At 39.2% G+C, this 144,179-nt stretch overlaps 1 protein-coding gene across 1 annotated transcript; it reads left to right on the top strand.

The window, feature by feature from the left end:
• The first annotated feature begins 28,092 nt into the window (after positions 1 to 28,092).
• LOC124078796 (cytosolic beta-glucosidase) lies at positions 28,093 to 136,140 on the top strand. Its single transcript, XM_046423888.2, has 6 exons — positions 28,093 to 28,111; positions 28,223 to 28,333; positions 66,808 to 67,035; positions 77,133 to 77,938; positions 78,665 to 78,788; positions 135,291 to 136,140. The coding sequence occupies exons 2-6, from the start codon at positions 28,276 to 28,278 to the stop codon at positions 135,491 to 135,493; spliced, it is 1,419 nt and encodes a 472-aa protein (XP_046279844.1). The 5' UTR covers positions 28,093 to 28,111; positions 28,223 to 28,275; the 3' UTR covers positions 135,494 to 136,140.
• Positions 136,141 to 144,179: the final 8,039 nt, after the last annotated feature.

Raw genomic sequence — 144,179 nt, 5'->3', positions numbered from 1 at the left:
TCTTTTCATGTGCTTATCAGTCATCTTCTTCTTTCCTTTATGTATTCAAATCTTTTGCCCATTTTTTAAAAAGCAGGTCATTTAGCTTCTTATTAAGCTGCAAAAATCCCCTCACCTCCCACACACAGTACCTTTATCAGACAAGTCTGTGCCTATTGCCTTTTCAATATTAAATTGTATATTTGGAAGAGAAAAATATTTTAATTTTGATCTTAATCCATTTTTGTTGTTACAACAAAATATCTGAGATTTGGATCTTAATAAGAAAAAGAGGTTTATTTAGCTAATGATTCTGGTGACTGAAAATTTCTAACAATATATTGCTAGTGTCTGTTGAGATCCCCTTGGAGGCATCAGAACATGGAGGAGAAGTAGGTGGAGTTGTGGGTGTGTGCAAAGAGAGAGTTCACTTAATGAGGCAGGAAGCCAGAGATTGGAAGGGGCCAGGCTTACTCCTTCATAACAGCCCACTCTTGTTAAGAATAAATCAACTCCTCTGAGACCTGCATTTCTGTTCCCCTGACCTTATCACCTTCCACCAACCCTAACTCTTAATGATCCACCACCTTTTGATTCATTACATGTGGACCAAGCTTCTAACACATGGATCTGTGGGGGAGAAACCAGAGTAACATATAATTCATCAATTTTTCATTGTATAGATTTTGCTTTTGGTTTCATATCTAAGGAATATTTGTTTAATCCAGTCACAAGGGTTACCTTCTATGTTTTCCTCCAGAAACTTTATAGTTCTATCCCTGACATTTAAGTTTATGATCCATTTTGAGTTAACTTTCTGATGTGGTGTGAGATATGAATCAAAGTTTATATTTTTGGCCTATGACTATCCAATTGTCTTGGCACTTTTCTTTCCCCATTGCCTTGACATCCTTGTCCAAAATCAATTGACCATGAATGTGAGGGTTTAATTCTTTCTCTATTCCATTTAATCTCCTTTCTGCTACATCAAGATTTCTGGTCTCAAGGCCACAGGGGATGACAAAATCTCTCATATTTACACATGTGCTTATCCTGCATTATATACAATACTTTCAGAACAACAAGACTAGCATTATCAACACCAATATAATTTTCCATTACAGGAGAGAAAAGACATATCTCTTCCTCCCTCTTCACTGGGTCACAGCTGACACCCCTAGAACAAAAGGCAGATTAACAAGATAAAAGCATAAAAAATTCATTTGGCAAAAGTTTTATGTGACAAAGGAAACTTCAAAAAATGAAGACCAAAAGACCCAGAGAAAACTGAGTATTTCCATGGATAGTTGGGCAGAAATGTAATTGGAGGATAAAAGGAATGTGACCTCCTGGTGATATACTGGGAGGAACTAGTCAAAGCCTATTGGTTCTGATTCTTCTTCGACTTTGGGTACAGGACAGGATCCTTGGAATGAGGTTCTTGTGATATGCTTTCAGGTGAGGTGGCTCAGAACAGAAAGGTGGGAGAACGTCAGAGAAAGAGAAGTCAGAGACCTTTCTGCTTTTGCAGTTTTCTCAATTTCTTTTAGCTTAAAATACCAGCATGCCAAGGTGCCATATTTTAAGGGCACATTTTTTTACACCCCATCACTGTTTGTTTTTAAAAGTTACACACTGAAAAGTGGAAGGGAAGCCCTGGATAAGATTGGAGGTTCTCAGGTAGGGGCTTACCTGTGGTGTGATGTGGCTGGGGGGTTTTTGTCTAGGAATCCCCCAATGCCCTTGTCTATTGATTTATTTATCTCCATTTTTAGGTTCCTCCTAAAAGCATTCTTCAACTTCCAAACCAGAGATTGTCTGGAAAACAAGAAAAGAAAGGGCTGTGGACATCTCCACATGGTCTCCCATTCCATGCAGCATCTCCTTAATTGAGCCTCATGTCCCTGAGGCCTACACCTCTCTGTAAAATTGATTCATAGATTGAAGGAGCCATTCTTTGATTGCAGAATAGGGACAGTTCCTCTATTGCTTAAGAATCAAACAAGAGCTGAAATCAGACTTAATCAGCTTTCTGGAAATCCTGTGCCCAATCTTCCCAATTCTGTGTTCGGTAAAGCTCTACTGGTAGCTCGAAGTTGGCCACAGGGGGTGGCAGTTTACGCCAGGAAGAATGGAAAACAGGGCTTTTCATTGGGGTGAGGTAGAGAGCGGATGGGCAGCAGTGTGGATTTCCCTGATTTATTCACATTTCAATAAATCCTTCAGTTTTCAGCACCTCCTACAATTTTACTTTTAGATTTTGGAATTCCAAAATAATAATTTCTCCTACTGGCTGCTTTCTTATTTTATTTTAGTTTTTTAAATTAAAAAACATAGTTATACATGATAGTAGAATCTACTTTGCTGTATTGATACCAATATGGAATACATCTTATTTCAATTAGGATCCCAGTCTTGTGGATGTACGTGATGCTGAGCGTCATTATGGTGGTGTCATATATGTACACAGGAATGTCATGTCAGATTCATTCCCCTGTCTTTCCCATTCCCATCCCCCTCCCTTTTCTTCATTCCCCTTTGTCTTGCTTTTCTCTGTTTTGCTAAGTGTGTTACTACTTGCCCACTTGATTTCCATCTTCTCAAATTTTGTTACTATGATCTGTTTTCTCATTCTCTTTGAATTTATCCGTGTAACCCACCATTATCTTTTGGAGTATTAGAAGAAAGTATGGATTGAAGACAAAGCAAATGAGTGTTCATTTCACCATGTTTAATTTTAAGTACCTTTTAGTTTAAAAAAAGTTCTCTTGAACTTCCACTATTCCTGAAAATACATAAGGGTGCTACCTCCCATTTATTTGCTCCCTTGGGTCAACTTTGCATATATTAAAAGGAGGTTTAATAATAGCCATTTGTGAGGCTGGAGTTGTAGCTCAGTGGTTTGAGTGCTTGCCTCGCATGTGAGAGGCTCTGGGTTTGATCCTCAGCACCACATAAATAAATATATAAAACGAAGATATTATCTATCTATCTATCTATCTATCTATCTGTCTTTTGCCATTTGTGTCATAGTGCCAAACACTCTGTGGGAAAATGTAATGAATGGGGCTTCACCTGTGTCATAGAGTAAGCTGTGACATGGTGACAGGATGTAACATAAATGTCAAATTAACTACCTCCAGGAGTGAGATTCCTGTTTTCTTATTTTTGTTTTTAGTCTTTCTAATATACACATACAATAGTTCTTCAGTATTTTAGAAATAAGGAAAAAAAAACAAAGTCTCTTAAAGTTGAATGTAAGTTGAACTTACATATCTATGAACTGTGCATATACACATCCCAAAGAACCCCAAAAGTATTAAGACAGAATAATCTCAGAATCCTTGGGTGTTTATGAAGTTAAGAGAGGTGGATGGAGCATTAGAACAGAATCCTCCTTCTGGTGTCTAATTGCAAGGTGTGGTATGTATTTCTGGCATATCCCCTCATTCCTCAAACATACACTCTTTGGGATTTCCAAAAGTAGTATACGGCAAGTTGCAGAAGGCTGTCACTTTCAGTCACATTCTCTGTGTAAACCAGGAAGACATTGCTGCCTCTCGCCCAGTGAGACGCTCTGCAGAGGTAGGTACACATGTGTATACCATAACACAAAAGCTTTTCATTTGTTATAAACTCCTAGATAGGCAATACTAGTTTCCCCTCTTCCATAACGTGGACTTAGGTCCTTCATTTTTACTATGAAGGAAAATTAGAGAAACAAACAAACAAATAAATAAAAGACCCTCTAAATTTTTGATAATTTCAATTTCCTAGATCTTGTCTCTCCCAAGGATGCCCAGTGATTTAATTGTAGCAGACATGTCTCGGCAGTCCTTACTGGCCAAGGTTCTGCCAGTGGCCCACTGACAGCTTTTTTCTTACTGGTATTATGAGCTCCAAATGAGAGTACATTGGAACGGACCAGAATGAGTAGCCAGATTCCATTTTGAAGGACAGCTTTCAATTTCTGCAGAAGATATGAAACCTATACCTAGAAACAAATTTTGTAGAGGTCAAGGAATCCAGATCTATTCTTTCATGGCTGTGCTCTGTGGATTGAATACCAGGCCAGCAACTACTGGGTAGCACTAGCAGGAAGAGAAGGGGGTTTAGAAGAATTGGAGGCCTGCCAAGGCCTCCCCAAGAAACTTGACATATGGAAAAATTCTTGGTTAAAAGTAATAAATCTCTTATTTAACTAAGACATGGTTGGGATGGTTATTTTGGTATGAGCAGATCTGTAAGGAGAGAAAAAAATTAATTCAAAGAACCCCAAGGGGCAGGACTAGTAATTCTCAGTGCTAAGATTAGAATCTAAGCCCTTAGCAGCCCAGCAAGAGAAGGCTTGTGGGGGTGGGGGGCTGTATGATTAGACAGAGGGCCTCCTGGCTGTGAACCGAAACATGAAGCTTATTAGAATCACAACTAACATGGTGTGCTTGGCCTTGAACAGGCTGACAATGTGTACATGTTGCGATTGCTATCATAAAAGACGCTGTCAGTGCAAAGGCTTTGTGCTGTGCCAGTGAGGAAGCTGTCTTCTGCCATTTTGCTATTTGAGGGGTCCTGTTAATGGATTCCAATCTTAATCTTTTCTTTTTCGTCTGAGCTTTTAATATATTCTCAAAAGCCAATCTTAATCGAACTTCTTAATCAGGCTAGCTTCTCTTCTTTGAAATTACTTCCCTCTGACAATATCTTAATGGTAACTAAGGCATCCATGCAGAAAATTAGAAATGCATTGCCTGCTCACCTCCCATCCTCTTCCCCCCCACAGGAAGCTGGATACGGTGAGTGGGTCATGTAGGCTGGAGCTCAAGGTTTTGAGAGAGCTGGGAATGCTTTCAAGAAGGAGGAAGCCTTATTACAATCATCACACCCTACTTGGACTCCATCTTCTCTGCTTCCCTTTTCTCCCCTCCTTCTCTCCCTGCCTCCTTGCCTCCTCTTTCTCAAATATTTAATATGAAGCTGCTAAGCAAGAAGTTCTGTGCTGAGTATTAGGGGACACAGACCCATTAGAGCAATACACTCTTCCTGTTTTAAAGAATTTCCCAGACTAGTTGCAGGGGTTACTGAGATGTAAAAATGAAAGATTCAGGATTCATAGTTAGAAAAACTATTCCAATTCTGCTTTCTTATTTCCCAGCTGAAAGCTATTGAACAAAATATATGCTCTCACTAAACCTCTGTTTTCTCATCTGTAAGATGGGGTTAATAATGATTCCTTTCTCGTATGGTTGTTGGATAATTAAATGACACAGAACAGATTCTGAAACATATTAAGCACCTGAACACATTGGCAAGTTTTGGAAGGGATAGTTTAAAATAAAAATTATTTAAATAGTCAATATAAAATCAGCATCACACCAGGGAAAAATCATGAAATGACCGCACAGAATCAGTTGAGACAATTTTAAGGAAGGCATAGAGCTGCATAAATCATAAGAAACGGCCAACTTGACAGTTCATAAAATATAAAACTAAATGAAGTATGTTAAAGGCTCTTCCCATGAGAGTCAAAAACAATAACCCCGTGCTTCATCTCCTTATTGTTGACACCACAGCTCAGTGTCACCTTCGGTGCTGCCACGTTTGAAGTGAGTGAAAGACAAGAGTCCAAGATAAAGCAGATGCTGGGGAAGACACAGGAACCTCCAGGAAGTGAAATGTCTCGGAAAGGTGATGCTGTTAGGCTGTCAGGGGCACACAGGAGATAAGGAGGAAGCAGTCAGAGAAGGCCCACTGCAAGTGCCCTTTCTGCAAAACGGGGTGTTGAAACTGTGTACATGCTCTTGCAATGTCCAGAGCACCCAGGAAAAGCCATGGCTCAGAATACACCATGCTTTCAGCCGTAAGCCGGGAACTAATGGGCTCTGATTCCACTTTCAAGCTCCCCTTTCTTCTGTATTATCTCTGAAAATGTATTTTCTCTGCATAGTATGTGCTCTTGAAGCAAGGGAACCTATACTTCATTTTTTTTTATTATCTCTTCACAGAACCTCACAAGGTGCTGAACACCACTGAGATCTAGAAGGATTAAGAGCAGAGTTCACCCCAAGCTCCTGTTTTATAAATGTCAAACATTAGGTCCTCAGCTAATGTCTGTTGGTTGATTATAGGAATTGAGAAGGGTATTTAAGAAAAGAAGTCTTTAGAAAAATGTAAGATCCAACATTCTTTGGTTTGAGCCACAGAACCTGGTGATAGATCATTTGGCCTCCTCTTCTGTAGGTTATCTCATTGCACAAAAATAAACTTTAACTATTGGCTTACATTTATTTCCCAGGGCACTTACACAGAAAGAAGAAATCTATTTTATCTGGATCCTGGGATTCAATTCACATGGATTTGGGAGTAGTGGTGAAATAAAATTTCATCATTACATTGGTGATGAAATTTGATATATAAATGTATGTATATGTATATATGTAATATACATACACATTTATAATGATTATATCATCAGGCACCATTCTAAACAATCCCTGTAAATGAAATGATTTAATTATAGCCACTCTCTGAAGTAAGTACCTATTTAATGAATAAGGAGATGGATGTATAGTTTGTCCCCAAGTACTCATAGCTCTCAAAGGATGTGCACTCCTGGAGTTTACTGTTTTCTTTAAGGACAAGAGTCTTTGGGAGTCTTGATTATTAAAAACAAAACAAAACAACAACAACAACAACAACAACAAAAACCCCACAAAACTTTATAGAATAAATAAAATAAAAAAATATTTTTAGAATAAATCTAGCACAGTTAATTGGAGTAAAGTATTCAAGAATCAAGCAGCACTCTGAACCAGAAGAGGTTGAGAGCTTGGTTCTAGCAGCTTGAACAGTGGGATTTTACAGGTTGCCCATGGAAGCAAAGCAGATATAATATAATATAAGCAAAGACATTACCTGATTGGCCACAGTGCTCTCTGGGCACCCAGTGTCTTCTTTATCAGCCACTGTTTGTTCAGAAAAAATCTGAATTTTTTCTGAATGAAAAATGGGGCCTTTATTATTATTATTATTTGGCCTAATGAAAGGGCAGACATTACCCGATTGGCTACAGCCAAGCATCTGCCTTATTTGAATATGATCTTGTGAAAAGTCCCTAGTTAGAGTTAGTGATAGGTTTCTGATTGGCTAAGTACTGAATGGATTAAATTGAGTTTTGATTTGTTACATAGGACCCCAAGGCTCTGGAGTTGTCGCAGATTAATGACCTCTCGATTACTTTAGCAGTTAACATATGGAAAAAAAAAAGACAGTTTCAAGACAACAGGACTATTTCTGGGCTTGACTATTTGTGACAATGGCTTAGAATAGCAATCACCATGCAAATCTACACAGGATTTATTTGAAAGTCATAATTCAGAGTTACAGGTTTCCTGGTGATTGTCAAGATGACATTTGTAGCATTTTCATCCTTTTACAAGGACTCTCCATCTGACCCAGAGTTGGGTATGCTCAGAAAAAGTATAAGGCAATGATTCTAGGACAGCCTCCCACAGCTGTTAGCTACTGTCAGCAAGTGTCTCCAGTTCCTCATGCACAATAATCCCTAAGAAACTTTCTGAACATAAATGAGAATAGCCAGTCTCCCTTACCTTGCTTTTTCTTCACATAATGACTTCAGAAGCTGCTGTCCCCACTGATACATCACTTACCAGGGGTATCAGATACAGCTTGCTGAGATGTCTTCCTGGGGTGATTATACACCATGAACAGGTCACAGGGCATGAGGTCTCAGGGTCTGGGCTTGTCCATTTGCTGATTGAATACTCTTGAGCCACAGGTGAATGACAGTCTACCTAAGTCAGGATTTAAAGTGATAAGTGGAAGCATCAGGCTGAGAAAGAGAATGGCCAAGACTTATACAATTGTTGCAGAACTGGAGAAGCATGAGGACAACAGTGGCTTGCTTGCTGTCTCTCCTCCCCTCCTGCCCTCCCTTCCTTCTTCTCCTCCAATGCTTCCTTCCCACCTTCCCTGCCTTATTCAGTGAGAATCACAGGGATGCAAGGGCAGGTTCTTTGTTATGTCAGAGAGTGTCCTGAGTGTACTCCAAAGGCTCATGTGTCAAAGGCTTGGTTACCAGCCCAAGGTGCTGCTGAGGTGGTAGAACCTTGAGGAGGTAAAGCCTAGTGGAAGGGATTTAGGTCACTGGGGCATGCTCTTGAAGAGGGCATTGAGGCTATAGCCCCTTCCTGTCTCCACTCTTTGCTTTCTGGCCACTGTGAGTGGCCATGATATATTATGCCACTACAGGCCCACATTGATATGGCTAAGCACCATGGGCTGAAACCTCTGAAACCATGAGCCCAAATAGAGTTTTCATCCTTATAATTTGATTATTTCAGTTATTTTGTCATAGCCACAGAAAGCTGACTAAAGTATCGAGATAGTAAAAAAGGACCCAAAACTCAAGGTGATTAATATTTACCTATGGGAAGAAATCACAAGCTTCTATTATACAAAGGAAGCCTTCCTAGGAGTTAAGCTTTTAAAATAAATGTGTCAATAATCCAGAAAATCAAAAGTCAACAATGATTTCTGTTACTGGGGTGTTCAGAGAAGGGGAGGATGGAACTCCTGGATCTCTGTCTCCAATGACTCTGTCACAGTGAAAGTACAACTTTTCCCATAGGACAAATCACTTCTTTCACCTGTCAACGTGAATAATATAATATAATATAAGCAAAGACATTACCTGATTGGCCACAGTGCTCTCTGGGCACTCAGTGTCTTCTTTATCAGCACTGTTTGTTCAGAAAAAAATCTGAATTTTTCCTGAATGAAAAATGGTGCCATTATTATTATTATTATTATTATTATTATTATTATTATTATTATTACTATTTGGCCTAATGAAAGGGCAGACTGAGCAAAGAGCAAAGAGCCAAAATCTCTACACTCCTCACACATTGTAGATCGGCCTTGAGTGTTCAGTGGTTTAGGAGAGATGTGACCTGGGGCAAAGCCAATGAGTTTTATTGTTGAATAGATCCCTATTTCACTCCTTTCCAGTTGGAATCAAGGAAGTTGCCTAACCCTGATGACCCTCCATTTCTAAATCTTTGAAGAGTCTAAGACTTCCCGGCTTCAGGACTGTAGTGAGGAGGGGGAAAGGCAGTTTAGCCAAGTGGTCAGTTGCAGCCTGCTCTCTGCTCGGTTCCCTTGCCTCCCCTACAAACGCCTAGTCTCACTATGGAGACCTTAGCGCAAATGGACCTGGGTGAGCCTGTCCTAAGCCTCATCTGTGTGAACTCATGAGATGTGTGCTGTCAACAATATGGAAAGAAGGATGTTTTGGCATGATATCTCTCTATTCCTCAAGTTATCTTTAGTTTATCTGTGAATTAGGTGTTTATGACGAGAAAGAAGATAAGCAAGTGGTTGGTCAGTTGTTGGCTTGGAAAACCTGCCCTGCTCTCTTACCCAGACCTGTCCTTGTGGGCAGGATGGCAGAATTAGGCTGAGTTTGGGAATGTAGGTGGGGTCAAGCTGAAGTGGGGAACCCGAGTGCTCCCACTAACTCCATCTGACTTAGAGAAGTGTGCCTTTCCCTGCCCGTTGTTGAGGCTCAGACTACAAAGTGTGGCACCCCGGTGTGCTAGGGACTCTGGACTAGAAGAGACTGGATAGGCCTCAGAAGTACCGTCTTTCTGGCCTTCTCTCATTTTCCTGTCTCTGCTCCCTTTAGTTTTCCCCACCAATGAGACGCATAGAAACCAGAATTCCTCTCCCCAAGGACAGATCCTAGACTCTACAACTGCTCTTCTCCAAGAAAGCCCTAAATTTAGGAAGGACATTCTCTCCCTTGAAGACCTCATTCCAGAGGGTTCCTGCACCAGACATAGGAGAAAGGAATGCTCACAGAAGCCAGGAAGAATCTGAATGTCAGACCCTCCTGGGGACCCCTTAGTCTTATCCATATAACAAAACCCAAGTAGGTTCTTGTCTACTTTTTATAGGATCATTCAATTTAATTTAATTTTTTTATACATATAGTTCTGATTCAACAAAACTGAGTGCTGGAATTCTGGTTATATGTTGACCCTGGCAAGAGATGTTTGCCCCAAATATGCTGATCATTTGAAATATCCCTCTTGGTTTGGAGACCCGGTTCACATTTTCTAGTCAGTGTGCTACCAATTCTTCTTGGGCGTTCCAGAGCATCCCGAGTTTCTTTCATTCTCTTGGTTATTAATCCCAGTGCCAAGTATATATCAACACATATTTCCAGATTTATTTCTCTCTTTGCCGTTTTTACTTCCATACCAGGGAGAGAAGGAAAGAGTAAAGGGAGCCATTTTTATTATTAAGAGGCATAAAGTGAAGAAACTTTGGCCAGGGATGTAAATTTTGTGATCCTTTTGGTTACCGTTGGGTATATATGAGAAAGTGGAACGACCGAGTGATGATTATTATGTGCCTGTGCAAAGGAACATAAAATTCTCTGATGTCCTCGCAAGTCAAAATAGCAAAGAAAATTTTGGCAATCTCTCTTGGTATAAGGGCTGTAAGGTGGGAATGCGCTCTGCCTTCTAGAATAATAATGGACTGTACGTTCAGATGGAATGAGAAGAAAGACGGGGCTTGGAATGGGAACCTTGGACTTGAGTTCTGGCATTGCTGATGGGTCACAAAGCTTCTTCAGGCAATTCTCCGCCTCTCTTTTTTTTTCCTTCATAAATGTTGTGCCTTATTAAATGACTTCTAGTATTATTTTCCTCTCAAAAGACTCTCTGACCCTTGCTGAGGATTCCTCTCAGAACTTCATGAATAAAGCGTTTCAGCTCTACGATTTATGATTCTGAGTGAAGGTCTAATTTCCACTTGACCACTGCAGAACAGGAGCAAGGTCTGGAAGGGGCAGTGGGTAGTTAACTATTATGCCACCCGGCACAAAGAGCAGCTGTACTACCAACGTATCTGCCTCCTGAAAAACTCAGATGTGCTCAAGTGGACAGAGAAAGATCAAACAGCAGAAGGGCAAGGGCCTCTGGAATCTCAGCTCTATTTAGCCCAAAAGGATTGGCAGACAGTTGTGACCTTACTACTCAAAGCATCTCTGCTGCCATTCAAAACAGTGGTTGCAAATGCTCAAGCAGGAACAGTGGGTCTGTGTGGCTCTGTTTTTTTTCCCTCTTTCCTAGTTGGATAGAGAGGAATGTACACACAACCTGCTTTGAAGAATATTAGTGGTTGGAGTCAGTGTCTGTTGATGGTCTGCAGAATTTATATACTCCTCATGTGGTCTCATTTTAAGAAAAATGCTTTCCCCCTTCTGATACATTATGTCTACTTACCACGGAACATTTGTAAAAACGCAAACATAAATGAAGATAGATATCATCATAACCTCAACACCAAGACAGCCACATTTTCAAAATACATTTTGTAAGAAATCTGTATGCAAGAAGCAGAAGGAGGGTGGGGTGGGCTGTAGGAGACAAAGACCTGGAGAAGTTACCTCTGCTACATCGACAGATTCTTTATGTCACACCCAGCTAGCTCAGGGGCTCTGCTAAGCATCACAGAAGAGCGAAAGCATTGTTGACATTCAAAAGCTAAACTGTGGACTTGGGATAAGGCGATTTTGTTCTCTGAGGGAAGAAAAGAATCACAGTGCACACCAGGAAAATAATTTTGGAAACACAGTTAATTGTGAAGGTGAGGCCGAGCCAACTCATGGCTAAAGATACAAAGGAAACATTGTTCATTTCCCATAAATGATTTCCCATATGTAAAGTGGGGCCAATCCTAGCAGGTGACTTCAGAGATGTGGAAACATTTAACCACATAGGAATAAATCTTGCAAACATATTTGAAAAAATGCAAAGTGTAACCTTTAAAATAAAAATCCATGGCTGTCACATTTAGAGACTGAAAGCTCAAAAAGCAGGGCTTGTTTATAACAACCACAAAGGCTGGGGACCTGTGGTTTTATTGGATTTCTCATCCCAAGAAAATATTTACACTTGGAGGAGATGATGAATTTTTAACTATAAAAGCCATACGTAGCATATTTGTGGAAAACATTGCAAATAAAAATGTTATTTCTCCTTAGTCTGACAAAATTGACAGTTCTGCTTAAGGCATCAAAAAAAAAATAGGTAATCACAGTTTTTCAAAAATGTTCATGAAGCTTTTCATCCTTAATGGGCCTATATATGGATGGTTGCCATAAATGAAAATGATCTTTGGTGAGTGTCCTGATTTTTACTGACAAAATTATAGGCACTGAAGTGTTTGGAAGGTTCCATCTAAACAGAGGAAGAGAAAAGGGAACCACAGGAGAGAGTGAGAAAAAAATTAGCATAGTCAGAGTTCAGTAGACTGCAGGCAAAATGGGATGAATTTGCATTGTAGAAAAATATTTAATTTTGAGGAGTTTAACAATATTTGCCCTTTAATCATCGACAACCTAATTATTAAAACAGTTACAATTATTGATTTAGGGATGAATTTGTTTGTGACAGGAAAAATCTGAAAAAGCCAATATTAGGTTTATGCATTAGCCATTATGCCAAAAAGTAAAGTCCTTATTTTTAGCTGAAGGCTTGAGGCTTCTAAATAACAGAAGCATAAATAACACAAAAGCTGCATGCATCCGGGGAACATGATCCAGAAATGGATGTGGCAACACAGACTGGTATTTTGTGTTTCCAAAAGTAATATCTGAATGCACTAAAATAGAAGGTCCCAGATTTTGCCCTTAATATCCTCTCTCTTCTCTCATTTCCAGAGCTTCTGATTGTCTCTCTAAAGAATAGAAGAACTCCAAAACAAAACCACATGAAGAACTTCTTAACTCTTTTATAGGACTAAAATTTAGTTGCAGCAGATGCTGTGGAGGAAGGGAATGGATTTGTTATCCCGGGAGTGGATTCCTGATGAAAGGATGAGTTCTGTCCCTTCCTCTCTTGCTCTCCTCCTCTTTCCCTCACTTCACTTTCTGCCATGGGAGAATGCAGCACCAAAGCCCTTGCCAGAAGCCAGCACCATACCTCAGATTTCCCAACTTCCAGAACCATGAGCCAAATAGATTTCTATTGTTTATAAATTTCCCAGTCTTGGGTATTGTGTTATAGCAGCAGAAAACACACTAAGACATTTACCCTCCTGGAATTCTGGCTAGGCCTGAGAATTAAAGGTACATGAAATAGATTAGTAAAAGAAAACATACAGATTTGTACATGTACACAGAATTCCATCTAGGAAAACTAAAACCCAGAAAAATGGCAAAACCCAAGTGCTTATTATATAGTAAGTTGAATAGAAAGTGAGGATTGTGGAAAAGTCACTTAAACATGTGGGGAGTAATTTAAAAGAAGAAAAGAGCTGTTTTAATGAGGTCTATCTGTAAGATTTTTTTTCAGCCTCAACTCCCAATCTCCTGTGACAAGAATTTTCTTTTTTCCTAGTATAAGAAGGGTGTCTTTTTAAAGGGAGTTTTCTCCTTTCTGAATGATTGCACCTCTCCTGGTGCAGGGAGGGAAGACCAATCCTTTTGCTTTTGATGTTAAAAGACATCAGAGGATAGTAGCTTCATTTTTTTTTAAAAGTGCCTTGGCTCAAAATAATCCTTATGCCACAGTGGCATGTTTTGAAGGTGGCATCCTCTACCACCCTTTACTAGTAGCAAGCTTTCAGTGGCTTTTTATTAAGAAATGATGCAGTTCAGGACACACTTTATGGAAACAAGACTTCTTGACATTTGGCAAAACAGCAGAGGCAGGAAGGTTTCTTGTACCTTCCCTTCATCCTTCTCCCTTGACATATGTCATGAAACCTAGGGAGATCTCCCTGACCTTCTTCCCTTCTCTCCAGAGCAGGAAATAAGGCTGGCACTTGAGGATGCCTTCCCTAAATCCAGAAGAAACAAATGGGTCTTATTTCTGTAGATAAAGGAACACACAAAAAAAATCTGAGCAAGCAAGACCTGTAAGTCCCCCTGGTTTCTTACCATCCAATCAAGCCTGGGCCAGCTAGTCTTTTGGAGACGTGATAGTTCAAGGAAAATAAGGCCTGCGTAACCCAGCCGTGGCTGTTGTTGATGAGGTGCCCACTTTGGGCCTGACAATGTTCTCCAGTGCTTTGTGCATATTGTTTCATTTAATCCTCACAACAGTATCGTCACCTAGGGCTGATGGTTGCTAATTTACAGATGGGAATACCTTCTTCCTTTGGAGCTGCCAAGAAATATGTCCAAACTTATGTACCTAGGAAGCAGCCAAGCAAATGCCCCATGTTGGGCCTGTCAGTTGATATCTAGCCACGGCCTCCACCCCTGGCTATTTCAGAAAAGCGGTGTCACCTATATCTTGAATATAACTTCTCAATATTCTAATTCTATTCCCAATAAAAATGACCAGAGGCAGAGCTAGTCAACACCTTCCCTATGATTAGAGTGCACATTAAGATAGATGGAAAAGAGATCGTGGTTTTAAAGCGGGAGGATGGTGGCCTCAGTGCTTCACAGTTCAGACACTTGGATGTCACCTTTTCAATCCTGCATAGTTTGAAATATCTGTTGCCACTTGCTTTACTCCGACTTATATCTATGTCTATATGTATATGTATCTACATATCTATATACTTATATAGATACATTTGCTTAAAATGTATTGGCTAAGGAAATCTATATCATGGTGGTGAATGGAAAGCTAGTATCATTTGTTATAAGTGAAAGGTACTCAGAGGAAGCAGACAATGTCAACAGGGCCATGTCATTAAGTTTAGCTCCCTCCTTTACATGGCTCCCTCTTTTCTTGGAATTTCCTCTTCAGTTTCCAGTGCCCTTTCTTCCTTCAAAGTCCTTCTTCTCTTTCAGGCCAGTGGGACAGAGCCTTTCTGTGGGAATCCTATCAGGAGTGTTCTCTGAACTCCTTGACAAATGGGTCTTGGCCTAGCTCACGTTCCTTCTTCCCAGGTTTGAAACATCTGCAGTTTCCATCCCTTTTTGCATGATCTTTAGGTCCTTCAAAGTTATTTTTGCTGTTTATAGTTGAAAATTGAATTTGAATAAAAGGGTAAGTCAGTCATTAATAAGCTACTCTGGCATTATCAGAAGACTTAAATTCTGTTTTGTTTTTTTTTCCCCTAGTTGAGATTCTATTTCTGCATTTTCATTTGAGTGTGTGATGTGGGATAGGCACATGAAGTGAATATCACAAAACAAAATTTCAGGATCATCTTCATTTGTCCTAAATTCCCTCCTAATGATTTTGACTGCCACTGCATATTTAACGGACTCATCTTGATTTCAGGAAGAATATTAATACATTGTTCACCCTATATGAATTTTGATTATTGTAAATACAAGAAGTCATTGCTCAGAATGTAATCACATAAAACTCATGTGTGGGAAGAGAACATAATAATCTTTCATAGTTACTTAAAGTGGACAGATTAAATTATAGCTCTAAATGTTATTAATAGAAATGTCCCATCAAGGGCTGGTGCTGTGCCACCTAGCATAGTTTAATGCAGGTCCCCAGTGAAGGGGATGTGCATACTTACCAATGGAAGATGGGAGAGGGGCTTCTAGGCTGAGCATTACCCTATGCAGCAAACTTTTCATCAGATGTGCTAAGACGGAAAGGTGTCTAGTAAGCGTGTGTGTGTGTGTGTGTGTGTGGGTGTGTGTGTATGCACGTGCTAAGGATCAAAACCAGGACCTCACCCATACTGAGCATGCTCTCTGCTATGGAGCTACATCCCCAGCCCAAGCTTCAACTTTTCTGATGGAGTCCTCTAAGTAGCATCCTTGCCTGCTTCCTGCACCAAATCCCTAAATTAACTCCATCCAGGGCTCTCAAATGACTTCTTTCTCCATTGAGGATCTGATGGGCACAGAAGAAGAGCACAACCCTCCATGGATTTTAGTGTACTCTTCCTCATTCCTTTTCCATCTCTTTTCCTCACTCTGGAATCTATAAGATAGTATGGCGAGAAATGGCCAACAATACTTAGGAACCTAAGTGAGGTTCTCCTTGCTCTTAGATTCTTCCTGTGGTAATCTGGCAGAAAACATGGGATGCTATTAAAAAAAAATAGTGTTTTAGTCTGTTTTCTGGTGCTATAACAAAATGATTCTGGGTAACATATAAAGAAAAGAGGTTTATTTAGTTTACAGTTTGGGAAGCTGGAAGTCTGAGATCAGATGAGAATACTAGTTCCGTCTTTGGCAAGAGTCTAATGGTGGATGGCATTACAATGGTGGGAGGCCGTACATGTTGCGACAGGAAGCCAGAGAGGTTCAGCAGCCAGGCTTGCTTGTTGTACAACTCACGGTTATGGGAACTAACCAGGTCTCTCAAGAACCACACTAATGCCTTCTAAGTGTGGTCATTGTGGTGATGATTTTAGGAAAAAAAATCCAGAAAACCAACTGAGCCTTTAATTTTTAGCCTGACTGGTTAAAGCAACCCCTATACTCAGAGAAGGCAGACAACAAATTTTTTAAAAAAGTGATTTCAGCATTGTGCTAAGGAGGCACACAATCACCAGTGGGAGCATGCAGCAAGGGGTCCTGACCTATCCCTGGAATGCGTTCTTAAAAAAGTAAATTTCAGTTGGTTAGTAGGAGGTAAGTAAAAGCCAGGATAAGGGATAAACAAGCTGTAGGTAGAGGAGTTATGAAGAATCAGTGCCAGAAAATACTCACATTATAGAATCAGCCGAGATGCTCATCAAGAATGGATAAAGAAAATGGAGTATCTCTACACAGTGGAGTGTTATTCAGCCAAAAGAACAAATTCATGCTGTTTGCAGGAAAATGGATAAAACCGGATAACATCATTTTAAACAACACAATCCAGACTCAGAATGACAAATGTTGCATGTTTTCTCATATATGTGGAACCTAGAGAAAAGAAAAAAAGAGGAAAAGATGACCTGAAAGTGGTAGAAAAACTATCAGGAAAGGGGAAGAGGAAGGGATCAAAAGAGACGGAGGAGGAGAGAGAGCAAGACAGAGTAGGGAATGTGGACACAGTGGAAGCACATCACATGCACGTATGGAAATTTCACAATGAATCCCATTACTTTGTACGATTATTATGCACTCATAATCATGACAGAGATAATAAAAATTTTGGGAAAAATCTGCTGAGAAACAGCATAGTAGATTTGAAAAGAGCATGTAGATTTGAAAAGCTGGAAAAAGTTTAAGAGATCAATGAGAAGAGCCCTGGTGTGAGTGTGAATGCAGGATTGGGGAATCAGACAGGGCAGGCTTTGAGGATATTAAGAAGTTTGAGCCAGCTGAGAGGGGTGGCACACACCTGTCCTCCCAGAGAATTGGGAGGCTGAGGCAGAAGAATAAGTTCAGGGTCAGCGCCCGCAACTTAGGGAGGCCCTATGCAAGTTAGTGAGACCCTGTCTCAAAGTAAAATATCAAAAAAAGTGGTAAAATGCCCCTGAGTTCAATCCCAGTACTAAAGAAGGAGACGGAGGAGAAGGAGAAGGAGAAGGAGAAGGCAAAGGCGAAGAAGGAGGAGAAGGAGGAGGAGGAGGAGGAGGAGGAGCAGCAGCAGCAGTAGCAGCAGCTCCTTGGACTTTTTGTGTGGGGACAAAGAATAGTGTGTGATATTTAGGCAGGTGCTGCTCAGGTGACAGCAGAGTATGTTGTATGGGACAAAAGCAGGAGTGGGGCATTCATCTGGAGCTTTGTGGGGAGGAAAAGAATTTCTATGGACTTTGAGTAGAGAAGAGGCCCCTGGGAACGAAGTCAGACTGACATCTGTAAGACATCTAGGAAGTGCAGTCAGTAGGGTTTGGGGGTGAGCTGCCTGGGGCAGGGGAAGGAAGAGGGAGAAGGGTCTGGAATAGTATCCCCGGTACATGGAGCCTTTGATTATGACCCAAGAGAGAAAGGTCAAGGCAGGTTTTCCTTCACCTTCATAAGCTGAAGCTTCCTTTCCAATCTATTTGATCTAAAACAAATGAATTTATTTTCAGCGAAATTCTTCTTCTTGACTCTTGGGGTTTTGTGCTGTATTCAGCTGGATTCTTGCTCTTAGGCTTCCTCTCCAGGTTGCCCATTTCCTGCACATCACTTTATTTACTCGGGGAAGAAAATGCTTTTGAAGTTCCAAACCCAATCCCTAAGTGCACACCGCCGATGCGCAAACACGTGTGGATTTAGGTGGATTAGCTACAGCCTACTCCCAGGCATATGGCACACCTGTGTGCTGCCACAACAGTTTAGAAATAAAACCAGTTTGTTGTCTCTAGCAAAGCCTTTGAACTTGAGCATTCTCTTTCTGGCATTTGACACCAGGGCTGGGACTGAGAGCCAGGGCCTTCTTTAGTTTTTTCTCCCTGGAGGCGCTAACTTGCCTTGCCCTGATCACAGCACAGTTGGACATTGATTGGTTCACATGTTGTGTAGGAAGAGGAGTGGAGCTACATTGTACTTGGAGTATTGTTTTTAGGAGGAAGAGCTGAGTTTCTGACATATCTGATGGCTCTGAATCACACCCATGAGGTGGAGGAGTCCCTGACAGCTGCATTGTGAATAACATCCTGAGAAGTCCTGCTGCCGCAACTGACACCACAGCTGCGGGGTGCTTGGGAGCCTCCTGAAAGGAATTCCAAGGGCTCTGCCTCTGCTCCTGGCCTTTCATCCTCAGAGCTCTGAGCTCCACACTTGCGCTTTGAGTGGTATTGAGTGGTTTTCGTGATTCTTTGTATGCCATTGTTAGTAACAGCCTGTCAACACCTTGAAAGGCAGAGCATTTTTTATTTGTTTAGAAAATTGCTCAATAGTAAATCTTTAATTAGGTAGCAATGTGGCTTTTATTTTTTGAATTGTGGAGCGAGGCACTGCTGTTGTTTTGTATTTCTTTTATGCTAAATCTTATGGGGTGTGCAGCCTTCAATAAAGCCACTGAATCTCACTTGAGTCTTCCATTAATTATCTCACGTATATCTTTGTTTCCATGCTAGTGATCTGTGCTGTCATTCAAGGCAGCTTGAGAAACAATCTGGTAAAAGTTTGAAGTTCTTTATTTGGAGGGAATTCATGGTACCTAGAGATGCATGCACCATATGCACGTCCAAGCACATACACATCGACTTTCACATTTCTGTACTCATTTGTTCACTTCTACATTTACATGAAACCACAGGTTTGGACAGGCAGAACACAAGCACATAAATGTGTCACATGTGTAAGGGAACCCTTGAAAAATGTGGGGTTCAAAATATTGATACCTGTGCAGTAGAAAATCTGTATACAGACTTGACTTCCCCCAAACTTAACTAATAATAGCCTGTTGTTGACTAGAAATTTTACTGATAACAAAACAGGGAATGAAGCATACTTTTATGTTATATGGATTATATGTGGTGAAAGATAAATAAGAACCACCGTGAGAGATCACTTTTGCTGAAAAATTTACTGGACGATGAACTGGTCTTGTGGATGCGATCACTGTCACATGATATTCTCCACAGATATTTGTAACACTTGAGCTCCCTGCAATAGCAACAGGAGGTGGCTAAAAATTATTTTAGTGCAATGGATGGTACATACTACAGTTAATTTATGCAGTTATAATTTAATACCGCTTATAGATTTCTCTTGACTGGTTCCATGTATTTGTGTGGGCTTTTTGATAAATTTCAGCTTTTTGTAATAGGTCGGTCTATATTTTATAGTAGTAAATGACAAAACAGACTCTTATCTACACACATTTTAGGTATTCATGACATATATAACTTTTTCATAGTTTTTTTTCAATATTTCTAGGCTATGAAAAAACCAGAGTTTTTTCCCCCAAATTGCAGCAAGTATCAAAAACTAAACAAAACAAATCACCCAAATATATGTGCGTAAAACTGTGCCATTCAAACCATGTTGTAAAAAAGTTAGCTATATATGTACAGTATATACATATATGCATACATGTGTGTGCATGAACACACAAACACACTATGCTGAATTTTTTTGGTGGTAGGAAACAGGAAACCCAACCACCCCAACTGGTCTAAACCATAAAGGGAATTCACAGGCTCTCAAAAGGTTTTCTCCTCCCATCTTTCCAGTATGTCTCAAGGCTACTCCTCTTTACGTTTATGATATGGCAGCCCCAAACTTCCCCACTGAGGTGTAGCAAGAGGAGTATGCCCTTAAAAAGCTTCAGTGGAAGAGTGAGAAACTTCCCTTTCAGAAAGACTGATGGAGTTTCTCTCATGTCATTGAACTGGGTGTGGATCCCATGTCTAATCCAATCCCTGTGGCCAATGAGAGGAAACCTGAAGAAGATGGACTAACAGAATCTCTGGAGCTGGTGAGGGATTGGGTAGAGCTGGTGTCAGATTTTCCAGAAGCATGTAGGCTGGGTAGAGCAAAGGCAGGTTCTGTTGCCAGGAGGCAATTGAGACTGAATTGATACATTCAGATTGATAAATGCCCTTGGCCCTGCTCCCACATGTGTACACAAGTATACATCAAGCCTGTCAGAACTGGCCCAATCAGGGCTTTCCTTTGTTACTTATTTACTTTCTACACTCCATGTTTCGATAGAGTCTATCTCTAAGAGACTGAGGACATTGTTACAACTAATTCGTTTATGCATTTTTATGCATGAGAAATTGGTATTACTACAATGAATTTATATAATTCTAGACTAAAGCAATAAAAATGACATTTTTAGATAGATTGGGAGAGCTTATAGGAGGTAAATGTATAATTGAAATCAGAATTATTGAAAAATTAAAAATAGACAGTGACTTACAGAGGTCAAGGTCCCTGTTTGGAAAGCGCTTTAATAAAATATGCCTTCTTTGGTCAAAATTTGATTAGATCTTTCTGGGCAAACTCAGAAAATTCAGATGACAAATCTCTTGCACAAACAATTGTGTAGGGTGGGTTTGAGCCCCCTACCCACCCCCCATCTGATTCTCCTTGGCTTTCAGTTCATGTCCTTTCTTCTCCAGTAACGGGAGCTCACTGAAGAGGCTCCCTGGCTGGAAGACAGTAATTTGAAGTCATTGAATTGCTTCACTGGGGCTTTTTTGAAAAAAAAAATTATAGTTATTATTCAGAGAGTATATTTATTAGCAATTCCCCAGTCTCAGTACTTTAGGAAACTAAAAGTTTAGGTCTTATTCACACCATAGTCTGACGTGCATTGCTTGTGGGCTGGTACTGGTCCGCTTTCCAAGAAGACTCCTATCCAGGAGTTAGCAGAGCCTTGGAATTTCCCTGTGGAGCCCGGAGAGTATCCCCAGCCAGGGCTGAAGGAGGAGTGACCACACATGATGACTGTGTAGGCAGATTTTAGTGAACCAGGCTGCAAGTGCCCAACTCCACTGCTCAGTCATGGGCCATCCCTACCATACATGTGAGGGAACTGACAAATGCCATCTAAGTGTGGCCCCACACAGAAAAGGAAACATGTGGTGGGCTGTGAGGCACAGGCATCTTTACTGAAAACAGGTGTTCATATAGAACCTTGTTTTTTCCCTAATACAAATAAATAGGAACATTCAGATTCTGAGTCTTTGCTATTCAAATTGGGAGAGTCAAGTTCAATTCAAATTGGGAGGATCAAGGTCATGACTAATGGGATTGAATGCTTATTAAAGAACTGTTTGTTTTGCAAGTTAACAAAGAAACAGAAATAATCAAGATTTTTTTTTAACCCTAGGGGAGCATTTTTTTTTACAATAGCTTAACATTACTGGGGAATTTTTAAAAGAGCCACCCAAAGACAGAATCCTAATGCAAGTAACTTTTATTTGCCCTCAACTTGGGAAGTAGACGGAGGTTGGTGGCTGCTTCCAGTAGCAAGGAAGATGGCATGAACTCAAATGGACGAGTGTGTGGTTGTAAGATGAGTGTAGGTGAACGTAAGACCTTAGGTTTACAACAGGGGAGGATTTATGTGTCTAAACAGCAGTCAGTAAGCCAGGAAATTAGCTCAGAGCTAGAACATGTGCTTGCCTTGTGTGAAACCCAAACAAACAAACAAAACCTAGCAGTCAATGGTCTTGGAGGGACTGTGGTAGGTTCAGAGAGTAGACATTCTAGTGTTAACCAGTGGTAAATGTTTATCTCCACATTAAAAATAAATATACCTCGTTAGCAATCTTAGTTAATTTTTTATAGGAAATATCATGCTCCAAACATTATTTTTTAAAATTTATTTTTTTCTATAGGGTGCTGAGGATGGAACCTCACATGTGCCAGGCAAGTGCTCTACCACTGAGCTACACCCCAGCCCAGTCTTAATTAAGAGTAAAAAGGTCCTGACACAAAAACTGGGAGGTAGGGGAATAAGCATTTTAAAAAATTTGGTCTTCATGAATCCTAAATTTTCTTGTATGGTCCTAAAATCAAGTAGAGGGATCCAAATAATCACAAAACTTTCAGCTAGTCTTTCCGAATGGAGTGATGGAGTCTGAATTCTTTGCATGTAAGGAAAATAAAGAAACACAACAATTCTTTCTCACCTAAGATTGGGGCTGCAAATTCTTAGAGTCATAAAGGCCTTCAATCACAGAACATTAGTGAAACAAGTTCATTCAAAGGTAAGAAAGAGGCAGAGGAACTATTTCCATAGTAATACATGACTTTCCTTTCTTTTTAAAAATTTATTCTAATTTGTTATATGTGTCAACAGAATGCATTTCAATTCATATTACACATATAGAGCACAATTTTTCATAGCTCTGGTTGTACACAACATAGAGTCACACCATTCGTGTCTTCATAGATGTACTTAGAGTAATGATGTCCATCTCATTCCACCGTCTTTCCTGCCTCAATGCCCCCTCTCTTCCCTCCCTCCCCTTTGCCCTATCTAGAGTTTGTCTATTCCTCCCATGTTCCACACCCCCATTCCCATTATGAATCAGCCTCCTTATATCGGAGAAAACATTTTGCATTTGGTTTTTTTGGGATTGACTTACTTCACTTAGCATTATATTCTCTAGCTCCATCCATTTACCTGCAAATGCCATGATTTTATTCTCTTTTCCTTTTCTTTCCTTCTCTGTGGTGAGTTATCAGTGATGTTTTCAGAGGCAGCAACCCGTGTAAGAAGAAGATATGAACATCCCAGTCTTCTACTAAAGCAGCATGAAAGAACATAAAATAATGCCACTCTTCTCACTAAAATTTTTTGGTTCTTTATGTTACCATGTTCTTTATTGCTATTTTAAGAGGTCAATTCTATACAGTATATATAAATTCTCAGGTTTAATTTATTTTTTAATGATTTTAGTAGCACATTGTAGTTACATACAATAGTGGAGTTCATTTTGACATAATTATACATGGCATGAAATAACTTGCTCAATTTCACCCCCAGTGCCTCCTTTCCCTCTCCTCTTCTCTCCCTCTGTTCTTCTCTGCTCTTCTGGTCCTCCTTCTATTTATTTGTTGCTTTTTGAAAGTTAAACTTTATATTTTAATCTTTAATTTAAGAATCATATAGTAGAAAAATCTTGGAATTTGCACTGGAAGGGTATCTGTTGCATTGATGCTTGGTATTTTTTATTCTCTTTTTCATTAATATCATATCTGTTCATAATTATTTCTTGTCTTGTACTGATTTTAAATTAGTTTGTTCTTCCTTTTATAGGGCCTTGTGGTATAACATTTGATTATTTACCTGGGTACTTTTTGTATTTTTTTTTTTTTAATATAGGAACTTGTTGCTACAAACTTTCTTCTTAGAACTGCCTTCATATTGTCTCAGAGACTTTCATATATTGTATCTCTGTTCTTGTTTCTAAGATTTTTTTTTAATTTCCCTCTCACTTATTCCACAACCCTTTCTTTATTCAAAAGTGTATTATTTAATCTCTAGGTATTAAAATGGGGATGGGAATGGAGCAAATTATACTCTATGCCTATACTATTATGTCAAAATGAACCCTATTACTATGTACAACTACAGAGCACTAATAAAAACATTAAAGAAGAAATTAAACTTGAGAGTTTAAATATTTATGTTATTACATACTCATATATATTATTGAATTCTTTTAAAATAGCAATGAAAAGCATGTTAAAATGGTTTTGATTTGATCACATTATAGATTTCTAATTTTATCTTTTTGTAATCTAAAGTATGCAAAGAATTGTTTCTACTATTTGTATTTGCTGAGATTTACTTTGTGTCCTAAAATATTTTAAAGATGGTTCCATGAGCAGCTGAGAAGAAAGAGATTTTGGTTGTTGATGGATGAAATATTTTATAGATGTCTATTAGGTCCATTTGGTTAATAACATTTTTTATTTCTGAAGAATCTTTACTTAGTTTTGATCTGAACCATTATCTATTGGTGAGAAAGGTGTGTTGAAATCACCCATTATTATTGTATTAAGGTATATTTTATTCTTTATGTTGAATAGAGTTTGTTTTTTATATGTAGGTCTATTGACAATTGGGGCATATATATTTACAATCAGTATATCTTGTTATTGAATGATTCACTTAACCAGTGTGAAGTGACCTCCTTTTTCTCTTTTTGACTTGAAGTCTACTTTGCTAGATATGAGTATAGCTATTCCTGCTTGCTTACCTTCTCCATTTGCATAGTATATCTTTTCCATCTTTTCACCTTCAGCCTATGAATATCATTGCCTGTAAGGTGAGTTTCTTGTAAATAACATATAATTGGTTTTTGCTTTTTTATCCCGTCAATCTATGTCTTTTGGCTGGAGAGTTTAGACCATTTATATTCAGTGTTAATATAGAGAGATGATTTGTATTTCCTGCCAATTTGATTTATTTTAAATGCTTGATTCTGATTTAATTTGATTCTTCTATCTTTGATGTGTCCAGGTACCTGCTAGCATTCTAGTAGATAATAGGGAATGGATCCTAACTATCTGACTTAGCAGACAGGTTATTTCCTGTGAGGGGGGTGTAGTGTTATGTATCCTCCTGAAGAAAAGCTCCATATATCCAGTGTTGTTAAACCCAGTGGGTTCCCCCATGTATATTTTGGAGAGTGCAGGGTGTGGTGGTCTAAGATAGAGGCATTGTGGTCTCTGTGATATAGCACTGGTTGACCCTTGTGGGGTATAGAACTGCTGCCTACTGTGGAGTCCACAGGTCACAGGTCAGTGGACTTTTATCTGAGCATACTGGTAGTAGCTGGTATCTCTGGGATATTCCTCTGCAAGCTCCTTTATGGGTTGTACTGCATTGTATATATGCTGAAGTTCTGTGCTGGGTGTTTGGGGGTTATCCACAGGAATATTCTTATGTGGATCCATGCATCTGAATGAGATACATCCAGCAATTCTGGAACTCACAGCAGTGGACCCCACTAGAGATGCTGCGGCACCAGAAGTGACTTCCTTTGTTTCTATGATTTTTATTTTTATTTATTTATTTATTTTTACCAGCTGGTGCTTATTAGTCAGCCCAGAGGCCTGAGTCTGTGTGTTTAAAGAATGCTGCATCTGCTGGCTGTTTCTGGATATGGGGAGCAGAGGGCACAGGGATCAGGGCTGTCACTGACTGCCATAAAACACTGAGCATCTGCTTCCCTCTGTGGGGTCTTTTTTATGGCAGCCAAGAGCCGAGTGCAGATTCTCAGTGGGCAGTCTGTGGCACTGAAGCCTCCATCCTGGCTGCTGCGGACCATTGGTGTTTTACCTGTCACTGTGACAGGGGTAGGGTAGTAGTTGGTCATCTTTGCCTCAGCTCTTCTGTGGAGGCCGTGGGAGTGCTGGGTTGGGGTTAGCACTCTCCAGGAGTGATCAGCGCTCAGGTCTGTTCCACCCTATTCCCCTTGTCCATAGTGGGGAAGAAGGGGCTTCTGTAACTTTCATCTAGCAGAAATCCCTCTATGAGTTCCTTCTAGATGGATTACTGAGACAACCCATTTCAGAGGTGTTCCCTCTAGTTTTATTTGTTACTCTCTGTAGGTGGGAAGTTGCATTGATTATATTTCTTCTGGCCAGTTGTGGGCGCCACAAAACGACTGTCCTGCCTGGCATAGTGTTCAACCCACAATTTAGAATGAACTTTATGATCTCCTTCACTGTCTTTGCTGCCCCTGTCACAATTTAGCTTGGTTTACTTTTTTTTTTTTTTTTTTAATATATAACTTAACTAAGTAAGCTTATGGCATTTTCCTCTCCCTCTTGCTATCTTTGTTACTCCTTCCTGCTAACCCCACCCTGATCAGGGTTCAGGGCCAAGGAAGTTTATTTTTATTTTCTGCTCCAGTAACAAAATCCCAAGTCTTTCCAAGTCTCAAGCTGCCTGGTATTGAGTTCTCAAGTGTTTGCTCCATTGTCCACCTCTCTGGTCAGCTGTTCTTTCGTGGTACTGAAGGATCTGATTAAAGTTGAGAAAAACTAAATTCTGTTTGTGGAAAAATAACTTCAGAGAATGTGGAGCACTGAGAAGATGATGTTACTATTATTATTATTTTGCTGGAGAAGCCTCTTGAGAGGGCAGTAATAATGAGTGAGGGACTACTGGCGTGTACCCTCACTGATGGGATAACTAAATTTTAACACCACGTCCCATATAGGCTTGTAGACCTAAAAAGTTGCAACACTGCCATCTAGTGCTTCACTATGAAAATATTTTCATTTTTATTTTTTCATTCAGTTAACAGTAATGGCTTCAGGAATGAATGATTTGAGGCTAAATTTAATAGTTTGACCTGCTCTTTTTGCCGTTTATTTCACCAAAGATGTACTTTTAAATATTTTCCTCCTTTTCTTCCACATTTAAGCTCTTCTTTCTTCTTTGGGTTAGAATCATTGGAGAGGGTGGTATTTCAATTCAGACCTTTTCCCACATCTCATGTTCCAGGCATTACACAGCACAGTATGATCCAGTACCCACTTGGGAAAGCTGAAAGGAATGCTCTTCCCTGATTACCCCCAGCTCCTCTCCCCACAGGCACTTTTAAAAAAATTCATTTTGGATCAATTTTAGATTTGTAGCAAAGTCTCAAAGTTAGTACAGAGAGTTCCCTTGGACCAGCCATCTAGTCTCTCCTGTTGTTGACATTGTGCACACCCACTGGATGCCAAGCTCAGAGGAAGAAGAGTCTCATAGCAAGGCACATGTCTGCAAAATTTCAGAAATAGGAGCTTGAGGAGCAGAAAGGGAGGGCTGGGGAACACAAACGTTTATATATAAAATATTAGAGCTTCTGTTGTCTTCAAACTTATCAATAACTTAATTGGAAGCTAGAAAAGCCTAATCTAATGCCTTTTAAAATTTGGATTGAAAATCGTTTCCATCATGAAATCCAGTATTAAGCAAACTGCATATCAAGTGTGATGTTAGACTAAAGATAATTCCAGAACTGTAGGGTTTTGAAATTCTTCTCTCCCAGGCCCCCTTTGTCAGAAAGTCATCAAGGATTTGTTTCTTTGAAAGGGGAGAAGAAACAAAGGTGGGGAAAGACAAGAGGAGAGGGGAGGGGACATGAAGGGGATGATAGATTATAGTTCCATGGTAACCCACAAACCAACAGTGCAGAATGGGGTAGGGAAATAGAGTTGCCTGAACAATCAGAGGATTTTACTGGAGATGTGCTTGGGGATGAGTTAGTGATAGGTATAGAGAAAATGAAATAAATATAAAGAGCAGAGAGTAGAGTAAGAGCAGAGGATAGTTACAGGTAAGCATGGAAGCAGTGGCATGGCTCAGCTTCAAGTTGAATGTGGTCACATTAACACAAATATCAACTTTATTTCATTAGGAAAAGTCATCTCATGTAGGGTGGATGGGGGAAGGCCGTGGAGATAGGAGAGAGGAAAGAAAGAGCAATGTACTAGATCTTGCATCCCTACGCCCAGAAGTCAATAGTTAATTAATTAAAAAAAATTAAGTAGTAGCAGCAGCAGAAGAGCCTATTATTTTAAATCACAGGGGAGTAAATAACAGAAGAAATGGCTGAAAATGTTCTTGCTAGGGAGTAGGGCTCAGGCATTGGGAGAAATTGCTAAAGAGGAATGCTAGTAAGATTGCGTAACTTTTAAAAAAATGTCCATGTGTTACAGTAAAAGGTAAAAAGTCAACTTAGCACACAGGCTGACCCAGTTGTGTTGGGGATCAGGCAGAGTGGGGGGAAGCAGGTGCAATTGTTCTCTTTGTACAAAGTGACTTGGATTCTTCTTATGGTGGGATCCTTTTCTCTGCCTTCCTTTTTGCTGCACCTACATTTGCATTCTGGGACTTTAGTCTGGGGTGAGAGTCCACTTATTTGCACAGTTGTTTGTCTCCTCTGGCAGAAAGGGTGCTGAGTTCCTGAGAGCTGAAGGCAAAGCTGACAGATCCTGAGGCCATGGCTTTTCCTGAGGGATTTGGATGGGGGGCAGCCACTGCAGCGTATCAAGTGGAAGGTAGGAGAAGCTCCCTCTCCTTTGCCATGGCTGGAATGTTTTGTTACTGGTGGCTCCATATGCCTGGAGATGAGGGTCAGACAAGGGGAAAAGAAGAAGAAAAAGGGTCGAAGTATCTGCAGTGTTCTGAATGCAACAGTGCCCCTTTTCAGACAGAAGAGGCCATGTTCCCTTCTGTCTTTCCTCAGGCACCAAGGGTGGGGTGCAGAGGTGCTCATTAAACTGTAGTTTCACTCATTCCAAGTTTATCTGTCACTCCCCTTTTCAGCTGCTTTTATGATTAGTTTCTTGGACATATTTTCCCCAAACCCTTTAAGAAGAGAGGAACATTTCTTCTACTGGTGGGAAAAATATTGACTAGTTTCCTTCAAAGAGACCTTCATTAGTTGGGAAAAGTGCCCTGTACTGTTCCTAGTGAACACAGAGCCAAGCCTAATCTTACATGGCACCTCATTTCCTGGGGGAAGCTGAGAAGCAAAGGGAACAACTAATTTTAAGACGGTAACGATAACTCTGAATGGACTCGGGGTCTGAGCCCTGGCTTCCATCCCCCCATGCCTAAGCATGCCAATATGGTACCCTCCCTGAGTCTCAGTTTTTTCATCTGTAAAGTAGGAAGATTAGCTTTACTTTTCTAAAGCACATCTATTTTTCCTCTAGGGAATAAAAGGTTAATCGCTTATCACAGGGAAATATTTATTTGGTCAAATAAGTGTGTAGAACTCTGGGTTAAACGAAGCTAAGTGAGTCTCTTGGAGTAGTTTCCTAGGGTTGCTGTGACAAATTACCACAAGCTGTGAGGCTTAAACAACCAAATTTATTCTCTTACATTTCTGGAGGCTAGCACTTGTCACTTGAAGATGTAATTAGCTAAGTTAAGATGTGATCATAGTGGAGTAGAGTAGGCACTTAATCCAGTATGACTCATGTTCTTTTAAGAAGGAGGAAATTTGGACACAGAGACATACAAAGGGAACAACATGTGACGAAAGAACCATTATAAGCTAAGAAATTCCAAAGACCAGTGGCTACCACCAGAAAAATCAGGAAAGGACACTGCCTAGAGTCTCAACAGGAGCATGGCCTTCCTGTAGAACCTGAGTTTTGAACTTCTGTCCTCTAGAACTGGCAGAGGATAGATTTCAGTTGGTCAGGCCACTAGATTGTGGCTCAGCAATCCTTAGAAAACGAATACACCAACCAGCACTGGTAACTCAGTCAATGAGAACTTCCCCACTTACGGGAAGTGCTGTGGTGGTAATAGGGCATTGTGGTGAAGGGTTATGTATGTCAGCATGGCTCCTCGAGGTTGGATGGCCAAGGAGACTCTGTGAATTAATGTCATTTCATCTAAAAATTGAAGGTCAAAAAGAGGGTCATTTAAAGGAGGATGGGGAAATTTTTCTAGACAGAGATAGAATACAAGTTGATCCTGGCACCACTCAGGCTGCTTATGATTCCCAGCTTCTGCTGCTGTTTCTGAGATGCGCAGACAGAAGAATGAGGAATCTCTGATATACCTGCTCTCCCAGCCATGCAGAAGGTAACTCCTATGGGACATTGTATATTATTGTACATATATGCTCTGGGGTACAAGGCTCTTTTAAAGGAATGTTTAAGAATGTCCTGGTTAGCAGGGATGTCCCTGCCACCTTTCTCACAATGGTATCTTCTTTCATCTTCTCACTGGTAGTTTCTGCTTGGTTAGGGGAGATAATTAAACAGCCTGGCCTTCTAGGAGTAAGGAAAAGAGGAGATGATCTTTGTGAGTTTCTTTCTTGGAAGGGAGGTCAGACAGATCAGAGAGGAGGTGGCAGAGCAAGGGAAGGGCCGAGCCTGGTGACTGTGGAGATGGACCGCAGAGCCAGCCTCCTTAGACGTGGTGTCTAGCTCTTCTTTTTACTAGCTTTGTGACTTTGGCAAGTTACTCAAATTTTCTGGACCTCCTGTTAAAAGAGGAAAAAAAAATACCCCAACGTTTCAACACATTTCATTTAGCAGAGTTTATCTGAGTGAAGAAAGGATTCATGAATTAGGCAGCACCCTAACCTAAAAAGCTTCAGAGAGGTCCACCCAGCAATGTCATCAGGCAGTATTTACATACAGAAAATGGAAGTTACGTATAGAAATAGCTGGATTGATCTGAATAGGATGTATCCAAGTGCATTCTACTGTCATGTATAAGTAATTAGGAAAAAAAAAGAAATAGTTTGGTTGCCACTCAGCCTTGGCCTTGTTTGTATGTGTCAGGACAATTTGCAGTTTATGATTGTTTGAAAACTTAGCTTCTATGATTGTCCCAGACTTGATTACTTGTTACAAGAATAAATTCTCAAGTTGGGTTGTGGGTTTGTTTGTATATTAAATTAGATTACAATTCCCTATGTATAGAGGAATGGTTAAGTAAAAAAAAAATTTTCTCAGTACTGAGGATTGAGCCCAGGACCTTGCAAATGGTATGCCAGTGCTCTACCACCGTGCCTCAGCCCTAGTTCTTTTTATTTCATTTTGAGACATGGTCTTGCTAAGTTGTCCAGCCTGGTGTTGAACTTGCAATTCTCTGGCCTTAGTCTCCTGAGCAGCTGGGATTATGGGCATGTGTCACGATATCCAGTTAGCTTTAACTAAATTCAATATAATTGAATTAAATTCTCCACATTTGGCCAGTCTATCAAAACTGACCAGAGATTTTGAAAAACTAAACAAAACCCTGGGTTCTGATATCCTTTCTGTCACTATCATAATGGACTTGTTTGGTCTCAGTATATATTTCAGAATTTATGTTGTCAAATTAGTTGGATGGTTCTTTATGCTTTGTTCATGTTTTTGTTATTCTAACCATAATGAGATGAAATCACATTCAAAAGATGGATGCATACAATCATTTAAGACTTTTGAGTAACTACACTCTACCATGGAGAATGTTATGATGGCTATCAGGAGAAACGAACAAAGAAATTAAACTACTCTCCTTATAGGAGTCTCCATGCACCAAACTTATCAAAATAAAATAATTTCAAAGTTCAAGCAGTAAAGATTGTTCAGCAGTACTCAAGCTCATCTGGTTATGATAAAGTCACTTGTGTTGGGTATGATGGCAATTAGGGGCCATAGTCACTACAAATTTACCTGATTTAAAGAGGCATTGATTTTTGTAGTTAGCCTGTAACACCAGTCATAGTAACCTGGGGACATACAACAATAAACAAATTAGAAAACCCTGGAATAGCCAAGCTCTCCATCCACTACTCAGAATGCCTGCCAAACAATTCTTAGCTATCCCTGGAAGCAAATCATACGTTCTCTGTTCTTGAGAAATTCCCTTAATGTATTTAGTGAGAGTGTCTAGTGTCTAGAGAAATAGTAGCATCAGCCACCTCTTAAACATAGCTTTTGATAGTAGTAAAAATCATAGAAAAGGCAAGTATAACATTCAATTTGGTTCAGTATATACACAAACCAACAATATGGGCAAAGAGTAAATTTACAGCTATGTAATATTAACTTAAGAATTTTTATTGAAAATTCACCTTTCAAAGAGTGTCTTCTAACTCTCTGAACCCCAGGATGTCTGATTGGCCATAAAATCCAAGATTTTCCCCAATTTATGGACTGGCTTTAAATTCAATACAAATGACACTCCACCTCCACTGAGAGTGAATCCCCAGGAATCCCATTGAGACCTTCCCTCAGTGGAAACTAACTTATCTATCTTCATCTATTTCAAGGTTGGTGTTGTTGGTGCTAATTTTGGTTATTGGCTACTTTGGTCTGTGATTATGGGAGATTTTTTTGGAAGTCTCAGTGGAAACTCTTTGGAAGGCAAGAGTGAGCCAGGCCAAAAAGCAAGATCTAATCGGGGAAGTGATCAAATGAGTAAGCAAACTCTCTGCAGACCAGATAAAGGCACTTGGTGGCTGGAAGAGGGCCACCTAATCGCATCTGAGCAGAGGTCAGTTAAATTTATTTGCTTAGCTCCTGAACAAGGTCCACTGGGAAACTTGCTTTCATGTCGTTCTTTTATAGTGTGCTGGAAGGGTAATTACCACGTTGAGTGGAAAGGGAGATTACCGATTTAATTGGTGACTCCATATAAGCAATGACTTGTACCCACATAGGTGGTCTCTAGGCCTTGGTAGGAGATGCACATACTTCCACAAGTCTGCAAGCACAATATAATAGTCTTCCATTATCTGTGGTTTACTTTTCCTGGTTTCTGTATCCTGAAGTTTACAGCAAGTGAAAAATGTTAAGTGGAAAATTCAAAAAATAAACAATTCACAAGTTTTAAGTGTTACACTATTCTTAATAGCAGAGTAGTCTTTCTTCTATATGTTTCCTCTTCTCATTTCGGAACAACTAGTCGTTGTATGTAGGACAAAAGTGACTGTTTCCCTTAGTCAAAGCACATCTTACTTTCCTTGCATACTTATATACAGAGTTGTTTCCCTTCTTATATAAATTAAAATTACATGCATTAATTAGAAATCTTAATACTTTATGTTTTTAATTTCCAGTGAACAATGGAAATCAAGTAATGGTAAATTGTCTGTCACACCAGCAACCTGGCAAATCTACAAATGGTTACCTACAGAAGCATGCACTTTCCCATAGTATGGTTTGTCAGTGTGGCACAGTCTGTTTTTATTAATGATCCCAAATATCTTCAATTTCTCTATAAGAAATTCTGGGAGGCAAAATTTCATCTCAATTTTCCATTCCTGATGATAAGAATACTAAAACCTTCTGGTTTGGGAAGGACATATTTTCTATGGAAATTTGATCTTACTTACCTCTTTTAACCCATTTTAGACAATTTTATTAGGATTGATTATAAAGATGAACTGCTAAATAGCCAGTTATCATCTTAAGTTATATATTTTTTTTTTACTAATGAAGTTTTTAATATAGAGATAACATAAATTTATTTTCCAAGGAAAACTAGGTAGTAAAAGTTATGCATCCTCATTATATTTAGCACTGAAAACTGTGAAGACACGCCTCTTTCCATCAAACTAAGAATCTTTTTTGTTTGTTAAAAATTGCTCAGATCACGTGGACATGAAAGGAATTTGTGTTTATTATTATTTTTGGAGAGAATACATCATATATAAAGTTATTTTTCTTAAAACCAATTAAATAGAGTTAAGAATTTAACTTGACAATATCATAAAAAAATGGAAAAAATATGAAACATATTGTACAGGTATATGCACATAAATAGATAGGCAGAACAGAACTCAGAGCATTTTTTCCTAAAATTTTTGCCATGTGCCAATTACCATAATATAAATCTCATTAATTTATTGAAGCATATCTGTATCCAAATTGTTCTTCTGGCCAAACGAACAAAATTTCCTGCCCAGATGGCTAACGCTTTTAAATAATATTTGTGAAAAAGACCTTTTAAGATTAAAAAAAATTTTCCTTTAGTAAGGAACCTGGTGAAGAGGCAATCTTTGATTCATTTAAGGTTTTAGGTCCTTCTGTGTACCAATTAAATAATGTATCCCATTGTTTTTTGGTGGCATTTGGATTCTGACTTTCATCATGAATTTCACAAATGATTAAAACTTCCCCACTGAAGCAACTGTAATTCTATTTTGTCCTTAGTTTTACCCATTTTCTAAAACAAACAAAACAAAGAAAACACGGGTTCTGGATCATAACTGCTGTATGTAACATTAGCTAGTAATCTAGAAAGTGAGGTCTCAGACTTCTGGAGTTGCTGACTCCTTCAATCTGGATAAACCCATTTTCAAAAGATGTCTAAATAAGGACTCTAAATTGATCCAGCCTAGTTTAATTACTTTGTCCAATACAATTCTGGACACTGATCAGTTAAAAAATGCTCAGGTAAAATAAAAAACCTCAAAATACCTGGGACTCAAATCTGAAAGACAACTTTCATGACCCAAACTGCTGCCCAACTTAATGGGCACAATGGGTTCTTCTGGGCACATTTAGTTACTTGGTGCTCCAGGGCCTTGCTGAATGTATACTTCAGATCTCACTTCTGAAGCTAAACAAACAAACAAACAAGCTTCAGACAAATTAAATTTAGCAGAGTTTACTGAGCAAGGAAATGATTCATGAATTGGGCAGCACTGTGAACCAGTAAGGATTCACAGAGTCCCACCTGTCCATGTGCACAGACAGTATTGATAAAAAAAAAAATGAAGGTGACATATAGAAATAGCCTACTTACAATTCAGCATCTGCCTAATTTGGACATATCTGATTAGTTTGCAGCCTGTGATTGGCTGAAATCTTGGCTGCTGTGATTGACTAAGACTGGGTCACTTGTCATAAGCATGTACTTCTCAGTTAGGTTGTATTTATTTACATATTAATTTAGGTTACAATTCTCTAAGTCTGGAGACAGCTTTAGGACAAATTTAATCTGAAATATGGAGATAATTATGATGTCTACTCTATAGCATATTTAAGGGGTTTAAAAAAGATGATGCATGTTAAATTATTGCACTTAGTAAGTGCTCCATGTATGGTATTCACATTTAAGGATGGCACAAAAGACTGAGGATGACCATGGGACCTGTAGTTAACTTGGCCTAAGTATGCAATCAGTTGTGCAAGAGAATACAGTGAGTTCTAGTTCTAAGACACTTTCCCTGGTTTGTTATGCCAATTTACACTCTCACTAGTGGTGAGTGAAGGCACGCTTTATCAACTTCTAGTCCATGCTCACTTAGGACTTGGGGCAACCTTAACTGTCTGTCCTGAGCTGTGGTCTCTGCAGTAGTGCTGCACATTTTCCGTCTGAAGGTCATGTGTCCCATGCTCTTTGCACTGGGTTTGCTTCTGCCTTACACTAAGGTTTTTATGAGTAGTCCTTAACGGCTATTGTGTTGTTGTTAAGGCTCCATGAACAGCTTCCAGGACGGGGAACTGGACCCCATGTGCTCTGCTAAGGGTTGTCAGCCTGCTATCTTTGTCGATGCACAGAATCACTTTCTATGTCTGCTTATTTTCTACCCTAGGAGCTCTGGATTTGAATCTCAACTCAAGCACTTATTAGCAGAGCAGGTGCAAATAAATTTTTTAGGCCTCAGTTCCTTAATTATAACATAGGAGGATGGTCATACCCACTGTGTAGATTTGTTCTGGGTTAGCATATAAAACCGGAACACAAGAGTGCCTGGTGCGTAGTGCTGACTAGATACGGACACTAATACGCTGGTATCTATTCTGTTGTTTCTCTCTCTCTCTGGGGAAGAGTTACGTCATCCTCCATTAGTGGGAATGGGCATTTCTTGTTTTGGCTATAAATTCAAATATACTCCCTCTTTTCTCTTCTTTGACTAGTTCTATCAGGAGATGCCGGGGAGAGTTAGTGTTTAACCATCTCTTTCACCATTGCCTGGTTTATAGAGGCAGGAAATCAACACATGACTTTGTCACATCAGTGTGGCCTGTGATTTAGAAGCTGAGGCCAGACTGTCACTTTCTGATTTTGAAAAGTTTTGAACTTTTGTGCTGCCTGGCCTATACAGACTTTGGAAGTAATAGACATTCAGCAAAACTGAGAACTGAGCATGAATTGTATTTGTAAAACAACTACAACAACAAAAATCAAATGTTTCAGTGATTTGTTATAAAACATTACCACTTATCTCTTTCAACTGATTTTCAAAACACAGTTGTCTGTATAGGTATATTTGTTCTCAGATATTCTCTTGAGAGCTCTGAGAGATTACTAATTTAAAGCCCTCTTACCCCTGCACAAAAATGGAGATATTTTGGCTTTTTTTCTTTGGAATAGAGGACAGTGTCAGGGTCTTTGCAAATGGGGCCAATAGAGTGGGGCTGAGCCAGACATTCTGATGGCAAGGCTTCCTAACAGATTAATGTCTTGGTTGTGAATTTCAACAGACCCATGGCCCTTCCTTTCTTCTTCCTGTGCCTGTTCATAGCCCTCCTGCCTCTCCTCTGGCTACTTCACTGTTTATGGTATTAAAGGAAAGTTTATTGTTTATTATATAACAATTGGCATGTGGTGCCTTAAGCCTTTTGGAGGAAGGCACAATATAAATCTAATAAATAAATAATAAATAAGTGGTATAAGCAGGAGGAAAATTATGTGTTTTAGGTGAGTTGTAAAGGACCTTGTAAAACCTATAAAAAGGGGAGAAAATGCAGATAATCATTGTACATATAGACAGGGGTCTTGCAGTATTTTTAAGTACATAAAAATATCCCTGTTTTTTAACCCTGTGTGAAGCTGACCCTGCTCACTGTTTGTGGCTGGAGAGAATGTGAGGCACAAAGGCAGCAGGTGACTCAGTGGTCTTTTGTTTACTTCTTCTATAGGCCACAGAAGAACTATGAAAATGACATTTAGAACCCAATTCTATGGCACTTATGAGCTTATAACTCCCAATGATTTCAGAGAAAGCTCTTGAGAGGTGAGCATGCTCTGTGAAATTCTACAAATCCTAAGCAGAGTCTAAGCTACTCCATTAATGCTTCCTAGAGGGACCTGAGTTTGTGGTCTCAGGGAAGCAAAGGACCCAGTTTTATGAAAGCCATATGGATTCTTGTGGTGCCCTGGACACCAATACAATGCTTGCTCTTGATTTAACTTTGACTTTGGCTTTATGTTGGCAGAAATTGAGGTTCGTCTTTGGGTATCTCTGTTTTTCTCCATGTAGTCAAAGGTAGAATACTATAGATAAGGAATTGGAGGCTAGTTTTATGCTTTTCTAAGGAGGAGAATAAACAGAGCGGGTGTTTGAGCTGGTTTTAGGTCAAGTGTATGAGTCCATGAAGACTGTTTTTCTCTGTTCCTTTTTTAAAACTTGAGCCATAATAGACATAAACAGATGTAAGCATAGTTCTTTATTTCTTGGTAAGGGAAGAGAAAAACAGGAAGTGAGCATTTATTTATGACTTTTATCATAGCTTGAAAGTTGATGTGACAGACACAACCCTTACTTCATTCTTCTAGTTTCAAATTTGAAATCCACAGAATCTCAAATTGCCTCCTTTTTTTTATTGGACCATGAAATTAATAATGAAAAATGTGTAGGATGAGTCAGGGATAATATGCAAATGTTCATCAACTGCTACACACTCACCAATTAGATACCAACTGTAAGCCACAGGTATACACTAGACTGGCAAGGCCAATGACCAACTAGAGTGGGTATAACCACTGGGGCCACATTTTACATCTTAGTTGAATTTTAGCCTTGGTCTTAAGTGTGGAACACATCTGGAATATATCATTGTCTGTTTATGGACTACTGATGAATTGAATCACTTAATTTCTTTCTGTAAACCTCAGATTTATCATCTGCAAAATTCCTAATGCTGATCTTTCTCTCTCCTTTAAATCTCATTAGATGAATATTAGAGCTCTTTCCTTATGTTTTGTGCTTCTTATCTGGGATGATTTTCTCAACTTTTTCTTTCAGAGTACTATATTTAGCTGTATTTGGATTTAGCTACATTCCTTCTATTTTTTCAACCCCTTTATTAAATATTTAGTTATGGCAATGGTAGTTCTAATTTTTAAGGAATAAATTCTTTAATTGCTTCTCTTCTATAAAGCTATACTGTATTTTCTGAATCTTGTCAACTCTGGGTCTCTTTAATAATGAAAATTTAAGAAATCAAAATTTCAATCCAGCAATGCTTCTCCCTGGTGTTTATTCAAAAGATTTGAAGTCAGTATTTTGAAGACCTGTCTGCACTCCCATGTTTATTGCAACATTATTCAGATAACCAAGTGACAGAATCAAACTGTGTCCATCAACAGTTTAATGGACAAGAAAATATGTTGTATATGCACAATGAAATAATATTTAGTCTTGACAATGAAAAAATCATTAACACTGATGGAATTGTAGAACCATATGCTAAATGAAATGAACCAGGCACTGAAAGGCAGATATTGCATGTTTTCACTTGTATGTGGAATCTAAAATAATTGAAGAGGAGAGTGGAATGGCGATCACAGAGGCCAGGGATAGGAGAATGAGAAGATGATGGTCAAAGGGTACAAAGCTTCAGACAGGAGGATTTGTACACATACATATCTATGTAAGTATATATGTGTGTATATGTACATACGTGTATATATGTCATGGTAGATATAGTTGGTGATTGAATATTGTACATCTCAGAACTGCTAAGAGAATACATTCATATACTATCACCACAAAAAAAGTTAAGTATTTGAGGTGATGGGTGTGTTAACTAGCTTGATTTAATTAACTCACATTGTGTTCATAAATTATAACATCACTTTATATCTCATAGATGTACACAATTATAACTTGTCAATATTTAAAAAATAAAAATGTAAGTGCTCTTTTCTGCATCTTTTTTTGTATCATTGAGATATTGGGTATTTTTTACTTTGGTTCTCATCTTTCATGTTGTTTTTGTACAATGTTTGATGATCCTTAGGTGCTCCTCCATGTTCATGAATGCAAGAATACGCTGATGAGTATCAGCTGCTGATTAGGCTTTCCTAAAGTTAGATAGTACAGCTAATGGAAACAGGGTGCTTCTCTAAGAAACAGAGTTCTAGGAAATGGTGGGAACAGTGGACAGGCCTGTCATGCAGGACTGTGAATGTGCAGAGAGAGCGCCAGGATGTAGACCTCAGTGATCACCAGATAGCGAGGGCGTTAAGGAAGAATGTTTTTGTTCTTTACCTTTTTTGTTTCTTGGCTCTCCTTGCCTTCAAGTTCATGTTTAGCTCTGGAGTGCATTCTGCCTCTCTTGGCTGCCCTTGAGAGAAACCAGCCAGTCCAGTGGTGAGAAGGATGGCCTTCTAGTTGGTCACCATGATGGTGACTACTATAAGGCTGCACTGGTTGACCCTGAGACTCTCTGGGGGAACCTTCTTTAGTCATCATCTTCAGTGATGAGCTTCTGCAGGTGAGCTTATGTTGTGAAGCTTTGTCTTAGCTTCTCAGCCAAATTGCTCCTAGTTTCTTTCTGTTTTCCAGAAGCAGTTGAGTAGATGTGGTCTTCTACTGGGACTTTTTCTTGTTTTTAGCAGTTGTGGATTCCTTTAATTTGCTGTCACTCCAATGGGGCCGTGAGAGGGAGAAGAATGAACTGTGTGCTTCATTCCCCACCTTGAACTGGAAGCCTTTATTAACATAAATAATGACTTGTAATATTAATTTATGTGTAAGTTTGTGAACATGCGTTAATATAAGCAAGTGCCTCATGGACTGTGAGGCATTATTCAAGGTTAATGAATAAATTCTCCTCTTCTTTGTACCATTATCATTCTCCTTTTCATTACTGATGCACTCAACTTCTGAAAATGGGTCCTTTGCTTTTTAGAAAGAGGATGAGTGCTATAGACTGAATATCTGTGCCTCCCCCACCCCATCCCCATTCATTTTTGAGAGCCTAAGCAATGTGATGCCATGTAGAGGTTTGGCTTTGGCGAGGTGATCAGGTCATGAGGGTGAAACCTTCATGAATGGGATTCCTGCTCTATGAAAGAAACCCCAGAGACCTGTCTTCTCTCCTTTGCCATGCGAGAACCTAATCAAAGGACAGTCATCCATGAATCAGAAAAGGCCCTCACCTGACACCTGGATCTAGGATTTCCAGCTTCCAGAACTGAGGGAATTAAATTTCTATTGTTTATAAGCTACCCAGTCTATGCTATTCTCTTATAGTAGATTGAATCAACTAAGAAAATGAGATAGTACACAATTAATAAATTTCAGACAGTCTAACAAGAGGAAATTATCTATTCAGACTCTGTGAGAAAAGCCACTGTGGAAGAAGGTTATTATGACCAAGAAAGGCCACATGTCTACCAGTTGTTCCTGGGGTAAGCTCTCTAAACATCATATCTTACCTCCCTGTATTTCTGTTGAGCACAGATTCTTCATGTATGAAGTTTTCCTGTATCTCAGTTGTCTTCATGAGTAGTGCTGAAAACTATTCACTGGTTTGAGTAGATTATTTATTTATTTTTTAAAATATATTTTTTAATTGTAGATGGACACAATACCTTTATTTTATCTATTTATTTTTCTTGTGGTGCTGAGGATTGAACCTAGTGCCTCACATGTGCTAGGCAAGCACTCTACCACTGACCTACAACCCCAGCCCCTAAGGTTATTTATTGAAAACTGTTTGCTTTTGTGTTCCTTGTACTGGCACATTCTGAATACAGTGGATGCTTATAGCATATGTTTATACAAAAAAAAAAAAAAAAAACGTGTTTTTGTATTCTAAAAGTAATACAAGGTAATGGCAAAACATTTAAAAGATAGAAACAGCAAAAATTTTAAAAAATTAAAAATCAGCCAAAGAAGTATTTTTAAAATTTTAAAAATAAATTTTTGGTCTTTACCTATCCATTCATGGACTTAGGTGGACACATATACTCATGTGATCCCCACAGGAAAGTTCTGAAAATGGTTTTAATTTTCTTAAGAAATTTGCAAATATCTTGATAAGATATGAAATGTCTGCATTTTTTCCCTTCCTATGCCCTCTCTCCCTTATCTTTGCACATGGATGTTACACAGAAAGCTAAATATGAGCCCGTATATCTGACCTTGTGCAACAAGAAACAAATAGCCGCATTTCCATGATTCATTTAGAAGGTGGGTTCTACATACTGGCCTTCATATTGGTACATGAATTTTTTTGTCACTACTAAATCAATCAGCTGTGATAGGACATTTGTTTATTTGGATGATTATACGCCAGCATTGAACTGGAAAAAGAAGGTACTAGTTGTGTTGTCCTGCCTGGGCTTGCCCATCTGGTAGGGGTTCCTTTCCAGCTAAGCTCACTGGTGCACAAGGTTAAGTGATCCTAAAAAAATTATTAGGGCAGCACATAAATCCCTAAGTCAGAAATATGGAACTCATTTCATACTCTTTTTCTTACTCCCTCCTTTATTTAATCAATTCTTTTTTACTCTGTCTCCTCTAAACCCCTTAATTACATGCCTTTTTCTTTATTACTTCTACCTTTCCTTTAGCTCTGGAATTTACCATCTCTTGTGTTGCTAATCTCTCCTTTCTTCTTTTCCATTTGCCTCCAATCTCTCCTGCCTATTGCTGCTAACAAGGTCTTTTACAATGGTGATCACCTTATTATTTCTCAAAAGAGAACACAAACTCTGAAATCTAAGAGACCAAGTTTTAGTCCTGACTCCACCTCTTACCAGTTGTGTCTTGGAGATATCTAAGCTTCGCGGGCCTCAATTTCCTTATTTGTAAATAGGAACAGTAATAGTACCTATCTTAGAATTACTAAAAATATTAAATCTTTCTGAATATCAAAGGCTCAGAACAGTCCTGGACAAGCTACAAGTGATCAAGAAACTTTAATCATTATTAAAACATTTTAATGTCTTTTTATCTGCTACAGGATATTTTCTGAACTTCTTGCATGGCAGAACAAACTCTTTTTAATTTTATCTCTGACTCCACCCCAGGTTCCTGTCTTGCTTTTCCACTAGTATCTTATTCTTTAACAAAATGAAACACATGAAATCCTTTTAACATGCCATGACCTTCATGCCTCTGTCCCTTTGTGCATGTGATTCCCTTTGCTTGAATGCGCATGTGACAATTGGCATGAATAAGACCAACAGAAGAAATTAGGAAGCCTCATTTCCTGGCCTGAGCTTTTCTTACTCCAGATACTGCCTTTGTCATTTTATCCTTTATGCCACTCTCCTGAGCGTGTTACTGTGTGCACGGTAGGGGTAATAAGGGCCTGAGTATCTGATGGGGCTAAGGAAACCCCCCCAAAGAGCTTCTTAGTACATATGATCAATCTGTCTCTACATTATTTTGAACAATATATGATATGCTTTTTTTTTTCTTTTTTTAACCTGGGAACATTTGAATGTAACTCCATGCTTCTAAAAGTGACCAATACCACAGAGGTGTCCATATGGATGTTGTAGCTGTGTGGTTTTCCTGTGAATGGGTGGTCCCCACTGGCTGCAGCTGGAGCCCTGTGTTTTCCTTCTATCCTACTTTGTGGCCTACTTCATTGAGTTACCCTAAGTCAGATGAGCAGATCTATCTTGGTTTGGATCTTTCTCAAGGTGCCTGTTCTTCCTTTCATTAGTGTGGATAATCAGAATTTGATTGTAAAGTATGACCAGGCCAAATACAAGGGCTTTTAAAATTATCTGCTGTTTTAGATTATCCAGGCCACTGATTCCCCTTCCTTAGCATGGATAATTGAGAGTAGACTGGGCTGAAGAATGTTAAGCAGAACCAATTGACAAAATAAATGAGATTTAAAAACTCCTTTACATTTAAATAATAAAAAAGTCTTTTTTTTTTTTTACATTTGAAAGAGCTTGTTTTATATTTTGAAACTGTAAATATATTTGATTTTTAATTGCTATAAGACAGGAACGTATTTCCTATGATGTATTCATTTAAAACCTATTTAAAATGAATACTAATTATGATATACACTTAAGAGAATTAGGGGAAAATTGAAAATACAAAGAGGTCAGACAGTTTCATATTCAATGTCAAATCTCATAAGCATGTTGATGCTTCATCTAGGTAACTGAGAGGGTGGGATTGACTTCAAATTCTGAAAATCTTTTGATAGTAGAGGTTTCAGTTTCTAGTCCCTAATAAGCAATGATCATTTAGAGAAGGGCATGCCTTGGAACGTATATTTAAGAATTAAAAGATTCTGATTTCTGTCTTCCTCCTCTCATCTTTCCCCGTTCAGCGCTGAATGCAGGTAGAGATGTATTTGCATGCCATTTGACTGGGAAGTTAGAGGGCATTTTCCCCAAAGGAACAATCCTGTAAATGAGGATTGGTGTCACTGAATACCCTTCAGGTGTGTGATGAGATAAATAGATTTTGGGGGTTGGCTTGGGAATTTGGAACATAATGTAAGAAGCAATGGTGAGTTTCTGGGCATGTGATGCATAAACAAGGTTTCTGAAACATTACCCATTTTTATGTTGGGAATTGCCAAGCTAAAGCTTAAAGTCTCCCACAACACCTATGAATAATCATTTAAATACTGGCTTTGAGACCTGGGGGAAAAAGTGTATTATTTACTCTAAAGACAATAATCTTACTTGGAGTCATTGTAGTCCATCATACAGATGCATACTTGGGGATCTTTGAAAAAGCAACATTTTCTCTAGATGGTCCATTACTTTATATAACTTATAAATTACAACCCAGGGCTAGCTGGTAGGTGCAGGTAAGGGATGCACACCAGTCATCTTGTAACAGAATGCGGGGGTGCTACAGCTCTTTCACAAGGAGAAATATTATGAAGGGGCTTTGATCACTGCCTGTGGTGTTTTTTTGTAAACCAGAATATGGGAAGGAAGTGATGGAGTCTAGAGCATATCCTTTGGTTCCCATGGTGCTGAGAACTTGGCAAATATAGGCACACAACCATTCTTGTTGCTCAGCTAGTTTAATAAAGAGAGAACCGAGGGGTTCTAACCATAGATATTATATAACTAAAGCCAAATATTTTCCTAGGATCATCCTGCTAACCACAAATAAAGGCGAGATGCAGCCATGATTAAAGCTATGATATTGTTGGCTTGCTGTTGGGTGGTGCCTTTTCTCTTGGTTTGAGAGAGATTATTCAAAAAGATCCAGAATCCTTCTCCATGTTGAACTTGGAGACCTGTTTTCCTTGGTATGAAGTGAATAATTAAGTTCTGAGTATTTATTTGAATTACTAATATATAGTTATTAGTTTATTCCAATGAGATATTTGTCTACTGTGAGGACTACAGCCTGGAGGTGTAAAGGTGAAAAGAATGGTCATTTAAATCCAAAATTCTGATGGGGAAGTGAGGTGTGTGCATGTGTGAGGATGTGATGACTCTCACTGTCAACAAACAAGGAGAGTGCTCTTGGAACAAACCCAGAGAGGTGGCGACATAGGAATGTGTGTGTGTGGGGGTTGTGACATCTAAGTTGGATTGTGAGAGATATGCATTTAGTTTAGTTTTTAGGGATAGGCACAAGGAAGAGAATATCATCAGATTAAATATTTTGAGCCAATGCACAGAAATATGAATATTTATGTTGTATTTGGGGAACTGTATATTCATGTCCTGTTAAGTAGCTCAATGGTTTTGAATTTAAAGTGTGTGTATGAATCACTCAGAGTTCTTCTTATCACTTGGAAACTCATATAAGATGATATAACAGTATTTACAAATAGCATCCAGGGATCTACATTTTTTTCTATGTGTCTTATATGATTGTTTTGTAAGTGACCAATTTTGGTAAAGCCTGCCATAGTCTATGTTTTCTGATAATAGGCTGAATGGCAGGATCTGAAGCTAAAAAGGTAGAAGAGATTTATGTTGTGATGCACACAAAGTTCCAGGTTAATGAGTAGGCTTTAGGGTCATGTGCATTAGGTATTTGGTAGCCATAAAACTTAAGCAAAGGGAATAATAGAATCAGTTCCATATATTAGAAATTTAAATGCACCATAGAGGATGAGCTAAAGAAAGAAGATATGGAGGTTGGGAACAGTTGTCAAGTTGTTGCAATGGACAAGATGCTGCTGGTGGTGCTACTGCTGCTGCTGCTGATTCAGGAGAAGACCTTGATTTTGGTGAAAGGGACAAGATGGAGGAAAAAAAAAGAGGAAAGAGACATCACTGAAGGAGAGTCTAAAGGGTATGCTCATGAGTGCATTGTAGGGTACAAAGGAAATAGGAAGACCAAGATGTCCTATGTAATTATTTTTAGGTATCTGGATAGCTGGTAATGCAACAAGTAGAAGTAAAATACCCTAGAGAAGGAGCAGTTTTGGAGGTTGTATGGTAGAAATATAATAGCTTCCATTTGCACTTGAGATTCCCTTCGGGGAATTTTGGGAAGTGTCTGGGAGGCAACTGAGTATTCAAAGTTCCATTTTAGGTTGGATTTGCTCATAGTCACTGGGGTATATCTGACGATCGAAGTCATAATGGAAAGAGAATGCTTGAAATAGGGCTGGAAAGGGAAACAGGGAGAAGATCAAAGATGAGCAAGTTTTCAATGTCTGAACTAAGTTTTGTGGAAGAATTAGAAAAAACTTAGATGCTGACATTCTCACAGAATCTTATAGTGATCAGAAGAAGTTTAGGAGCCTCCTAGCCCAGTGAGATTTAAATGTGTTTTAATGCGGCATACCAGAGTTTTAAGAAAATCTAACTCAGGATTTTCATAATTAAAAAATACATATGGGACTTCTGTATTTGTTGGGGAGGAGGTGAAGAAGTTGTGCCTGTCCACTCAGAATTCCCTTCTTCATGTCTCTTTCACTACAGGGCGACTACTGACTCCTCTCCAGGGAACATGTTTCTTTTAGAAACATCAATATACTTTTCTTATTTTATAGGAATTGGAGTGATTGATTGACATGATCAATGTCACACAACGCCGTGGTGACAAAGGGAGAACATGTTGATTTGATAAGCTCCACAAGAAACAAAGGAACAAAAGGAAAAAGGGAGTTTATAAATAGTATTGGTGGTGCAGGCAATATGTGTGTTTGACGGACAGAGGTAACAATCTGAGTTGAAATATTCAGGAAAGGACTGCAGGGGTGGTAGATTTTGAGAGGCTAAGAGAACACTTAGGGATTCAGTTTCTTGTTTATTTAAAAGTCAGAGCTAAAGGCTTGCACTGGTTTAGAGAAAGAAGGTGGGTCAATTTTAATCAGGTTTTGCACCAGTGTGACCAAAAGATCTCACAAAAACAACATAGAGGAGGAAAAGTTTAGTTTGGTTTCTGGTTTCAGAGGTTCAGTCCAGGGTCTGCCTACTCCATAGCTCTGGTCCCAAGATAAGGCAGACCATCATGGTAGAAGGGCATTGAGGAGGAAAGCAGCTCAAGGCATGGCAACCAGAAAGCAGAGAGCTCTGTGCTCCAGGGACAAAATATAAACCCCAGAGGCTCACCCTCAGTGACTTCCTTCATTTATACCCTACCTGCCTACCTTTGGGGAACACCTTATATCAAACTCAGATCTTTCCAATATCTACAAAATTTAGGCATTTTTTGTATATGTTTTGATGTAATTACTGCTCACATCCCATCCAAATTCCAATAGCAGTGGAAATTTCATGGTGGGACAGGCAGATGAGTCAGAGTAAAGAACAGCTGTAGCTTTCTTTTCCATGTAGAGGGGCTTTGGAAGGGCATCTTTGGGAGGTGATGTCTTGGTAATGTGTCGTAAAGCCATCTTGGCAAAGCAAACAGTCTACTTATTAGCATGTATATTTATCTAAAAGGGGTCTTTTAAGAGCTGCTGATGGAACATCTGTTTATGTTACCGATTGGTATATAGTAGAGACAAATATGTAGCTACCATAATTAGTGTCTAACATGAAAACCCCAGAAAACTCTCCGTTCGCAGGGCCACTTTGAGACACTGGCAGAATCTGCCAAGACTGATCACTGACCCAGTGATTCTTGGGGGACCTTGAGGAAAGTCAATTAGTTTCTGAGTCAAAGGAATCTCAAATTTTTCTAAATGGCCTTGCTGCCATCAGAAAGTTCTGTTCCAGAATTAGTAAGCTGCTACAAGTTCCAAGTCAATGTCCTTTCTTAGAAAGATGCTTATGGGATGTAAATCTTTTTAAGTATGCTTTATTGTACCAATTGTTTCCTTTACAAAAAAGCTCATTGGTTTATTATTAAATGGTCTATTTAATAGTGTCAATAAATTCTAAAATTGGAGACTGGGTATTGTAATTTTGGATGTTTTAATGGTCCCCATTGTCTAAGTTTCTTGGCCTTGGATCATTAGCTTGACCTTTGTCTGTTTTAATGGTCTAGAAAAAGTCCCCCCAACTACACAGAATTGTTATATTGGCTCTTGATATATGTGATCCAAATCTGGAAATTACTTTAATAGGGTTAAGTTATCAAACATTATTTGAATGATTGGAGTAGGTCTACAAGACAAAAAAGTGAATAATTCCAAATTTTAGCTAAAAATTTCAAGCAAAAATTTATTATAAAATGTTTAATATATTTATTATTCTGTGATAACTGTATATAATAACTGTCTATAAAGAGCACTGGAAGATTATAATGCTAACTATAGATCTAAAGATATTGTATAAGTCTTAGTTACTGGCACCAGTGCTTTATACTTTACTGGCATAAGAAAAACAAAAATTTAAATTTGATTTCTTATTCTCATGAACAACATAGTTTTATTACTTAATCTCTTCAGGAGTTATTCCTCTCAGGTAAATAACAATACCTTTTGGAATTTATTAGAAGGGAGACATGAAATAATAAGGCAGCCTGGGATTTTTAAAAAGAACTCAATAAATTCTCATCCTTGTCATCATTTATCACTACCATAGCCACCATCACTATTATCACCATCACCATCACCATCACCATCACCAGCACCACCACAAGGTAATATGTTCCTTTGGGTCCTCTGAGAAGCAGACACCAAGATGATGAACAAGCAAGAAGTTTATTAGGAAGAAATATCATGAGAGAAAATGAAGAAGAAGGCAGGAGAAGCTGACATGCCTGCGAAATAAGTGATGGAGAGAGAGAGAGGGAAGAAAGCAAGTTTGAATGAATCATTTAGACTGTCATCCATTAAAGAGAAGGTCAGCAAGGTCTTTATGCATTGGGTTCTTGATCTAAAGTTGCCTGTCACAAGTATCTCACATCTTCCAGGAACAGGCCTGTTGCAGCCGACTTGCCCTAGGTAGCATTGGTTGGGATCAGCCCAGGGAAGTGAAGCATCACTGCAAACACTGTGAGGTGTTTCAGGACTCATGACTGGGCATGGTCAACCTGGAGGTTGGAGGTTTGCAAAATGTGTTCTATGGTTGTCACAGACAGAATTGTGAGGAATGAAAAAAAAAATCTTCCCATATTTTGTAGTTCTTTAAATTTTCCGTGTTGAACCTGTCTTATTTAACATTTGGGGGAAGAGATACAATAAAAATTAATTTTTTTTCTTTTTCTTGGGTAATGTGAAATATTTGTAACTTGCCTAAATCTGCTCTTTATTGTGCTCAAATATTCTGGTACAGCTGTGCTATTACCTCAACTGGACCTTTCCATAAAAAGTTTTATTTTTCTGCTCTAACTTTAATTTCTATTTAGAAACCTGATTTGATGAGAGTGTGAAAGTTTAACTGTTTGTAACAGGATTCAATTAAAATAGGTCATTCTTGGGGCTTTGAAAATGGTAAGTGGCCTTGGGCAAATTGGAACAAAAGTTATAAAATTCAATTGGATGCATCACAACATTTAACATCTTTAAGGAAGACATTTTGTCTAATAGATTCAATTTAAAAATATTTAGTGTAGGTCATCAGCTTAAGCACCTAAAAATGTGTTTGTTTGTTTTTTTTCTCCCTTTAGTTATAACTAAGATCAGGACACCTGGACTTTGATTGACAAAATAAACAATTTGTGGTGGGACCTTGAAGAAAAGTCAATTAGTTTCCGTGACTTTACCAGTAGGTTAAAAAGGAGATTGTAATATTGGTGAATAATGTGCTTAGCGATGTTTACATAAAAGATGCTTTGTCATTGTAAAGTATTATTGAATATTTATGGTCTACCAGACTGAGCCAAATGGCCCAGAGGAAAAAACAGTCAGATTTATGTAAACCTTGTTCAGTGTCCCAGATTCTTCAGGATGGGTGCTCTATATGTGAATGAATAAATAAATTGTATATATATTATTTTAAATTTTGAAGGTACATCAATATTATCTGGGGTGTTCGCCAATGTGCCTGACCTATGACATTGAAATGAAATGTCTGCCTCTGGGTATCTATTTCAATCTCATAAATATTTTTAAAGCCAGAGGCACTGATGGCAAGTAATGTTTTCTTACAGTTTTGTATCTGCAAATAAAGGTAAATTATATCTTTACCTAAAACCTACAAGAAATGATTGCTGCTCATCCATGGGGTTGCTCTCAGAATTCCAGGGCTGAAATTGTATATCTTATAAATCATTTTTTCCCCTTTATTAAAAAAAAGCATTCTACTTACTCTCTGCATAGTAGTTTTCTATCACTTTATTGTGAGAAATCTGAGCCTCAGAGAAATAATAAAAAATAAAAAATATTAGCTGTAAACACTGCCCAAGGACTTGGTGCATCTTACTGAGCCACACAATGCAGATGTATTGGAATGTGAATAAGTGATAGGGGACGGGAGGCACAGAAGCAATTTGTTTGGATGGGGTCACTGCTTAATCCAAATGGGTTCAGCAAAAGAATTCATGAAATGTGACAGTGGGCCAAGAGGAACTTGCTGTGACATTTCAGATTCCTCTATTTCTTCTAATTAACCATTTCACATATAACAAAATGTATAGTATACACAGACCCAGGGAGACCCAGTTGTACCAAGTGCAAACCTGTCTGTGGGGAATGGATGGTTCTGTTCTCCTTAGGCAATGGCCTATGACTCAATAATACCTCAAGTTGAGCTTTTAATTTCTATGATCCATTGATTCTGAAGAGCATTTTCCTGTAAGACAGAAACTATACCAGCATTGCCTTATGATAGACCCTGACATTAAATGAACTTGGATATATGGCACAGATTCTAAATAGACTGCAAGTCTAACGAGATATTTGCAAGCATGAAAACCACATAGAGAAAAAGCTTGTCATCATGATAGTGGTAGAAAAAATAACAATAACAATAACAGCTGCCTTAAAAAATTTACCTACCATTTGCCAGTCAGGATGCTAGACGTTTTACACACATCCTTACAAAAACCTTGAAGGTGAATATAATTAATTCCCTTTTGATGGAGGAGGATGTAGAATCAAAGAGGTTAAATTGCCCAAGAAGAATTTGGACGTGGGAATTTTAAGTCCTCATTCCTGTCAGGCAAGTTGGGAATTCTTGCCTCATTAGTTGGGGGGTTCAAAATTATTTAGGGTGCAAGTATCTGGACGTGACCCATCTCTTTTCATGTCAAACCCTTCAAGGATACCTCTCCCCAGCCTTCCTCACTCTTCTTGGGAAACAGGAACTAGGATGTAAACCCCAGTGTTATATCTTAGTATCTGGAGCATTGTAGTGCTTCATAAATATTTGTTGAAATGATAGAAAAATCCAGCTGCCTCTGAAGGCTGGGATTTTTCACTCATCTAAAAAGGATGCTGTTGGCCTATTTTTTTATGAATGTCCAATTTATATCGGCATTCCAGAAAACATGCATCAAAATGGAATTATTGAAAACAAGATGTTCATGTTTAATCGAGTAACAGAATTCATCTAACCTGCCCAATTCATAAAACAGATTCAGGGAGTCAATTTTGGAGTCTAATTGTGTTGTACAATGAAAATCTGCGATTCATGACTGATAGGAAAATAGTGAAAATTGAGTTAGTTCTTATAAAAGTTTTGAACACAGGCCAGACATATTCCCAGGAGTCAGGGTTTCTCAGAGAATTTTATGTTTCAAGTGATGTCAACAAGAAGTTACAGATTAATAGCACCTTGTAGTTTCCATGCAATGAAGGGAGGAAAGAGTTAAAGAGTTTAATGAAGTATCGCAAAGGGTGATGCTTCTGGGCATTGGAGGGTTGAATGTAGGGCACCTTATGCATTTTAAGCATTGTTGTTTTATCCCTTGTCCCATAGTTATGTAATAAGAGAATTTATTTTATTTTTTTTTTAGAGGGGAAATAAAAAAGCCCACTGAGAAAAGTACTTGCTGCCCTTGGGGACAGCTTTTTACACTGTGTTTTGTAAGAGCTGTTCCTCCTGCCGCAGAGCTCTGAATTAGGATGAATGCCCTTCTTAAGGGCTGAGACCAGAACAATGACTGAATACCAGCCAACCCATAGGAACCCAGAGCTGTGTGGGCAGAACTCAGCAGGCACAGTCAGCAGGCCTGCGTGGTCACCCGCCTGGAGCACCAACACAGCTCAGCCATTGGCTAGCCCAGAAAAAGAGACCAGACATTCTGTCCTTGAGGAGGCCAGCCAGACAAGCATGTTCCTTAAGGTACTGGTTACTCTGAATCTGATATTAGGGGAAGTAGCCCACAAGGAAGCATAGCTTGAGTAGTAGGTACGAACTTGATCACCAAGGTCAATTATATACTGCCTCCTAGTGGGTCAGTTTTACATGCATTGACTCCAATAATGCATCCCATAAATTCACTCTGCCAATAGGAAGATCAGGTGTTATTCTCATTTGTGTTTTATAGATGAGGAGAGTGATGCACAGGAATTCCCTAAGTGAATTCCCTAAGGTCACAGAGATTGTAGCCCATAGAGAATTACCATATAGAAAATATTAATTACTATAGAAAATATTATTAATTGAGAAGGAGCCAAGAGCAAGTCTTTGTTCAGTCCCACTCGACTTACAATTTTACTTCCACCAGTTGCTAGCTCTGTGACCTTCCCCAAATCCTTGAACTCAAGGAAACCTCAGATTCCTCATATTTAAATGCAGGGGGCAGGGTAACAGTAGTAGTTATAAAGCACTTGAAGTTCTTAGCAAAGTGCCTACCCATTACAAAGGCTCAATAAATGATATCTACTATTATTATCCTGATGTTTTTCCCACTATACTGTTTCTTCCTTCCAAATGGGGCTTAGATTAGCGTAGCAGCAATTGAGAGTTGTAGCCAGCAGAGAAGAATGCAATACTTTGATGGAAGGAAAAAAAAAGAGTAGAGGTTTTCTTGCAAAGGCATAGAGACAAGTGCCTTTCACTAGATAGTGTGATTCAATACATAAATGACTGAATGCATAAGACTTAATTGAAAGATAAAAGAATAATTGCAGTAGAATGGCAGAGACAAAAGCAGTTAAGACAAAGAACTGCATATATTAAACAGGACTAATGTAAATGAAGAAGGAGTCTCAGAAGTCTTTGTAGCCTAAAGACACTATGATCATCAGAAAACAAACACCACCATGAGTACAGGGTTGGAGGCTAGAAGGTCAAATCCCAGAACAAAGACTGAAATATTTCCTCTCACTGCTTATTTCTGTAAGAATTCATCACTTTTCTGAACTAGCAAATCAGCAGTTGTATTGCATTCTGTTCTATTTTGTACTGGCGGAGTTAAAAAGCAGGACTTGTAGAGTACACTCGTAGGTAAAAGTAACTTTACTCTTGTTTCCTCGGGTCCCTTTACTCTTGCTGAGCAGGGAGAGCTCGTCCCTTTCCTTTAAAGGTGAACATAGGTGGCCTCTGTTTCTTTGGGTGCTGTAAGTCCTGTAGCTTCCTGTAATTTTCCATTCACCTCTCCAGATCCACTCTCATCTTTCCCTGCGCTGGGCCCTGAGAGGTTCACCTATTTGGATGGATCAGTGGGTTCCACTGTCCTGTGTCTTCAGTATGGACTTGATCAATGGGAAGCACTAACAAGAGACGGAAGGATACAGGGGGAGGAGAGAAAAGCCAAGGACTTGCTCCTCTTGTCCCCTCCCTGCTGGATTGCAGTTGGTTGGCAGTGTCCCTGATCTTCTGCCAGGGAACCCTTGGCAAATTGCTCCTCTCTACTGGCTTTGGAAACCAACTCTGCCCCTGGCCCCTTCATAGGCAGTAATGACTTCCTGCTGTTGCAAACCCTGAGGTACTGCACCATCTCTGGTTGCTCTCCCCAAACCCCGCTCATACCATTGTAAATAGGCTTTTTTATTAAACTCTCGTCAATTATCCAGTTTAGTGCCATCTGTTTCCTGCTGGGACCCCGGTTGATACATATGGCCACTTCAAGTTGCAAAACAGAATAACTTTGGTATTTAGAATAAATAATCAAACCATGAAAGAGTTAAAAGTTCAAATTGGATTTAGGGTTAAGTTTTTCTTAGCTATATTTAAGAAGGGGATGAGGTCATCTCTTTTTTCTTTCCCTGTTCCTTTTATTTTGTCTTGTTGACCATGGTTTCATTCTGGTTGGAGGCGAGGTAAAAAAAAAGAGAAAATTCTTAAAGTTGGTTCACTTTCTCTGATTTTTGCAAGTATTTAGAGATGACTCCCCCCCCCCCCACCCCACCCGGGGCATTTTTGTGGACCATTGTTAGGGAGATGGTCTGGCTTCCAGCGTATCACTCTCACTGTCCTGGAGAAATCCAGACACTTACCCCAACTTCCATCCAAATTGAACACTTATCCCAAAAGATAATCCCAATCCTCGGTTCTCATGCAGGTATTATCAAGATAATGATATTGAAAGGAAATCAGCCTGGATTTACCCAAATCCAGTATGAGTGTCCTTATAAAAGAAAAAAAAAAGGCACTGAGACACACAGAGGGGAGGCACAAGGGAAGACAAAGGCAGAAACTTCAGTGATGTCTCAAGAAGCCAAGGACAGAAACAAGAAACAAATTCTTACTTCAGTGATCCAGAGGAGATTCATCCTGCAAACACCCAGATTTCACACTTCTAGGCTCTAGAATCAGGAGAAAATGAATTTCTGTTGCCTTAAGCCACTAAGTTTGTAATTTGTTAGAGCTGCTCCAGGAAACAAATGCAAAATATATTTGTCCTTTCAGGCATCTTTGGAAAGGTGCTAAGACATCACCATGCTTATGCCCTCCCCCGTGCCCACCTTTTTCCATGAGAAACTCGAGCACGGGTCTCCTCACTCACCCCTGGGCCTGTTGGGGCTCACTAACCCGGCCAGAGTTTCCCCATTGCTTCCTCTTCTGTTCTTTTTCTTTGCTTCTTTCTTCCTCTTCTTCTTCGGGTTCTAGATTCACTTTCTAGAAGTTAAGACTCCAATCCATTATGTCACTTTAACTGAAGAAAGGACGTATCAGGGCCTCTGACTAGCTCTTCTATAAGGACTGACTTGGCGAGATCCCACGGACTGGAAGCATTCTGCAGAGGAAACTGTCCTTCAGCCAGTTCTAAAAGCTGCCAGTCCAATATAAGGGTGTGGACAGGTTTGCTTTCTCCCAACACTTGGCTCCATGGTTTGCAGATGGTCACCTTCCCACTGTCCTCACATGTGCTTGTGTCTCTGGTTTCTCTTCCTTGTTTTAAAAGGACAGTTGTCTTATTCACTTAGGGCCCCTCTCTAACAGCCTCATTTTTAACTAACTGCCTCCTTAAACTCTTTCTCCAAATAGAGTCTTATTCTAAGGTCTGGGTAGGTAGGACTTCAACATATGGATTTGGAGGAGCACATGTGGTCCTTAGCAAGTGTCCTCTTCTAGATTAAGTTGAGAGGAGGGTGATCATCCTCCCAGCTTGTTTGAGGCATGGGACAAAGAGCACACTGACAGTTCTCTTCAAGGGACTGCTTCCTGAAGACCAGTATTAACCTCCACTTTTCACACATTTATGCCTTCGATGAGGGTAAGAAAGTCAGGAGTTGTGACTCCTGTTTTGGGGTGATGCCTTTGAGTGTTTACAACTGGGTCTGGCACCCGAAACACTACTTTTATTTTGGTGCTGATATTGATGTTGTTTTGACCGGTTACATCTATGCCTCTAAGACTAAATATTTAGTTCCTTAGCACCATTTGTCTGAGTGTTCTTTTTGTTTATCTCAATTCAGTTTTCGAATCTTATTTATAGTCCCACTTCAGTACCGTTAAGTAGAAAACTATCACAAAGAGAAGAAAAGAAAGAAAGAAAAACAGAAGAATGAATAAAGCCATTAAGCCAGTTGGTCTATACTTCATTGAATCTGACAGGTTCTGTTATTTAGATAATCCCTGAACTCAATAAATATTTACTTCATTTTGATCGATTTTAGTGATAGCTTTTTTTTTAAAGACAAAGCTGTCAATAAACTTTAGTTATAGCTCTGTCTACAGAAGGAAGGAAGAGAAGGAGCGGATCTCAGATATCAAATCACTACTTTCAAAATATTTGAAGGGTTGGGATGCTATCTCTCATAAAGTAACGGTGTAGAATTGTCTTATTTCACAGATGGTCACCTGCACCTTGAAGAAATAAACTTAGTGACAACACTGAACTCCACCTCCTTCCATCCATCAAGTTCCTAGGGAGATAAAAGCACCAAGGCCTGAACTTGAGTCTTCCAGCCTGTGAATGTGATTCACGTTTCAAGGGCTGGCGATACCGGTCTTGGGACGCCTTGGGGACTTCATTTCTTAGCAGGGAGATCTTGGGGAATATCATTTGTTTGGGATCTCGTGAGGGTTCCTGAAATGCTGGGTTGATCATAGTTGCAGAGGGTCTGTGAAAGCAGCAGTCTGACAACGTGATGCATAGCCAGGCTCATCTATCTTCCAAAGTGGAAATTTCTAAAAATCTGCCTAGTAAACTCCAATTTAGGAAAGCTCCATCTTAAAGCACTTGACATCAAGGTTTTGTTTCTCCTTAAGACAATATTAATAACACACATTCCTTAAAAATCCTTCTGCTTGTATTTCCTGTTTAAAATTTAGTTAGAATTAAAACAAAAAAAAAATTCCAAATTGACAGATTGGGGAGGGTGTGATGTGTAGGCTGGAATTTTGCGCTTATTATGCTTTCTTCCATCCTTCTTTCCTTCACTTCCATTTTCCTTCCTTCCTTCCCTCCCCTTTTCCTTTGGAGTTTAGTTGTTGTAGAATGCAGCCTGGATGGATCACAATATTTGTGAATTCTTCAAGTTACAAAATAATTTTTCTTTTTTACAATTACATTTCAATTTCTGTTCTCTTGCTCTTTCCTGTGTGTAAACATACGTGTCTATGTATGGACACACACACACGTAGGTTTGTACCATAGGGGACAAGCTTACAAACTATGTAAACCAAATTTTTTTCTTTGTCAATTTCTGAGAAAACCTCTTGTCATGATGGTGGCGTTTTCAACGTTATCTGTACATTTATGGCAGTTTCTTCTCGTATGTTTCAACATTCTATTGTTAGGTCCATAGAAGTTCATGATAGCTGTATAGTTTTCATGGACTGTAAATCTGCTCATATGAAAACCTGACTAGGTGCCCCATTGAATGCTCTGCCTTTGTAGTCATTTTAACTAATATGAATATTGTCAATTGTTTTGTTTTTATTAGCATTTGCACGATGTTTTTCCTCTTTACCTTTTTTCTAACTAAAATATTAATTTATAACTTAATTTTTATCATTTCCATTATGGCCTCTTTTCTTACATATTTCATGTGCTACTGTGTCCCTTTGTGTTTTCTGCTCTCTCGTCCACCCTTTCTCCCTCTTTAGATTTCCCTCTACCTCTCTTTCCCACCCAGTGGAGGCTGTTCTCCTGTCGGTGTTAGTTGTCTGCGTTTGGCAGGCCTCGTTATGGGTCCTGTCACTAAATTTCAGTGGTGTCTCAGTCACTGGGACAACCACAGGGCACATGCTCATTTCCCATGCCGCCTAGGGTGTCATTCCACACTGCACTGCCAATTAGTGTCCATTAGCCTGACACCTAGGTCTATATTTTCCCTCTCTTGGCGTATCTTTATTTTTCCTATTGAGTTTGTAGTTTTATCTTTGTAATATATGTATGTAGTTTAAGAACTGCAGTAGTCTCTATTGACAAGAAAGAAAGGTCTTTTATGTCATCCCACTGTACTTATTTATGTTCTCCAAGAACAACATTTTTTAGCCTTTTCACTATTTTTTTCTAATATTTATTTCTGTTTCTAAATGTCATATACTTATAGCTATTATTTGATTTTGTAGTTGAAAATACGATATTAACTTATTTTATGTAAGTTTTTAAAAATTCGTTTGTTTGCCTGCTTATTGCATGATACAAAGCAAAATTTCTCTTGTCTGTTTTCCTCATTTGGTGTATTTTGTTTAACTTCACTTAATATTTACTCAATTTTAGTGTTCGAATTGTTTACTACTGAGCCATGTATGTCCCATAATTACCTTTCTTTTTAAATGTAGTTTTAGTTTGTCTGAGAGTTAATAATTCTCTCTGCTGTTGTTGTTGGCTTCCTTTCTTGTGATCCCCCTCACGAACTTGTTCCCACACTGTCTGCCAGAAATGTAAATGGTTCCTCGATATGTTCAGATGCACCGGATACTTTATCAAGTTCTATTTCCCCCCACTTGGAGGCATCCCTTTCTAGAACCTTCTATCCTCCTGTGACATGGTAATGAAATGTCTTCTGTGAGGTATGGTGGCTACCTGTGCCTTTAGAGACTTCAGTCCTTTCTGGATTAGTTTAGGCCACAAAATGCTGCTTCTAGAACAAGAAATCCTTGTTCACCACAATCTCCAAATTTCACATAGAATAGTTACATTTAATATACTTAATAAATGTTAGTTGTGAAAATAAACAAATCTTTTCTTTCTGAAAGCACACCAGACTTATACCTGTTCCTAGTAATTACTTGAATATTTATCCACATTCCAGCTTTGTATCTTTCTTTCTTTCTTTTTTTAATACCAGGAACTGAACTCAGGAGCACTTTACTATTAAGCTACATCCTCACTCCTTTTTATTTTTCATTTTTGAGACAGGGTCTCAATAAATTGTTTTAGGGCCTCACTAAGCTGCTGAGACTGGCCTTGAATTTGGGGGTCTCCTTCCTCAGCCTCCTGAGCCACCAGGATTATGGGTATGCACTACTGAATCTGGCCACATTCTATTTTTCAAATAAAGAATTGGCAGTAACTTACAAGCATGATGATACTTTCTCCTATCTCTGAAACAATAAACAATAAGCATCAATATTTCTATTTTACATGAAGTATTATGCACAAAAAGCATTTTACTCAGCACACAGCATTTTCATAGACCATTCTTGCTACCGGAGAGACAAATGAAATCAATAAAATATGGGCCTTGCCTCAGTGGAGCTCAAAGTAAAGAAGGGCAAAGATAGACCTATAAACAGTTCTAGCTCTGTGTGTTATTGTACAGTAGGTGTTGATAGGAAGGTGTGGTTATGGTGGGGAGTTCAAAATGCCCCTAAAAAGAGGTCACATGCTAATTTCATTTTGGGGATCTGAAGGAAGAATATGCAATGTAAACATACACATGATCTACTCCTTACTTTTTATTTTTTACTGTACCTGATTTCCTTTGTGCATATAGATCTCAAAGGACAGTGTCATAGTAATAGAGAAAGTGACATGATGTCATTGGTAATGATGTTTTATAAACCAGGAGGCTGGGAGCCCATAGACCGTATTCATACAAGCTGAAATACTGATTCTTAATCACAGGCAAGTGGGAAAATACTGTTGTTTAGAGTGTTTCCTACATGTATGCTCTACTGTAAGACTAGGCCACAGAGAGACGAAAAAACAAAAAACTGGTCGTAACTGCTCACCCTTTATGCACAAAACATAGTTAGTGCTCAACACATTGAGTCTAGAGGGGGAGAAAAGAACTAATGCTCAGCACCTACTATCTGCCATATGCAATTTTGCTTTGGCCCTTTTGATTTTTGTTAGACCTCTATGAAGTACTAGATATTAAATTCCCGCTTTACATACAGAGAAGTCACATGAATAATAAGGGTCAGAGACAGGATATAAACTCATCTGTGAAGCAATCTAGAGCCTCTGCAACTTCCATAATATTTTGCAAACTTGGAAGTCATAAATATATGATAAAATATTAATATTTTACATTTTTGTTGGAATCCCTTCTTTAACCTAATAGGATGAATATTCTAGAAAAATTTTATCTTTTTCAAATTACTAAAATGAAATATATGATCTTATCATTTCTGGTCAAAAATATTGCAATATTGTTAAACAGTGTTTGGACCCCAAGTGCCCTCTTTCCTGTTACCATCAGCACTGCACTGAATTATGAGTTTGTTTTTCTTCTTATTGGGTCTATTGTGAAAACGCTTACTCATATTTTAACACTTGCCTTAAAATGCTTTCTTTTCATCGAAACTACCCAACTCTCAGTGATGATGTTAATTCTCAAATGCTTATTTGTTGATATCTCATTGTGTTTTTACATGATCTTTTTTTCCTTTTTATTTCTTCTTTTTAGCTACCCATGACAGTAGAATGTATATTGACATATTATACATACATGAGTATAACCTCCTAACTTGTGGTTGTACTTAATGTGGTGTGACACCACTCATGTATCCATATATGAACACAGGAAAGTTATGTCTGGTTCTTTCTATTGTCTTTCCTATTCCCATTCCCCTTTCTGCCCTTCATTCACCTTTGTCTAATCTATTGAACTTCTATTCTTTCCTCTCCCTCCTTACTATGTGATAACATCTACATACCAGAGAGAACAGTTGACCTTTGGTTTTGTGGGATTGGCTTATTTCACTTAGCATGATAGTCTCCAGTTCCATCCATTTACCAGCAAATGCCATAATTTCATTCTTTTTTGTTACTGAGTAATATTCCTTGTCTATATATACCATTTTTTTTATCCATTTGTATCTTGAAGGGCACCTAGGTTGGTTCCACAGTTTAACTATTTTGAATTGAGCTATTATAAATACTGAAGTGGCTGAGTCACTATAGTATGCTGATTTTAAATCCTTTGGGTATATACCAAAGAATGGGATAACTGGGTCAAATTGTGGTTCTATTCCAAGTTTTCTGAGGAATCCCCATACTGGTTTCCAGAGTGGTTGTATCAATTTGCAGTCCCATAAGCAATGCATGAGGATACCTTTTCCCCTACATTGTCACCAACATTTATTGTTACTTGTATTCTTGATGATTGCCATGACTGGAGTGAGATGGAATCTGAATGTAGTTTTAATCTGTGTTTCTCTAATTGCTAGAGATGTTGAACATTTTCTCATATCCCATTCTGTAGGCTCTCTGTTCATGTTCTTGATTGTTTCTTTCGCTGTAAAGAAGCATTTTAGTTTGATACTGTCTCATTTATTGATTCTTGATTTTACTTCTTGTGCTTTAAGGAGTCTTGTTGAGCAAGTAGATTACTAAGCCAACATGATGGAGATTAGGGCCTACTTTTTCTTCTAGTAGGTGCAAGGTCTCCAGTAAAATGCCTAGGTCCTTGACCCACTTTGATTTGATTTCTGTGCAGGGTGTGAGAGAGGGGTTTAATCTAATTTTATTACATATGGATTTCCAGTTCTCGCAGCACCGTTTGTTGAAGAGGCTATCTTTTCTCCAATGTATGTTTATGGTGCCTTTGTCTAGTATGAGATTATGTATTTATGTGGGTTTGTCTCTGTGTCTTCTTTTCTGTACCATGGGTCCTCATGTCTGTTTTGGTGCCACTACCATGCTGGTTTTGTTACTATAGGATACAACTCTTATCCTAGTGTTGTCTAAATAGTTAAATAAATATTTAGGCTGTGAGAACTTCAAAGGAAAGTTGGAGTGACACACTGAGTTACCTGGACTGAAACACTAATTCATGAAGCAAGATTATATATTTTTAAAGATTTGCCTAAATTGTATGTAAGTAACAGACTTCAAGAAGCTTAATCCATTGGTATTGGTATGGGTAGGACTGGCATATCCCTGTTTTGATGGTCATTGTCATCAGCTCTTGGAAAGCTTTTCAATCATTATGTGTCTTAGATTTCTTGTATAATTATTTGGAACGATAATCATACATCTTCTAAGGCCTATTCTGAGGGAATATGGCCTAGCTGAATTGAGCTGTTGGGGTAGGATTGGCAGAGAGCTAATGCTGAACAAACGGCCTTTACTGTGAACAATTAAATGTGCTACAAATTTGTTCTGTTGGACACATGATAGATGAAATAATATTTTCATTTTCGTGAGTAGTAATTCTCATTACATGTTCAGAATCCCCTTCAATATTGTCTCCCAGTGCCCAGAGGTATCCATGCCAATGAACTTTATATTTATCAATCACCTTGCTGTTCTTTGTGGCTTTGCCACTTGAGATGGTACTACCAAACAATTCACAATTTAGTGTTACATGTTTTGGACACTGTAAGGACAGAACTGCATCATGTACATATTCTACAACTTGCTTTCCCCCTTCTCAATATTATAGTTGGGAAATTCGTGCAGGTTGATCTGTGTAGATGTAGTTCATTCCTTCTTACTCCTGTGGAGGCTCTCCTTATATGAATATTCTGTAGTTTATTTATTGTCTGGATAAGAGAAGTCTGGGTTGCTTCCAGTGGTTTTCTCTCTCTTGTTTATTTCACTTTGTTTTTTTGCTGTCGCAGTCAAGGCTATGTATGGCTCCAGGTCCACATTTGTAAAAACAGAGCATGTGGTGGCACATGAATTTTGGGTTTGGGTACACGATGTGCTTCTGAGTTTTACTAGACGTTTCCACGTTGCTCCCCACCAGCACTGTCTATGCATTCCTGCTGAGCAGCAATCTCTCCAGTGCTTCACATTGCACAACTTTTAAATTTGTGCCAACTGTGTGGGTGTAGAATTGTATCTCATTGCGGTTTTCATTTGCATTTCCCAGATTTTTAATGATCTCTTACATTTTTAAAAATGTTTACTGAATGTTTGTTTTTCCTTCTGTGAAGGAACTGTTAACATCTTTTGTCCATTTTTTTTCCTGAAGTCTTTTTGGTTTTTTAATTGAAATTTCAAAATATAATTATCGATACGTCAATTTCTTGCAGTTGTATCAGTTTTTTGCTTCATGTATTTTGAAATTCTCTGTCCTTTTGGTTAATTTACCCTCTTGAAGTTATGAAAAGAATTTATTCCTGGAGATATTTTGTCCTAAAATCTACACTGATATTTATGTGGCTAGTCTAGTTTTCCAAGCTACTGATAGGTTTATTTTTTTTTCCATCTTGTCACTTTAATCTTCCTGTGTCTTTCCACTTAAATGTCTTGTAGGTAATATATAATTGAGCCTTGCATTTGTATTCAATCTGATAATTGCTGCCTTTCACTTGGGTTGTTTAGACTTGTTTCCATTCAATGATATTATTGACGTGGTCAGGTTTAAATCGTAACATCTTGCTATTTGTTTTTTACTTGGCTCATCTGTCTTTTATTCTCTTTTCTGACTTTCTCAAATTATGTTTTATGATTCCATTACGTACTGTTTGCTGGCTTATTAGCTATAATTCCTTGTTTTGTTATCCCAGTGTTTCCTTCAGAAATTTATAGTGCACATCTTTTAACATGTCATTGTCAAGTGATATCGTACCACTTCCCATACAACCTAAGACTCTTGACAACAATCTACATCTCTTTCTCCTTTCCCAGGCTTTATGCTAGTGTTGATGTACCATTCATTCCTATGCAGGTGAGAACCCTTATCCCCCCTTCTCAGGACAAAAGCCTGCACCTCTACCTGCTCATGCTGCTAAACCACGCTTTCATTTTGTTTTCTGGATTACCAAACTTCCTGTCAGATTAATGATGCCGTAAAAATGCATTTCTTTATTTCATCCAGGATTAATACTTGTTTTGAGGATGGCTCAGAGTACAGGATTAACCCGAAAATGGCAGTCTTGTGCATCATAAACAACTATTGTACTTTAGGATGTGGGGATAATTGGAATTAGAGAAAATTCCTTAAAAAACAAATGAGTTATTAATATTATTCATTCAGCAATATTTATGCTGAAGTACTCTGAGTGCTGGCAGGGATATATGCTTATCAAAATATCAATTATACTTGTTTATTTTCAATTCAAAGCTCAGTTTCTCATTGCAATAATGTTTAGACATGTTTTGTTTAATAAGCGTCTGTGGAGAACAAGTTAGTCCACATAAGTAATCCTGCTAAGTAATATTTATTTCTTAAAATAGTCAAAACTGGCTTTCATCAAGTTGAGGGACTCTTTCTAACATAGATAGACTATGTTTTGCACTTCTGAGGAGTATGGCATCAGTTGGCTCTTTCTTCATTGCTCGAGTTTTATTATAAAGAGCAGCATGATCAAGTGGAAGGACTCGAACTTGTAAGCTCTGGATACGAATCTTGGCACTATTACTATCCAACAGTGTGCTCTTAGGCGAGTTACGTATCAGCAATATGGTGAAGCAGCTTATGCTGGCTCATGAGAGGCTATTGTTAAGTTTCCTGTACTTTAATGAGCTGATTCTTAAACACAGCAATTTTAAAAAATTAAACAATATAGATGCATAAATAAAGAATTTAAATTAAAAACTAAGTTAAGCCAGGTGTAGTGGTACATACCTGTAATTCCAGCTACTCAAGAGGCTGAGGCAGGAGTATCTCAAATTCAAGACCAGCCTGGTCCACTTAGTGAGACACTATCTTAAAATACAAAAGTGCTGGGATGCAGCTCAGTGGTAGCACACCCTTTCCCTCCTTGGGTTCATTCCAAATAACCAAAACCAAAAGCTACTCCTCATCTTTCTGCCTTCGGTTCTATCACATTGGTTGTTGGAACTTGGCCATGGATGCCAATTATACCACAGATATTGGTAAATGCTGAAAGTCAGTGTTTGATTTATTATTTTGTTTGTGGTCAGGACCTGAGAAAGCATTAACAACTGTGATGGTTTAGATGTGAAATGTTTCCCAAAATCTCATGCATGAGACAATGCAGGAAGGTTCAGGGTGAAATGATTAGATGATGAGCTTTGTAACCACGGATAGGTAACTGTAGGCAGGTAGGGTGCGGCTGGAAGAAGTAGGTCACTAGGAGTGTGCCTTTAAGGTTTATATTTTGTCCCGGGTGAGTAGAACTCTCTCTGCTTTCTGATTGCCATGTCCTGAGCTGCTCTCCACTGCTATACTCTTCTGCTTTGATATTCTGTCTCAAATTGGAGCTAGAGGAATGGAGTCAACTGTCTATAGATTGAGACCTCTGAAACCCTGAGCACTAAATAAACTTTTCCTTCTTATTTAAAATTGTTCTTGTCAGGTCTTTTGGTCACAGTGGCAAAAAATTGACTAAAACAAAAGTGCAGATTAAACTTGTGTGGCTGTTGCATTGTAAGTAGCACAAAAACTGAGGAAATATTCTTTCAGTATTTGAAAATTGTTATATGATTTAGTAAAGAAGTGGCTCACATCACTGGTGAACAAGTCAAGTTCTGGTACATCTTCGTTATTTTCCTTTCAGATGAATTTCAAATACCAATGGTTGTATTTTAAGCAAAAATATCAACCAACTGTCATGTATAAACTACATGTTTATTAGTTTGTAACTGCACAATGACCACACATGTAAAAATCAAAAGACCATTCTATGAAAATCAATTGACTACATGGAATTTACAGCAAGGAACATTGCATATTTTATTATTTATAAACTGTGTCTATCCTTTAGTAAGATCGACAGTAAACACTTCTACATGTCTATGCGGTTTTTTTTTTTAACATATAGCCAGTAGTTAAATATTTACTAGCATACCACTGCTTAAATTCTCTGAGATTAAGTGCCTTCATTTATTGAATCAATTATTCAAAACTGTGAGCACCATACTTGAAAAAATCATATTTTCATGTTTGTATCTGTCTCATTCTGGAAAGTACAATACGTTTTAACTAGTCCAGAGTTCTTTGTGTAGATCTTAGTATCCTTCCTTGAGATCAGTGCTCATTTTGCTTTTATTAGAGCTCCCCCTTTTAGCAGCTTCTCCTGTCTCCTCATGGTTCTCACTCACAGATGCTGCTGCTATTACTACTACTACAAGTACCACCACCACCACCACTACTACTACTACTAGTACTATTTTTGTATCCTTCCCCTCCCCTTCCCCTCCTCCTCTTCTTCCTCCTCCTTTTCCTCCTCTATGGATTGAACCCAGAGGTACTCATTACTGAACCATATCCCCAGCCTTTTCATTTTATTTTGAGACAGAGTCTCTCTAGGTTTCCCAGACTGCCCTTGAACTTGAGCGCGTCCTGCCTCAGCCTCCCAGGTAGCTGAGATTACTGCCTGTGCCACCGTCCTTGGCTCTCTCCCATAACTTCTTACCTTGTATGTCATCCCTTTCTTGGCCTGGTGACGATATCTGATCCTGTTGGAACTGTGTGTACAATATGAGTACCGAGATGCTCATTGAGGACCTGAGGATAGCTTTTGTTTACTCCAGCCGTAAACACTTCACTTACATCACAATTAGGATGGGATAGTCTAGGCTTATAAAAAAGGATTGTGGATAATCAGTAAACAGTCTCCCATGTGCCTTCCACCTTGTCTCAGGAATGAAACACGGAAGATGCCACTGAACACCACGTGTGCTCTTCCCTGGTTCCTCATGCCCCATTTTTTCCCTGAGGACAACCCTTAACCTGAGTTTTTCAGTCCCAGGAATGTTGCTGTACTTTGGCTTCCTAGGTATATGCTCGGAAAATACATAGGTTACCTTATATTTCCTTAAACATAAAAACATGATTAAAATAATATATATATTCTTTAAAAATAGATGAATAGACTATATTTCAGGTCAGTTTTGGACTCTACCTCACAATTGAGTGAATGCTCTTCCCTGCTTTCTGTAAAGGTATGGGCCATGACACTGGTTGTTTTGCAATTGCCTCTTATGTAAGATCCCCAGGAACCGCAGGCACAATGTAGTTCACCCTGGCATCACTTGTACTAGGCATAGTGCTTGATACAAAACATACATGGGATTAATGGAAGTACAAATGATGAATTTCAGATACCAATATCATATCAACAGTGAAAATGAGTGACTTCCCACAGATAAGAGACTGGACCATCATAGGCTCCACTGTCAAATAACAGGTGGACAGAGTTGTGTTCATTAGGTTTTTTTGTTGCTGTGACAAAATACCTGAGAAAATCAACCTAAAGGAGGAAAAATTTAGTTTGGTTCATGGTTTCAGAAATTTCAGCCCATGTTCACTTTTTACCCTGTTGCTTCGGACATGGAGTGCCTGAAGGAGCATAGGAGTTCACTTCAAGGCATTCAGGAAGCAGAAAGAGAGAGGGAGAAATGGGAAGGGGAGAGGGAGAGAGAGAGAAAAGAAGGGACTGGGGTCAAGACACAGTCCCCAAGGACATGCTCCCAAGGATTTACACCCTTCCACCAGGTCCCACTTACTGCAGTTTCCACCACTTCTCAAATAGTCTGTTCAGCTCTGAATTCATTAGTCCATTGGTGAAGTGAGAGCTCTTATGGTTCAATCACTTCCCAAAGGCTCCATCTCTGAACACCGCTGCACTGGGGACTCTGTCTTTAACACATGAGCCTTTGGGAGAAAGTCCATTTCCAGACCATAATAGATTCAAGTATGAAGGGCCAGACATAAGGTCCCAAGACTATGTGGTGTGCAAGGACAGGGTGTGTCAGTCATGGCCGGGAGGAATGTTCATGCGGAGACGATGTTTTGGACTCAGACATTCATAAGTTGGATCCTACCTCTGTTTACCAGCCAAGAGATCTTCAGATAATGAACCGTGAAAGCTGGCTATGCAGAGGCACTGATGCAGTAATTTTTTATTTTCCACTAGTCAGCTTCAGGGATCAAGAACAGCTAAACACATAACCCACTCACACGTGTTATTTTAAAGGCATACTTTAAAGTTATAAATATGGCACATTGAGCTAATGAGGTGTGTTCTTTCTGTGACAAATATTTACATTCCACATATGCCTCTCCATGTCAAGAGTGTAACTGTTGCATTTTCTTCTTTTTCTCAGGAGGCTGGGATGCAGATGGAAGAGGCCCTTGTGTCTGGGACACATTCACCCATCAGGGAGGAGAGAGAGTTTTCAAGAACCATACTGGCGATGTAGCTTGTGGCAGCTACACTCTGTGGGAGGAAGATCTGAAATGTATCAAACAGCTTGGATTGACTCATTACCGCTTCTCTCTTTCCTGGTCACGTCTGTTACCTGATGGGACGACAGGTTTCATCAACCAGAAAGGCAAGTGTTTCTTAAAAATAGAAGGTTGCAGCTTTAATTCAAGGTTATTGCTGCAGCCTGGCATAATTAATCCAGTATGCGATTCTGCAGTGTAGCTTTGAAATTGCAAGTTTTCAGAGTGATTATAGGCTAAATTTTTGGAAATGGTTTTGCATGAGCTTTCTCAGTAATATTTTGGTTTTCCTTCACTGTTGAGCTCTTTCTTGGGGGAGGGAGGTTGAAATAAGCGTTTTACTTATGTAAGATGTTATCTGAGTGTTAACCTGAAGGTGAATTTTGAAAAGTTGTTGTATTAAACTATTTTCAGTTATGTAGCCCTGTGAGAAGTTATGAGACGCCCTGAAGAACCTATGATGATTCTGAGCATGTTAATCGAAGCTGAATTAGTGGAACTAATTAACCAGCATAGGGATTAGTATCAAGGGCCCGGGAGTCCATTTATTGTTAGGAAGTACCAGCTACATCACTTCCTATGGGTACAAGTATCTCTTGGGCACCCCTTAGTGCCTCAGTTTCCCCAAGAGTAGAAAGGAACACTCTTATAGTTTGCACTTTATAGAGAGTTGTTGAAAGATTAAATGAAAAAATAGATTGCAAAGTACTTAACACACATAAACATTAAATAAATGTTAGCTTTTATTTTTATTATGCCTTGTAATTAAAAGGATCATTCCCTGTCTTAGTGAATGCCTATTGTTTATTAGGCATTTCTAGACTCGTTTTTCTCGAATTCTCACAACCAATAAGAAAGGTATAATGATATCTGACAGAGATGTGTGTCCAATTGACATTTTGGGGAAGTGGTAGATTTGAGCCTAAGCTCTGGCTAAGCCCCTTCCACCTAACAGGACCAGAAAATAATGACCCGAGGGCCAAATCTGGTTTGCCACCTGTTTTCTTAAATAAAGTTGTATTGGAACAGGGCCATGCCCATTCATTACACATCGTCTATGGTTGCTTTCTCACTCTGATGGCAGGATCGAGTAGTTGTGGCAGAGACCATATGGCCCGCGAAGCCTAAAGTCTTTACTCTCTGGTCCTTTATAGGAAAAGTTTGCCAACCCCTGCATTACAACATATGGCTTCTTAATAATGATCCTTTATTACTACTTCCTCCTGGAAAGGATTTTGCATTACTCTTCAGCTGAGACTGGGGGAACAAGTGAGGGGCCACCAGTGAAAATTTAATAAGAGTCTCTGATTGCAGGGTAGGAAGGTGGATGGCTCAAGGGTGAGGGCACCTTGGTGGCATACACTTCCCACACCTGCGCCTTCGCTGATAGCCTGGGATTCTTTATGAGCTAGTTGTGAGATCCCCACATATAACTACCCACCATGACAAGTCCTAGGTGGCCATGAGCACCTACAGTGCTCATTTCGTGTAAGTAGGCGTGATCTCCTCATGGTACATGAAGCCATCACTTAAGGGCCCACATGAAGCTCTGGCCTTTGTGCAGCCTCCCGCAAATAAGGACAGTGCAGGGTAAGCAGGCCCATTGCTTGGTTCTGAAGACACTGGCCCCTGAATGATTGCTGTTGGTTGAATGTGTACTTTCCTGACATCCGTGGTTCATTTTGTTTTTGACTTTGAACAAGTGGCAATTTGTTGTTCCTTTTAAAAGTGAACTCATCATTGTCTGCCTTCCTAATTCAACATCTATCTGTTCCCTTTTCTTCGGTACTACCGTACCCCAAGGTCTAAAGAACAAAAAGTAATCTTTGAATCCTCTCATTTCTTTGTTTCCAATATCTAATTGGCTGCCAAATGAGGTCCATTCTCCTTGTGCCCACTTATTCTCTCCCCTCCTAACTCCCCCTCTGCCCTGGATTAGGTATTTATCATTTCCACCAAAGGCTTTTTGATGTATCCCGATGGGTCTATCTACTTTCCCTCTGTTTGTTCTTTGATTCTTCCTATAAAATACTACTACTGCCATTTTCCTAAAGCTTGGTCTAAGTCATATTAGTCTGGATCATTTCTTTCTAAAAAAAGGCAAAATTAAAAATTTTCAGCCATCTCAAACCTCAATATCCAGTCTCTACTCCTTTCTATATCATATCAGGTTCTATTAGACTTAGTCTTCGCTCACTCCCAAAGCTTTGCAAGCTGTGTTTCCCCTTGCCTGTGTCCCATGTGACTCCCCCACATCATCTCCCTAGCACACAGCCCAATCCTTATCTAACATACTTTGCATTTTTCTGCTTTCGTAGGACTTTGCTGACACTCTTCCTTCTGCCTGGAATGGTCTTTCCCTGACCCCCAGCTGCACCCGCTGAAGGCCTAGCCTGCTGCTTAGGCCTAAAAGCCTATCACAAATACTTCATCTTTAAAGTGTTCTTCTGTTCCAAGCCACAAGATGTGTATATATATATATATTTTTTTTTCTGTTCCCATAGCACTTTGTAAACCTGTTAAGGTATTTGTCACACTCTTCATTGTTACCATTTTTATATCCACTGTTTGTTTTTCAGTACCTCGAGTTTATTTTCATTCATCCAAAGTGTCTACTGTGCATCAGAGACTGTGCTAGGTGCTCACAATGCAGATCTAAGGGAATCCCTTGAGTTGCTTACAGTGTACTGGGCAGATAATTCTGCCCTGCACACTCCTGTAACAGTCCAGTGCCTTACAGCGAGGAATTCAGTAAACGGTTACTAAATTTAATTGAATTAGGTCAATAGCAACAATAAAAATCACCACTGAGGAATTTTTGCTTTTTATTGAACATGTAGGATGTATAGCTTGCTGTGTCAAACATTGTACTTACTTTGGCAAATTTAATGCTCATAAGTGCCCTCTGAGCAAAGAGCCTCTCAAAACAGAGGGAATAATGTTAACATGGGTGTAGGCTGAATGTAAAACTTCCAAGATGACAAATTTAGTTAGGACTGAGATCAACCTATGTCTGTCTAACATCAAAACTCAGCATTCAGCTTAGAGTTTATTTACAGGCTCAACAAAGCACTTGGTGCTCTATTTCCCTGTTGGTAAAAGGAAATGGACACTCTGTGTCACTAAGGTTCTTTCCACTGATTCTAGGAGTCTGTTTTCCTGTGCCCCCATTTGGATGGTAAACAACAAAATATTCCTACTACCGCTTAACAGCTACTAGTACTACTACCTCTAATCACAATCCCCATCAATATGGTATACTGGTCCACAATCCCACAATTCCTCATGTGAAATTCTAAAATCTAAATTCTAAAAGGTTCCAAGGATTTTTGTAAAGTTAAATTAGTACCACCAGCTGACCTAAAAATGGGTGTAAAAAATATTTTTATAACCTTATTTTTAATTCTATTTTAATTCTATTTCATGAGAATATTTATATATTTTGCTGCAGAAATAATAAGGAATAATGGTTAATTTTAATATATGATATATGCTCTGTGTTTCTTTTTTAAAATAAAAAAAAATTCTAAACATTTTTCTTTCCAAAAGTTTTAGATGAAGGATTATAGATTTCTCCCAATATGTCAGCATAGCAAGCTTTTTAGAGCCAAGTTAAGATATATAGAAGTCCATGGGGATACACTGTAGGTCACCAGTCTAAGATCAGGGAAGCAGAAAAACTGGGGCAGGAAGGTGGTGGAGGTGTGGCACTGGACTCCTTGGAGTCACCCGAACAACACAGGGAAGTCACTCACGCTAAGCTCGCGCGGCCGGCACGTGCCTGCAGAATCAAGCTTTTTGCATTTGGCCCCAGCTTTTGTAAAGCCACAGTTGATTAATATTACAGACTTTTCCCTGAACAAGAGGGCACTGGAGGTGTTTCCAGGAGGCAGAATTTCAATAAGCAGTTGCTCATTCTTGTGCAGTGATCTGTTGAAGCGATTGGAACTGTTTTAACTCAGGAAGGCCATCGTTTGTTTTTTTCCATTTAAACATTTTCTCAAAAAACGTGGAAAGAATTAGAAAATCCCTGTCCCTGCCTTTTCAAGAAATCCTCACCCCTGTTGTGTGTGGGTTTGACTACCCAGTTTAAAGCTTGATTATGGGACATTTGGAACCTTATAAAATTCTATGTCTCCAAACTGGAAGAATATCTTACAAAGTGCAATTATTACATAGCCTTTCTCTTTCAAATGTCAAGTTTTCAAGGCTTAACAAGAAGAGATTGAGCTGGCAACTCAAATCACATATTTCTGTATTTCTCAACTGTCCAAGTACATTTTCATATCTGCCATGAAAGTAAGTTTCGGGTGATTAGTAGGAGACCCAAGTATTGGTATGGAAAAAAAGAGAAAAGGGAATATTTAAGTAGAATTTCTTGTTCATGTTAAAATTTAAAATAGAAGGGCACTTAGTGGGAATGATTTAAGTAAATTAACTAAACAAACATTAACCTCATATTCTATGTTGAACCCTATATTAGGCTGAATAATGATCTCCCTAAACATGTCCTTGTCTTGAATATTAGGAGCTGAGAATATATTAGATTAACTGGTAAAAGGAACTCTACAGATTAAATTAAGGATCTCAAGATGACATGACCCTGGGTCATCTGTGTGGTCTCATTGTGATCACAGGGGCCCCTTACAAGAGAGAGGCAAGAGGATTAGTGCCAGGGAGAGGAGATATGAAGACTGAAGCAGAGGACTGAGGGGAGGAATGAGGATGAAGTTGGAAGCATGGGCCCCGAGGGAGAGCATTCAGGGGGCCTCTCCATCCTGGAAAAGGCAAGGAAGTGGATTCTCCTCTACAGCCTCCAGAAGGAGCTGCTACATCGTGATTTCAACCCACAGAGAATTACTTGGAATTCTCACCCTCAGAGCTGTAAAATGATGAATTTGTGGTGGTTTTGGCCTCTTAAGTTTGCGGTAACTTGTTACAGCAGCAACAGCTAACTAATACAGGCAGTGTGACAAGAGAACCTATTAAAGCAATTAATTGGTCAGAATTGTGTGAGAGGTGTGAACCAAAGTGACTATGTGTATTTGACATGTTAGACACAAGATCAAAATGAATTCTTGTTACAGTATTTATAGTTTTGTTGTTGTTGTTTTAATCTGGAAGTATCATCTTTGCAAGATCCAGTCACCTCCTTTTAGAAGGTATTCACACCTTTCTTTGTACTCTATAATTCTGCTCCACTCCCAGACACAGTTGATAGGACGGAGGAAAGCCTTCATCCCCTGTGATATCTGACTCCTGTGACCTTGTTGAAAACGCCGAGTTTGCCCAGTAGTTTTCCTCTCTCAAGGGTATTTGCAATGCAGACACTGAGGTCGGAGTTGGTTGGTGGAGGGAGGGCATTTGCAGATGGTGTGGCCGTTTTGAGACCACAGAAAATTGGGCACATGCAGAATATTGGTTCTAAAAGAAGGAGGGCAATGGAGCAAGTGCAAGGAGAGACCATTTCCCCCAATGGACAAGACATAGGATTTCTCAGCTTCAAACCTCAATTCCCTTGATCCCAGCTGTAGTTATTTATTTCTTTATTTTTCTGTTGTTGGGTGTCTGATAAGTCCCTGTCATTTCAAATAATAGCCAGCATATTTCACCTCCACCACCCAACTACCACCAAACTGCCCCCAGTACCACCTTGATATTTTAGTTAGTCTGGGCTTGCTTATTTTCTTATATTTAGAGAATTTTAACTCAAATATACTTCATATTTTCAAAGGCCAAACAATCAGAAATGGGTTGAATAAAGCAGAGACTGTGTTATTGGCCATGAAAGGTTACAGAAGTTTTAATTCTTAAAATCACCAACCCTGTCCTAAATATCCAGAAGCAGAGCAGGATCCAAATGACCCCCTAAAGTTTCAAGATCTCTAGATTGGTAATCGATGATCAGTGCAAAATTCATGCTTATTCAGAGAATTAGTTGTCACTGAATTGTATCTGTTTGATAAATAAAGCTGAATGTCTATTGACAATTTGGTCTCATTCACCAAGGTAGTCCTGAGGTGGTTCTGTGAAAATTCCCTTTCACAGATGAGGAAACTTGGGTGTAGGGTGGCCGAGTGATTTATCTTGATCCTTTGACTAAATTGTATGAGTGTGGGGCTCGGCCATTAAAAACCCCACTCCACTACCTCAGGGAAAATTTTGTTACAGTATTGAATAAACTGTACTAATCAGAAATAAAGTTGCTCAGATCTGGGGTATTAAATATTAATTATGCAATACTCTGTTACTTAAACAATTGTTTTATTTTCAACACAACTCATGACTTTCATGTTGTTTGAATTACATTAATTGACTATCATTAATGATTCCTCCTAAAGGAAAAATATAAAAGACCTGGAATTGGATTCAGGTCTGTGTTAAGTCAATATTAAGCTTAGTGAAACTGTCACATTTTCTGGCTCCAGAACATTAGTAAACATGAAAAGTCTTATATTGTATACAGTCTTTGTAGTGAGACAAATTGGGATTAAATGTTGGTGGTTCCATTTGACAACACTGAGACTCTCTGAACACCAATTTTCTCATAAATTTAATAGTAATAAAAGTATCCATCTCTTGGACTTAGTGCTAGGATAAAGCAAAAACATGACATCTGGGACATATAGCATGGATTCAGTAAGGGAACGCTAACATTTTTTTGTTTAAAGCCATTGAACAGAGTTGACTAAAAAAACTTGCATTAACAATACCAAGAGAATTCCATCATATCAGTTTTGATATTCCCATTTACAAATGAGGAAATGTGGGCTCACAGGGGCACAGAAATGGGTTCCTGAAATGCTTTCATCAAGAGAGAAAAGAAAACCTTTATAAATTTTGGTGAGTGTATTAGTTTTCTATTGCTACTGCTCTGAACGACCAGAAACATTGCTACTTACATATGTTACCTTAGAATTCTTTGGGCCAGGAGTCTGACCCAGATCTCTCCAAGGCTGAAATCCAGGTGCCAGCAAGGCGACATTTATTTCTGAAGCCTATGTGGGAGAGTTGGGTCTTGGTTCATTCCTGTAGTTGTAGGTCCTTGGGGACTCTCACCTGAGGACGACTGCAGCTTCTAGAGGCCACCTGCATTTCTGGGCTCAGTGGTCTCCTTTCTTCATCTTCTCAGCCAGCAATGGCAGGTTGAATCCCTCTCAAGCTACCATCCTCTCTTCTCTTGTTGGTTCATATCTCTGACCGACTTCTATTCCTAGGATTCATGTGGTTATGTGGGGTCCTCCTGAACAAGCTAGAGACATCTTCCCATCTCAAGGTCCTTACCTTAGTCACATTAGCAAAAATCTCTTTTTATATTCATTCACTCTGTGGTTTAGGGCACAGGCATCTTTGGGAGGAGAAGGAGTTATTCTAATTACTAAGTGAGAAATAGCATAGAAATGCATCTCCCAAATATGCAGTTGTGGTACATGATTCACACAGTGTTCCAGTTTGAGAAATAATGAGATATTATTAATAATGTCACTTAAGAACAGACCCAGCATGAGACTGCATAACGTGGCTTATGGTGACCTTGCTAACCTCTCCCCCACTCTCATTTCTGGTGGGGTGTACATTCACCTTATACTGAACTTACTGCCTGAAAGAGTCATACTCTTCTAAGAGAATAACAAAGGATGACCAGACAAAATAGCTATAATTCTATATGAAAATAAAACTCTGACCTATGTAAGAAATATCAGAAGCGAAATCACATCTCCGAAGCCATCAGCCCAGAATAGTCAGGACGTGGTCAGCAGCTTGTGTGTTTGTTTGTCCCACCATCACCACCTTGCTTCCCACTCAGTCCCAATCAGAGGAAGCCAAATGTGCTCCCCAAACCAACTACATGGGACACACTGCTTCTATTTAGCCTTCCTCCTGCTTCCTTGTGCCACTAACAAGTAACCTGAAGACTTCTCCTTTTTTTTTTTTTTAAAGAGAGAGAGAGAATTTTTTAATATTTATTTTTTAGTTTTCGGCGGACACAACATCTTTGTATGTGGTGTTGAGGATCGAACCCGGGCCGCACGCATGCCAGACAAGCGCACTACCGCTTGAGCCACATCCCCAGCCGAAGACTTCTCCTTTAAAAACAAACAAAACACCAAACTCTATACAGCTTTTCTTTTCTTTCTTCTCCTCCCTGCCACTTATTCTTCTTTTTGTACTGGGAATTGAACCCAAGACGCTTAACGACTGAGCCACATCCCCAATCATTTTTAAATTTTTTTACTTAGAGACAGGGTCTCACTGAGTTGCTTAGTGCCTTGCTAAGTTGCGGAGGCTGGTTTTGAACTCGAGATCCTCCTGCCTCAGCCCCAAGCCGCTGGGATTGCAGGTGCACTATTGCACCAGGCTATGTTTCCTCTTTTGTGTTGGCCTTTGAGTCCGTCCAATTGCAGGTGATGGTTGCTGACTCCCCAGCTATAGAAAACTAAATATCCTACTTTTCTCATTTGGGTGTTTTATTTCTACATCTCCTTTGGTTTCTGGCACATTCCTTTCCCCCTTTTCTCTTCCTGGATCTCTTCTGTGGGTGATTTATAGTCACCTTTTTAGTATTGGCTTGGTTGTCACTAATAACAATTAACAATAAAATTATTTCTAGAATAATAGCTCACCTGTAGTGGGTCCTTACCAGATGCTAAGAACTGTCTAAGCATGTTCAATTTATCCACTCATGCAACTGTCGTCATAATTCATTGAAATGGGTTTCTATTATTAATTATACTTCATAGAGGGGTAAGATAATTCAGAGAGATCAAGTAACTTGCCCAATGTCACAGAGCTACTAGGTGAAGGAGTTAGGACAGCATTTAGTTAGCCTGGCACTATTGTTCACTCTGGAGAGTCAATTATGCACATTAAGTTTTCAAATACTCCAAGTGTAGGCTGGGTACCCTTTACCACATTTTAAATTAAGGCTCTATATTTTATCTTTACTAGTAGTACTGTGTTGCACTGGTTTATAAGTTTATCTCTAGTCCCTCCTGATAAGTTTCCTGAGGAGGAGGATGGTGTTTACCTTGTTCATGTCTATATGTCCAGCATATAATAATTTCTCCATCAGATTATATTTAAACATTTAACAAATGAATGACTGGATTGATGATGCAATGCCAAAGTCTGAATTACTTTTTTTTTTTTTAATTGGAGGATCCTAAGCTATGGAGTGGGGGGGGAGAGGGAACCAGTCTTTTAGGCAAACTTTTAACATACACAATTCTGTGCATGATTTTATATCTCTGTTCAGTCAACAACCTCTTCAAACAGCACAGCTGCTCTCTTCCAGGGTTCATTTTCCTCCATATTCTTACACGCAAAACCACGTGTAGCACTGACATCTGTATTGGAAAATATCCTCCCAGGTGAGGGTCATCATGAGGCTGGACCAATATCTTCCTGACCGTGGGTCCTGAGGCAGAGCCTCTTCAACTTAATAACGTCCTTCTGAACTTGGCAACAGTCCTGAAAGCATTCTCCCACACATGCTGTCCAGGGAGGATCAGCTGAAACCCAGTCTGGCTATGTATTTCCATGCACCCTGTCAGAAATTTAGAGCAAACCCCAGCCAGGTCCTCACAGTGTCCTGAGCCTCTGACCTCTGCTTGGAACCTTCATTCTGGGGAGAGATGCTGTTCATGCTCAGTAGGTTTTCTTTCTTAGATTCGTGAAGCTAATAGGTCTGGAAAAGCATTAAATCAGCCATCTGAATCAATTCCTTTACTTTCTATCCAATACTACCGATATTCATTCATTCCACAAACATTTATTACCTACTAAATTTCTGGTACTATCCCAGGATTTGGGAATCCAGAGCTGAATTAGAAAGTCAAGATTCCTGCTGTCCTGGGGCTTCTCTTCTAGTGGGTTTAATAGGTAAAGTTTGACATACAAAGAATCAAAACAATTTCAGTAAGTGTGACAATAACACAATCTTGGATGAGAGTGACGTGCCCGAATGTATCCAGTTTCAGAATAAGTGTCTTTCCATGATGTCACCCCATCACATTCCCACTCCCCCATCAGACAGCCTTTTCTGGGATTTCCACGTTTTCTTCTAGCTTCTCAATGATTATACTGGGGGAAGTAATAAACCTCATTGAATAAGAAATCCTCTTGATCCTTTCTCGCTTAAAATTTATAGCCAACATGCTAAAAACAATTTCTCACTTCTTTTTTTTTCCTTCCTCTCTCTTAGGAATTGACTACTACAACAAGATCATTGACGATTTGTTGACAAATGGGGTTACACCCATAGTGACCATCTACCACTTTGATTTGCCTCAGGCTTTAGAAGACCAAGGAGGTTGGCTGTCAGAGACAATCATTGAAGCCTTTGACAGATATGCTCGGTTTTGCTTCAGAACCTTTGGGGATCGAGTCAAGCAGTGGATCACCATAAATGAGCCTAACATTCTTGCTGTGCTGGCATATGACATGGGCAGGTTTGCTCCTGGTATATCTCACTTTGGGCCTGCAGGTTATCAGGCAGCTCACAATTTGATTAAGGCTCATGCCAGAGCCTGGCACAGCTATGATTCCTTATTCCGAAAAGAGCAGAAGGGTAAGGTGTCTCTATCATTGTTTTTTGTCTGGTTGGAACCCGGAGATCCCAACTCAGTGGCTGACCAGGAGGCTGTTAAAAGAGCATCTGCTTTTGCATTAGATTTCTTTGCTAAACCTATATTCATTGATGGTGATTATCCTGATCTTGTCAAGTCCCACATTGCATCCATGAGTAAAAAGCAAGGATTTCCATCATCAAAGCTTCCAGAATTTACCGAGGAAGAGAAGAAAATGATCAAAGGCACTGCTGATTTCTTTGCTGTGCAATACTATACAACTCGGCTCATCAAGCACCCAGAGATTAAGAAAGGAGAACAAGAAAAACTGGACTTTTGGCAGGATTTGCAGGTTGACAGTTTTCCAGATCCATCTTGGGAAGGTGTTAACTGGGTCTATGTGGTGCCGTGGGGAATACGTAAATTACTGAAATATATTAAGGTAAATGCATGATTTGTTTCTGTGTGTACCCACATATGTGAGGATGGCAATCAGGCAGTGTATGAGTGTATATGGAACTCAAAGTCGGTGATTTTAGTTAATATGATGTCCATTTGTTGTCCTGGGAAGAACAGATTGAGGAGTGAGCTGGTGAGGGCTAAGTAGCTAGTAATGGGCTTAAAACCTGCAGTCAACTTCAGAATTTGTTGTTAAAGTCAGCAATGGCTGTAGCAGTAGCTTGCACACATTTTTCCAGCTGGTGTCACAACAGTGATTATTAAAAGGGCATTTTAAGGAAAGATAGGGCTGGAGCCTTTCTGAGTCTCCATTCCGCTGGATGACATCCAGGTGGCTGAAATTAAAATTTCAAGTTATCGGTTTTGAGGACCCCTCCTGTGGGGAGTAGGGAATGTGGCTGCCAGAGGGACTAAGGGGTTAAGGAGCAGTGACAATCAGCAGATGCTGATGGGAAGAAAGATATTTCTGTCTTCTCATTATAATAAGAGTCATTTGACTGTCTTCATGGACATTTGCACAGTTTTGCTTTTCCATTGTTAGTCATAAAAGGTCAGTGTGTGGAAAATTAAGTTAATAGGGTCAGTGCAATTTGATGAAAACTAGTTTTGGGGTTGTACCTTCAAGAAGATTGAGGGTAATGCACCTGATTTTATGAGCTTTTTTTTTAAAACATCTGTTTGGAATAAAACTTCTGCTCTCTTGTTCTAGGATACGTATAATAACCCTGTAATTTACATCACTGAGAATGGGTTTCCCCAGCGTGACCCCCCATCTCTTGATGACACTCAGCGTTGGGAGTATTTCAGACAGACATTTCAGGAAATGTTCAAAGGTACCATTTGAAATGATGAAAGATCAATTGTGCAAACTTAATATAATTCTCCCATGTGCTTATTTGCATTCAGCAAAGACCAATGATTTTGAAAGCTGAAATTCATGTAAATCAGTACAAAGCCATGTAATTAGGAGAGGGGAGAAAAAGTATTTAGGAAAGAGGAAGGTGGGGTTTGGTCTTCCTTCAACCTCCTGAAATTGAATCAAGTAAAAAGTCACTGTCTTCTGAATTTTGTGGCTCCTGGGTGAGGGTGACAAGAATAAAAGGAGTGGTGACTGGTGGGAAAGAACATTAATTATTACAAAAAGATTAGCACTACCGACTACAACACACTGTTTTATTGCATATTTTAATATCCTAACTACCAAGAAATGAATGGACAGGATTTTTTAAGGACCCAAATCCAGTGTTTATGCAATAGACTTCAAAATGGCACGAGTCCTCCATCAATGTATGTACCATTAACTTGTAACCAAGAAACCCCAAAAAGAAGAAGCTTTGGTCTTAGAGAATATGTGAATTGTGTTTCAGGTTGATATTATTATTCTGGAAACTCTGTCTTTCCATGTAATTCTTTTTGTATTTGCAAAGACATCAAAAGGAATCATATTTAGTAGGTAACCCTTTTCTAGACCAGGCAGCCTCCCAGCTCCCTTCTTTAGCTTCCTCTTGGAATATTACTGCTGGGAACTGTTGCTTCATAAATTTCGTTCTTTCTCCCTATAAAGGAATCGTATCGTAGCAGCAAAATACCGTGCAAAACTGAGACTTCTAATTTTCTTTTTTTTAAAAAGCATTGTAGCCATACTCATTTTTCATCATTTTATTTGAAAGTCCCAGAATAATAACATTCTTTCCAAAAATTTTCACTATTATACTGAGAATAGAAGAAATTCTGGAAACTGATGGAAAGCGGTCTTTTTCTAAAGTATGTTGACTGGATCTCTTGCTCAGGCCTTGAGTTTATTGACAGAGGCAATTGGATTCCTACAATTTGATCCAAGCAAAATAATTATTTTGTATTACACACAAAATAGATTCTTCCTTTGGTTGACCTTCATTTTTTGATAAGAGGGAAATCTCTCCTTCTCTGAGGTTTCTCCCCACTTTTCCCTGTAAATGGATTCTATTCATAGTTAACCCATTGAAGCGCCTGAGTTTCATCCTGAAGGACAGGTAGACATTCAAGCAGATTTACAGATGGATTTAGGGAGCACAAATGATTTGTCTAAGATTAGTCTGGTTACATTTGGAAAAGGAGAGAAAAATAGAAATTGTCTTTTTTTAATTTCTAAGCTTGGTGCTCTGTTTACTGCTAATCATTTAAGAACATTTCATAGATATTTAAAATAATTTTAAGTATTTCTAATGCTAAAATCTTAGGGTTGGACCCTAAAACTCAGATGATTTAAAGATAGAAAAATATCAGAAGAGTGGAAACTGTGAGAATTTGGGTTTCAAAGGGTCAGGAGAGGGAAGAAGGTTGACCAACAAAATCCTGTTTTCAACATGTACATATCATACCATATTTGGTCTTTAAATTATCTAGTGGAAAAAATGCAGAAGGTTTCTTAATTACAGTGGTTCAACTTGTGATTTTGTGAAATTTTGATGGTGTGAAATAGGTTCGCATGTAATAGAAACTAAACTTGGAAGTTTGAATTTTGATCTTTTTCTGGATTGGTTTAATACTATACTAGAAAGCATGTAATCATTCTCTTGTGATGCTGGACTTACAGCCATAGCTCACAGTCAGCTTTGAAACCACAAGGGTGAACAATCGAGACTACAGTGTACCATGCTGCTATGCTGGGATGGTCGGGGGTTGGGTGTATTAAATGCAGTTTTGACATAATTATGAGTTTATTAGGACATGAATACATAATAAGTTGAGGAGCCACTATATCATGCATTTGAAACATCATTTTCTTAGCACTTACATTCTCTTTGAATTTTAACAATAGACAATATTCTTTGCAACTAATGCATAATACTGTTTTTGTTTTGATTTTTTCAAAAAAAAACATATATAGCCTTTTAAGATGTGCAGAAATCTACAAATTGACAAAAAAAATCTATAAATAAGTGTATCTGTCACTAGGTATATGGATAGATATTTTTTCATAGATTTTTGTAGGTAGTGAATCCTTTTGTGATAAAACTCTCTTTGCTAATAACAAAATCCCTTCTTTTCTGTGAACCATCTGTCTCCCCCTATCCTCATGATTACCACAGCCACAGCCTGGCAAGGGAGATCAAAGGCTGTTCCTCTCAACAGATAATTGACTGGTCTAACTACAGGCATGTGACATGGACTGAGCCAATCTCTGCCTAAGACTTAGAACTTGGACCAGTCTCTTGGAATGCTTCTTAAACTGTGCAACTTTGTGAGCCATTGGTGGCTTTACTTTGCCATATAAATTTCCAAGCAGCGGGAAGGGGAGATGCTCAGGCATTAATTAAGGAAGTGGAGACAAGAAACAGGGATAATTTTCTAATGGCTCTTGAGCTTCTGATTCCAGTTTTTCCTGAAGTCCAGCAGCATTCATGCTCTTTTTTTAAAAATAAATATTATTTAGTTGTTGATGGATCTTTTTAAAAAAAATTTATTTGTATGTGGTGCTGAGAATCGGACTCAGTGCTGCACATATACTAAGCAAGCGTTCTTGCACTGAGCTACAAACCCAGCCCATGCATGTTCTTGATAGACATTATTATTATTATTTTTTAATAATGAAAGGTCTTACCCATTTCTCTCATCTTCATCTGATTCTAATTGGGCTTCTATCACTTAGAACCAAAAGAGTTTTAATTAATACCACCATCTCACTTCATTTTCTAAACAGTGAGATAAGGTCATTACTCACACTTTATAGAACAAACTAAGAGGCCAAGACATTTGCTTAAATCACGAAATTACTAAGTAATATTTACCGGAAAAAGACAGAACTGGTATGTCATTAATACTATTGTTGATTATCTTGGTATCAGATATGATGTGTTAAGTTCAGGGCTCTCTGAGTCAAAGTGCCTTTTGTCTCTGCATAGAACTTCTTCCTTTACTTTTGGCACTCTGGGCTTGCATATATTTGTTAAAAGTAGTTCTGCTGTCTCTGAAAAGGTCAACAGGGTCTATGACCTTGGACACTCTCAGACACCCCATATACTATCTCTTATCAGAGGAACTGAGTTGAATTTACTGCTCCGTTTTCTGAGACTTCTTTGAGGTCGTGCTGATGATCGTGGTTGGCAAGAACCTTCCTGGTAAGAAGCATCCTGTGAGCAATTAAAAATGATAACAGACCAAGGAAGACATTTGTGGAAAGCACTGCAGGTGGAGCCCACCAGACCCAGGTGTCAGATGGACAATGGCTTTGTGATTCCCACAAACGGGACCTCCCTCCAACATCACGAACATGGATGGGCACCTGATGACACTATAGCTGGATCATTCATTGATCTGGAGGGCTCACTGATCTCTTCAGGTCAAATCCCATAGCAATTAGTCACGTAGTAAAAAGTAAGCTAATGTGTCTGTTTCCTTTTGGGAAAGAAGAAGAAAAATTATATATATAAGCTAGGGCCTTTTTATCCTTGTGTTGTTTAATTGTATTTAAACATCTTCAAATAGGTTATATTTCATGATTGTAGATTCTGAGAAGAGTAAAGCAACAACAAAAACCTTAAAATAGCATATAACTAGGCTTGCATGCTAGTTCTGCAAATTTTTCAAAGAGGGGCTTTGGGTAAATTGCCTGACCCGTCTAACCCTCTGTTTATGTTTAAATATGGGAATAATACTTCCCTTGGCAGGATTGTTGTAAAGATTGCATTTAATGAGTTATATATAACCCATGAGCTATTAACTGGTACATAGTAGTTCCTTAACAAATGGTAATTATTATTATTATTATTATTATTATTATTATTATAAAATGTGCACAGTTAAAAATGTACCCACCATCTCCAAGTCAATTTCCTTGTTAGATTTTAAAAATGCTATTCAAAGACTGGTTATTCTTCTACCCTTCTTTTTTCCTCTTTGAAGCGTGGCAGAATATTTCCCCAAAGCTGCATGTTTTTCCAACATTTTTTGAGGACCTTCTGGCGTGTGTTTGAACACTGGCCTTTGGCCATTCCAGGCGGGTTGGTGTGGGGAAGAAGCCACAACTGCATTATTTCCATCCGAGAGGTTCCCAGATGAGGTGAACAAGCAAATCACCAACAGCAGAATGAGCTGTCACGCACCTGGGGACTGCCCCGCCACATGGACTTTTGTATGTCTGGAATTCATTGATCCTTAAATAGTTAAGCTTTCCTCCCATCATATGAATCTTTATGACATTCATAAAATTAACAGCAGTGCTTAGACTCCAGGGCAGTGGCAGTGAGTTCACATGTACACACACACACACACACACACACAGACACACAGATGGATGTGTTGTTGTAGGGGTCAGAAAGTATGGGATGCCAGGGAAGTTGCTCTCAAAGGGCAAGACTCCACTTACGGCATAAATCCTCCTGGAAAGTGGGTCCAACCTGTGTCCAGCCTGTACCACCTCCATGTCCAGCATGTCTGCCTTTGGCTTGTCTTCTGATCTTTCTTCAACCTGGAATTCCATGATCTTTCCTTTTCCTTGGGCCAATTCTGTTTTTTTGGAGCAGATGAATGTGCCAGGCAAGGTATGGGTTTGGGATCTGGTCCTGACAGTTATGCTCTCAAGGACTTTGGGGAAAACCTTAAGCAGACAAAGCTTCAGTCACCTAATTTCTAAAAACAGGGTTAATTATGAGCACCTGTCTTCTAAAGGGTGGTAAAAAATGAACACGATAATGTTTAGAACACCTAAAGAGGGTCTGGCACATTACTAAGGATTCTGTAAATGATGGTTAATTTTTTTCTGGGGGCCCCACGAATCCTCTAAGGGCTGGAGTTGTGCTTTTCATAATTAGCTCTTCAGCCCTGAGTGCTGAGCCTGTTATATTGTAGTGTTCTACACATGTTTGCTGAATATGGTTGTCTATCAGGGAAGGGTTAGACCATAGGTAATGAGAAATAAATGATGAAGTGATTGGGAACTATATTTTCTTTCCCTAAAGAAATATACCCCACACAGGGGGAAAAAAAATGCAGCCTTCTGGAAAGTTTCTGAGCCAGCCCAACTTTCTAGTCAGATCCATGCCTGAGTTAGCACAGCGGTGGATGATTGCAGAGAAGGTTTGTTAATGACCAGCTTTAGGCTTTTAATGACAAAACCCCTCAGCAAGATGTCATCGAAGTTATTGAAGACTTCACTGAAAGTGTTGAGGCTGATACATTGTAACAAGAAGGTTATAAATCTTGCAGCTTGGATATACCACCAAGACAAGATGCTGAGCACAGAATCACCCTGCTGGTGTCTGTCAGCATTATCCCTCCCCCTCTCTCTTCCCCTTCCCATGGAGAGCCGGTAAAGGAGAAATACATCCATTTCCCAAAGTAGCGCAGACCTGGCAGCCACCTGCCTATGCCAATTTCAGATCACAGAGGCCCATTTAACTGGACAAAATGTGTTAAGCACCTGTGTTTTTCTAAATGTGCATAAAAACCTTAAGAATCGAGGGAAGATCTCCAAAGTTAATGCAATGACCTTTTAGAAACTCCAAGCAATTAAAAATGCATTGTAATCTTAGAATAGAGACCCGAATTCCTGAATGTAGGTTCCCACACTGTTTTATTGCTTCTCAAAGGAGAATTTTGTCACCTTGGCCCCTACAAAGCAGTTCATCTCTTAGCTCTAGAGGGGCCATATAAAATATACTTGTGTGGCTTTGGGTATATGTTGCGTGGGATGTTGGATTGACTGGCCACAGGTAGCAAGGCTGCTCCTCCCACTGTGCTGGATGGATGAGAGCAAAGAGGAGCCAGGTCAAAACAGAGAACAAAGAACAGGATCCAAAGGCTGTGCACAAAAATTGTTAGTGGGCATTAATATATAGACCTGTGAGATTCTTATTGATGTTTAAAAAATGATAAAAATTGTACGCATTTGTCATGTACAACATTTTGCCATTATAGAATGGCTAAATTGCACTAATTAACATATACGTTATCTCACATATCATTTTTTGTGGTGAGTACACTTAAAATCTACTCTCAGCAATTTTCCAAAATATAATACATTGTTATTAATTATAGTCTTCGTATTGTACAGTAGATCTCTCTCCTCCTATCTGAAATTCTGAACCCTTTGACCAACATCTCCCCAAACCCTCCCACCGCCTACATGCTGATTACAACCCTTCCACTGTCTTCTTCTGTGGGATCAACTTTTTAAGATTCCCACATACAAGTGAGCACATGGAGTGTTTGTCTTTTGTGCCTGACTTGTTTTAGTGAACATAATGTCCTTCAGGTGCATCCTTCATGTCCCAAATGACAGGATTTCCTTCCTTTTTAATGCCATACAGCATTTCAATTTCATGTAGAACACAGTTTCCTTTATCCATTCATTTGTTGATGGACACTTAGGTGGATTCCACATCTTGGCTTTTGTGAATTGAACTGCAATGAACTTGGGAGTGCGGATGTCTCTTCAACATGCTGATTTCATTTCCTTTAGATGTATACCCAGTAGTGGGATTGCTGCATCATACGGTAGTTCTCTTTGTTTAATTTGAAAAGCCAGGAAGGAAACTCTTTCTAATATCTGTGTCCTACCAACCTGAATACCCAGACCACAAATATACATATACTCAGCCATAAATTATTCAGGTTACCTTATCATAGGTATACTGAATGACTTTCCCCTATTTCTTTTATCTTACTTCCATTCATGGCTTTCTGAACCTTTCCCATCATTACCATGAAGCCTGGCCAAGTTGAAAGCCTGGCAGTAGAGAGTCTGCAAGGTTTGGAGAGTGAGGATGGGATCAGTCCTATGTTCCACTGGTGTGCCTGTGAGAAAGTCATCATTAGGACTCTCTGAATGTCAATTTCTTCATCTATGAAATGGGCAATGTTAATTGCTATTCTACTTAAATCAAAATCAGTTGTGAAAATAAAATGTGATCATTTATGCCTACCTATGCTTTGAACACCTAAGATGTTTGATGTTCTTCTCATATTTGACGTCTGCACTTTACACTTTTGTTTAAGGTCATCCATCACTGTGGCCCAGATGAAATATTTGACACCATCTGGATCTCATTGCTCTCCGCTGCGAAGGGAAGGGTTGGAAGGACTTAGTGCTCTTTATTAGGGTTCTTTCAAAATCTACAATTCTCAGTTTCTATGGTTTTATTTTTTTGCACATTTCTAAACAGCTATGATGGTTTCATCACTTTAAGGTTTTGTAAGAGAACATGTACTATGGAAAAGTGATGAATGTATTGTTTAGTAAATCTCAGAATTTCACACACACACACACACACACACATACACACACATTACATGAGTTACTTTACCCGTCCTGTCCAGGTGAGGCTTGCATTGATATGATCTGAGACACATGCCATTTGTAGGCACATCCTCTTAGAAACAGAACCTGGTGCACCTGCTTCATGGGAAGAGGTGTCATGGAGTTCCCATGAGAGAAATGACTCAGTTATCAGAGAATTTGCCCTTGTGCTGATTGGAACTAACCACTTTTTCTTTTCTTTGCCAATAGTATTCTAATGGCAATGCTGTGTCCCAGCTGATGGACAGCTTATACCTTAGACTAAACTTGAAACTGAATTGAACTTCAGTTGAAACTGAAGTTTTTAATTCAGCCTAATGGCTCTGCGATGATAATTACTTTAGTCCTCCACAACTCCAGGCCTAGTGAATTAAAAAAAAAAACGATATAAAGCCTTTTAAAAAATCAGGTAATTCCAAATGGAGTCTCCATATTTTAGAACAATCTGCCCAGTAATCTCTGTGTCATGCAGCAGCCAACAGAAGCTCCGTTTTGTTCTGATAACCACAAAGAAGACCTGCAACTAAAACAACTGGGGTTTATCTGAAGAAAACCCACCTCTCTAGAAAAAGTAGGAAAAAGAGGAAGGATTAAAAAATGATTTTAATAAATATTTCAGAAAGAACTATTCGGCATATTCAAAATGACTAGAGTGCTACTAGAATTGAAGGAAGGTGGATTTCTCAGTTTTTTGTTTTTTTCCAGGATGTTGATGACAGTAAAATCAAGCATATTTATACATTGCCTTTATTTCTGGATATCCAACATAGTTTGATTATTACCTGACCTTTCAGTGAGAGTGAAAAAACACTGCTTTGTTGCAGGGCTGGTGAATTTCATCTTACTGTGGCTGTCTGGGGCTGCCTGGATTGTGCTAAGGATTCTCTCGGCCCTCTGTGGGCTCATGGAAAGAATGGAGAAGAGTGGATGGTCAACTGGTAACCATCCCCCTTAGGAAACTTAATGTGTGTTTTCCATTGGGGGAAAGATATATTCTTTGTGATAAACTAATACATTGGAATTAGGTTTTATGAGTGAAAATTAAATGAGTTCATTAGAGGAGATTAGCTCCCGAGACAGTGTAGAAATGACTTTCTGATCTTCAGTGCTGTTTTATCATACTTCAAAAATGTTATCTCCACCTCTGTGGCCTTCTCCTCTAGGTCTTATCTTATACTTCGTAACTTCAGTGTTGCTCCTGCCGGTCAATCATGCTACAGTGACATAGCTATTGTTTCTGTCAATTTTCAAAACCTTGTTATAGTGTGAATTATGGGTTAGCTACATCTTATTTTTTTTTCACTCATTAGCCTGAGAGTATCTGAGAAAGTCAGCAAAGTTATAAATAAAAACATCATACATGGGTGACATGAATGCGTCATGGACTTCCCATGCAGCCCTGTCACAATTAAGTACTTGTTGAATATGACAGTTGAATAGATGGAACTTGAGAGACACTTTGATTTTTGAAGACAATGCTCATTATAACTCTTGAAAGGAAAAAAGAAAATCATTTTCAGGAAAAAAGTGGAAGTTATTAAAAGGTATAAGCTCTCATAGGCAGAAGCAGTGTGTGTAGATTTTATTCACCATTCTTGAAAGACAAAAATTCTGACCAGAATAAAATATTGGAGTTTTGTGCTAGATGCTTAGTATTCTGTAAATGCTCCCGTAAATGTTTAATGAGCGGCAAGGAGACTGGGTCTAGATTATTAGCAGAAAAACTGAATTACTTCTGGGAATTTTGGTGAATTATTTAATTTATACCATCACTTTATTTTATTGTGATTTTTAAAGAAGTGGTTGATTGTCTTTATTATTATGAAAACGATTTCCATGCACTGGTTTTAGGCATGGGTGTTAATTATCCTCATTGATATTAAATGGGGTAACAACAATTTTAATGTACATTAGTTTTAAAGCTCTTTTTATGTTAATGCTCTTAGTTTGTGCCTCAGTTTCTTCTCATTTAGAACATGAAAGTGTAGAACTAGCTGGTCCTTTGGGATCCTGCCAACTTGAGAATTTTGTGACCCTCTAAATATTCTTTCTGGAAAGATATGTAACGGATCACATTTTATTAGAACTCTTTATAATTTCTTAAGCTATAAAATTAAGTCTAAGGAATTGTAATTAATGGTCTTAAAAAAAAAAAAACCCTCCCTTCTTTCTTCTTAGCCAGTGACTTAATTTGAATTTTAACACCTGTCTTATATGAACATAAAATTAGACCTTGCTCTGCAATGCACTGTTTCTATTGGTATTGATTCAGGCTCCAGGTAACATTTCCTTGACCTTCAATCTGCATGTTTCCTCTTCTATTCAGTCACAGTGAAAATGAACTTCACTTTTCTTCTCTTGAGAAAGTTGTCTCTGAGTTGATAAAGTCACAAGGACACCTCACATTCCAGTTTCACAAAGTTACTGTAAAGAACATAGAATCTCAGAGAGGAAATCAGATGAACAAATCCATTCCAGGCATTAGTCTAAAATCCCCAGCTGAACAAACCCATAGTAGTTATAGTTGCTGGCATGACATCACCTTTCCAACAGGATCATGGCAGGAGCCACCAAATCTTTCAAATTTTAACAGTTAAGCATGATGTTTCTAACTTTTTGCCATAATGCATGATTTAATTCAGTTAGGGAGTGCAGTAATTTTAACTTTCCTTAAATTTAATGTGACCATGACACTTTTGTCTCTGGGCAAGATCCTGAAACAGAAGGAGGGATCAAGCTGCTGCCCGTTCAGAATGACTGTTCCACCGTAATTCTGTGTGGAGACCTCACATAGAGGAAATCTGTTTTCCTATTCTGATTCTCGAGTGCAGGGTTTATTGCCTCAAGTTGCTGTTTAGGTAGCATTTTCTTCAATACAATGAAAGTATCAGCCTGGTGCTGAAGATGAAAATAGTCTCTTTTGGACTAGAAAGTAATTCTTAAAGCTTATCTGGGTAGGAGAGGGATGTCTCTCTCTTTGAATGGGGTCATGTCATCAATAGCAAAGTCTCCTGGGTGTGAATAAGATTAGCTAATGAAACCACATCTTGGCCCGGGACTACTTTGTGCCATTCTAAAGTTCAGCCACATTGTCCTTCTTGTTTGGGAGAGCCCATTAGAGGAGTCTGCCTGCTTTAGAGATAAGTGAAACCATAATGGGTGGACAAAGAAAAGGCATTGGAACCCAGAAGAATTTTTATTGGTGCTGGTGAGTGAAGGAGAGCAAGAAGGAACCATGAAGGTTTCAGGTTGAAATGTTAATGAGCTGAGGATTAAAGAGTAAGCACTGGGAGTAGGCCTAGGGGAGGAGGGCATCCCACCTGCTGATGAAGTCATCTTTTTTCTGTCCTGACAACAAGTGGAATTCATTGCTTTAATAGATTTAAACCCAGCCCAAAGTCTTAAATGATTTTAAATGACCATGCTCTTTTATGAATAATTTTCCAAATATGTTTTAGAGTTAAAAATGAGTAGGACTCAAGAATTAGATGGTCACCCAAAGGATGAGTAAATATAAAATAAATTTATATTTATTTATATGTCTGTGTGAAGTGTGTACATTCTTTATAGATTAGGTTTATGTGGCTGAGGCAATGCTGGTTTGTCTCTGAAAAGATTTTTTTCCAGAGATGTTCAGGAAATGTTTCTAATCCTGATTCCACAGTTGGCCTTTTGTTTAGAAATGCCTTGAAAAAATATTCGTGGCCCACGTTTGCTGCCTTCCAGAATATATTGTTACCAATGTCAAGTTTGGCTCAAAGAAACCCTTAGCACTTCTAGAAAAACATGCACATGACCCATTGATTGTGTACACATTTTGGACAGGCAGAAAATTTCATGATAATTTTACGCAACAGAGCCTTGCTCATTTGATGTAGTGAAAGAACATATCCTTCAGTGACAGATCGGTGTTCAAAACTTGGCTTTGATACCTTTTCATGCTGTGACTCTTGAGCACGTTATTTTACCTCTGTGAATCAACTCTGAATATTTATTTCTGTTGAGGATTAATGATATACTTTCTCTGTTAGAGAAATGCCTAGCACATAAATCCTTCAAATGATGGCTTTTGCAGTGAAGTCTTTGTTACCCAGCATCTATTCACCGGGATTTTAGAAAAACTGTGACTTCCTGAATAGTCATCAAGCACTGATAATTTATGCTTCTCTTGATGACCCTGAAATGCATTCTGAATAATTAGAGAAAGATTAAATTATAATCAGTTTAGTTTCAGTGTTAAGTGTATTTTAATTTATTCTCATTCTTTAAAAATTTGTAATCCTTCTGCATGTGGTAACAATTAACAAAAAATATTTGATTAGCTGGAGCACTACATTTCCTGACTATCTGACAGATAAAGAGTTTATTGTATATTGTTGGAATCCAAACTTTGCCCTGTGAATACACTAGACATGCACTGATGGATTCATATTAGCCTCCTATTTTCAGAGCCAATGTATTGCCTGTTGTAAATTCTTGAATTGACATTTAAATATCCTTGATAGTCACCTCAAAGCTTATACAAGTGTCTTCTTGCATATTTCTTTGATCACATGGCCCTTTTTTGGCCATGTCTTCTGATTTGTGCAGGTGGTAGCCAAATCTTCTAATCCAGAGGCTATTTACTCTTTCCCATAGATTTCTAGAGATGGACATCTCAAACACTGATAATTTATTAGCAATCAACCTAGCTCTGTGTTTCATCAACCTTTGCTCTCATGCAATCAGGTTTTAGACTTGTTTTCATTAGACCTTTTATTCTATATAAGCGCTCTGATGAAAATTTCACCACCCACTTGATAAGTTTTGTGGTTCTTCTTTGAACTTTTCATATTTTCCCCATTTTTCTCCCCACCACACCAATAACACACACAGCTTTTTAAAAAACTATTTTTAGATGTTGATCAGCCTTTATTTTACTCATTTATTCATATGTCGATGCTAAGAATCGAACCCAGTGCCTCACACATGCTAGGCAAGCACTCTACCAATGAGCCACAACCCCAGCCATATGCAGCTTTAAAAGACAGTTTAGTACCAGATGTTAAAAATAAAGACTCTTCAAAAACTCATCAGCACTTATTGTTCTTTGGTGATCTCAATTATTTTCAGGCAAGCGCATTGATTTCTCTGGTTCAAATGATCAGCATAGGATTTAGCATTTGTCAATTTCCTTTTGTCTTCCTCCTTCTGTCTTTCTTTGAATCTCTGCCCTACATTGAAATCCCTTTTTGCAATCTGTCAGTCTTCTTTTCCATAGTGTCCTTCATATTCCAGCTGACATCCGTGATACCTATTATGTAAGGTGAAGAAGAGGCTGATCATTTCCTTTAGAGTGAGGAGGCCAACAGGCAAAATAGCTGATTAAGAGTTGATTTCGCATTCCGTGCCCACTCAAGTTTTGGCCCTGGTGAGGAGGGCAAGCTAGGCCGGGGTGCTTCTGTAGCTGCCTTCCCTGGTGATGTCTAGGTAGCTGCTCAGTGAGGATAGGGAGCCAGGGTTCCTAGCCAGAAAGCGACAACTAGTCTTCTACGCTAAACCTGTGATTTCTGAGGCTGAACTCACTGGGTAATTGCAGTATGTTTGTTCAGGTAAGTTGCTTGTTGCTGTTTCTGTGTGTAATGTCTCCCCCAGGTGATTTTTTTCTCATTGTATAGATGTATATTAAGTTAGCAACTCAGTGGTATAGCCACCACTGTTATTCTAGTGACAGCACACCTATATCTATTTAATTACTGCAAGTATATTTAATATCTCATAAACCATATGTACATTATAGGGCCATTTTGAATCTTCTGGGAACTCTGATTTTGAACTTAGGTATGTTTGAATGGTCAAGTGTAATGTTTTATTGAGGCAGCTTCTGAAACAAAATGTGACATTTTCATAAGTCTAACTGGGCATCACCTGGCAGTACAAATTTAAGACTATTATGGTTTAGATTTTAGGTGTTCCCAAAAGCTCATGTGTGAGACAATGCAAGGAGTTTTAGAGGAGAAATGATGGGGTTCTGAGAGCCTTAACCCAGCCAGGGAATTAATCCCCTGGTGGGGATTAACTGAATGGTTAACTGAAGTGGTTAACTGAAGGCTAGGTAGGGTATGGCTGCAGGAATGGGTCTTTGGGGGCAGGGCTTTGTATATATTTGGATCTGGAGAGTGGAATCTCTTTCTCTCCTGATCATGTGAGCTGCTTCCCTCCACCACACTTTTTAGCGATGATGTTCTGTCTCACCTTGAGCCCCAAGAAATGGAGCTGGCAGGCTGTGGATTGAGACCTCTGAAACTGTGAGGCCTCAAATAAACTTTTTCTCCTCTAAGATTGTTCTTGTCAGGATTTTTAGTCACAGCAGGAAAAAAACAAACAAACAAACAAAAAAACAACAACAAAAAAAAACAAAGCTAAAACAAAGACCATTCATGAAATTGAAGTTAAAAAATCTCTACTAGCTGTACGGATGCACTGTTAATTGCAGAAATGCCTGTAAACAGTAGTCGAGGATGTTTACAAATCTTTAACTTTTGAAACTCCTAATACTAAGTTCTCTCATAAATATGTTCAAATACGCTCACCATCAGAAATTTAATGTTTTTCTTTTATTCAAGGGAGATTTATCTTTTTACACAAGTGTTCTTTTTTGTGTTCCTATTTTTTTTTTTTTTTTTTAGAAAAACCTGTTTTACACAAGTACTGCTGAATCTTTGTTATTCAGAGTAATGATAGGGAGGAGAGTTAAGAAATGCCAGTTGAAAGTTAGTGAGATGTATTAATTTCTGTCAATTACTGGAGATGGGCCATTGTATTATATTCAGGTTTTGATAAAAAGAAATACCAGGTAATATACCAGGAGCAGGAGGGGAGAGGAAAACCTTTGTCCAAAGCATGGGACATACACAGGCCAAAGGAGGTTCACTGTGAGTCATAGCACTAGTCTTCAAATTGTGCTCCAGGGTCTCTTGGGTTCCAGAGAGATACCTTTGGGGACTCTGTTATGTTGCATAGAGGGAGAGGACAAAAGCAGGGTTCTAGGGCACCCTCATTTTTAACGGTTGTATACATTAGAAATCCATAAACATTTTCATTTAAAAGAAAGACTCCTGTTAAAAATAGAAAAAGTGGAAAACAACTGAATAATAGGCACCTCATTATCAGAGAAGAAGAAACAAAGCTCCTTTGGGGAAATGAAGCTTAACTTTATTTCTCTTTCACTTAAAAAAAAAAAGCTATTTTCAACGATACCATGAAAAATATAGGTAGTTTTACTGTGGCCAGATTTAACTAAAGTTAATATTTTGCCACAAATATTTTACATTAAAAAAGAAATAAGTATTATTGATTCTTTGTGTCCTCCCTCTCCTGGGGATCTTGAAATTGATATATATTTCTGTGAACTAGATACATTTTGTTTTTACAAATGTACTGATGTACATTTGTACATAAATTGAGTATATGTTGTTTTGGGCTCTTCATTTTTTACATAAATGGTGTCAAACTATGCATATGTGTTTTCAGCATTATTTTCCATGGGATTTATCCATGTTGGCACTTTCAGTTCTAATATATATATATATATATATATATATATATATATATATATATATATATATATTTTTTTTTTTTTTTTTTTTTTTTTTTTTTTTGGTACTGTGGATTGAACTCAGGGACTCGGGGACACTCAGCCACTGAGCCACATTTCCAGCCCTATTTTGTATTTTATTTAGACACAGGGTCTCTCTGAGTTGCTTAGTGCCTCACTATTGCTCAGGCTGACTTTGAACTTGTGACCTTCTGCCTCTAACTCCCGAGCCACTCGAATTACAGGTATGCGTCACAGCACCTGACTCTAATTAATCTTTTGATGCCTCTGTAGTATTCTGGTGGTGAATAAACCGCATTTACCTATTCATCCAGCTGATGGATATTTGTGGTCTTGCCAGTTTTTTGCTTTTACAAACAGTGCTGCATTGACTATCTTTGAGTAGCTCATATACTTAAAATTTATTTCTTACACCTATTGCTAGTCTTGTGGTATCTTTGCACAACAAAAATAATGCTGTCTTTCCTCAAAACAGTATATTTTCCAGGAAATGGTGGCAAAAACAATTAAAATCTACAATGACTTTATGCCTGGAATGCACACTAGAGTTATGCAAACTAAAACCAATATAATCATGGAAGTTTTGTATGTAGGAGATACTAACATGTAAAAACCTATAAGAAATAGAGTTTGGGTGAAATTGTGTGCTCAATAGATTAGAGACTAGGCTTAATAAAAGATTTGTGCTTTGTCTCTATTTGCAGATTTTCTAGCTACAGGCAGAACTTGGGGAAATTGTCCCCTTTCAGAGATAATCTTTTGAAAATAGAGAATACAAGAAAAATATATAAGGCTACTGATTTTTTTTTCAGGTCAAAGAGGACCAATGGCAGGGTCATGCAATGTTGGGTGGGGGAATAATCTTTTAATTTCTTCCCTTTTCTGAATTCTGCTCTCAGCCCCTTCCATGTAGACCTGGATACAGCTCAGGCTTCCTTGACAGTGTGCTACTAATGTGGGCTAGTTGCCCAAGGAGGGCACTTTTGCCCTTGCTCTGGGAAGGACGTTTGAGTTATGTCTGGCCAAGGTAGCAAGCTGTGATCTCAACAAGGACTAGTGCTGCACGTCCCCATGAACTGAAAGGCAGTCACCTAAGTTCCTTTGCTCCTCATGAGGGGCCTTTTCCAGGGTGGGAAGCATCCCCATGGCAGCACTGCTATGCCATGGAAGTTCAGTAGGGGATGAATTCTGTCCTGCTTTGGAAATCCTGAAGACATCTTCTTTATTCTTCAAAGTCCTTGTAATTAGATATTGCAGAAGAAAGTCTAGTAAAAAAAAATCTGTAGGTGCCTACAATTTGTTTCTTCTTGACTTTGTCCCATGCAACATTTTAAATAATAATTTGGGTCTAGAGTTTAGGGGATGCATTTCAAATTTGCAGATGATGAATTAGGAGAAAGCTAAAACATGTTTGTTGTTGCTTTTACAGTGATTTGTTCATTTGGATCAAGTAGGTCTTAGTAAACGTCCCCGTCACCTTTCTACAGAGGCTTTCCTAGAGAATCTGTGTAGGGCCTTTATTTCCTATCAACTTCTATTTGCTTCTTTATCTGAAATTATATGCCTTATGTGTTTACTGCTTCTCTGACATACCTCCATGGATTTTAAACCCTACGAGAAAAGGGGATCTCATTGCCACATTGATTTCTGGCCCCTAGGACATGGACTATCTCCTGGCACATAATAGGAATTTAATACATTTTTGGTAACGGAATGAAAGTGGTGAGAATCATTGATGAATATCAAGTAACGAAATGAGCTGATCAGATTTCTGGATTAGAAATGAAATTTGGAAGAAGTCAAAACCAGATGCCTGGAAGAATGTGTTGACTCTGCCTCATGGAAGCAGATACATGTGTCGTAGTCAGTTAAACATTTGCCTAAATTAAGATGTGGTGGCATCACTCTCAGTTTACGTCTGGAATATTATCCTCCATCCTGAGCCTCATTGAGCACGGATGCTAATATTCACATTCTAAATCATACCCAGAAGACAGTCTCTAGGCTGATCTCACATAGAGGAGAAGTCTGCTCGTTTTTATTAAAATCCTTTCAGATCTATCGGGTAGAAAGACTCATTTTGTGTTGTTTGACGGGGCAGAACTCAGGTCAGTGGGGACCCATTACACCCAGGCAGGCTTCAGTTTAACCTAAGACAAAGCTTTCTAACAATTAGAGGGGCTGAGTAAGGGAACGAGTGTCCTCAGGAGATCATTAGGTACCTGTCAATAGAGGGCATGGAAGCAGATGCCAGACGCCCATCTGTCAAAGATGCTGTTGAGAGGACGCTGCCCCGTGGGGGTGGGTCGTTCCACAAGTGTGTGCAAACACCTAATATTTATTGAGGACCCACAGTGCACTTGCCTCTGTGGGGGATACAAAATGCAGAAGGCGCAGCTGCTGTCTGGATGAGCTCACCTCCCCATTCTAAATTCTATGAATCTCAGGTTGTTTTAGCCGAGATCCTGATGAAATTCTCCCAGATTCTACTTCAGAGCAGTCGGGGCTAATGAGGTGTCACAACACTGCCAACCGACCAGTAATATTTAACCTTATGTCCAGGAGGAAGAATATGGTGGGGGATGTGACTACACTGTCACGTCTTCCTTTTGTCCCCTGATTTAAGCTCTGGCTTGGCTTTTGTGACATGAGAGATTATAACATATAAAAAAGTTAGTTTCTTTTCTTTGGTTCACTTTTCTTCTGGTCTTGAAAGTTAATATGATTTCTGAGCTCAGGCTGATGTGTGTTAGCTTTATTTAGTGAAACTCTGTCAAGGTAAATATTTTTGCATTAGAATTGAACCTGGGTAATTCCCATTGATGACAAAAGCATGAATTATAAAGTGGAGACTTTATGGAATTAGAAGTAAGCATGCTTAATTCTGTAAAGTCAAGCCTGGCGCAATCAATCATAAAATGTTTGATTTGGAAACCTCCTTCAGCACAGTGGAGAACATTAATAAATAAATATCAGGATGGAACAGTTTTGGGGGTAGGTCTAGAAATCACATTAGGAGTCTGACATAAGCAGGTCTGAGTAATTGGGCCTATGTCAAAGATATGCCCCCAGATGCAGCATGGACATGGACACTGTCTGTCACATGCATCAGTACAGGAGATCCCACTAGTGCTGAGACCCCACTAATGCCTGTAATGCTTCTTGTCACTCCCTAATCCACATGTTATCACAGTGACCTGAATATGCTTCTAGGCTACATAACATAGCATTGCAGCCACTTTGACTCTCAGTAGACCACAGCTCCAGATTTCCAATGATTGCTTTCATTATTAATAAGTATAGAAAATACCAAGGGTTCGTGAAAAACATTTCTTTGCTATGTAGTCTGAGGTTCTAATCATTTTCTCTGCGGTCAAAGTTTCTGTGTGTGCGTGTGTGTGTGTGTGTGTGTATACCTTTTATTTGTGGACCCTGGAATTAATCCGGTTGAAAACTAAGCTTTTCAAATATAGTTCAGACTATTCTGTTCTGAGAAAGAAATGTAGAATTGAGAGGGATTCTTTGATGGAGGCTACTTCCCCAAGCCGTTGCTCTGGAGTTTCTAAGGGTAATCAGTCAGAAAGGTCCAGAGCGTACATTTAGTATGGCATGCAAGTATTTTAAGAGGCTCTCAGTCGGAAAAGCAATACATTGGGCAAATTAGAAGTATTAAAGTGGACATTGGCATCATCTGACTGGGGAGGAAACATTACCCCTAGATTGGCCCTCTTTAATTTTCTATTTTCTGCTCTACCCAAGCAAAGATTTGGAGTACTACTTCTTAATCTTGGCTATGCATTCACATCACCTGGGGAGATTTAAAAACTACTGACACTCGAGTTCCATCTTCAGTGATTTTAATTTATGTCTGAGGTGTTGCCTGGGCACCAGGGATTTTACGAGTTCCTCAGGGGTTCCAATGTGCAGATAATGCTGAGAATCACTGATCTGAGGGCCTTGATCTTCTAATAGTAAAGAGAAATCTAAAAATTTGCATGCTGTTATTTGAGGAGGATCATTTGTGTGGATATAGATTGCTTATGGATCTGAAAGTTGAAAAAGACTCAGTTTCTAAGAGGTACTTCAGTCTGCTGTTACCATTTATCTTGAGTCATTGTGAAATGGTAATCATCCTTTCTGAAAATGACTTCAAGAAGTTTTTTATTTGTGTGTGTGTGTGTGTGTGTTTGTGGTACTTGGGTGCTCTAACACTAAGCTATACCCCGACACTTTTTATTCTAAAACAGTCTCAGTACGTTGTTGAGGATGGCCTCAAATTTGCAATCCTCCTGCCTCAGCCTCTGAAGTTTCTTGGATAATAGGCATGTGCTAGGGACAATTCTTTTCCTCTTCCTTCTTCTCACAGAAGGGGAAGATCCTTTAAATATAAGAGGAAAAAAAAAAAAGAAGAACAGGTTCAGAAAATCCAAACTATCTGTAAAACTATATTCTTACCCTCCCCTCCCCTTCTTTTTTTAAAATTTATTTATTTTTAATTTCTTTATTTTTATTTTATTGTCTGTTCCCTTTACCCTGGGACTTTAACATTGTGCAAGAGAAGTCTATACATGGACTGTTTTGTTTCTTGGCAGGTGATCAAGTATCTACATGGGTACTTATAACAATAGTTGTTCTTGAAATACATAAAGTTAATTCCTGTCTTTTTGTTAACGTCAGTAAGCCATTTGCAGCAGTATTTCCAGGCATTTAATAAATTTACAAAGAATTTAGGTTATTTTACCTTTAATAATTGGACTTGCCTTGTCTGTACCATGGCCTCCAACAGGGAGCTTAATTTTTCATATGGAGTATTAGAGTTTCTGAACCTATTCTTGTCTCCCCCCACCCCCCACATACATTTAAATCTTCTGTGAAATTTCGGTAGATTTCGAACCATGTCTTCCCTTTCTTAATTTGATTTTCAGCTATGCCCAATTTTTTCACCTCAACCACCATGGTGATTTTTGATTCAGCAGTTTATATTCTCCCTGTGTTTTTTGTTTTCTTTTTCTTTTTTAAAGAGAGAGAGGGGGGGGGGAATGAATTTTGAATATTTATTTTTTTAGTTTTCGGTGGAGACAACATCTTTGTTTGTACGTGGTGCTGAGGCTCGAACCCGGGCCGCACGCATGCTAGCGGAGCGCGCTACCACTTGAGCCACGTCCCCAGCCCTCCCTGGGTTTTTTCCTGATCTCATGATCTTATTTGAGCATCATTCTTATAATGCTCACACAAATTTTACATGAAGAGAAGAGTTTTCTGAACACATAGTTTTCTTCCTGTGAGTCTTTTTCAGAGTGAAGCTGTTTCTGTAACTTTTAGGAGTGGTTCTTTTCTTCTGAGAATCAGCCCCTTTTCAGTGGTCCACTTTATCTTCTTTTGGACTGAGAGGAACCCAGTCGGAGGGCTTCCTGCTGGTCCTGCCCCCTGTCCACGTGGTTCTCTCTATTTCCTGTCTCCCTGCTTTATCTTATTTTTCCTCCTTCACTCTGGTTCCGTCTGCCCTTTCTTGAGCACACAAATCAGTGATCTTACTTGCTCTATGGCCAATGGGCCAAGTCTTTATGCCTTCCAGAGTGAGTGTAGGTTTTAATTAGTGTCTATTTTGAAATGTTCACAGAAACATGAATGATAGGAAAAGTAGATGCTTGTGCTTACACTCACACCTGGAGCATGGTTTGGACCCAACTTCCACTTATTTCCTTAGGACATAGTTCTAGAAATAAAATTATTGAGTTGAAGGGTATGAACCTGTAAAAGCATTTAGATATGTGTTTTCAAGTTGATTTATTGAAAAAACAATTTCTTAATAATTATTAGCATAACTATTTTGTCATTTCTTCATTAATACTGAGGATTCCCTTTAAAACACACATACATGTACAACAAATGCATGACTAATGTGATATGATATATAGATATATCATATTTGCATGTGTAGTTTATTGTTTTTATTTATGTTTAATCAATTACAGAGATGACTAAATATTTTATTAATTTATTAGTTATTTGAATTTCTTCTGTGAGGTGTCTGTTCATGTCCTTTGATCATTCTATCATGGTTGAATTTAGCATATGCTTTAAGAAAGCAGCAGCCATTATAACAAATGAATGTCATTTCTTCTGGCAGTTCCCTAGGAAATTATTTAAAGGCAATGATGATTCTAATATATGAAACAAAGTCTTCCATTTTATTTATATTTGTAAACATCAAAGACATTTATTATAATCTTGGAGACAATTTTTACAGATGTTTAAGGCTTAAGGTAAGGTTTTAAGATGTCATTAGATAAATGACATCCTGGGAAGGCATCCAAGAGGACAAAGTAGGGAAGAGTGGTTCTGAGGTCTCTGCTCTGGACTGTGACTCTCTCGCTGAAGCACAATTTAAAAACTGGAATTTAGAGCTTTTCCTTTTATATTCTTGCTAATCAATGATACTTTGGTATCATTTCACTGTAACTGCAGTTACCTTCAGCACCAGCGAGTCATTTACCCACAGCTGCCTATGACTGCAGAGGAGTTTCCACCGGGAACCACCATTGTGAATTTAGCCAGATGATGGAGACACAATGGTTACCAAATACTAAACTAAAACCAAGGTTGTGTGTGTCTGATTCTGTATATCGAGGCCAACTTTTACTCTAATCTCACGTATCTCAAATAGAAGGTAAACTCAAATGCATTGTTCTGTCTTTTCCTGGCTGTCTGTGATTTATGTCCTCTCTGGGTGAAAATATGTTCTTACGATTTTGCAATGGTGATAAATTGACAGTGTGATATGACAAGCCAGGATTTGGAGCAATAAAACCTATGAAAATTAAAGTTTCTATTAAAAGGCAAGATACTTTTGTAGCTGCTACTGACCCTTTTATTTGACGATCAGGATATTTCAGTATACAAGATACAAAAATTGTTAGTTCCCTGGAAAATGACAGTTTGCCAAACCTCATTTTAATTTTCCTTGCTTATTTTATGATGACCCCTTTATCTCCTCGATATTCCCTTTCCTTTTCCTCATTTACCTTTCTGGGTTCACTACTATTCTTTTAACCCTGATGCTCTTTCAAGTTCAAAAATGGGGAAACTATAAGGCTGGAGGCTCAGTTCAGCCTGGCTTGGAATAGCTTTGTATAAATAAGAGAATTGTGTTATATGCTATTCAATCTTAAGAAATAAAAATGATTCTCACTTTAGTGAAAAGAAGCATCACCATGTTTTAAAATTATAGGCTTTTAGAGCTGGAAGGAGCCATGGAAATGACTGAGTCCATCCTTCTTGTTTTATGGATTAAAAGTGATCACGCAATCATTCTGTCAGAGGTAAACGGCTCTGTACTTCATACACCTGCCTTCCATATTTCCTCAGATTAAGTTCAGCTGAAGTTAGACTAAAGCTTAGTGGTTAAGAGCACAAGTTTTGGGCCAGACAGGTATGGGTTTAAACCAGCCTCTGGCTTTCAGCTGTTAGATGGTGGGCAAGTCCCTTCACCCAGCCAGACTTCAATTTTCTCACCTGCAAAAAAGATGGATCCTACCTAATGCATGAAGTCATCCCGAGGACTGAATCACATCATATTTGCAGAGTATTTATCTCCAGAATATTTATCTCAATACCTAGCATGAAATAAATGCCTAAGTAGTAGAAACCTGCTTTGACCAATGTGCTTTAACCTGTCTGTCTCTTTCTAGAAAGTGACCTCTCAGAGCTGCCGTGTTTTTGTGTGTGTGTGACCGTAGGTCCAATGCCTTGGCCCAGGTTCTCTTTCAGTGGCAGCTCCAAGTCTCCAGTTGCTCAAGGAATCAGTTTCATCTCTTGTCTTTCTTTTGTACCTTTTCAAGACAATAAATCTGCCAATATTCAGGTGTAAACACCACCGTCCCTCTCACGGACTCCCACTTCTCCATTGATAACAGCCGGCTTCATCCTCTTAAAACATAAGTCCTATCACGAATGTCCCGCGTGGAGCTCTTCAAAGACCATGCTTGTCTCACAGAGTCATAGTGAAAAATACTTAAATGACTTACAGGGTCCTACGTGGTCCCATTCTTATTCAGCCTCTTGGGTCTCACCTCCTGTTGGTCTCTCTCTCCCATTCCACATCTGCCAGATGGCTTCCTGCTGTTCTTCCAGAACACTCCATGCATATGACTGCCTTGAGTGAGGATTAGAGTCATATTTTTAAGAAAGGTGGCTGTTAGCCCTTCTACGTTTGGTTTGCACATTACAAGTTACCTTCCGTAAACCATCCTATTTTTTTTTAAAGGGGTATTGTAGACCTTGTGTACTTCTTTTAACTTAGGAGTGGTGGGGGCTTAAAAACTAACCGGTACAACTAGGCAGATTAGTAACAAAAGTTCTTTTTTTTTTTTTAATTTAAGCTGGGCTGGGAGATCAATTATATACCCAGAAGGATAATGGCAGAGGGCTTACGCTGAGTTCCAGGAATGCTGTTCTGATCAGCACTTTTCTCTCTCAATTTTGCTACCTCTAGCCAACATGTTCTCCACTCCTATTTTATTATAGATCATTGCTGCCTCCAGTGTAATGCACTGTTTGTTTTAATTTCTTTACTTTGCATCTTGCTAGGATTTTAGTTAACTCATCCCAGGTATGGCAGAGAGGACTCTTTCCAGATCCTCCCCTCTACGGGCACCTATGTGATTTCTTCTGGGCAACTCTGCCAGGATACATTCCAGTTCTCCAAGAGGCAATAACAGAATCATCTCTGGATACGGAAATAAAAACCATTGACTCTCAAGGATTTATCAGTAATTTATTGTGTGTCATGTAAAAATGAGAATCCATGTTAATAACTTACTAAGATTTCACCTGATCTATACTGAAATGTCATCTAAAGTCTTAGCATTACTATTGTAAGGAAATGAAGGACCCATAAGAGCAACTGTACCTTGGCTAGGAGCTGATGAGAGCATTTCATCTTTAAGATGCAATAAAATTTTCTACACAATTTTGTAGAGGGAGAACTATACACTGGGATTGAATAACTAAAATCAAAGGAAAACATGTAGATTTTTTTGTGTGTGTGTGTGTATGTGTGGATATGGCAATCATTTTGATGATTTTAGGACACCATTGGAAGGAAATGAAAAGAGCCTTAGATTTAAGAATCCTGGGTTCCATTTTTGCCAAGAAATATGTGACAAATTACTTGAGACACTTTGTCATCACCTGTGAAATGGGGGCTCACTGTAGCTTTTTATTCTATTGGATGTGTTGGTTTTTTTTTTTTTTTTTAGCTACTTTCAATGAAACAGCTATATTTCAACATGCAGCGACCTCTTCTGTACTCCTGATTAGCATGGAGGCTGATCCTTGGCAATGAAATTGACCTTGATGGCCTGCACCGCTGTTGTAGTTTGAAGGGCATGAACAAAAGGGATGATACCTAAAGTCCAGCCAGACAGGTGGGCAGTTCCCTTTGGAAGACACTGTCATGGCCACTCAAAGCCATGTTCTACAGCATTGTTCAGAAACCGAAGCGTTGTCAGCATTCTGAAAGTACATCATTTCTCATGGAACAGATTCATGTCTAGCAACTTGCAAGGCACTGATATATAAACCAAAACGTCGATTTATTAATTTATGATTTGAAATGCAACTGCCAAGGACATAGAATATCGATGTCCATCAGGTGACATATTCCTGAAAGAAATCGACAAGTGAAGCATAAATAAAGCTTAAACCATGGCCACGTGGTCACAGCAGGGCAAGGACTAACAGCACCTATCAGAATGGCTATTTCTACTTAGTGCACAAAATATTTTTATCCCTGGAAGTGCTGAATACACATTTGATAAAGTATGATTCCTGTTATCCTGGCTGAACTTCACCTTGCACTTGCTCTGTCCTGACTATGGTGTACCCCACCTCACTTCTGCTTTTGGTCAGCCCTGACCTGCACTGGGAGGAATGTGCTGTGAGAGAGGAGTCCAGCAGTTGTTTGTTCACCATTTTTATGTGGTGGATGCTTTTCTAACTCACCCAGTTCTGGGCAATGCCTTTTCTTCCCGTGTGTCCTGCCCACATCATGCTGTGGGATTCTCTCTACTGTATATTTTGGCAGTAACAGAAGGAACTCTCTCCAGGCTCTGCATTCCCACAGCATTTCCAAGCTTAAATGCTGGGGGAGGGCACAGGGAAATTAGATGGAAGAGGATGAAGGGAAGCCTGAGGGAAGTGGCTACTCCCAAAGCCAGATAATTTGTCTTTGCTTTGCCCTTGCTGGGCTAAGCCCCGGAGGATGGATATTTGGTATTTAGTAACACTCACAGTAGTCTGGGACTATTTTTTTTTTTTTTTTTTGCAGAGCTTGAATATTTTCCCCCCTTGGGGAAAACTGGATTCTCCAGAGTAAAATGAATTATCTATTTGGCTAATTAGCTAGGACATGAAAAAAATTCTCAGGAGGATCATCCCATCAGAGGATTGCTCTAATGTATGCTGGATTTTGCAGAGTCAATCTCTGCTCATCTTGGAGCCTGCCCATCCTATAGCTCATGCCTCACAAAGGAGCCAAAATTGTCAAGTAGGCGAAACCTCTTTCTCTTTTTCCTGCCTTCCTCAACGTGCTGTGCCTCATAACTTCCGGTGCTCACAGGTGACCTAAGGAATTACATTCTTATATTTCAAGCTCTACCAATTATGCACTTCAGGATATGAAGAGTACCCACCTCCCCAGCATCCAACCAGAAATCCTTCCCTGGATACTCTTGTCAGGCACCACAATTGGAAATCAGTGAATATACCAATCATTTGATAAAGTATGAAAAACTTCAAATGTAGTTTTACAGCTTTTCCTTTCCTAGTGGACACATGTTCCGACTCTGATACTCCACATTTCCTGTAAGCAATTTTTCTCTCTCCATTTCAGCCACCTAATTGTGGCAAGAATGCTCCACCTTTAGCTTCAGAGAAGAGTCCTGATTAGCTCAGATCAATCAGAGAATCTCATTTTTGAGACACAGATGATAGCATGTGGGATGAATCTCACAGCTACTGAGACAAAAGGAGAGCCATTAAAGGACATCCTTGGTTTTTCCCATGGGATATTAAAAAGAGAAGTCTGAAATGCTGGCAGCTGTATTCATCCACAAAGGAAGGGCCTAGAGATTTTCGGGGACACTGAAGGAATCTTGAAACTGAAGCAGATATTAGTGAACTCATAATAGACTAATGGAAAGAAACTGGATCCACGGCCTGATATCTGAGCTGCCAGATTGAATCTTACCTTAAACCATACATCTCCAGACTCTCAGTTTCCTATGCTCATCAATTTTCTTTATTGTCTAGGCCTAGGTCTCTGGTAGTCTTGAAAAAAAGTTCTTGAAGACACTCTGCTAATTTTCAAAGGCTTGGTGGAATAGAGCAGAGCCACACCTCCAAAGAACGCATCCTAAATGTTGGAATTATATACATATAACAGACTTTACAGGATCCCTTAGCTCAGGATATGTGGGCCACATACATTAGCCCTGATCACAAAGAGTGAATTCAGCGAAGCATGTCTCCATCAGACCCTATGCAAGTGTACACCTGGACTCTATTAATTTCTGACATTGAGAAGTCTATATGCCATATGGCAGCCTTACCTCTGAACCCATCCTGGATTAATATTTATAAAGTTTTCATATTGTCCACAGTCAGCTACTAGCAATAGCATGATGTAGCAAAGATTAACATAGTTTTTGGAAAGAATATTCTAAACTCTGTAATTCACTGTGTTATCAATTCCCTCTTAAAAAGGTGTTCCCAAAGGGAACTATACATAAAGTGAAACAGTGCCTTTCATATGGAATCACCCTGTGTCTCTCTTTGGATGAATGGATTAAAAAAGTACATAAAATGATGTCTGTATACACAGTGGAATACTATTCTGCTTTAAAAAAGAGAAGGAAATGATGCCACCTGAGATGATGTGGGTAGATCTAGAGGATATTATTTTAAGTGAAACAAGCCAGACACACAGACACAAATACCACATGGTGTACTTTACATGTAGAATTCAAAAAAAGTACCCAAGGAAGAAGGAATTCTGTTTCTAGACTTCTTTTGGAATCTGCCTTAAGCTGCAATATCAACTCTTCCTTGGGTTTCTAACCTCCCACGTGATTAGAGTTGATAGTCCCCATAATCACATTAACTAATTCATTAAAACAAATGTCTCTTTCTCTTTCCATACACAGATGTGCCTGTGTGCATGCACAAACACACACATTACAAAAATACACACACACACACACACATAGTTTTCCTATTGGTCTGTTTCTCTTGAGAAGCCTGACTGATATAGCAAGGTAAGGAATTGGAGCATTAATTGGACAGTGATTGTAGAGGTTCATCAAGAATAGGGTCAAGTGAGGTATCGTAGAAATCACATTCTCATAGTTATTATGTATGTGTGTATTAGTATGTATGATTTCTTGTATATAGAATAATATTATATGTAAATTTGTATTAGATTATCATAATATGTTGTATTAGTTCATTTTTTTCCTTGCTACTACAAAATACCAGAGGCTGAGTCACTTTATAGAGAAAAGAAGTTTATTTAGTTTACAGCTATGGATATTTGAGGGCATGGCAATGGCATTGACTTTGGTCCACTGAAGTCCTGATGCTGGATGGCACCACAATGGTGGGATTGTGTGTGGGTGCAAGAGATCACATCATCAGAAGAAAAGTCGAAGAGCTACTGGGGACTAACTGGGTCCCATGAGAACCATATTAGTCTCCTTCCAAGGCATGACTCCTAGGGACACAAGGACCTCCCACCAGGCTCCACCTCATAAAGATTCTCAACACTGCCATATTGAGAGCCAGGCTTCTAGTACATGAACACTGGGGAATGAGCCAGATCCAAATTATAGCATACAGAATATTCTATTATGTATTAGAATATTATACAAGAAATACCACATTATGGGTTAGAATATTACTGGATCATATTCTATTATCATTTTTGTTATTTTCATTTTCTGCATAAGATATTTGTAATACTCATATTTACAAAAAGCTGGAATCTCACATGAAGGAAATGAAATAGCTGTAAACTAAATAAAACTTCTTTTTTCTGAGTCTGGTATATGAAGGCTTATATTTTGAATGTCTGCAAAATTTTAAAGGCATGAAATAGTGCACAGACTATGCTTACAGCTGACTGAAAACCACATAGTAGGCTCATAATGGATGTTCATTATCCATTACATAAATGGTGTGTCAGCTTCACATACATTACTCCAATGAAATAACCTGAGATAAATAACTTACAAAGAGAAAAGGCTTATTTTGGCACGTGATTCTGGAGTTTCCATCTTAAGATCAGGTGGCTTGTTTACTTTGGACCTCTGGCAAGGGCAGCAGATCATGGCTAGGAAGTGCAGTGGAGCAAATCACTCATCTCCTGATCCAGGAAGTAAAGGGGAAGAGATTGAGATCCCACAATCCCTGTTGAGGTTCCATCCCCAGTGATTTAAGAACATCCCAGTAGGCTCTGCCTCTTAAAGGCCAACAGCACCTCCCCATACTGGCAACCTGGGGACCAAGCCTTTTACACGTGGGCCTTTGGGGACATTCAATATCCAAACTATAGCAAATGGTGAGAGCAAATGTTGGTTGGAAAGGCAGCCTCAGGGGCCTTTAGAGTAATGAGTGCTGCCAGTGAAGTTTCCTTGGCCCATTGCATGCTGTCTCTGGCTTATTTTATAGCTAATAGATCCCCAAGGTGCATCATTTAGCCTCTCTCTCTCAACCCCATATTCATAGTAAGTTTATTCTTTAAGAAGTTGTGTTTCAAAAGTCCCATCGCTTAGTTGTGCTGAGAGAGGGAGAGATAACTCATACTCCATCATCCCCAGCAGTGAGATTTTTGGATAGGTAGCCTAACCTCTTAAGAACTGAATTTCCTGACTTTTAGAATGGGGATGACAGAGAAATAGAATGCAGATCTGTGCTTGCCAAGGACTGGAGGAGAAGCAATTGGGGAGTTACTACTTAATGGATACAGATTTCTTTGGGGGATGACAAGAACATTTGGGAAACAGAAGTGGTGGTTGCATAGCATTGTGAATATATACATACTTGTCTTTCAAATGGTTAATTTTATGTTGTGTAAATCTCATTTCAGTAGGAAAAAATGGGAAGGATAATACCTCATGGAGTTGCCATGAGATGTATAGATGTTCACTTCTTAGCACAGTTACTAAACAGGGTTACTCTCCTCTTTCCTTCTCCTTCTCTATCAAGATCCGTATGATCATTGTCATAGCCATTCTAGAACCAATTCTTCTCAGATGAAAATGCAAACCCATTTTCCCTGCCAGTGGAAGGAGAATACAGGGAGACAATGCTGGAAGATTGGGTTGGGACTATTATGTTGACTATTATCTGGGAGATTCAGAATGGATATGGTAGACAGTGAGAAGTCCCTGAAGATGTTCCTACTGGAGAACAAAGGTGATCTGACTGTGCTTTGAACCAGCTCTCCTGGGAGCAACATGCATAGTAGCCTGAAGGGACAAAGGATGAAGGAGGCGGACACAGTTAGCAGGTTATTTGCCATGGGAATAGCTTTCTCTCTCCTATTTCCTCCTCAACCACCTTGGATTTGGCTGGCTACATAGCAAACACTTAATAAATACTTGTAGATTAGTTATTTTACACTTGTTTAATGCCTTCCTTTGAAGTACTTCCAGTTGAGATTACTTCTACAAATCACATAATGCAAGATAAAATACCCTATATATCTGTCAGTTTTCTCTAAGACTGTTTTCTAAGTATTATATGTGCTCGGTTCATGGACTGGGCGTTCAGTTGCTGGAAAAAAAGAAATCACCCCATTAGTCATGCCTCTGCAAATTTCACATTTTATATTCCAAGTTTTGTGGTGGGTGATATTTAAAGCTTTATTTATTTATTTTTTTGCAAGCTATTGTATCACTACAACTGTATATTGCTTGTGGACATTTTGTGATCTAAGGAAAATGATGATGTTCCATTTGTTATCACTTTAAGGGAAGCACAAAAAGACCTTAAAGTGAGAAATGCAGCTTAATTAGCACATTGGTGATTTATATTACCCAGTGTGAAGTCTCGGCTGGTACTAAAGGGAGGATCAAAACAAAAGGCATCTTTGGGATTTTTTCACATTTTTTGGTCTTACTCAGAATTCACAACCTTATTTTCATGTTTCTAATCTGCAAACCCTAAAATGTAACATCATTGTCTCAAAGTTATCACATTTCACATTATCAGGCAAAGGAACATAGCTGTGTGTTGATTAATCTCTGAGGACAAATGTCTTTTGTACCATTTTATGTGCAGGTTTACACCTTGATTTATGTAATGCCAAGGCTCTTAAACATCACAGAGTTTTAGAACTTGAAGGGACTACTGAAGTTTTCTAATTTTACTTGTACTATATATTGATTGAAAAAATCCTAATAAAAGCCACTTAGAAGACTTTTACAGTGATTTATATTTTGTGTAACACACTATCTACATATATTATAAAAATATTTGGACATCTCTGTATTACACTGGATAATTATTTGGCCTATAAACCATTTATATTAGATATATATATCTTTCAATTACAAAGAACTTATCAGAAACTTGTTTAAGAAATAAAGGGATTTATTTGTTTAAGTGACTGAAAGGTCCATGGCTAGCTCTTCAAATTGGTAGAACTCAAATGCTCAACGGGTTCTATTTCTTCCTCTCTCTTGCTTCTGCTTTTCTGTGGATTTTTTCAGCTTCTGGGCTCTGTCCTGTGGACACTAGAAGATCTGGGCTTTTACATCCTCTAGATTCAAGACCAGAGGCAAGGACAACTTCTTTCCACTTCTCCAGCTGATTCTTGTCTTAGCTCTGACTGGACAACTTGAGTCAGGAGTCCATCTTCAGACCAATCACTGTGGCTTTAGTTGTGTAAATGGTGATCTGCCAGAAAAATGTCCACACCTGGAGTCAAGGGAGGGAGCCAATCTCATCTAAACCACCGCGTGCATTCAGTCTGGGCTCCACGATTTCCCCAGAAAACCTGAAGTGGTTGGTGGGAGGTAGATGAATGAGAAATAAGCAAAACCATCCGGGGGATACCCATGAGATGTTAAGTGGATTCCAGGATATTGTGTAGTAATAACAGAATGGATGGATGAGGTGTTAGAAGAGACTCCACAGTGGACTGTAGGCCCAGAGATTAAAAACGCTGTCTATATTCCAAATCCTTCATGCGGACATAATCTCAGAAAGTGAAATGACATGTCCATGGAACCCAGTTAATATGGCAGAGGCAGGTTAACACCATTCAAATGGACAAGAATATTTCTTAGGCTAATATATATATATATATATATATATATATATATATATATATATATATATATATATATATATATAATATACATATATTTGAAAAATAAAATTTCAGTTTTTGAAGGTGATATTTTTACCAAATTTGGAAAATCTGGGAAAGATCCAAGATCAAGTGAATACTCTGTATGTGTGTGTGTGTGTGTGTGTGTATAGGTTATATATGTGTATGTGTGTATATATATATATATATATATATATATATACACACTACCATGTGCTACCTATAAAAATTCTTGGCTGAATTGTTGTGAATTTATTCCATAATAAGAGAATAATATGTATTAGAGTATTTAACCAGAGACTCTCATAATGACATTTTTTAATGTAGAAAATTTTCAGTGGTGCATCTTCACCTTTTAAAATGAACTCATTGACTATCATATTTACCAATTACTCCATGAACTCTCAACATTATTATCACACAAAAAGCAAAAGTTTGAGGGATTACCCCTTGATTTATGCTTCTTGCAGTCTTTCTCAGAGCCCTCTAGTCAGCTTCACTTCACCCACACACTGTCCCTCTTTGGTATGGTAGTTTCCTAAAGGGTTGCCTTTTATGTGTGCTTATGGCAGAGACCTGTTCACTTTTCCCCCATGTAATCTGCTGGCCCAGGACACCTGGCTCAGTCTTGACCTCTTCCTATCACCTTCAGCCTACACTATGGGAAAGCCACATAGCCCATAACCCCTTGCTTCAAAGTCTTCTTGCTCATCAAGTGGCCCTTTGAGGAATGCTTAAACCTGCCCATCTACTGACATCTGGTCCACCCAGTGGAAATCCACATACCCTTGCATGGTAAGTTTTGGCAGTACCTGCTGCCTGCATACCACTTCCTGTCTTACCTTTACCATCCTGCCTCTGCCCTTGATCCAGTGTCTCTACAGCACTGAGCACTCTGAGGATCCCATTGCCCAGTCCATCAGAAAAGAAATGATCATAGTCTCTAACTTTGCAGAAGTGAAGGAGAAGAGTTGGTTCTCCTCTGCCAGAAGAAGGGATGCTTATTGTTCCACAAGCTATAACAAGGTGTCCTCTTTCCCCTCCTGAATCAGACGGGGTCTATTGGGCTTGATAGAGATAGTGGTAGTGAACATCTCTATGGATATGAATTGTGGTCTTGAATGAAGCAATCTCTGTGAAGTGGCTGTCTTTTACTACTGGTAGTTCCTCAGACTTAAATGGTGAGGTAGTCAGTATCTTTTGGCCCTAACTATAATTGCTGGGAGTAACATGGTTTCCTCTCGCCCTTGACCCCTTCCTTCCCTACTGGCCTTGCAAAGAATAAATCAAGAAAGCCTACAAACTTTATCAAATAGAATTATAAGGACTTTTCTTGCTTGCCTGCCAAGTTTTCCCTTCAGAATCCCACCCATTTTCCTGTCTGTTCCTAAATGTGGTATATTAACTGATGTCCTTCCCTTGGATGCACTAAACATTATTTTCTGACTATCACCTATGTGCCTAGTTGTGGGCAAAGTTCTGCAGATTCAAATAGTAATAACAATAGGGATCATCTCTTGATCTTTCTGTTATACCTTTTATCAGTTTCCTATGCCTACTATGATAATTCTCAAAATAATACTGCAAGGTGAGTATCATTTTTCACAAGTGGAAATGGAAGCATAAAGGGGTTTAATAACTTTCTGAAGATGTTACATCCAACAAATTTATGAGTCACAACCTGTGTCTGATGGTGGATTCTTCTACATTTATATCAACATTTCTTTAAAAATAGAAATGAGGACACAGTTCTTGCCTTCAAAAAACTCACCATTTAGTGAGTTTGTTAGCAAAAAGTCAACCAAGAGTAACATAGGCCTGATCATGACATTGTATTTTTCTTTAGAACTAACAGTGCAAAGAATGTTTGTCCAAGAAATTATCAGGTTTTGAGTTAATTTTTGTGGTGTGAGAAGGTTCCTCGAAACACCCAGATATTCATAACCCTGCACTGTTCTCTCTTGAAACTGTCAATTGTGGCCTTTCTTTCCGTGCTTCAATGAAGCATCTCTTGGAAGAGAATCAATGAGCTCTCACTGCCCAAGGAAATGGAAATTCCTGACTCTTCTATTCCTTTACCTAGAGCAGCACTTAACATAGTCACTCACTTTTTTCTTTTTGAATAATTTCTTCCTTTGGTGTCTGATAGGCAACTTTTTGTCACTGTGATCAAAATAACTGAAAGAGGTTCAGTCCATGGTCGATCAACTCTATTGCTCTGAGCCTGGGGAGAAGCAGAACATCATGGCAGCTCATGGCAGCCAGGAAGCAGAGGGTGTGAGGAACCAGGGGCAAGTTAAATCCCCGGGGCACACCCCCACTGATCTCCATCCTCTAGTCATTCCCCACCTGTCTACGGTTACCAGTACAGTAACCCTTTCAAATTATTAATCCATCAAATGGATCAATCCATTGGTTAGGTTACAGTCTCATAATCTAATCATTTTACCTCTCAAGATTCCTGCATTATCTAATATGAGCTTTTCATCTCCAGACTGTTATAGCTTCCAAAGTCTGATTAGTTATCAATCTTTTTGTTCTCCTCCACTGGTAGCTTTTCCCCAGCTTCTTTGTGGTATTTTCCTCATATCTCTGGCCTCTAGCTACTAAAATATACCAGGACTTAGTCTCTATCAATGTTCTTTATTCATGATCACTCCCTGGATGGTCTCATCCAATTTCATGGCTTTAGATCACTCCCTATAAGCTGACAATTCCCATTTATAAAATGCCACTATACACTGTTCTCTGAACTCCAGACTTGTACGTTCAACTACCTATCTAACATCTCCACTTGGATTCTTTATAAATATATTAAATTTTAACATGTTTCCAAAGAACATGTTTTCTTGCAGTTTTCTCTGATGCAGTAAGTGTGAATTCTGGTTATTCAGGCTAAGAATCAAGGAGTGATTATTGACTCTTTGATTTTATTATATTTCATGTAGGTTTCTCCCCGGTACATCCAGAATCCTCATGATCTCCATGGCTGCTACACCTAAGTCCATTTCACCATTGTGTCATTTGGCTGGTGACAGTGACCTCCTAAGTCATCTGCCTGCCGTACCCTTGCTTTCTAGCCGTGCGTTCTTTACATGTTAGTGAAGTCAGATCCTCTCATTTCTCTCCTCTAAACACTGTCATGGCTTTCTCTCTCGCTTAGAATAAGATCCAAAGCCCTTGCTGTGGTCTCCAGAACCTTTGCCTGATCCAGTTCCCCAGGCCCCCCTACCTTCTCTACTGCTCCTCTGCTTATTTAAAACTTACCTGACCTTCTTGTTCTTCTGCATGTCAAGAATGCTTTCCCCTGAGAGCCTCTGCTATGTGCTGTTCTTTCTGCTTCCTTTGTTGTTTCTCTCAACTGAGTTGGTCAGTGGAGACTTCCTCAACCATAAGCTGTATACACTAGCACCTTCTGACTGTTTCTACTGTTACTCTGATTTCCTTTTCATTATGTTGTCTATCGCCACCTGATATATATACCCATCTGACTCTCTACGCTTGGTCCACTGCCACATCCCTGCAGTTGGGTGAAGTGCCTGACATTTGGTAGTTCTTGGTAAATATTTGTGGACTTAGTTAGTGAAGGAATAAATTAAGGATGTATTTGGTAAAACTGAGATAAAACAAAGAGGATTACTTCAGAGTTTTGGTTGACTAGTTTTAACTGGTGGCAAATTTCAAATCCCTGGCAGGAATGGCATCTCCTCTCTAAATTTTGACGCAATGGTTTTGACAATTTCCATTTTTGTAAGGAATAACCAGGGAGCTGCTTAAGTGCTAAGAAGCTTGTGGGCATTGGGCACTGTACGTCCATTTCTTCCTTGCCAGTGTGGGGTATTCCACATTTTCACTCCCACACTCTTCTATGATGGAAGCCACAGGCGTGGATAAGAACTGGGAACTTCTTTCTCGGCCCCACACATTTCTTTTTCTTCCCTGTGGGCACTTTGGCACAGGCATTGTTCCTTTCTGCCTCATCTGTATTGTTCACCTGCTCATAACTTCCAGATGAGCCTATTGTGGTACATGATTTGGAAGACTGATCTCGACCATGCCTCTCAAATGTGAGCTAATGGTGGCTATAGAGGCTGCTAATTTGGGAATATGATTCAGGTAGTGTGGATGATGCACTTATTGTTCAGACTCGGGCTCTGTTTTGAGGCTATCAGTTTTCATCTGTAGGACTCTGTGGAGTTTAAGGCTCCGAGGGCCATTAAAAATGGCTTCTTTCCCTTTAGTCAAGGAGATTTGCTGAGGCGATGGCACAATTAGTCTCTGAGGCTGTTGACAGGAAACAAGGGGACAGGGCTTTTTCTATAAACATTTCTCATCATAATTTTCAGACTCTCATTCTTGGCATAGGATTTTAGTCTCACTTTTGCCTAAAATCAATACAGTTAAATTTGTCTGAGTCTAGTAAGATTATTTGTTTTTACCTCCCCCACCCCCTTTTAATTCACATAGGGTGGGAGGAAAGGATTTTATGGCTCAGTTGACAGAATGTCTGGATTGAGTACATTCCCAGAAAAGCAAAGCAAAGAAAGGAAAGGGGGGGGGGAGCCCTTACTTGGAAGAAGAAAGTTTATTTAGAACTGGAATGAACCTGTCTTTGAACATGATAAATACCATACTTTTCAAAGGTTTGTTATGGAATTGATTTCTTTCCATATGTTTCTGGTGGTTTAATTTGATTGGCATAGCAAAATATTGCTGTTGGATGTGAGAGAAATAATTTTTAATGCACTGAACTATAGGTGTAAATTTTATTTGTGTTAATAATTTTGAATAAACTGCATTTAGGTATTGGGTTTATTCTTGGCTACTGGGCTACTACATAATTTGATTGTCCAGTTTTCAGACATGGATTTAAATCTTTACGCAGCTGGGAATTACCTAGTCATATTGTATTTGCTTCTGTTTGTAGAATCAGGAAAATCAACTAAAAAAAGAGGTGCTATTTCAAGATTTTTCTTATGTTTTTTTAAAATACAAAAATATTTCCCTAGAAACTTGATAGTGAGGAACAATTTAACTCTTTCTTTAAGTCGATGGGTCTGAAGGTATACAGTTCTGGCTTCCTCATTCTGCTAAACAAAATATGTAACACGTTTGCTATTTTGCCTTTATATAAATCAACCTGTCCAAATCAACCTGTGTTTATTATTTTAAAAGAGGTTAAATAACAGTAACTTTATAATGTTATTATTTTTTATATTGACCTTGACAACTATAATTTTCAATCAATAATAATCTAGCATGCAACCCTTAAGGTGGTTATGGGATAGCCTTGTTTCAATAATGCTAAATGAATAGTGCTCATGTGCATGAAGGTTTGCCTAGTAGCAGTGACAATTACAGTTAATTCAGGCAGAACTTCAATTTAATTTTGGGGGTGTATTCTGCTTCTTAGACTAACTGTTGTTCAAATCAGTGGACAACACAAAGATTAAAGTATTCAGGTCCTTTGTTATGAAGTGCTCATAAAATAACCTACCTGTGGCTCATGAGAAGTATAATTTTTTTTGGCTTGGCTTAATTCAATTCTTTTTTTTTTTTCTCTATGGGTCTGTTATGGTTTTTCTGTATCTATCTCCCCCACCCCCAATTCATGTTGTGGAATTTAAGACCCAGTGTGTTGGTGTTAAGAAGTGGGAAGGAAGCAAAATGGCGCTCACCTGACACCCAATGCCAGCGGTGTGCTCCTGGGCTTCCCAGGTCCAGACCTTGAGATTCACCCTCAAAGAAATAAATACTCATGGGCAGTAAAGTTGTCTGGTCAATACTCAGTTCAGCCTATTTTCATCAGGAATGACATGTACTCAAGTACATTTATCAACAAACAACTATCTATTGAATGGCTGATACTGGGGGGGTATAAAGAAACATGGAACTTGTTTTCAAGGAGAATAAAATCAAACTGATGAGATAATTACATCTGATAATTATCTAATACTTGGATGAAAAGTTGCTTTGCTACATAGTAATAAAAACTGATAACAAAGTAAAAATTAAGGCCATTTGAGGGAAAGGGGGGACCCACAGATGACCTGAATGAGTTTGTTTATTCCGATAAAAGTAATAAAACCTGAGAAAATTTATTTTCTCTCCATCCACCTTTTAATGCCATAGTTCTTGGATTAAGGTGGGTTGTTGCACATAAATTAGGAGGGCAGTAAATAAACTATATGTCAGGTATGGATGAATTGCTACCTCGTTTGAGATTCCTAAATCCCAGGAATGGTTCTGTTTTTCCCAATCCACAGACAAGGAAACTAAGGTCTGAATAGCCTGTCGAAGTCTGCAAGCTGTTAAGTAAATGACTAGGACTGAGTTCAGGCGGCTTGGCTTACGGTTTGTGGTCTGCTTTAATCCCTGCTCGGGCCTCTCCCTTATGCCTGATCCTGTGATGATCCAGAAGGGAACTACGGCTGCAGAGATCTAGGTTCTCACTGCAAGTTTATTTTGCAGGGCTCCAATTAGTACACCAAATGAGCTCATTTACTAAACAGGCCCTGAGTAATTGGCTGATGGGGTTGGGGTGAATAGTGTCCTCGGGAGGGCTGTTTCCACAGCTTGACGCATTGGGCAGTCAAACCTGCGGTTGTTTATCCCTCTCCAGGACTGCATGGCCCAGCACGCTAACGCTGCAGGAAAATGGTGCCCAATTTAAAAACTCAAACTGGATGAATAGTCCTGGCTCTGTCTTTCAGAAAGAAACACTAGGAACCCAGCACAGAGGTTCTGCCTGTACCCTGTGTCAGCATGAAAGTGGGGCTGTGTGGGGCAAAGGGGTTCTCACCTTCCACATATGGATTTAAACAAGGGGACTGTGTCTGGGCTTTTCCTCCCTCCAGAGCCTCTGAAAGAAGTATGGCCTGGGAGGAACATGCTGATGGGCCAGGTCACACAGCCTATTACGTAGTCTATTCACCGTGATCCTAAATCCTCCCCAGAGAGGAAACTGCAACACATAGTCATTTGTCCCAATTGACACAGCTTGTAGCCAGCACCTCTCTGTACCTCTCTGTGAAACTACAAAATGGGGCTGGCAATGACACCTACCTTATGGACTTGTTGTGTCAAATGCATTAACAAAAATAAGGTTTGCCATAATAGTAAATTCTGGTGAACATATGGGGAAAAAGAAACATTTACACACTCTTGGTGGGATTGTAAGTTGGTGTAACCACTATGAAAATCAGTGATGGAGGTTCCTCAAAAGATTAGACATAGAACCTCCATGTGACCCAGCTAAACCACTCCTCTGTATTTATTCTAAAGAATTAAAGTCAGCATGCTAAAGTGATCCAGGTGCGCCCATAATTACGGCAGCACAACTCATGATAGCCAAGTTATGGAAGCAGCTTAGGTTCCCACCAATGAATGAATGAGTAAAGAAAATGTGGCAATAGACACAATGGAGTTTTATAAAGCCACGAAGAACAAAATTATGTCATTTGCTGGTAAATCGATGGAACTGGAGAACATCATGTTAAGTAAAATAAGAACATCATGTTAACTAAAATAAGAAAGGCAAGGGTCTCTCTCATGTGGAAAGAAAAAAGGAGAGGGAAAAAGAGATTTTTAGAAGTGTGACTGCTAGGATAAAAGATGGGAAGAAGGGGGAAGAAGGAGATGAAGAAAGTGAAAGGAGTCCTGGGGAATGAAACGGGCCTAATTGTTATGAGTACATTTAAATACATAAAAAACCTCACAGTTTTGTATGACTATAAAGAACCAATAAAAAATAAAATAAAAAAGGTTTGTGCAAGGGCGTCCAGGTCATAATAATCCTTCAACACATGTTAGCCATCATCACTATTATTTGCCACAATTATTATTTGTATCAGATCATGAAGTGGAAAAAAATGGAATTGGGAAAGGGTTAAAGTTCTGACTCTTTTTTCTATGTGTTTTGGGAGTCATGAGTAAGTCACTCTTTTGACTCAGTGTTCTCATCCCAGATGAGGAAAACACTAACCTCATAGGGTTGTTTAAAGGAATAACAAAATAATTAATGTCTGTCAGTATCATCAGTCAACTCTACAGCCTCATGTTCATTATCATCACCGAGTCTCCAAACTTTTTTTTTTTTTTTTTTGATTATTACATCATGGATATATATAAAGGTGAAATTCACTGTGGTATACTAATGCATGTACATAGGAAAGGGTTTTTTTTTTCTGTTTGTTTGTTTTGGTATCAGGGATTGAATTTAGGGGCACTTGACCACTGGGCCACATCCCAATCCCATTTTTGTATTTTATTTAGAGACAGGGACTCACTGAGTTGCTCAATCCGCAGTACCACCACCACCAATAAAAAAAAAGAAGAAGAAGAAGAAGAAGAAGAAGAAGAAGAAGAAGAAGAATAATAATAATAATAATAATAATAATAATAATAATAATCTGGGGCAGGAGGATTGCAAAGGTCTTTCCTCTGGATTCTCTTTCTTATCAACCCAATTGACACAGCAGCGTTAAGACACTATTTCATCCTAAGCCCTTCTTCTCATCTCTTTGGTCTATAAGATTGGATGATATCACTAGTTCCTGGCCCTTCCTCCTATCTCACTGCAACTTCCCTAATATAAGGCATCCGCAGCCTCCTCCCTGGCCACCTGACCTCCTGTCTCCAGTCTGCTGGGAAAGTGTTGTATAAACCCAAACTCCTCACCCCCCACTTAAAACTCCCTCGTGGCCTCTCATTGCCTTCAGCATAAAATCGCATTTTCTTAGCATGGAAATCAAGGCCTTCCTTGACATGGTTTTTCACATACCCCTAAGGGTCACTGTCACCTTTCTGCCTTTACCAGGGCCTTGTGTCTCAACAAACTAGACATGGCTTCCAGGATATGTCTGAGATGGTTAATTTTGTGTGTCAACTGGGATATTTGGTTAAGCATTCTGGGTGTATCTGTGAGGGTCTTTCTGGATGAGACGCATATTTAAATTACAACCTGAGTAAAGCAGATTCCCTGCTCTGTGTGGGTGGGCCTCATTCAATCCGTTGAGGCATAAATGGAAAAACAAGTTGAGGAAAGGGGAATTCACTCTCTCTGCCTGTCTTTGAGCAGGGACATCCATCCATTTTCTCCTGCCTTCAGATTTGGACTGCAACTATACCATTTGCTACCCCGAATCTCCAGCTTGCTAACCACGGACCTTAGAATTCTCCAACCTCTAAAATCACGAGATAATCAAATAGGTCTCCCATTGGTTTTGTTCTCTTGAGAATCCTCACTATTACAATGTCCCTGTTTTGCTCTTGTGCTTTCTGGCCTTATCCTTTTGGTTATCTTTTCTCTTCCCTTCAAAATTCTAGCATCACCTAATGTACAGCAGCCTTGGGCATCCTCTTTCCTGGACACCCTCATTGATCTTTGCAGGGCACCCAGCATTTTCTCTGATCACATTGTATCATAACCGCTCCTTTAAGTATCTGTTCTTTCATTGAAGTGTTAGTCAGCTTTTCATTGCAGTAACCAAAATCCCTGACAGGAACAACTTAAAGGAGGAAAGATTTCTTTTGGCTCAGGGTCTCAGAGGATTCACATGGTCAGCTGGCTCCATTCCTTTGGGTCTGAGGTGAGGAGAACGTGGTGGTGGAAGGGTGTAGTCAAGGAAAAGTGTTCAGCTAAGGGCCGCCTGAAAGGAGAGTGGAGAGTGTGGTAGAAAAGGACAAGGGACAAATACAGTCCTCAAGGTCATGCCCCCAATGACCTATTTCCTTCAGTCTTGACTTATTTGCCTACAATTTCTCCCCAGAAGACCAAAATATTAATCCTTCAAATAGATTAACCCACTGGTCATCCAATTATTTTTTAAAAGCCCTACTTCTAAACCTTTCTGTACTGGGGGCTGTTTTAAGTTTTTTGGGGACTGCTTAAGTTTTTTAGGGGACAGTCCAGATCCAAAACACTGAATAATGGAGGAACCCTTGAAGACTGGGAGCTCACTGTACTTGTTTCTAAACTCCCAGTGGCTTAGAAAGAAAGCAATGCATATTATTTTAATGAGGAATCAATATTATACTCAACACCCATAAGGATGAGATAGTTGTCCTTTGAGAATTATCTGTAAGTTGCTAAAAGAGGAGACTATACACGAGATTTGTCACCAAATGGTTTTGGGAAAAATGGCACAGCCATTTTGTGTCTCAGTTTTCTCATCTTTTAAAATGGGAGCAATAATAGAACCTATCTTATAGGATTGTTGGAAAGAGCAAGTGAATTTTGCATAGAAAAAAATCCAAATAGTGTTTGGCATCCTGTGAACACTCAGTAAATGTGATTTTCTACTGTTTAATTAGCTCCGAAATGGGAGTAAATTTCCCCTATTCTTCATTCAGGAAAGTTGCTCTTGGCGAGTATCTGTGAAACAGGGAGAAGTGGTCTGTGGGTTTCCTTGACGTCAAAGAATTAGTACACAAGAGTAGATGTATCAAAATTCAAACAAAATCAATATGTATATGGCAAAACAGTGGAGTTGGAAGACTTATGGAGTCCTGACATGAGCCAGAACAAACCCAAACTATTGACTTAATTTCCCTTTTTGTCTGATGGTTTTCTTGTACTGTGGTTCACAGTGAAATACAAGGCTGTCCGTGCCCATGCGTGTTCTCTAACCTTTCTGTTTTCTGTAGATGCCTCTCAGGAACATCTTGGTACTTTTAATACACCAACCAGTAAAGAAAAACTGATATATGAAAGACCATAAGATTGGGAAAAAAAGGGACATACCACTGCCAGTCACATACTTGGTGCAGGGCATCTGCTACGCCCACCCACACTGCTGCAGTCAAGAGTCTTTGAAAAAACAAGAAAAATGGAGAGAATGATGGCATTTCTACCTCCTAAGCAGCACTATGAACTCTCATAGGAATTAACCAGGGAACAGGAACGATGGGGTCTGCTAAAGCAAGTGGACTTTGGAGGCAAATGGTTGGATTTCAGTCCCTTCTCTGTCACCTGTTAATCACTTTGAACACATTTACTTTCACTGAACTTCATTTTCTGTGTCTAGCTAAGGGACATAATAGCCTCAGTCTTTAAGGGTTGTTATAAATGATGTTTTAGCAATAACAATAGCTTATCTTTCTATGTTCAAGGGAAGTGTAATATGCCACCTTTGATAATCCTCTGAGATTCTCCTTGAGTCTGAAAAAACTTAAAGGATAATGACCTGGCTATTTGTTTGTTAAGGTTCAGGAATAAAAACAGTTTGGAGATGCTGTTGATTGTGTAAATGGATGCTCCTCTTTTCCTCTCTTCCTCCATCTCTTTCCTCTGTTCACTCCCTTCCTTCCTCTCAGTGCACTTGCCTGATCACAGCCCCCCAGTCAAAGCACCTCATCCTCTTGTGTGTTCCTGAAGGAAGCATTGGCACCTCTAGGGAGCAACAGTTACTGAGTCTTCTTTACTTCATCTATCACTGTTGGTCCTACATTCTTCGTTTTGAAGGCCAGGTATGATCTAATGCTTCTACGATACAATTTAAAGTCTTCTTTGATGTTGGATGTCTTGGGGGGAATAAGACAGAATCTTAGCAGGTGGATCTCAGCCACTCTGTAATTTTGCATAATAATTAGGATAAGCCATCTTGTCTAAATTCCATTCCTAAAATCCTGAGAGGTTCCACTGTGCATTGTGTTTAAGTGTATAGAGATAACAGGGTTCCACCTTTCACAAAGATTGCTGGTTTGAAAAGAACCCTAGAGAGAGAGATTGCATCGCCAGTGGACTTATAGAGAGGATGCATTCCAAACCAGACGGGCTAACAATCTCAAAGATGCCTTGTTCATGCATCAACTAATTATAGACAGAGATGGAAACAGGATTTGGGATCTCAGAGTGTATCACAGGGCATAAGGCCTTGGGAGAGAGGGGCCAATTCAAATGATTACAACCTTGATATGGTGCACGTGTTCTCTTTCAAGACTAGCTGGCAAATTCTTATTTATCTTTGAAATTTCTATTCAAATTATTATTCCATTGGAAAGTTGCCCTTGACCTTCCCAGAAGGGTTAAGCCATTGTTGGTCCAGGGTCTTTTATAGCTCCCATTCCTCTATACTCCCAGACCAATTATTTTTTTGGATCTGTCTTCTTAAATGAGACCATTAACTGCGAGGACAGAAACTTTGTGCTATTTATCTCTAGATGATGCACACTGAGCCTGGAGTCTGGTACATAATAGTTGCTCAATAGATATTTTCTAAGCGAATAATGAACAAACTGGATTTCTCAAATATTTGGAGTCACAGAGCTCACTTGTGAAGAAAAGCTATTCTTTGCCCCTGATATTATTGATGAATGAAGTCCAATCTAAATTCATGTCAAATGTTTTCCTGCCTTTGCAGCCTGCACGACTGAATTCCTTCCTTCCTTTTTTCAGACTGGAGAGTTTCGTATGTAATAATGTTGGAATCCCCAAAGTTTAGGAGGAAAGTATTTCATGGTTCTCACTCTGAGGTCTACAAGGAGTTTTATTTTCTGAATAAGTATTGATCGCAGCTTACAAAATACTGCAAACCCATATAATTAAAAAGAATGAAACCAGTCATCGGTGGGCAGTGCATGTCTAAGTGTGAGAGAAGACAAATTCTTCAGGTGCCTGTGATTTTATAATTGTACTTGCTTGGGAAGCTTATTAAAGCCTTGCAGGTGCAATGTTTCATCCAGAGTAGTGAACCTTTGAAAGATATGCATAATAAACAGAGTTTGAAATATGTTTTTATTCCTGGCCATATGGTCCTGTCTGGAGCTTTCCTGGATCTTTGGGTCAGTTCGTTGTTGAAAGATGGGCTTGCATGGACCCACCTCTTGGAGCAGCTGTCAGAGCCCTATCAGAACGAATCTGCTTTTGCATGATTATTTATTTTATGTGGCTCTCTGAAATAATCCCAGCCTTGCTCAGGAGCTGAAATGTGCTGAGCAAAGTTTCTCCCCTGAACAGCTTGTGGCCATATCACCAAGCAGTGTCCTTCCTTGTCCTTAAAAAGCAGACTAGCGAGACTTGTACATTAGGCCAGGATAGGCAGTCTGGGTGAGGTGTGCCCACCTGGGCTTGAACTTGATGCCAGAAATATGAAAATTCACACAGTAGCATTTTAAAGAGGTGTCACTGTTGTTTCTTCTCAACTCTCTATTACTTACTTTATCTCTCAGCTCTAGGTAATTACAGGGGCTGCTGGGCACAAGCATCTGAAGATTTTTTTGTGGTGGCAGTGTGGTGAGGATGATGCCAACACTTGTTCTCCCTTTCTCATTACTGGAAGGTGGCATTGACTCCTCTGCTTTGTAAGGGGCATTTAATGAATTCATTCAGCATTTTTTGCATATGTATGGGAAACTTCTAACTGACAAGAGCCTTGGCCCTGGGATCAACTATACGAAACAAAGTGCTCTGGTTTCTAACACGTTGAATGGGCAGGAGGTTGATCAGACTGGGAGAAATTTAAGTCTCATATCCTTTCTTGTTTATTTGTAAAGTCAAACCTAGAGTTGAATTCTTACATCACGGTAAAATAAAATAATCTTGCGCTTATGAATTGCTTTTTCTCTACTCTTATGTTGCAGGCAATATGTTTAATATCATCATATGTCTATTTGTAGCTATTCATTCATTTAAGCAATATTCATTGAGCACTTGTCCTTCATCAACCACTGTGCTAAGACTTGGAAAGGAAGGATCCACATGATTTCTGCCTTCCTGGAGTTCTACTGTAATTTGGATTCACATTATCTCCCAGAGACCTGTGGGTTTTATGATTCCAATGTACCAAGATCTAGAGGTGGGGCTTTTAGAAAATGAGCAGATCATGAGGGCTCTGATCTCATCAGTGGATTAATCCATTTGGTGGATTAATAATTTGGATAAACTCCTGAGATGTGGTGGAAACTCTAGGCAGATGGGGCATTGTTAAAGGAAGTAGGACACTGGGGGCATGCCCTTTGGGACTGTATCTTGTCTCTCTGAGAAGTTTTCCTCCACCATGCCCACTTACCATGGTCCTGCCTCTGCTCAGGCCCAAAGCAATGGAGCCAGCCATCCATGGAAAGAATCATCTGAAACCGTGGGCCCAAATTAACCTTTCCTCTAAGTTGTTTCTGTCAAGTATTTTGGTCACATTGATGAAAAGCTGACTAACACAAGGAAAAGACAGACTTTGGACAAAGAGTCACATGTCTCACATGTGTTACATAAAGGAAGTTGGGGTACTGCGTGAACAAGCACTGCGGGGAAACCTGTATGTGCTCTTTGCTTTTATTGCCTGTTTGCAGCTTAAGAGCAAAGTCTATCTGATTTTTTTTCCTGTATGAGGATCACTCCACTTAAAATAATAACATATAACAGTAGATGTTCAATCAAGTATTTATAAATGTAAGGGAGGAATGAAAGTTCAGCAGGAAGTGTTAAGATTCATGAATTTCTTCAGTTCACACTTTGTCGAACTACAATTTGAAAGCCCTAGATCATTTTCAGAGTAAAGCTATATATTTTTCTTTTGTCCCCACTTTCAGTATTGCCATTTAAAAAATTTGCTGTGGTATCTATATTTTTGTTTCTAAACCTTTAGAATCTAGAAATTAGCCTTCCACATGAGTATAGAAATATTTGACTCTGATTTTTTTAAGGGCTACCCTTATGTGGCCATAGTTGGCAGAGATGAGCTCTTTCTCTGTGCAAGTAGATCAATATTCTTATGTGTTAAAAGATGATGTCAATGCCAGAGTATTTATCTCAGGCTAGAGATAAGGTTGCATGCTGAAAGGTGTTTTCTCCTGGAGCATCCTTAGAGCACCCTAAGGTATTCCAGAGACATGGGTCACCCTTCACATTTTATGTTGTGCTCCGGGGAAGAGCTTTCCAGGTCAGCAGAAGTACTGCCCCTAAATTCAGCCAAGGACCATGTAGGGGTACTTTGAAGAACATGGGGAATCAGAGGTAAAAGTTTGGTAGCAACCTGAGACAGTGGAGAAACTTTTGGAAAATGTCAGAAAGTGGGAGGTCAGTGAGAAGTGACGGGGACTCTCTGGTCCACGTGGATGGAGAGTTAGAATATCCGGGTTGGGTCTGGAATCAGGCTGAGTACTGTGGAAGACAGGGTCAGCTTGTAGTACTCTGACATGCTCAGGTGTGGGGAATCAATGGCCACTGAATTCCTCATTGTTCAGCCTGAAAATACGATTCCAAGACCCAGATGGGAATAGTGATACCAGTTTCATTAAGAACATATTAAGCCTATGCTCTTTCCTTCCCTCCCTCACTTTTTATTTTCCTTGCCTTCTTCTCATCCTCCATGTCTCTTTACCTTCCTTCTCTATCATTACCTCAAACAAGTGCTTATTTAGCATCTACCTGGTGCTAGGTACTCTTCTCCAGGTGGGGCATAATGAAAGGACACACAAGGACTCTCTTTCTCATGGGACTTTCAGTCTTCCAGAGGAGATGGACAATAAATAAATAAATGAATAAACACATGCACAATACACTTTCGTTTAATGATAATGACCACAAAACAGCAGTATAAGATGATATGAGAGAGAATGGGGTGGTTGGGACTAGGATTTTAAATTGGGCATCAGAAAAGACCTCTTATGGTGGTGAATTTGGACTAAGACCTGAAGGGCACAAAGATCCATTAGGTAAAGACCTAAATGAATAATCCAGACATGTGGAAATGTTAGTAGAAAGGCATTCAGAGGGATGAGGGACCAGCACGTTTTAAGTTGGGTCTTTATTCTCAGAGGACTTATGTTCCAGTGCTTCTCCCACATCCATTCCCTTCATGCTCTCTGCATGGTCTGGCAGTGAGCTTCCCATGGTGACTTTGATTCTGCATGGCACTTACAGTCCTTGGGTCTAGACTTGCAACCTTTCCATGATGAACTGATGAAAACAATCACAGGCTTTGTAGTCAGACAGCCTTAGGTGCCATTCTCAAATTGTCCCTTCTAGTTGTGTGGCTTTTGTAAAAATTACACCTCTAGAAAAATGTACCCTGTGACTTTATCATGTCAAAGAGATGGGACATTTCTGATCATCTTTCTCAGTCTTCCTTTCCAAATTATCTTTAAAATCAGAATTCTATAAGACTTGCACCAAAGTTTTGTTTTCTGGAAATTCTCCATCAAAAGCCATGATCTCAACTACCATCTCTGTGTAACATAAATGTCTAACATTTATGTCCCCATCTCAAATTCTATCTGGAGCTCTTTTTCTGTCTGTCCAGCTACCACCTGTTTAACTCTCCATTTGGAGGTCAAAATAGCATCCTAATGTCATTATGACCAAAGTTAATCCATTATCATCCCTGCCCCTCCCCTAACACTTGTCTATGTACAGTATTCCCTAACTCAGAGTTTGAAAATATTATCAATTAAATTATGCTCACTTTACTTTCTTATTTCCTTCGTTGTGGATAGCTCACTGAATTACTGATTTTGTCTGATTGCATGTTGGATTTGCCTTGCTCTCTCCATCTTCTTATCCACCCCAGTCTACCTTCCCTTCATTTCCTCTTGATTTATTGCAGTTACTTCTAAATGCTCTCTCCAGTTCCATTCTTGCTGAACTCAAATGTATGCTTCACAAATATCAGAGTCTTTTAAAAATGCAAATTAGTTAAAGCCATTTCCCTCCTTAAAATTCTTTAAGGATATTTCATTGCTGTCAGAATAAAAATCAAAATCCTTAAAACATTTAACAAGGCTTACGTGTATGTCCAAGTGCTGTCTGAGACTCTCCCCATCATTCTTTATTATCTGTTGTCTTGGCTGAAGTTCCTTACATGTGCTGTGGACATTTCCCATATCTGAGTTTTCACACATGCCGTTATTCTTCTTGGATCACTCTTATCTGTCTTCTAATGCAGTGGACATCTTTTATGTATCCAATATGCTTGTTTCATACAAGTTTTGTCTTGCCAAGGGAGAGGATGGGATTTCTGGTTTCTCTGGAGCGAGGATGCAGACATGGGATCCACCAGTCACACTCATCCATGTGAGAATTTAATTTGAGGGTGAAGAGCTGGACTGAGGCAGAACCAATTATGCTAGTGAGGATGGCAGCAGAAACAGCTAGCTTTTGGGAATGATGATGGTTACAAGGTCTAGTTTTTGGTGCAGAAGCAACCAGGATGCTGATGGCTGCTGGGGTGGCAGGAAAGTTGGATTTTGGCAACAACCTAAAACAGAGGAATTTGTTCTCATTAGGTCTTTAGAGTTGAAGCAGTTTCTCCAACCAACCAGATCTGTGGTTTACTTTGAACACTGGCCCTAAAAGTTCCATTGGAGCCTATTTCTTGAGCCCAACCCTTGTGTGCTTCATCAGCCACGTTGGCTGCTGTTACAATTTAGAAAGAGCATTGGCTGAAAGGGATGTATGACTCTAACTCATCCTTGGGCTCTGGGTTCTGTTTCATTTCAGAAAACTGCTCTTTCAGTCCCACCCCTGCTGCTTAAGACAGATCCTACCGTAGAATGCAAGCAAGACACCGTATGGTGCTGTAGCTTGGTCTAAAGCTTCTGCTGTTACCTTGCTGAGATAATATCTCAAATCTCCTACTTACTTTCTGTATGAACTTCACTGAGGTTAACTAACTTTTCTGGGCATTGATTCTCCATTTCTAAAATGGCCACCATGGTAATATCTATCTGTCTTACAGGTCAATGGCAAAGATTGAATGACTTAATGCATGCATGCAGCCCTTGAAATGATATCCAGATGTTCAAAAATGTTAGCTATAACCTGCAGTTTCTCAGGATTCCTCCTTTTTTTTTTTCATTCTGCTTCTCACAGACTGTAAGTAAAAGCTCACAGGGTGATAATTTGATTAATATATGCCTTTACATAACTATAATTGCAATAAAAGAGGAATTTTTAAAAAATTTTGTTCATTATTATGTTCCTAATTTCTAGCATGCCATGTATTTATTTAAGAAAGATGGAGTAGGTGTTGCCACAAGGTCCTGGGGACCTTGAGTGATGGCCTCTCTAGTCCTAGCACACTGAAGCAGGAGAGCTTCGCAACCCTGGTGTTCCTGGAAGCTTCATCCTAAATTCCACTTTTCTGCTGGTTATTTTTCATGACCCACAACTGACCACACCACAGAGTACAGCCTTATCTGGGATCCTGTATTTTCCAGGGGGTGACCTGGTCTCTGGGGTTCTCAGCCCTGGTGCTCAATGCTGACTCTGCACCCTCTGAAAGGTGTTTGAAACCAGAAGGAAGAAAGAGCAAAAATAGAAAGTTCCAGAGAGAAAGGGAGGAAGGAAGAGAAGGAGGAAGAAAATGAGGAAATGGAGGAAGGCAGTCTTTTTGGCCAAAAAGAACTTCCCTAGATAGAAAAAACTTTGGTTCTCATATTTTTTTCTTTTTTTTTTCTTCTTCTTCTTTTTTTTTTTTTTTTTTACCAGAGCAAAAATAACTGTACAAGCAATATATATGGAGAAATTATAGAAGATAACATGGACAGGTACCTATTCTCAGATCAGTTTTACAATCTAGATATTTTATATGATCCCTTCAACTCCCTGCTATTTGCAGTTTCCTCCCCCCCCCCCAAAGTGTAATAAAAGGAGTAGGAATAATATAGTTAATTAAGAAATCTGTGCAGCTCATTTCTGGTTAATTGGCATTTTCCTATAAAATATTTAGAAATTAGCTTTTGGTATTCAAAGCCTCTTTTTTTTCAGAGAGTCATAGCTTTTGCTACTAAGAGTCTGTGTCTGCAGGTGGGGCTTCCTGTGTTGGGATTATTTGCACATTTCCACAGATGCTGTCCAGCTACTGCTACTCAGCTGGCGGGGGGGCTTATTGTGCATTTTCTATGTTTAGATCTTCCTGATGTTGTTTTATTTTATTTTTTTTCCTAAGAAGGGAAAACAGCCGGTGTGCCAGTTCTCTTACAGGAACAGTTATCTTGCTGAAGATGCTCTCCAAATGTAAATGCCCTAGTGCTTTTCAACCAAACTCAGAAACTCATTTTGAAAGTTGGCATGAGGGGCAATTGCCAGAAAATCATCTCTGAGCTGTGTCCCCAGAAGGCTTTCTCGCATTGGCTTTGACAGGCTTGGGGAGCAATTCTATTAAGCTCCCAGTTAGACCAGGTGGTGGTCTGGGACTCAGAGCTCAGTTGGCAACTGCTTTAAAAGAACATGGGCATTAGTTTTCTGTGGCTGCTGTAACAACTTAGCACAAACCTGGTGACTTTAAACGACAGAAATATATTCTTCCACAGTAATAGAGGCCAGACATTTTGCTCCATGTGTCTCAGTTGACCGCTGGTGGTTGCCGGCCATCTTTGGTGTTTGTCGAATCTCTCCCTATGTCTTCACTGAGTCTTCTTCCAGGTGTGTCTTCTCCCTTTCTTTTCTCTTACACAGATGCTTGTTGTTGAATTTAGGGCTCACTATTATCCAGGAGATCCTTAAACAAATTACATTTGCAAAGACCCCTTTTTCAAAAAAGGTCATAGTCACAGGTTTTGGATGGACACATCTTTTGGTGGCCCCCATTTTTATCCACCTCACATGATAAATTGAGAGGATTTGTCCTGATCAAGGGGAATAAAACCAGGCTTTAACTGAGCACTGGGCTGAAATGGAATTCCAGGAGGGACATTTGATCATCTGACGTCTTCACATTCTCCCTGTGGTGATCCATTTCTGAAAGGTGGTATGGCCTGGCTTAGAGATAGCTAAGTCTCTTAGCACAGGGCTTCTCTAGCTAGAACTATTAGGGACAGGAGCTGGGGGACATTCTCCAACATAGAAAAATCTCAAAGGAGATGCCTCTGGGGCTGGAAACTATATTAAAAAACCACAGTGGACTGCCAGAGTATTTTCTAGGCTTGAGTCTGAAACTTGATTAGGTAAAAACATCACTCAGGTATTTGATTAAAATAAGTTCTCAGGTCCCAGCCTGTGTTAGTTTGATGAGGCTGCCATAACAAAATGCCACATACTAGGTGATTCAAACAGCAGAAATCTATTTTCCCACAGTTCCAGAAGCAACAAATCCAAGATCGAGGTGGCCACTGATTAGGGTCCTCTTGATGCCTCTCCCTGTGGATTACAGATCATCATCTTCCAGCTCTGTCCTCACATAGTCTTTCTTCTGTCCACATGCATTCCAGGCCTCTGTCCCTATTCTTATATTTTTACCTTGGATTCTGCATTTTTCAAAGGGGAGGCAAGATGAGGAAAACTACAGAAACCCAGGGTGCTTTGGGCATCGTGCTGGGGGCTGTGCTATCCCATTCAATCCTAACAACAGTTCTAGCAGTAGGTATCAATGAAAAGTGAGACGCTCCCTTGAGCTGGGAACTGGTGCATTTGGCATTGAACATGAGCCCATAGAGGTTCCGTTTCCAAGTGTGCCCCTTCAGTTTTGTGGGTTCTTAAACCCTGAAGATGTTTCAAATGTGTGTTTATGCATTGAGCACAATGAACTTGGTTATTGTATAGTCTGTATGGCATTCTGATAACTGAGATCTTTGTGAGTTTGTTTCTGTTTTCCCTTAATTTTCTTTTCTTGGTCACTTTTCTACATTTGCCTGGTTATATTTATTTGATTCTGTACTATGATTACATTTTAAAATATTCATAATAATAATTAAAAGTTTGGAATATAGATACTTCCATTCAAAACAAATTTGGATGTGCATATAGGGGGTACTACTCTGTCCGGGAATCAGAGTAGATGTTCGCTGAACAGTCAGGTGACTTGATATGTCCCAATGTCTAGCTTCCCTCTGGACCACTGTCACCTACCCTGAGAGTTCATTCCTTCAGGGTTTTAGATTTCTGTATATGGAATTTCATTCTAAAATTCCCACTCTGTGTGCTTCTGGGTTTGAACACTTATCCTCACCTCATCTCACAAAAACAAAACAAAAATAGTTCAGATTTATGAAGACTGGAAAATTCTATCAGGAAAAAGTAGCTGCCATGTCTATCCATCTCATATTTCACTTTGAAACTAGCCCTGACGATGCCTGCCAAACTGTTAGCTTTCTACTGGTTTGAAGAGTTACTTAAAATACTTTATCTGGTGTGTTTTATTCATTTTCTTTAGAAAGACTTGCTCAAATAACGTAGGTTGCCATTACCTGAACTCGGAAGTCTGGAAGTCTGATTTTTCTTTCTGCATGTTCCTGGGGCTTTATTGCTCTCATTTTTCTGTGGTGAGGCTCCCTTTTGTGCCATGCTGAGCCTTTTCGTCTCACTCTGGTCATGGAGGTTTGAGTCTGTGGATCAGTGGTTTGTCTGATGACTACATAGTCTTGGCACATTCATAGATATCCCACAACAATCCTAAAAAAATCCTGCAGACTATCTCTGTTGATAAATTGTGAGAAATTGACCCCGAGTTCCCAATTTCTAGGCATTTGTAATTTGATAAACACAGGCATAATTATGGTGTTTCATAAGCCAGTAACTTGAGAATATTCCTCCGAGAACCATGAATAATGAATTTCTAAAGTAAGTGTGTTTGTGTTTGAGTGGGTATGCATGTGTGCAGTAAAGAATTTGACTTTCCCCTAAGAGTGGTTTGTCTCTTGCTCTCAGTTTCTAGGAAGTAATCCATGCCATTCTTAACAAGAATGTGTTTAGGATGGGGATAGTCACACCCAAAAGATCAACCATGTGATTTGGGCCTTGGGTCACCGGCTCACCAGGAAACCAAGTTCATCCACATACCAATCAATCAATCAATCAATCAAGTCTATGTAATGATGTCTCCAGTAAAAGCTCTGGACAATGAAGCTCTCCTGTCCTTCCCTTGTTTGCAATGCTTTATTTGAATTGCCTCATGTCAGCACCAGGAGATAATGTGTCCTGACTCCTAGGGAGTGGATAATGAAAGCTTTGTTTAGAATCCCTCAGACTCTGCATCAGGAATCTTTTTTTAGCTGATGTTAATCTCTACCTTTTCCTGTAACAGTCATAACCACAGGAATATCAGTTTTCAGTAAGTTGCCCTGAGTCCTTCTAGCAAATTGCAAAAACCAGGGTGATTTGGGGAATTGCTTGAACTTGAAGATATTTTCAGATGTGAGAGTGGTCTTATGGTTGACATTGTGCCCTTAACCTTTTCAGTTTGGCTGTTTCTGGACAGCGCGTGCTTGTGCATGTGTACGTGTGTTTGTGCACACGTGTGCACATCTATCTATCTATCTATCTATACACACATATATATATATATACATATGCAGTCATATAATACAACATTAGCATGGGGTTCTTATAATTAGAATAGCCTGCCTGACTGAGGCGAGACTTAGCAGTTTTTCTCCTTGCATCTTTATATCCAACCTGCTGGCCGTCAGACCCTTTCCACAGCCTCCCGGTTCACATCACACTACGACTTGAAGATAAGTACCATTTTTATCCTAGCGTGCTGTGTTCCCATCCAAAGTTCTGTCGGTCCTTGTTGAGTTTGCTTCCAACTCTGGTTAAAGAAAGAAAGCAAACTCTCAGAAGTGTTTTTCCCTGCCAAGATTTGGGACCTCATAAATCATGGTGACAAGAAACGTGATGATGGTCTCTGTGCATTCCAGAGGAGATGGGAGGAGGAGAAGCGTGAAGGGTCCAGGGTGGTTTTGTCATTTTTCCCAGCGGTGGGGTGGTGGGGATTCCAGCAGGCTAGTTTCTCAGCCCTAACTAGGTAATTCTCTACTTGAATGTTCCTGCAGCGAAAGCGCAGAGACATCTACCAGTGTCACTCGGGCGGTTTAGAGCTTGCTGTTGAACTCCTGGCAGTTAACAATGAAATTGTCAAGATTTCCTTTTTGTTCCCTTCCAAGCAGGCAGGGCCTCATTTTTATCCCCTGGTTTCGTACATGAATCACTCCTTTTATGCGTGATCAGTGGGGCTGTGTGTTTCCAGGAACTGCCTGGCTATATACCTGGCGGGCTTTCTTGTTGGGTAGTAGTTCTGCAAATGAGAAAGAAAATATGCAGATTCTCAAGTATCCCCAGGATGAATTACAAAGCAAAGTAGATTATTGTTTCCTAGCCTGGTATTTGGCTTTGGCTGTTTTGGTACTTAGAAAGATGCCATTCGGTCCTCAAATTAGGACTCTAAAAATACATTATATGGAAATGATATTTTCCAGATTATGGACAGAGATCACTTTATTTAAAAAGAGACAATCCAACTGAACTTAATTGCCCTCTTAGGGCATTTGTAAGTTCTTCTCTAAGCAGAGTACCATGCATGCCTCAAGGCACAAATGTGGAGGGGTTCTGTCAATCAACCCATCAGGGACCTTTTGTCTATAGAAATATCCTCAGTCAAAAAAATAAAAATCCCAAGATTTGGAAACCAATGCATGTGTACAAGAATATGGGCATATGGAAACCTGAAAAATACAGATTGATACCAAAGGAAAAATTAAAGAATGGATCTTGCTTTGTTGAAAGTTTATCGAGATGAGTCATTTTGGTTGAAATTAGTTCCCAGAACAATTAAAAATCTGATTTATTATGTGAATGTTCATTTTTCACTCAGCTTATTTAGGAATATGGCCATCTTGTGAAACCAACTTGCCTTTTCATTTAATTTCCGTGCTGAGAAATGAATATTAGTGTGTTGCATAAATTGGGTTTACTTATTCTGGCTTTAAAAAAGAAAATGTTCCATACAAAGACTCACACAACCTGAGAGTTTTGCTAAACTTAAAATACTAGTTAAAAAGTGAGCTAAATTTATTGAGTAAAACAATGGAAAGCATTGTAAAATTATTTAAAGAATTCTCCACCCTGATGTGAAATTCGTGGATATGCTTAGAACATTCACAAATGACATTATGTGGAGCATCATGTTTATGAATATATGCAGTTTGGGAGGAGATTATTTTTTTTTGTTATTAAAGGACTTAAACATGACTCTACATGATGTAGAATGCATGTTTCATCTCCCCAAGATTCATGTTGATATCCTACCCCCACAGTGAGATGGCATTAAGAGGTGGTGACTTTGGAGGTGAATAGGTCGTGAGGACAGAATCTTCATGAATGGGATTAGTGACCAGATAAGAAGAGCCATGAAAGAACCCCCTCCCACTCCTGCCACATGAGGACACAGCAAGAAAGCAGTTATTGATAACCCAGGACACGGTTACCCAAAAGACCGCATCTGCTACCATCTTGATTTTGGACTTGCCAGCCTTCTGAACTGTGATACATAATTTGTTGTTTATAAGTCATCCAGTCTATGGTATTGTGTTACAGTAACCCCACTGGACTGAGACAGGAGCCACAGCAGTTTAGTACTTAGTCAGTCAAGGATATAGGCATGGCTAGAGCCATGTGCTAAACCTTTTCATTTTGGAGGTTCTGTTTCCAAACTTTTAAGACATATCTTGGTCATGAGGATAAAAGGTGAGCTCTGCGACTCCCTCAGGCATGCTGCTGCTACCTGTTCCAACTCACCAATGGATTTACTGAGCTATTGAAGGCTGTACTGAGACTCTGGGCAGTGTTTTTACTGAATACTCTCCTAGGTACTAGGGAAGGATGTGTGTGTGTGTGTGTGTGTGTGTGTGTGTGTGTTTGGGTCTGAAATGTCATAGATATTTAAAATAGTGCACTGAGTAGGTGAAAGAATAAAACAAATGTCAAAATGAATAAATGGCTACATAATCAAAATAATATCTAACTTCTTGAATGAAGCCCTATTTGGTTCAAGCAGAAAACTGAAAAAGGGGATTTTTTAAGTTGACAAATAAAAATTGTACATTTCCAGTGTAAAACATGATGCTTTGATATTGTGTGTGTGTGAGTGTGTGTGTCTATATATACACACACACTGTGGAATGGCTATCTCTAGTTAATTAATATTCATATTAATTCACATGCTATTTGTGTGTGTGTGTATGTGTGTGTGTGTGTGTGTAAAAAGAGAAGAAAGCAGGTTTTCCTATTCCTATTGCCACTTAGATCTCTGTAAGGGCAGGAGAAAGAGACCCAGAGTACTTATTAATAATTTTGCCTGTGTTCTCAAACCTCATCCAGAAATGGTGATTTTTTTCTTTTTTAAAAATTTCAGCTATCCATGTTGATAAAGTCAATCTTCAAGTGTATTGTGCCTGGTCCCTTCTGGATAACTTTGAGTGGTGTGATGGATACAGCCTTCGGTTTGGTCTTTTTCATGTTGATTTTGAAGACCCAGCTAGACCTCGGATCCCTTATACATCAGCCAAGGAGTATGCCAAGGTCATCCGAAGCAATGGCCTGGAGGGGGCTTTGTAGAAATGGTGGCTGGGCAGTAACCCCTGGAGAGGACACCTCTGCTGCTGGAAGGAAACCTGCTTCAGTGATGATCTCTCAGATGACCTCAGGTTGCCTCTGTACCTGCTGATCTGTTATTATGAAATCTGAATTTGTAATGCCTGGGAATATATTTAATGATGGCCTCTATTTGTATTTTGATTAATGAGGGTTTTAAAAAAATAAAATAGAAAACCACTGAAATTGATTTTTATATTAAAAAAAACAGATATATTTGGAAAGCTCAATTTAAATCCTTAGAATTTTTTTCTAGGAAAAAATGATGCAAAGTTTATAGAGATAATATTCTGATGATTTGCAATTGTGATGACACACAACTTATCACAAGGATACTTTTTACCAGCTTAACATATCCTGGTTACATAGCTACTTGTCCTTAGTCTATCCATTTTGTGTGATCATCACCATTTTGTCACTATTTAACCTAGAATAAAGAAATCAAAGCTAAAAGTAACATTATACTGTCATACATTCTTTTGTCACAAAGGAGTTAATTGAGAATCTATTTAATAAAATGCATTGTTGATATGTTTGGCACACGGTTTGCCTATGCTTGGACAAATACATTTTTCTGTTACCTAAGAACTTTTGGAAAATAATAAAATGATTTAGACATCGAAAAGTCTCTTGAGTACTGATTTTCAGCAAAAGGCAGATTCAATGGCAGACGGCAGCAAATTCAAAGCAAGGTAATGAGCAGAGCAGAGTCTCTACCTCTGAAGGTTCCTTTTAGATTTTAGACCCGTGTGAAATAAGCACATGAATCAAATGAGCAGAAAGTGGAAGAGAAGGTGGAGCGGGGGCTCCTTACATTCATAGTCAGAATGTTCGGGATACGCACGGTACTGGTAGAAGTTGGAAATTGGACTGAGTTTCCTCAGGAGGGGTCAGTAGTGGATGCAGGGAGCACTCTGGACTCCATTTCTCCTCTTCAGCACCTTTCACATATGGGGAGTTCGGTCCCTTGTGTCTATATTTCAGTAGCATTGGCCAAACACCCCGTGTTAATCAGGCTTGAAGTAACCAAGTGTCATCATCCCATTTTGCAGACTGGATCTGCGACAGTGTGGATGTGCATTTTTCTCAAGTAGCATCAGTGCTGGTTAAGCAGCCCTGGAAACTTCTTGGCACCAGCCCTTGCCCAGCACACCACAGGGCTGGGGTCTGTGGAAGGCTTCTATGAACTTTTTGGAGACAGGAAAAGAAACAAAACAAAACAAAACAAAAACAAGCAAGTGTGGAGTTGGTGATCCAGTTAGAGGTGGGGAGCTGGTTCCGTGCTCTGGCTCAGCTCCTCAGAGGAAACTACCCACGCCTCTGGCATCCTTGAAGCCCCATCCCAGCCCCTGCTCTGCCAGCAGATGCTATGTCATTTTTTTTCTTTTATAAACTGTGGTCAATTTCTGGATCGTTTTCATGTTCATTATCAAGGAATTATTTACAGCAAAGTGCACACTTTCAGCAACTTTGGACAGAGTAAGAAAGAAATGGTCATAGTAGTTCAATAAACGTGGTTGCACTGGGGAAAATTATATTAAGATTAAAATGGTATACAGGGGAAATTCTATTACATCTTTGCCACTGGTTTGTTATTTTTATTGTTCAATGAGACATTATCTCACAATTTGTGTTCATTTAAGAAGCACATTTCCAAACCTTATTTCATTCCTCTCCTATCCAGACTGTCTTTTTCATTTTTACCATGTATCTTGCTTACAATTTATGTGCCCTCTTATATTGCAAGACAACTGAGTTTTCTTTTTAATTAGGATGTTGCTTTGAGTATTACTTATCCTACAGGGCATATTTACAAGTTTTACAACAATACAAATGAATACTATTTTCCTTACCCAAACCTGAAAATTAATATTCGCATTGTAAATAAAACAATCTGTCACATTTGGTCTACCACATGAAATGAGCAAATTCTCACCACTGAAGACTCAAGCTTCCTAACAGTGCTGTGGCCTTCTGTAGCCCTCTGACGGGTTTTAAAGGTGAGCTCTTCCACCACGAGATGGATCCCACGAAAGGTGTTTCTGTAATTAGTCCATGAATTTGTATTGCCAAGAGGAACAGAAAAGAAAGGGAAACCCCCATCAACCAAAAGTCTAACAGCCCCTGCAGTATTTCAATTATTGTTGTATTTAATTGCTTATATTAGCATTTGAGAACAAGATTGATCGGCTCTTGTCTGTCAATGAAACAGAATTTCAGTTCTTTAAATGGAAAAACAGGAGTTGTTAATTATATTTAAAAATCCATAGATACATCCATAGATGTCTTGAAGGTCATCTGAGGCTTGTAAAACACACATTTTATGTCTGTTTTATCTAAGGGGAAACTTGGATACCACAGTGATGGATGAGATCTACTGATACTTCTCTATTTCTTGGTTCTTTTTGTTGTTGTTGTTGTTGTTGTTCTTGTTTTTTGGTCAGTGTGAGCACTTATTTACATCCTGGGAATTATTTTTAAGAATTGTTTCATTTTTCAAGTAGTTTTTATTTTAGAACAAGTCATTTCTGAATTGCTATAAGCACACAATGTAGAAGTAGGCCTTTTTACATTTTTGGTGTGTAGCCTTGAGTTTTCTCACTCCTGGGAATGCTGGGAGGAATTGTCACCTAAGTCCTTCACTGAGCAAAGAGGCACAAGTTCTCTTAAAGAAACTCAGAAACTAAGAAACTGGCAACCTTGTTACTTCACAGTGGTGTACCAGTCAAGTATTTGTGTCCTAGGAATTTGTATTTGGCCTGTAGCTTTTAATTATTTTTATAAACTAGGAAATAATAAATACTTTTCTAATATATTGAAAAAAAATCCCCAATACTGACTGACCAAAAAAGTAGATTTTTAGCTGATAATCTGTAAACAACAATTCTATTACTCAATACTAGGCATAAAGAAAATACTGAGTCTTATTACCAAGTGAGCAGAATACAAATCAAAGCTGATGGAATTAATACTGTTTAATTGCTAGCAATGCACCTCACATAGAGAACACCTATTCATCATGCATCACAACACTGTAGTACCCAGTTGTCCTGGGAGGGAGATGTGCAGAGCCCACAGCATCACAAGTTTTAAGGAATGATGTTAGCAGAGATTTTGATGGAGAGGCATTTTATAGTGGTCTTTAGAAATATGGTACTGGACAGTTAAAGGGATAATAAACCTTATACCCTAACGTAGTAGGTGAGCTTAGGGGATGTGGTCCAAGTGCCAGGGGAGGTGCGGGAAGAGCAGTTTCCTACTGTGAGAGGCAAGGAGTGCTGCTCAAGCCAAGAGATGGATAGGCTAGGTGTCCAGCGACTGGCTCCTGCCATCTTGAGTGCATGGGGGTTGGTATCTGGTATTAGACAAACACAGCGTCACCATCAAGACTGTCATCTCTGGGGCCAGTTCACCTAGATTGACATCCTGGCTTGGACATTTATTAGCTAAGTGATGTTAAGAAACTTAAGGAATTTCCATGAGCCTCAGTTTTCCCATCTGTGAAATGAGGATAAGGCTCTTGTGAGAGATAATCAGCTGATACACATACAGTGTTTAGGGAGGTTCCTAGAACATGGTGAGGGCACGGATGGCATGAGCCATGATGTTCAACTCTCAAACATGTCCCCATTGAGCTCCCAGCAACTCGTTAGTCACAGCTTAGGTTTCCACTTGGGTCTGGCTCCCCCAGAGGTGTCTGTGACCTTCTGCTCTGGTAAGATGGGATTCACTCTTTTGCTCCTGTGACCAATATCAGTGGCAATGATTCTCCTTACATTTGTTTGTTTGGCTTTTTGGTTGCTGAGATGTTAGTGATGGCTTGCACTCTCCTTAGGTGCTGGACCGGAAACCAGAGATGCCATTGTTTTCATTATCATTATGATCGAAGGTGACCAGCAGCTGAATCAGTACATGACCATTAAGCTCAACCATGTAATACTTGGTAGAGATGCACTGCTGTGGATGAGCTAGTTCTCCAGAGAAAATCACAGACTGGTTGGGAACTCAGACATGAAATAATATCAAATCATACTAGGCCAATTCCTCAGAGAGTAACAGCTGTACACAGGCAGAGGAGGGAGCACTCTCTGCTAGCTGGACTGGGCAGATGGGATGATGGGAGGAAGCTCCCAGGCCAGTTCACACTGGGGAAGAGTGGGCAGGCCTGGACTAGAGGGCGGAGTCCCTGATGCTCTTCTGAGTAGGTTGTGTTTTCTCTTAATGCAAGAATGAAGGTTTCTGAGAAGGATAATAAAGAAACAAAAGCAACACGTGGAGGGTAGCAAAAGAAGGAACAGGACAGAAAGCTTACAGCAGAATGCACCTGACGTGTTAAGGCCGCATTTGGAATGGGGAGTGCATATATGAAAAGTTAGTGTACAATTAGAATTACTGTATCCAAAGGACATGGGAGGGCCGGGGTTGTGGCTCAGTGGTAGGGCGCTTGCCTAACATGCGTGAGGCACTGGGTTCGATCCCCAGCACCACATAAAAAATAAACAAATAAAATAAAGATATTGTGTCCATCAAAAAAAATGTGTGTTTTTTTTTTAAAGGACATGTACATACAAAGAGGGCTTTTGGGTCAGAACCTGGAACAGAAGCAAAGAACATTAGTGGGAAAACTGAGAAATCCAAATATAGGCTATGGTTTGGTTAATAGTACTCTTGTTATCCTCCTAGTTTTGAGAAGTCTACATGGCTACCTGGGTGCAGAACATGCAGAACTCTATGCACAGTCTTTATAACTCTTCTGTAAGTCTAAAACCATCCCAAAAATAAAGTTAAAAAACATACATGAAATGATATAGTAGGAGTACACAATATTCAAAGATACATTCAAAGATATAGCAGGTGTGGATATGAGGTGTACTCGACACGTGCAGAGATAACAGCTGGGAAAGAGGTAACCACTGTGGATGCCTTGGTATTCCTTTTTTCTCTCTCTGGGGTCTGGTGTTATGGCTACTTCTTCTTCTTTGTAATTGTCTATATATTTCCTGCACTTGGGTTGTGTTTTCTTCTATTGTCAAAGAAATATTTTACAAGACAAACTTGAGCATTCAAGATGATCCACGAGGAGTTTGGAGGATGGAGAAGGACAAATCAGCAATGGCTCTGTGAAGGACACACTGGGTGGACCTCAGCCAGCATGCACGTTGCTCCCACTGGGTGCCCATCCTGTCAACAAGGATTGCTAAGTTCTTTTTACCTTCTGAGATATTAAAGATTCATTGGTTTATAATCACTGGTTGACATTTCTTTCACATGTAACGATTTTCTTTGTTGGATCAACATCTCCTCCATCCCTTCTTGCTCTCCCCACAGGGACTTTCCAGCAACCACCACTTTACTCTCCACTTGTATAAGTCCAGTTTGTTTAGAGTCCATGTGTGAGTTACATCATGTCGTATTGTCTCTCTGTGCCTTACTTCTTTCTCTTTTCACAATATCCCCCAGGCTCACATTATTATTCCAAATGACAAGAATTTTGCCAGAAATTCATTTTTTCCCCATATCATGTGCCCCAAATGACAGCATTTTGCTCGTTTTAAAGGCTGCATACTATTCCATTGCATATAAATACCATGTTTTCTTTATCCGATCATCTGTTGATGGGCAAGCAGGTTGATTCCATATCCTGGCCAGCACAAACTATGCTGAGATGAATGTGAGAGTACAGATGGCTACTGATTCCATTTCCTTTGGATATATTCTCAGTAGTAGGATTGCTGGATCATGTGGTAATTTTATTTTTAAATTTTGAGAAAACTTTTTACTGTTTTCATGACTGTGCTAATTTATATTCCCACCAATGATGTGGAGGGATTCCTTTTTCTAGTCTCCTCCACACTTGTTATACTTCATCCTTTTGATCAGAGTCATTCTAACAGAATATCAGGTGACAGACATACTGATTTTAATCTTTTTATTTCTTTGCACTTACAGGATAGTGAACAACTTGAAGTCTTATTCCTCTTGATATTTCCAGCATGTGGCATGGTATCTGGCATATTTAAGTAATTTATAAATGAGTATTAAATAATTAATGCAATAAGTGATAGTAGTCAAATTTTTATTTGCAATAGAAACTTAGGATGTGGATTGGCTAATCCCAGAGAAGATCATATAAGGTAAATTCTACAAGGATGGCCTTATTTTGCAGGTGAGTAAGTTGAGGCAGCAAGGAGCTCAGTCGCTTGTGTGAATCATAGAGCTGTTAAGTGATAGAGACAGTATGGAAAGCCATGCCATCTGTTTGCAGACATCAATATGCACTTCATCCTCTCTCCTGACAAATTTGTGGAAAATCAGGGCTGCACCCAGGGCTTCTGACTCCCAGAAATTTTCAGGAGGCTGCCCTGACCATTTAACCACAGGACAACTGTTGAGCATAAGATACTCTATGTCTCTGAAACCTCAGCCAGCTTTCCACACCACACAGCTAGTCATTTCAGAGTAGGAGATGAATAGTGTTTTTTCCTCCCTAAGACGATCATTGTCCATACCCAGAGTTATTTTCTTTGCTACTGCACACACCCAGGCCATTTTGTCATCGAATCTTGTTTTCTAATACGCTTGCTACTCTTCCCAGAAATGTCATTAACCCAAACCAGAACTTTCCCCATGATTGAAGCCTTGCATTTCCAGTCACCAGTTGAACAGATGTGATGGTTAGGCATGTGCACAGTGTTACACAACCCAGGGTTTGATTGCAGCTCTTTGTTTTATAGAACATATGACCTCCAGCAACTTAGGCATATTTTTGATTTTCATTTTTTCCCATCTATAAATTGAGAACTGAAATAAAAATAACTACTGTATAGAACTATAGTGAAAATTAAATGAGATGGTAAGTGTAAAATAGCTTAGCACGTTGTCCACTAAGTGATAATTACAAGGCCCAGCAAGTGGTGGCTATTATTATTTTCTACTAATTGTGGTATAAAGACTCTAAAAGTAGGAAAAATAGTTTTAGACAATCAACTCTTGCTACCTGCCCACCTTACTTTCTTATCCCTTCTCTCAGGATTAAAGAAATTGATTTTGGTGAAGGCAGCTCCAGGTAGCTCCAAGACAGTTGCTCCTCCTTCTTGAAGTGGAGGCTTGTTCTTCCCTGGACTTGAGTTCTAATCCCATGCCCAGTCCCTCTCTTACTTTTCCAGATCCATCCTGCATAGGAGATGGAGGGTTGTTTTCTAAAAAAAAAAATGATCACCTTCCATAGCAATGTCAGTTGAGTGATGACTTAAACACGGTCCTGCATCAAATGCAATTCTGTGGCAGGCTCTGGGTGTGGGTCCAGGATCCACATCACGCAGACCCCAAAGCATTCTATTTACCATATTTACCACTTTTTATAGCAATGAAGAGGAATGTGGGTTGAAATCATACTGCTTCTCATTCTCCTGAAAAATGTCTCTTTCTTTTGCCTCCCTGCAAACTACAATGCACAGTTCTTATTACTTTAATAGACTGTGAATTGATTTGTGTGCACAATGGAACTAGCAAAAGGTTTGGCAGAGAATAAACATTTTCTTCGCCCTCTGTGTTTCGTTTTTTTGTACAGTAGAATGCATCCCTGAAAGCCTTCCAGATTCTCTACCTTCTGATCACATTGTCTATTATAATTCTGCCCTATGGCAAACTTCTCCTTATTGACTCTAAATTACATTTAATCCTGTTAGAATCACTTTCTATTGAAAGGCATGCGTTATGATGGCATTGACGGGAATCCAGCAACCAAGATGCCCAGCCAGAGGAAAATAAACTCTTGGAGCTTTCTAATGCTTGTCATTTTCATGCTGGGCCCAGCTGTGTAGCCTCTTGAAGGATGGAGAGGATCGGGGTGCTGAGTGCAGATAATGGTGGGCTCCCGGGCGGTGTGGAGAGCTCTCCACCACAAGAAAATAATCTTTTGAGCCCAGTGGACTAAGAACCAAAGACCATTTTGAGCTAAGACAGTATAATTCTATTAGTGAAAAGCCCTTGCAGGGGGAAATTGCCTGTGCTAAAATCTGTGCACAAATTAAAATAACAGGGCTAAGGGGGAAAATATCTCTATAAAAGGCTTTATGACTCCAGTGGATAGCATGATATTTGTCACATTAGGATCTGGGGCCCAAAAGATATAGGAGCTTTTATTTATTTTTCTCCTTGCACCATATTGGTCTTCATTTCTCAACTTTAACCTGTGCAATAAATCTGCCCTTGAGTGCTTATTTGATGAATCTGAATGCTATACAAATGCATCCTCTTGTTTCTTATCAGGGAAAAGTAGAAAATAGGTTCTGCAAATCATTGCCGCATGTTGACACCTCTCGAGATTGATGTCATCCAAAGGCTCCATTTCTGCTCAATGTATTGAATGTATAAATTCCACGTAATTTGCATGGATACTGCGGCAACAAGTCCAATTAATATTGCTGTTTTGATACAGCCTATAGAATCTGTTTAAGTGTACCTCGGATTAGAATAGATTCTATTAGAATAGAATAGAAGTGAACAGGGAGAAAAAAAAAAACCCTGTAGGTATAAATGCTGTTCTTTTTCTAGGATGACAGAATTCAGAAGTCCCAAAGACTGCAACTATTGAATAACTAGTGCACATGTCACCGCCCTCCCTCAGGCTAGGCCCTCTTCATTCATT

Source organism: Marmota monax, unplaced genomic scaffold (assembly GCF_021218885.2).
Source record: "Marmota monax isolate L192 unplaced genomic scaffold, Marmota_monax_Labrador192_F-V1.1 WCK01_AAM20220418_F8-fsc00009, whole genome shotgun sequence".
Lineage (NCBI taxonomy): Eukaryota > Metazoa > Chordata > Mammalia > Rodentia > Sciuridae > Marmota > Marmota monax.
This window is presented reverse-complemented; position numbering and strand designations above follow the sequence as displayed.

Excerpts from the sequence above, each read along its gene's own strand:
- LOC124078796 (XM_046423888.2), top strand. The coding sequence starts at position 28,276 with ATGGCTTTTCCTGAGGGATTTGGATGGGGGGCAGCCACTGCAGCGTAT. Across the intron at positions 28,334-66,807 it reads TGCAGCGTATCAAGTGGAAG|GAGGCTGGGATGCAGATGGA; the intron begins GTAGGAGAAGCT and ends TCTTTTTCTCAG. Across the intron at positions 77,939-78,664 it reads AATTACTGAAATATATTAAG|GATACGTATAATAACCCTGT; the intron begins GTAAATGCATGA and ends CTCTTGTTCTAG.